At 40.8% G+C, this 144,179-nt stretch overlaps 1 protein-coding gene across 4 annotated transcripts; it reads left to right on the top strand.

Annotated features, from left to right (window-relative positions):
* The first annotated feature begins 42,712 nt into the window (after positions 1–42,712).
* Positions 42,713–130,076, top strand: tspan18b (tetraspanin 18b). 4 transcript variants are annotated; one of them, XM_028449032.1, is made up of 11 exons: positions 42,713–42,914; positions 44,044–44,079; positions 98,769–99,484; positions 99,705–99,788; positions 122,106–122,201; positions 123,105–123,302; positions 123,583–123,657; positions 127,057–127,155; positions 127,834–128,010; positions 129,495–129,578; positions 129,929–130,076. In XM_028449032.1, the coding sequence occupies exons 4-11, from the start codon at positions 99,786–99,788 to the stop codon at positions 129,974–129,976; spliced, it is 780 nt and encodes a 259-aa protein (XP_028304833.1). In that variant the 5' UTR covers positions 42,713–42,914; positions 44,044–44,079; positions 98,769–99,484; positions 99,705–99,785; the 3' UTR covers positions 129,977–130,076. The 4 variants fall into 4 exon arrangements, with proteins under 4 accessions (XP_028304833.1, XP_028304832.1, XP_028304834.1 ...); XM_028449031.1 differs by lacking the exon at positions 44,044–44,079; XM_028449033.1 differs by lacking the exons at positions 44,044–44,079; positions 98,769–99,484 and adding an exon at positions 69,738–69,752.
* Positions 130,077–144,179: the final 14,103 nt, after the last annotated feature.

Raw genomic sequence — 144,179 nt, 5'->3', positions numbered from 1 at the left:
GTGACCTTTTTGCATTTGTGTTCATTTCTTTAAATGTATTCACCTGACACTTCACAGTCACCGGGTTTCCGCAACGGAAGTGTTTCCGATGGACCGGTTTCTGTCGAACCAGAATACAACGGTGTAAAAATCAATAACTGGCCGTTTAGATGCCTGAACAAAACCACCGGAACACAAATAAAATATAAGACATGTATAATAATTCCAGAAAAAATAACACAAATACATTATAGCTGATTAATTAGTTTCTGTCGATAAAGTCCTTGTATTTTTTCAGCGCAACAGGCACATTCAATTGACCAATAGGATTAAATGATATGGCCAGTTTAATATGCTAGTTACAGATAGCATTTTGGGTTCATTATATTTGAATGTTAGACCAAAGCATTTCATGTAATTCAACTAAAGTTTTTTTTGCACATCATTGGGTAGATCTTGTCATCACCACGGTAAAGGTCAGGAATCTTGGGCTTGAAAAGGTTGGAGCCCACTGCTTTAGACTCACTAAAGATAAGGATCCATCACTTCATTGAAACCACCTGCTCATACTATTTGTCCCTCCATATCTCCTAAGACTTTATTTACATTATGAAAGAAGTAAGGATTTTCCTTATTGGGTGCATACATTTTACAGTATTAACTTTACACCCTCTATCATAGCTTAGACACATATTATCCTTCCCTCCTCATCTTTAACTTCTTTTAACAATAAAAAAATATGTTTTTTTAATGAGAAAAAATATGACCTACCCATCCCATTTTAAACCTTAACTCTTCCCCATCATTCAGTCAGACTTATGTTCTCATCACAGCAATGGAAACTGCTCTTATCAAAGTGATCAATGACATAAGGATGAACACTGATTCAGGAAAAGTATCTGTTCTCATTCTATTGGATCTAAGTGCTGCATTTGACACTGTGGACCATACAATTTTGTTGCACAGATTGCAAATGTGGGTTGGACTAAATGGAAAAGTAATGCAAAGTCCTACAGTTATTTTGTAAGCATTGGAAACTTTGAATCTGACAGATTACCAATGACCTGTGGGGTTCCTCAGGGCTCTGTTCTTGGACCCCTTCTGTTTTGCCTTTATGCTTCTTTTAGAACAAATTTTACAGAACTACTTATCAGATCTACACAGATGACCAGTCAGGGTAGGCAGTGAATTGATATTTTGATTATTTGTTTTAATTATAATATAATTATAAATTATTTATTTTTTAATTTCCGAAAGCCTACAGTACCTATAAGTTTGAAAGTGTCAGCATTTTGTGCTTTTCATAACCCAAATCGCTAAACATTGCTATTTCCTAACCTCTGTAAGGCCGGAGGAGGCCACACCCCTTCTCAAAAGCACATTGCTGCTCTGCCTCTGTTCCCATAGCGTGTTTTTATGTGTTTGCGCATGCGCAGTCAGTTCCCCAAGATGACAACCATTAATGTGAAAAGGCAGCTCTCTATGCTGCCTTTGGACATAACCGCACTATGCTAAATGATATCCGTAAGTTCACAGTGCATTAGTGAATTGATATCACGTGACCGCCACTGCTACGTTCTCTAGCTGAAAGCGGGATAACACTACAGTCAGGATGACAGCGCTAGAGACGATAAAGAAACTTTTTTTTATTACTCACCATCGTCCACCATGGAGTCCAACAGCTCCACAGCTGATTCCACGCCACCTTCCCTGCCTTTGTTTGCGGGTCTATGGCCATAATTAGCGTCGCTCCACTCCGACGGTTGTGGTCTTTAATGGAGTGATAGTCGCTCTTGAGTTTTTTTAACTTCTTACGGCACTGCACAGAGGTCCGATCGAAGCCGTGATCACGTAATTGCACAGAAAGTTGCTGGAACACTCGCTCGTTGCAAACACAGCCATCCAGCTCATTCTGAATGCGGTCAACAGCAAGCAACGTGAGGAAGACTTGAACCTCATTCAGACTCCACCGAGTTAACTTTCTTGTAGCCATCCTCAAGTTTTGCAAACAATAATGGCGACCAGTTTCTTCCTCTCTCTGGGTGTTGATGATGCAACTGAGAGGATTTTCTGCACCAACCAGCAACGTGCAGTCAGGGTAGGCAAGGTAGGCAGTGCCTACCCAAGGGTGAATTGATATTTTGATTAATCGTTTTAATTATAATTTCATTATAAATTATTTATTTTTCAATTTCCGATAGCCTACAGTACCTATAAGTTGGAAAGTGTCAGCATTTTGTGCTTTTCATAGCCCAAATGACTAAACATCACTATTTCTGGTACGGCAGAGATGCTGAACAAGTCTCACTCCGCTGTAAGGCAGGAGGAGGCCACACTCCTTCCCGAAAGCACATTGCTTCTCTGCCTCTGTTTCCATAGCGTGTGTTTACGTGTTTGCGCATGCGCAGTCAATTCCACAAGATGAAAACCATTTATGTCCAAAGGCAGCTCTCTATGCTGCCTTTGGACGTAACCGCGCTGTGCTAAATGCTATACCTAAGTTTGCAGTGCATTAGTGAATTGATATCATGTGACCGCTGCTGCTACATTCTCTAGCTAGAAGCTGGATAACACTACAGGAAGGATTACATCGCTAGAGACGATAAAGAAACTTGCTTTTGAGGAAAAACAACAGCTTTTAAAAGATGGGAGACCAACACCTGAGTTACCAGACCTTCAGCAAAGGTAAGGTCAGAAAATTCTTCGTATTTTCTACAGTGAATGGTACAAAAGGTAGGATTGACTTTGTGGATGCTCCTCACTGAGGCTGTTCCGAGTTGTTGTTGTTGTCCTTTTCTCTGTGTTTCCAACACAAACAACGGATGCGCTGCCGTGTCATGAGATATATCTTGTTGGGAGAGTATGGAGGCTATATTAAATAATTGTTTATGTTTCTTTAATGGTGTTTTACGACTTTGATTTTGTTAGATGGCTGAATGCTTGTTCATGTGGATCTTGTTGGTTTTTTTCTTTCTTATTATGAATTTTATATTTTGATAAGCGCATTGAGATGACTTTGTTGTAAATTGTGCTATACAAATAAAGTTGAATTTAATTCAAATGAATTGAATTAACACTTGCCAGCAGAAACATATGAAATTGTCTATGGTGTTGACATTGGTGGTCTTGATTTGGAATGCCCTGCCTACCCAACCCTAGTGCTCACGGCACGTCACTGTAGATGACACACAACTATATTTATCACTGAACCCAGATGACTATGGTCCCATAGAGATGTTGTGTGACTGCTTAGAAAAAGTAAACTGCTGGATGAGTGAACACTTCCTTCAACTAAATCATGTTAAGATGGAGGTGATCGTCTTTGGTAACAAGGAAAAGAGGACTGCTGTCAGCAAGTATCTTGAGTCTCAATCTTTAAAAGCTAAAGATCAGGTCAAAAACCTTGGTGTTCTGATTGACTCAGATCTGACATTCAGCAGTCAGATCAAATCTATCCCAAAAACAGCCTTCTACCACCTAAAGAACATCTCCAGAGTGAAAGGTTTAATGACTCAGAAAGATCAGGAGAAACTGGTCCATGCTTTTATCTCCAGCAGACTGGATTATTGTAATGGTCTTCTATCAGGAATCCCCCAAAAGAGCATCAAACAGCTACAGCTGGTTCAGAATGCTGCAGCTCAGGTCTTAACCAGAACAAAGAGGTCAGAGCACATTACTCAATTTTTAAAGTCTTTACACTGGCTTTCAGTCAGCCTCTGAATACATAGACTTTAATGTTCTGCTGCAGGTGTATAAATCTGTGAATGGGTTTGGTCCAGAATACATCAGTGAGATGTTAGTCATGTATGAACCCAGCAGGTCACTCAAATCTATGGACACAGGTCAGATAGTGGAGCCCAGAGTTCACAGTAAACATGATGATGCTGCGTTTAGTTATGTTGCAAAGAAGTGGAACAAACGGCCAACAGAGCTGAAGTCAGCGTCCAATGTGAACAGGGATGTCCACAAGTGTAGGCGGCGGGCAGAATTGCTCTCTTTCTGGCCGCCTTCTCTTTAACATGTTCATAAATTATTCTGTATCCCTTTCGCACCAAAATAGTCATTAAAATCCATGAAAGATTGAAGTTTACCTCACTTTGAGCAACTTTGGCTGCGCTGTTTCGGTGGCAATTTTCTGAATCTCGCACGAAGCCTTGTGAGAGTTCATCTCATTCTCCACCAAGGAGCTAGCCTGGCGAAGCAACACCCACTATAAAGCCTCTATATATGTCTGTGGCTCTGGTGATGCCGCCGTTTCTCGAGCCAAACAGGAAAAATCGTCATATCCAGTGCGCCAAGCAATATCAAAACAAACATAGCAGCAGACAAGGAGAAGACGTGCGAAACTGCGCTCTAGTCTGTTTTAAAAGACCTGGATATATCAACAGTCACCTAATGAAGTTTATTTTATTATAGCTGTAAAGCAAAGCAAATCAAACAAATAGTTAAAAGAAATTGGGACATATTGAAAAGTGACCCATCTCTTAGAGAAATCATTCCGGGTTGCCCCTACAATTTGCTTCAGATGAGACCCTACCTTAAACGATAAACTGGTGTTAGGCACAGCTCACCTATCCTGCCTATAAATAGGCTGGCTGTCGGCTAACTTTTATTCTTTTTGAACAAGTAGCCGTGTCTCTTAGGTGGCCAAAGGACGCGTGGCCCATGTTGTTGCAGTGCTCAATGGTAGGGAAAGCACAGGAAGCTTATGCATCCTTGTCCGCGGAGGAGTGCCAAGACTTTGATAAAGTTAAAGCAGCTGTTTCACGAGCTTATGAGCTGGTCCCCGAAGCTTTTAGGCAGAGGTTTCACAAACTGAAAAAATCTTTTAACCAATCATGTGGAATATGTAAGGGTGAAAGAAGTTCTTTTTGACAGGTGGTGCTCTTCTCAGAACGTTACGGAGTTTGTTCAACTCAAACAGTTGATAATGATGGAGAACTTTAAGAACAATCTTCCAGAAAAAGTAACCACATATTTAAACGAATCTAAAGTTAATGAGCTGTCTAAGTCAGCGGTGCTTGTTGATGAATATGTATTGACGCACAAAGGTGTATTTGTGGAACGCCCCTTTTCCTTCCCTTGGGCTGAGAGCGCTAGGCTAGAGGTTAAAAGCAAAGATGAAGTGAAGTGCTTCTATTGCAAAATGAAAGGCCATATCATTGCTTCTTGTCCGGTGTTAAAGAATAAGAACACAAAAACCGTAGCTTTGGTGGAAACGGTATCAAAAATAAGTCGTTCATCTCCGGCTCAGAGCCCACAGGATTATGCTGATTTTAAACCGTTTGTTATGGACGGGTTTGTGTCTTTGTCCAGTGCCGGTCAAAGAGTCCCCGTGAAAATTCTACGGGATACTGCAGCCTCTCAGTCTGCATCCGACCCCACTGCTGTGGGGTCGGATGTTCCCATACGCTGTTTTAATATGCAGGATGTTGGAGTCCCCTTACATAACATTTTGATTCAGTCTGATTTGTGGTAAGGATCCACGGATGGTCCTGATTTCCCTATAAGAGGGATTTCTATGATAATGGGGAATGATCTAGCAGGGGGTAAAGTGTTAGTGACGCCGGAGGTGACACCTGTCCCTGTTGTGTGTTCTCATCCTGATAACCTTGCATATATTTACCCAAGGGTTTTTACATTCTGTGCCATTACGCGGGCTGCTGCAAAACGTAAACTCGAGCAGAAAGAACCTGATATAGATTTGAATGAAAGTTTTATGAGCAACCTCGATGCTAAGTCTGATGATGGCTCCGCAAAACCTGTAAAGTCAGAGCGAGCATGCCTGAGGTGAGTGGCATGTCACTGTCTAGACAGCAATTGATCACTGATCAAAAGGCTGATGAGAGTTTGACATATTTGTTTGATGACGCCGTGAATGGGGACAAAGGAAAATCCATGTCTACTGATTACTATATTAGTGGCGGGTTGTTAATGCGTAAGTGGACGCCACCGAATGTTTCTCCGGTGGAGGATTGGAGTGTTGTTACGCAAATTGTTATTCCCACTCGATATCGGAATGAAATACTGAAACTCGCTCATGATAACCTGTTTGCCGGTCATCTTGGAATTAAAAAAATGTATGATTGTTTTTTTGGCCCGGGTTAAAAAGCGATGTGGTGCGTCAATGTAATACGTGTCATTGGTGCCAGATTCCTGGTATACCCAATCAGGCCATCCCACCAGCTCCCCTGCATCTGATACCTGCTGTTGGTGAGCCTTTTGAACGAGTTCTGGTTGACTGCGTGGGCCCACTGCCGCGTACAAAATCGGGAAATAAATTTCTAATAACTGTGATGTGTGCAGCCACCATTTCCTGAATTTTCCCAGTGCGTAAAATCACTATTCCAGTCGTCGTGCGAGCATTGACTAAGTTTTTCTCACTGTTTGGGCTTCCTCGGGTGGTGCAAACTGACCAGGGTTCGAATTTTATGTCGAAAGTGTTTGCCCAGGTTTTGAAACAACTGAAAATTGAGCGTGTTCATTCCAATGCATATCATCCTCAGAGTACGGGAAGTAGTGCAAGAGTCGCTGGGATTCAGTCCTGCTGAGTTGGTTTTTGCACATAATGTGCCAGGCCCGTTGAACCTACTGAAAGATGAGTGGCTGGGTGGGAAGAACAAGCTTAATTTATTGGACTTTGTGTGTTGATTTAGACACAAACTGCGCATGGCGTGTGAGATTGCTAGAGATAATCTTGGTGTAGCTCAAGCCAGAATGAAATCTTGGTTTGATAGAAACGCCAAATCCAGAGAATTTAAACCTGGTGAGAAAGTGTTGGTTTTATTGCCTATTCCTGGCTCTAGTTTACAGGCATAGTTCAGTGGTACGTATGTGGTTAAAAGTAAAAGTCGGGATAGAGATTATTTAATATCCACCCCTGACCGTCGACGTGCAACACGTCTATGTCACGTTAACATGTTAAAGCCGTATCATGTGCGTACCGATCGCATTCCAGTGGAATCAGCCGTCCCTGTTGCACCTGAGGAGCTGTCCTGTGGTCTTAGTGCTGAATGCTCCCTGCCACACATTAGTTTGTTGACGAATGCGCTGGAGCTGTCCAATTCAACATTCACAGAGGAGGACAATGTCTCTGTAGCTCTGACTCAGGGGGGCGTTTGCTAATTCAAGTGCATTGCAGAATTTATCTGTTTTATTGTCACATCTGGCTGATTCAGAGCAGGCTGAACTTGTTAATCTGATCCGTTCTTATGGCTCATTGTTTGGTGATATTCCCTCTCAGACTTGTGTACTTAGCCATGATATTGAAATGGGCAGTGCTGCCCCAATCAAACAACATCCATATCGGGTTAACCCAGATAAACGTGAGCGTCTGAAACGACAAGTAGATTACATGGTCCAAAATGGGATAGCCGAAAGGAGTTGCAGTGCTTGGAGCTCTCCATGCCTTTTAACAATTAAAGCCAATGGCGAAGATAGTTTTTGTCCCTGATGACTTCCTGCAATACAAGGTAATGGCTTTTGGCATGTGTAACGCACCAGCTACCTTTCAACGGCTAATCAATATAGTTCTGTCTGGGTTACCTTTTTGTGAAGCCTACCTTGATGCTTTGGTGATTTGTTCATCATCATGGGTAGAACATGTGAATCATGTAGCCACGATTTTTGCACGTCTGCAGGAAGCCAGTTTGACAGTGAACCTGTCAAAGTGTGAGTTTGGCAAAGCGACTGTGACCTACTTGGGGAAGCAGGTGGGAGGAGGCCAAGTGCGTCCAGTTCAGGCTAAGGTGGAGTCAATCTTAGCTGTTTTTCCACCCACCAACTGTACTGAGCTTCGCCGGGCATTGTCGGCTACTATAGGGGATTCTGTAAGAATTTCTCAGCTGTAGCTGCCCCGCTGACTGGACTGCTGAGTCCAAAAGTGGATTTCTATTGGTCTGACGCGTGCCAATTGGCCTTTGAGAACACAAAGGCGCTTCTTGTTAAAGCTCCCGTGCTTGCAGCCCCATGTTTTGAGCATCCTTTTACAGTGGCCGTGGACGCCTGCAACTATGGGGTGGGTGCCGTCCTCCTGCAGGATGATCCTGAGGGGATTGAACATCCTGTGTCATTTTATTCAAAGAAATTGGACAGGCACCAGCGATGGTATTCTGTCATTGAGAAGGAGGCCCTGACTTTGGTTATGGCCTTGGAGCACTTTGAGGTTTACGTGGGTGGTTCCAGTGTGCCGGTGATTGTTTACACTGATCATAATCCACTGTTTTTTTGGACCACATGTGCAATCGAAATCGGAGGCTTATGAACTGGTCCCTGAGATTACAGCAGTTTAATAGTGTTATTAAACATATCCGGGGAAAGGACAATGTGATTGCTGATGCGCTGTCACGTCTGTGATATGGACCAGGGGACTGAAGAGGAGGGATGTGGCTTTCGGCTTTTTGTGGGTTTTTTTTTGAGCCACTGTTCCCCCATTCAATAACTTTGGGTGGGGGTGTTACGCACAGCCTATAAATAGGCTGGCTGTCGGGTAACTCGCCCCTCCCCATCTTCTGATAGCCACTCAGCTGCACTCCGCTCTGCTGCCAGCGGCGCGCCTCGTCTGTGGGCGTGTGCTCGCCTGTTCAGAGTTTGACAGCTGCAGGCACAGCCGCACCTTGACTGGCTGGACACTGCTGGATCCTTTTGATTCCAAGGTTATGTTTTGGGTTTAGACCTGGCAGGATCGGTAGTACTGTTTTTATGTTTTCTTTGGGTGGGTTTAGACGGGGTTGGTTTTCGTTTCTTAGTTTGGGTGTGGCCTCAGCTCCGCGGACCCTGTACAGGGTTAACCTGGGACTGCACCTTTTTGTTCTGTTTAGCTGACTTGTCAGGTCCAACTTTCAGTTCTTACTTTGTAAATTGTTACCTTGTCTTTCTTTGTTTTTTGTTAGTTTTGGGACATGGGATTTAGGGCTTTGTTGATTGCTCCTTTTTCCTCAGGAAACAGTGGAAACGCAGCAATCCTGGCAATGCATAAATAAAAACGTTAAAATTGTATATCCTGGTTTTCCCGTGTCCTTTATAAATATGTTCATTCCTTTCAGGTCGTAACAACTGGTGAGAAGCTATCTTCCCTCAAAGACAAAAAAGACCAGGTTAAACATAAGAGTAGTTAATCATAAATGTGGAAAGTGCAATCATTGTGACAACATGACAAGGAACAGGTACTTTACAGATGTTACGACAGGTAAAACATTTGACATTAAGTCTTTTATAAACTGCAACACTTGTTATGTACATGCAATCATACACCAAAATACACAGGTTAAGTGCTAGCAACCTCTCCCCAGAGTCACAGATGATAGCTCAATAACTGTGCAAAAAGAGCCACTGCTAAAATTACTGATGACAAGTCCCCTCATACACACTGGTTGTTGTGGAAGACAAAGATGTGGCCTATAAATACTATATATAATATGATACACTCTACCGCTGCTTGCAGCGCTCTACTTACACTCTACCGCTGCTTGCAGCGCTCTACTACTGTGTTCTGCTAACTCTAATCAAACTTGTCATTGATATTTTAGCCTTGAAAACACTTGTTTTAATTTTTTACCGTAGAGTTAAACGTACGAAGGTTAAGTAAAAAGCAATCTCGCCTCTTATAGGCAGTGTAATCTCCTTTAAACTTCCTTTTGTCCTTAGCTTAGCTTAGCTTAAATTTAGCACCTATGGCTTCTCTCTCCTCTCCTCCGCTCTCCTGCCCGGTGTGTCAGATGTTTAGTTACTCCTCGTCCTCCTTTAGGGACAATAGTAGTTGCATAAAGTGTAGCGTACTGTTAGATATGGAGGCGAGGATCAACAATCTGGAGAAGCGGTTCCGCACCCCTGATACCAAAACCGAAGCTTGCAAGCAGGACCTAGCCGGTGCGGACCGTGCTAGCTCTAGCTTAGCCTCCCCCCCGGCCAGCAATGAGTGGGTTACTGTCCGTGGTAAGCATAGTCGAAGGTCAAAAAGCCGCTCGGGACACCACCATGTTCACGTCTCAAACAGGTTCTCCCCCCTCCGTGAGGACAACACACTCACCGGGGAACAAACTCTGATAATTGGCGACTCCATAGTGAGAAACGTGAAGCTAGCGAAGTCAGCGGGCATTGTGAGGTGCATCCCAGGGGCCAGAGCGGGCGACATAGAATCAAATCTAAAGTTGCTGGCAAAGAGTAATCGTAAGTTTGATAGGATAGTCCTCCATGTCCGCACTAATGACTCCCGACGTCGTCAGTCGGAAGCAACCAAAGTGAACATTGAATCAGTTTGTGCTTATGCTAAAACAATGTCGGACTCCGTAATTTTCTCTGGTCCCTTACCAAATCTGACCAGTGATGACATGTATAGCCGCATGTCATCATTTAACCGCTGGCTATCGAGGTGGTGTCCAGAAAACGAGGTGGGCTTCATTGATAATTGGAGATCCTTCTGGGGAAAACCGAACCTGATAGGAAGAGATGGAATCCATCCTACTTTGGAGGGAGCATCTCTCCTATCAGAAAACATGGCACAGTCACTGTTATGACATCTCATGAATGAGACCATGTTACAGAGGGGGAGTCCTCCACGCCCCTCTGCGCTTGCCTTAGGACAGTTTCCCTCCCATTGCTATTATGATAGCTGTGTTCATCGCCATGGCAACTGTTGTGATGGTGGTGAATATTATTTTATGGAGACGGTGTCTGTCCCTCGACCCATATTTCACAATGATTTTAACATAAAATCAAATAAAAGAGCTATCAACTATAAAAATCTGAAAAAAATTAAAATCTCAAATCTAGAAACACCAAAACATAAAACCATTAGATGTGCTCTATTAAATATTAGATCACTGAGATCCAAATCTCTACTAGTAAATGACCTTATCTCAGAAAATAACTTTGATTTATTCTGTTTAACTGAAACATGGCTGTATCAAGATGAATATGTTAGTTTAAATGAAGCCACTCCTCCCAGTCATTTAAATACTCATATGCCACGAGACATAGGCCGTGGAGGTGGTGTAGCAGCTATTTATCATTCCTCTCTCCTAATCTATCCTAAACCAAAGGCCAATTACACTTCCTTTGAAAGCCTGGTTCTAAATTTATCTCATACCAAATCAAAAACCTGCCAGCCAGTCTTATTTGCGATAATTTACCGTCCTCCAGGCCCTTATTCTGAATTTCTATCAGAATTCTCTGAGTTTATATCAAACTTAGTCCTCAGTTCTGATAAAATACTGATAGTAGGAGATTTTAATATCCATGTTGACAAAGATAGTGATAGCCTGAGCTCAGCCTTTATGTCCCTAATAGACTCAGTTGGCTTTTTTCAAACTATTAATGAAGCTACTCATCGTTTAAATCATACTCTTGATCTTGTTCTAACATATGGCCTTGATATTAATGAACTAAAAGTCTACCCTGAAAATCCTCTGCTATCAGATCACTTTTTAATATCTTTTAACATTATATTAGAGGATCTCGCACTGTGCAATAAAATAGTTACGAGTAGAAATCTGTCCAATAGTGCTGTGGCTAAATTTAAAGAGGCCATTCCTGCTGCCTTAAACTCAGTGCACCATCCAATAAATAACTATGATATTAATTATAACCCCTCTCAACTGGATCTGCTTGTCGATAGCTCTGCGAGTCTACTAAAATCCACCTTGGACTCAATTGCCCCATTGAGGGAAAAAACTATTAAACGTCAGAGGAAAGCTCCGTGGTTTAGCTCTGAAACTCACACACTCAAACAGACAACCCGTAAATTAGAGAGAATGTGGCGCTCCAATAAAACAGAGGAGTCACGAATACTCTGGCAAGAAAGCCATAGTAAATACATGACAGCCTTACGACATAGTCGATCTACATACTACTCCTCACTAATTGAAGAAAATAAAAATAATCCGAGGTACCTTTTCAGCACTGTAGCCAGGCTAACACAAAGTCAGAGCTCTATTGAGCCCATGATTCCTCTAGCCCTCAGCTGTGAGGACTTTATGACCTTTTTTAACGATAAAATTCATAAGATTAGAGATAAAATTAGCCACTCCCTGCCTTCACCTGGGCCTGCTGTACCATTAAATGTAAATAGGCCTAACCTAAACTGTTTCACACATATAGGACTTCAGGAACTTAACTCTATTATTTCATCCTCCAAACCATCGACCTGCCTTTCAGATCCGATCCCAACTAAGCTGTTTAAAGAAGTTGTTCCCCTGGTCTGCCCATCTTTGTTGGAGACAATAAATATATCCCTATCAATAGGCTACGTGCCACAGTCCTTTAAAGTAGCTGTAATCAAACCCCTTCTCAAAAAACCTACTCTTGATTCCAGCACTTTAGCAAACTACAGGCCTATATCTAATCTTCCTTTTATTTCAAAGATTCTTGAGAAAGTTGTGGCGGCTCAGCTCTGTGAATTTCTTCAAAACAACAGCCTGTTCGAGGACTTCCAGTCAGGTTTTAGAGCTCAACACAGCACAGAGACTGCTTTAGTTAAAGTAACTAATGATCTACTCTGGGCTTCAGATGAAGGACGACTCTCAGTGCTGGTTTTATTAGATCTTAGTGCAGCTTTTGACACTATAGATCACTATATTCTACTAGAGAGATTAGAGAAAATACTTGGAATCACAGGGACTGCCCTAAACTGGTTTAAGTCCTACCTATCTGATAGGTACCAGTTTGTACACGTGAATAATAGGTCTTCTGTGTACACTAAAGTAAGCTACGGGGTTCCTCAGGGCTCTGTGCTAGGTCCAATCCTCTTCTGTATCTATATGCTCCCCCTTGGTAATGTTATGAGAAAATACTCTGTTAACTTTCACTGCTATGCTGATGATACCCAACTGTATGTATCAATGAAGCCAGGTGAGACAAATCAGCTATCTAAACTTGAGGCCTGTCTAAAGGACATTAGGGCCTGGATGGACCAAAATTTTCTTCTTCTCAACTCAGACAAGACTGAGGTCATTGTACTGGGCCCACGACACCTTAGAGAAACCTATGCTAGCCTAACTGCCCTAGATGGCATTACTCTGGCACGAAACCTTGGGGTTCTATTTGATCAGGATTTATCCTTCAACTCTCACATAAAACAAACTTCAAGAACTGCCTTCTTTCATCTCCGTAACATTGCTAAAATCAGATCTATCCTGTCTCAGGGCGACGCCGAAAAACTAGTCCATGCTTTTGTTACCTCTAGACTGGATTATTGTAATTCTCTTTTAGCAGGCTGCCCGAGCAAGTCGCTTAAGACACTTCAGCTGGTTCAAAATGCTGCAGCACGTGTACTGACTAAAACTAGGAGAAGAGATCACATTACTCCTGTATTAGCCTCTCTGCATTGGCTTCCCATAAAATATAGAATAGAATTCAAGATTCTTCTTCTCACTTATAAAGCCCTAAATGGACAGGCACCAGTCTATCTCAAGGAGCTTGTAGTGCCATACAATCCCCCCAGAACACTACGCTCTCAAAATGCTGGACTACTCGTTGTTCCATTTGTCTCTAAAAGTAGTATAGGAGGAAGAGCTTTCAGTTATCAGGCCCCACTTCTCTGGAACCATCTACCAACCACGGTTCGGGGGGCAGACACCCTCTCTACCTTTAAGGTTAGGCTCAAAACATTCCTCTTTGGTAAAGCTTTTAGTTAGGAACCAGCTCATAGCTCATAATTAAGATGCAATAGGCATAGACTGCGGGGGGGGGGGGTCTGGCATGCTCGGTTGGAGAGAGGTTGGAGAGGGCGTTAAGAGAGAGGTCATTTAGGCTAGAGAGGGACCGGAGAGGGTCCCATTCCTCTCTCAAACACTCCCTCTATGTCTGCTTCTTCCCTTGTGTGTTTGCTCCTGTACTCCTTCTGGCTTTTGTCTTGCAGGTCCGTGGGATCCTTAGTGTGGAGCTACAGAGTCTCAGCAGCTCTGTCTCCACCCTCTCCTCTGCACACACCCAACACAGCATAACGTGGATGGCTGTTCATCATAGGAATGGGATCCACACAAGGTTCCTGCTGCTTAACAGAAGGTTTTCCTTGCCGCCATGATGAATTCATGTTGGGTGTGGGATACATATGTATGTGTATATACGTATATATGCATATGTGTGTATCCATAAAATGAAGAGTCCGTCCTTAAGACTGCTCTACTGTAAAGTGCCTTGAGATACCATTGGTTATGATTTGGCGCTATACAAATAAAGATTGATTGAGATTGATTGGCTATAACCCTAACCTATTCCCTTCTAATGACTGTCTAGCTGACTTCTCTAATGACAGCGACTGTGATCCCAATTGCGCAACTTTCCTGTAAATAGTAAGTGAGCTTATCCCTACACTTATCTTGCCCTATCACCACTAGAAGTGTCTATGCTTTGAAAATAACAGCAGTTTTCCACCTGTGAAACTATATGATGTTGTGTTTTATACTGTTAACCAGAGTCTCACAACTGATGTTTTTTTTTGTTTTTTTCAGTTTTGTATTATAATTTTGCTTCCATGAAGTGGTCATTAAATAACCAAAATTAATGTTACAGATAAATGTATTTTACTTAATTGTATTTTGCTTATAAAAGCCTTGTCCTAGTTTGACTTATACTTTTCACCTTTGTACTTTTCACACTCGCTTTCAGGAACCAACAGTGAGCAGGCTCACTTCCTCCTATCGGCCCCTATCTGCTAACAACACAAAAATCACAATGTCTATTTGTAGCTATGACCCGTCCTTCACCGTCTAGCTGTTGGAAACTTCTTTTCTTAACAAAGGTAGTTAGCTGTTTTCATAAGATAAGAACAAAAACCTTCTAGAATTTTCCACTGTAACTGCCTACCCACCTTTGTGCCTATAAGAACTGTCTCTTCATTCATCCCATCACATTCTCTCTCAGACAGTAGCACTTTCTGTGATGACCTGTGCTTATTGAAACTTCAATAAACACTCGGAACAGTTTATATTTTGAAGGCAATACATTAAATTTCAACAACAGAGCGCTTGGATGTGGTTCCACATAGCATTCATCAACTTAATCCTTTCACTCTCAGCATGTATAGAGCCACTCCGAGGTGTCCTCCAAGCGGGAAATATGTGACCAGCCTCCGTAATCCTCTCCTGCATTGCAACCACTGCCGTATTCAATTCAATCATTGTCTGCTTTATTGTAGAAACATAACGCTTTGAAACATTCCGCTCATTTTGACAACTTGCTGTGTCGTGCTCATCCGCATGTGGAGGCCTGCTGCCAGTGTCCATGCTGCGACCCGAGCCTTTGAAATGCCTCAAGGCGGCAATTACAGGGGGAAATTGCTTATTTTTCAAAAAAAAAAAGAAGTGGTAGAAGTTCTTACACAGCACAATTGGCGGAGAACTGCATCGAATAGTTAGCAAAATTAAATGTTGGAAGGGAGATGTAACAGGGTTAAAAATGTATTTTATTACTATTATGTTCAACTCATGTTTATTGAGGTTAGTTATTTGTTTGTGAATTTTATCTCAATCAGTCATTTTTATTTGTGATTATTTTATTGCTTTGCCTGTGGATTTGCCTTTCTGCACTCTGCCTTGTTTGAACCTCCTGGCCTTCTGTAGCTCTTCCTGGGCTTACGTATCTCCTTCCGCATTCCTCCCACAGTGCTGCTTGCATTGCTGAGGGTAAGTTGTGTTAGAAGATGCTGGGGTGATTTTGTGTTAATATCTACATAAATGTAGCTGTTTATGTCACAGTATCTGGTGTATGTTGTTCACTATTGTACAATAACATGTTATGAAGCTGTTTTGTGTAGTTTTGACCGTTTTTATAAGTTTAATGGACCTTTTTGTACCGCTGTTTTGGCACGATTTTATTTGACTTACATTTTAGAGCACAGCTTGAGTAAACGTTCTCATCTGTATGTTTAGGAGCAGAGTGCACATATAAGAAGGACCAGAAGGAGATTAATGTGTTTATTAATCTCTTCTACAGGTATGTGTTTTTATTTTAAGTTTTAAGCTTTATCTCTGTTTAGTCACTCCATCCCACTGCACCATGTTAATGTGGCCAGCAGATGGCAATGTATTTGGATTGTTTCCATTGTTGTGAGGATAATTGTTGTAAATTGAATTGTTAAAATGTTTTTCACTGTAATGACAGTGCTGCTTGCATTGCTGAGGGAGCAGAGTGCACATATAAGAAGGACCAGAAGGAGATTAATGTGTTTATTAATCTCTTCTACAGGAATAAATGTTGGAGAACAGTGAGCTGTGTTGTCCTCCTTGATGCCCTAACCACACACAAACATATCCATTACACTGGTGCCGTGACGCTTCGGATTTTCAGATCAGCTTGATGCTCATCGCCGTGGATGCTGTGCAGGCACCCTGATCTTCGTTTCAAGATCCTCATGTGGTCAGATTTATTGGAGACTGTGGTTTAGGGCACTCAAATTTGTTTTGGGTTGTTTTTACGATCAGTGGGCTGACTATTTTTGTTGACTGGAATATGTGTTATTTTTGTGCTCCCATTTAACTTGTTTTTATTTTTTTCATTGAAATTGAATTTTTTTTTTTTCTTTTTCTTCACCGTAGACACAACGCAAGTACATTTGAGGATTAAGAGCAGCTGTTAAATTAAAATGGATAGGTTTTCTAGTCCTACTTTGCCTAAAGGTAGGGGTGTTTGGTTTCGTGATATTGATAACAGTGGGGCTGTAGGACATTCAAAGTTCACACCTGATGGTTGTACAGAAATGGGTTTGAGTCTGAGCCCGGGTTTTTCTCCTGTGGGTGGGACAATGAGGGAGGGTCTCCTTACTTCCACACCCCGCAGTGATGTTGATGCCATTCACCACCTTACAGACATGGTAGGGCAGTTAGGTGCACAAATAGGCGAATCCATTGTCTCTAAGCTCATGTCAGCTGGTGTTGTGAACATGACTAGTGACCACCAGACTACCTCAACTGCCCAGGGCTCACAATGTGACATCAGACATGACCTCTCACATTTAACAGTCCATGTTAAGCCAGATAAGGTACTCCAGACATATAGAGGTAACAACACTGACAAATACTCAGTTCAGGACTGGATTGACATGACGAATGCTCACCTCAGGATACAAGACATACCTGTGTGTGAACAAGCTGATGAAATTTTGAGCCACTTAATGGGGAAGGCCAGGGATGTTGTGAAGATTGCCTTACGTAGTGATCATACACTTGATGTCAAACAGAAACCTGAACTGATATATAATGTTCTTCTCCAATACTTCAGTGAAGCTCCCTCATGTCTCCCCCTTGCCGACTTTTACGCTACTCTGCCTAGACAAAGAGAGAACACTGTTGATTACTGGATAAGGCTGAATAAGGCAGCAGACCTAGCTGTTGAGGGCCTGCGCAGATGAGGGAAGCAGGCAGAGAGCATGAATGATGAGGTGGCTCTCATGTTTGTCAAACACTGCCCCGACCCAGAGTTGTCCTGCATCTTAAAGTGTAAGCCAATACATGAGTGGACTTCACGTGATGTTCAGCTGAGGATTGATGATTATCAGAGAGAGTTGAGGGCAGCTGGCAGAACCGCTGGTGCTCCGCAGCTGAAAAGTCCAGTCACCACCCACGCCCCCCTCTTTTCAGGCTGAACAAAAGGTGCGTCACCCTCCATGCTCCTCTCCAGCGTCTGTCTCATTTCAGGGTGGTTTCCAGCATGCTAAAAACCAAGCCTCTGTACCAGCTGTGGCACAACATCTCCAACAGTCGGAGGAGAGACTACTCACTCGTATGGTCGACATTTTCCAAGAGATGATGGAGAAAATGCAGCAGCGTGAAAATTCTCAGCCGACTCGTGGTGGGAGATTCCAGCGTGCCCTTCGTGAGCGGCGTCCCAGAGAGGCAGGTTGTAAAGTCTGTAATGACTCCCGCCACACTACTTCTTCACATTGCATGTTTGAGAGACTGTGTTTTGCCTGCTACGTCCCTGGCCACACCAGACTGAACTGCCCTGCTAATAACTCTCCCCAACCTCAGTCTGGGGGAAACTAGCCGACCTGTATTCGGAGGGAGGCAGTACAGGTCACACCGTAAGCTCCCAAAATGATGACATGTCAGATGCTGTGACTGTTTACACTTCAGTGAGAGACTCATGTAATAACTCTGAAGTTGTTGTTTATCAGAATGTTCACAGGGTTGGCAGCAGTGAAAGTCTCTTCTACACAACTGTGGACATAAGTGGGACAGTGAAAATGGGTGGAATGTTGGACAGTGGTTCAATGGCCTGCAGCATCAGTGAGTCAGCTGAAATGAAGCTGAGAGAAGCCGGAGTGATAACAGACCAGAAATGTATTGATGTGGATGTGGTCCTCGTCGGATGTGGCGGACTTCGTGTTAAACCTAAGTGTGCTTTTGATGTGGAAATGGAGGTGTATGGCTGTAGAATGTTAGTTCCTACCCTTGTTGTTCCAGGACAGCATGATGAGTTGATACTGGGAACCAACGTCATAAAACGCATCCTTCATCAGTCCAAGCTATGTGAGTTGTACTGGAAGACTGTGTCCAGCCCCTGCCCATCTGGAGACCCGGAATCTGAACAATCTTTCTACAGACCCCAGTAAGATTGAGAGCATTGCAAACATGTTGACCTCTGACCTCATGGAGCCTGACGGCATGACCCCATCTCAGAAGCGGATAAGGTCATTTTTGGGGATGGTTAATTATTATCAGCATTTCGTGCCCAGGTATTCTGCCATCGCCAAGCCGCTCTTTGATCTGCTGAAGGGTGAAAGAAGGAAGGGCAAACACCACAAGATTAAGTTGTCAGGCAGAAAGTTGTGTGCCTCTGACTGGACGGTGGAGCAGGAGTAGGCTTTTGAGCATCTGAAGTCCTCACTCATTCACAGCGTCATCCTGGCTCATCCAGATTTCGCCCATCCCTTCATGCTGTCAACGGATGCATCGCTGGATGGCATAGGTGCTGTTCTGTCTCAAGTTCAGGAGGGTGAGAAACGAGCCAGGCCAATCGCTTTCGCCAGCAAGTCGTTGTCTCAGTCCCAGAAGAACTACCCAGCTCACCGGTTGGAGTTTCTGGCCTTAAAATGGTCTGTCTGTGACAAGTTCAGTCACTGGCTGAAAGGCCACAAATTCACAGTCTGGACGGATAACAACCCGCTGACTCACATCCTGACAAAGCCAAGACTAGATTGCTGTGAACAACGCTGGGTGGCCAAGTTGGCGAGTTACGACTTTGACATCAAGTATACCCCTGGTCAGCAGAACGTCGTGGCTGATGCCCTCAGCCGTGTGCCATTTGTCAAGGGGAGTGTTGGCCACAGGCTGCTCGCTGAACCCTATGCGGGTCTTCTCACTGAAGTCAAAGACATGTCACACTCGTCTGTTCAAAATGCATTCCGGTCATCCAGTGGTCGCAAGAGAACATCTTCAGTGAGTGTCGATGCCCAGTCAACCTGCAGCCCACTGCGGATGCACACTCAGTCTGTTGCGAGAGAGGATGTGTCTGCTGTGTTCCAGTCACACCTTGAGTGGGATGTTGGTCCAAGAGCCCGTGCTGTTGAAGTGTTGCAACATCTGCCTCAATTGATTCCACCTGGACAGGACACCATGCCCGCTTACACTGAGAAGGAGCTCCGTGACAAGCAGTTGGAGGACAGCACTCTATCCCGTGTTCTGTATTATGTTGAGAGACGTCGGAGGCCCTCTAGGAGAGAAAAGTTCAAGGAGTCTGTCTTTGTGATAAAATATCTGAAGCATTGGGATAGGCTAACTGTGTGCAATGGTGTGTTGTACAGGACTCTGAGGGACCACAAAACCAAGGCAAAGCGCTTCCAGTATGTTGTCCCTGAATCACTTAAGACAGAGGTTCTGCGTGGTGTGCACGATGGAGCGGGACATCAAGCCCAGTTCAGGAGCCTCAGCTTGACAAGACAGAGATTTTTCTGGCTGAACCTTGACGGGGATGTGAGAGACTACGTCCGGCAATGTCAACGATGCATTGTCAGCAAGACTGTTGAGCCAGAGGGAAGAGCTCCCTTGGAGACCATAATATCGACCAGGCCGCTAGAGCTGGTATGTATTGACTTTTGGTCGACCGAAGACTCCAGGAACAGGTCTGTTGATGTCTTGGTGATAACAGACCATTTCACGAGGATGGCTCAGGCGTTTCCATGTAGGGACAAGACAGCGAAGCAGGTGGCCAGGGTTCTCTGGGACCGGTATTTCTGTGTCTTTGGCTTCCCGGAAAGGATTCATAGCGATCAAGGCGCTAACTTTGAGAGTCAGCTGATTAGTGAGCTCCTCAGGGTGTCTGACGTCAGAAAGTCACACACGACGCCTTATCATTCGATGGGAAATGGGAGTGTGGAGCGGTTTAATCGAACCTTGGGTGGCATGATCCGTGCGTTGTCCCCTGAGGAGAAAGCTGACTGGCCACAACGCTTGCAGACACTGACCTTCATGTATAACTGTGCAGTCCACGAGACAACAGGTTATCCCCCCTTTTACCTCATGTTTGGTCGGGTCCCTCGCCTGCCTATAGACGTCCTCTTTCATGCTGTCCTTCATGATTCCGCTGTAATGAGCTATGACAAGTATGTGGCATGTCTTGCAAATGACCTGAAGGAGGCGATGGTGATCGCTCAGGACCATGCTTCAAAAGAGCAGAAGAGACATGCTCAGTTGTACAACAAGAGAATAAAGGGACCCAGTGTTGACGTCGGTGACAGAGTGCTCCCAGCCAACAGGAGGGACAGGGGCAAGAAGACCGGTGGGAATCAACCATTTACACTGTGATGGATATTAATCCAGAGACGCACACGTACAGGATTCACGACACAGTCACTGGACAGGAGAAGGTGGTCCACAGGAACCTGCCGACGCAGGCAAATTTCCTCCCTGTGGAGGCCACAACTGAAATGTCTGACTGAGCCTCTTCCATGTCAGCGACGGGATCCTCAGCCCTGGAAACTGATGACATCGGAGCGGATGGAAGGGTCTTGTATGAGAGAGAAAATGGGACTCTTAATGGAGCTAGTTGGAACATTGAGGGTGGGTATGTTGGGAACATGCCTGTGACTGCTGTGGAAATGCAGAGCCCTTTGACTAGTCCAGAGTCTGTGGACTCTGAGAGGAGAACCATTGAATGGATCACACAGCTGTCTGCACCAAGTCTGTCAGGAGGAGATGTTACTGACTTTGCAACCATGAACTCTGAACCCCAGACCTACTCAGTTCCGCCTGAGGGCTACACAACAGATAGGTCAGTGACTTGTGACTCTGTCTCTGTAACTTCTGTAGACGTCCTGACAAGTGTGGAGCAGCCAGGCCCTGCTCTCAATACTATGACGCAGACAGACAATGCCTCGGACACTCATCCCATGCACTGTGACCGTTCTGATGCACAAACACAAGTCAGGTCGAGATTTGGTCGATTAGTCAAACCTGTGGACAGGCTCATACAAACCATGTCTAGGCAAGATGTTGTTCAGGACAGGTTCAATGTTAAAGATGTTTGCAAATCTGTGTTCCGGGCATTTACTGACTAATATTTTACTCAGTTAGCCTGTGCCCGTTTGGGTGTGAATGAAAGAAGCACCTGTTTGTAATTTTATTTCCTTTAGGATGACACATAACAACTGTCCAGGGATTACAGATGAAAAATAGCCCTTTGGCTAATTCTCGCATATTTACAGAAAGGTATATTAATATGCACTGTCCCTATAATTAATAAATAATAAAATAAATATTGAGGTTTGATGAAATCATGAACATAATAACAATATCTGTCCTCCTGGTTGGCCGCGCACACGCACGCACGCACGCACACACACACACAGGTCCCTGATGGTTTACTTCAGCCCTGACGAGCCTGACATAGAGCAGACAGTAATGAGAAAAAGGATTCCATCAACAGCTGAGCCCTGCAGCTACAGTCAGTATTAAATGCACTGACCATGCAGTTGCGTTAGAACAGTCCAAAGAGGAGTTGGCTGGAATACATCCCCAAAGTTGATTCAAATAAGTGGATGCCAATGGATTTTATTTCATGCTGCATCCCTATTTACCTTATGTACAGTACACTCTCTCAACGGAAAGAATCCAACCAGAATCAGAAATAGAAAATACTTTATTGAGCCCCAAGGGGTAATTAAAAAGGAAAAGAGAGGCCAGGTAAATGTTATGTCCCCTAAAGACACAGGATTGACAGGTTTCATCATTGAACGTGGACAGGTTAGTGTCCATTGACATAGCCAGTGAAACAGTGACCACAAACACTGCTTTCTTAAGACATACCACACAAAAGCAGGCTTGCTGCAGAGGTTGATTGTTTTCACTGACTCCCTGGCTCAGCAGACTTGATTATGATCATTTCTTCATCATCGAGCTGGAGGGTTACACATAAAATGGTTGGAGCCATTCAGCCATCAGATGATGCTAGTTTTAAGGCTACTTGGAGGCGTAAGCATAATATTGAACCCTTTGCTCTCAGTAAAAGGTCCTTGTCTGTAGGGTTTGAACAGACTAGTCGATTAATCAACTTTAGTGTTGTCTCGCGACTCTGTCTATGTGACGTCGACTAGTTGCAGTACCTGACTTTGGTGGTCACGCAACACAGCAAACGAGGTCCTACTACACCTGCACGGCAAGGCAGCACAACATCAAGGGTTTCTCGCTCCTTCCTGGTTTGTGCTCAAACTGCAGCTGGTAGGCAGATACTACAGCTTATAGACATGCTAACGTTAGCTGTAGTGGTAACATGTCTGTGTATTAAGCAGATCCGGAAAACATCAGCAGCAGGACAGAGGCTCCGTTAGCGGGGGAAGACCGCTGTTGTGCCAAAATCTGTGAACCGAAAAAATCTGTGACCGGAGGTGACAACAATTCCAACCCCTGCGGCTTCTGGGTGGACATTTACTCCCCTTAAACATGTTTGTAATTCTTCTCCAGTTTGCATTTACTTCACCCACCGGAGCATCATGTGTAAGGGGGAGACGACGTCTATACACGAGAATTGGTTTAGTAACGTAGAGTGCTTTTCCCGTCTATAGAAGGTGAATTGTGTTTTTCGGCTGGGGTTGCTTGGAGACAGTGTGACGAAGCTCTGCGGTGAATATCTAACTTGTACAATGATGTAGTGACAAACTGGTGACATGTAGTTGGCAGCAGTGCACCTTTGGATGAGAGATCACCTGTGATGGGCAGAGCTCAGAGGGAGAGGAAAGGAGTTTACGAGACAGAAAATGGCGCTACAAGAGTGAAGTTCCCAGCAGCTCACAGCAGCGCGCACTGAACCAGAGCATGTGTGGAACCTAAGTTGACTATTGAGAGTGTCACGATGGTGAGATAAAACAATAAAAAAAAAAAAAACGGGGACAGCGCTGACACTTTGGCATGTCTGGGAGGAGGAGGAAGTTGCATACTGTATGTGGAGAATGACGGGGAGAGACTTGGAGACGGCCAAAATACAGTAAGAAATCCATACAACTCTGACATAGATAACAAAATAATAATAATGTTGCCATCAAAAGTCTCAGTGTTGTTTTTGTAGTTTTATAGAAGGAAACCAATGTTGAGGTGTCCCTAAAGCAAAAAAAAAATGCTTCAAAGTCACTAATAAGTTTTGTCAGAAAAAGCCATTTTTCTCAGCTTTTTTCACAAACTGGCAATTTGTGTGAAACTTCTCTATTCAACTGCTGATTACAGAAGAACAAAACAAGCTAGAAAAATATTTTTTTCTGATGAAAGTAGAGAGTCTAATCTTTCAGAATCTGGTTTCAGATGTCAGATTGTCATAATACAAAATATTCTGTGGGTCTTTAAATATCGGTGAAGGAAACCGAAGCTATCGTAAAAACAGCCCAAAGAAAGTCTAAACGCCCGGGTCTGAGGAAGCCTCAGGGCTTAACTGTCACTGTAGACTCATAGTAGGCAAAGCAGCAGCGCTGCTGAGTTTACTTGGCTTCTATAGCATGTCCTGTGTCTCAAGGGCTGGCGGTGTTGTGCCAAAGTCTGTGACCTGAAAAAATCTGTGACCGCTGCGGCTTCTCGGCGATAGAGAAAAATAGTGCTAAACCTCTTTGTAGCTACTAAGGAGCTATTTACTCCCCCTTAAACATGATGCTCCGGTGGGTGAAGTAAATGCAAACTGGAGAATAATTACAAACGTGTTTAAGGGGGAGTAAATGTCCGCCAAGAAGCCGCAGGGGTTGGAACTGTTGCCACCTGCGGTCACAGATTTTTTTGGGTCACAGATTTTGGCACAACACCGGCATTCGGCCGCCACTCGGCCCGGTTTTGGCTCTTGGTGACATCATCGACTAGTCGACGTTGACTCGACTAGTATACACATAAAGTTTACCTTTAAAATTATGTAGTCGTTCAACCCCTACTTGTTTGGTTGTTCGTCCTTTGTGTGAGTTTTCCCAAAACTACTCTCACTGTCTAAAGGCATGTCCATCTGAATCAGTAAATTCTCCAAATTAAGACTTTGGGGACAAACATATGGTCCAATATGAAAGTAATGAATAAGTGAGTAAATAAAGGAATCTGACACTATATACAGATATTTCTGATTTATGAAGAGTCTCAATACAAAATAATAGCATGAGAAGTAGGAGAGACGAAATGCTTTGCAATCATTTTAAAGTCTAAATGTTTTACCTGATTAACATCATTCACTGCATTTGAACCCAAAGGGTGTGTGAAGTCAGTCCTAGACCAAGTACCAGTAATATGGGCTACATTACATGTAGGACAACTTTGGACCTCAATAAGTATATCAGCAAATTATGATGGATTATTTCAATTATCTTGATTACATAATTTTCATGGTTTTAAATCAGTAACATTGTGATAATGCAAAGCCATGATGAGCAGGGCTCTTCGATGAAGCTTTCCGAGTTTCATTCACTTTCTTTTGCAACAGTTTCTCTCATATCCTGCCATAAATAATTGTAAAGAGTAACTCAACCCCAAACCCATTTTTTCTGCTGAATACATATGCATTTAGTTAAAATATTTTAGTAAAAAATATTTTGAGTAAAAACATTTTAATTTTGCGTATTTCGTTGTAAAATGTCAGAGTTACTGACCTCTAAGGGTTGAATGCCAGCTATTACAATTACATTTTGCTATTGGCTGAGACAGATTATTTGGATTATTGTCACCAACTTTCACTGTTGACCTCGCCCCTTCTATAACAGCTGGGACGAGAAAGGAGGGTTTCTTCCAATCACAGCTCTCAGTGAGCATTCATTCACACCTCAAATGCGGAACTCCTTTCTTCAGTGGAGTTTTTGACTCTGTGCTTCTATAAAGAGCTGATTCTGGTCTAATCAAAGGGTTCATTAAGCTATGTGTGTATGTACAGACACATCATGTGCGTATTCATGTTTCTGTCGACGTGCATGTACGTTTTATTGCTACGTGCGTGAGGTGGTGGAATGTTAATGGTGGGAGAGCAGGGCTGTGGAGCTGTGTGTGACCTTCATGTGATGATTGTGTGTGCCTGTGATTATATGACACATCTCAGCAGTGAACTGAGATGTGTGTACAGATACATCATGTGTGTATTCCCGTCTCTCTGCGCACAGCGTTGACCGCCTGCCTGACTGGGTGTGTCTTACTGCTGCAGAAGTAATGCCCATAATCAAGGCATTTTTCAAATTTCGCCACTAGTGGCAGGTCAGCAGAAAGCAGGGGTCTAGTTACACTTTAACCAGAAATTTCAACCATCATTCAGCTCTGTGACAAATGGCAAAAATAAAATATTTACCATTTTGTTTGTTGATGTTTAGAGTCTGGAGAAACGTGTCTTTTGCTTGGTATTATGCAAATATTAGGACAGCAGCATGTTGTAGTGGGAGTTGAACAATCAGCCCTGGTACAAGATACTTCCTTCCCATTATTTGCATAAGGCAAAAATACATTCTGGTTTTTGTGGAATGCCCAAAGAATCAAATCATTGAGAAATGATTGTGTGATTATGAATGTCATTCTCTGGCATATTATACATGGTGTGACTTGCCTTCCCCCTGGTGTGAGTAAAAGTAGGCCCCGGCAGACCCCTGTGCAGGATGAGGTGCATCTAAAGGTGAATGAACGAGGTAGTGCATCTATTCTCCCATTCTGAAATAATTGTTCTTCATACAATTCAAAACCAAATTATTTCGGCTGTTGTCATTAGATTGTATCAAATATCAAGTGATACTAAATATTAAATTATTAAATGTCTTTACATTAATTCCTCTTGTGGTTTCAGCCCTTGGTGCATTATTGCCCAGAAACTTTTGTTTTAGACAATATCGGAATTGCACACAAACCATAGGATGTTTTGAATTTTCAAAATCCCCACAGCTACAATCGTACATTCCTCTGTGGTTAAAAAAAAAAAAAAAAAAAAAAAAACAAGTGAAAAAGCAGAGAAAAAATGGACAAATAGATCTTTCCTTCCCAGTAAATCTGGTTTCCTAAAGAGGACGGGGATCTAGCTGGGGCTCGCTTGGCCTAGTTTCCTTCATTTATCATGTGGTTTGTCCTCCTGGGAACACTGGATGTACAATATATGGAGGGAGTTCAGCCACGCTTGGCCTGTCACCTAAAGACAGCAGAGAAATGGCTGCACTCAGGCGGCAAGAGGAGATGGGTGGAAAGTTAAGTCTCTGATGGTAAGAAAAGGAGCGAGTGTAAAAACGGTCAGGTCATTCCCTGCCTCAATCTTTACACTCCATTTTCTCATAGCCCGCATGTTTTTTTTCTGCTTGTTGAAGACCCTGCAGATGTTTCTGCCATATGGTTTCAGAATTCAGAAAGAAATGATCCAGATGGATTGTCATATTTCTGTCTTCCCTCCTCCCCCTCTGCCATGCCTTCGAGCTGCTGTCACTGCCTGAGCTCCAGCAGGTAGATATCTGTAATTACCAAGGAGGAGGAAAGGCATGTGCTGGATTGCCCTGAAGGCGTTTTTTATGTTGAGGAATGCAAACAAACACACAAAGTGAGAGTTAGAACATGAGGCGAAACAACTTTAACAAAAGAACAACAAAATACACATGAAAGATTTACAACTCCAGGTTTAGTTTTTTAAGCACAGATTTTTTTGTTCATACTTTACTCCACATTTCACAAATTTGCCCAATTACTTATTAGCAACTGGAGCTTGTTGCTAACTTACTACTACGTAACTCGGTTGCGACAGTTGTGAAGATGAAGGTGTTTCCAAATAAAGGTTATTCTTCTGCTTTCTCCGCAAAAACCATCAAATTTAATGTGGGCAGGGGCACTGATTGATGTTTTTGCTGGGGAGAGCTCACTAGAGGTGTGTAAATTTATCCAAAAATATTGAATGTATCGATACCAATGTTGCGATCTGTACTGAATAATACTATAATAAAAAGATTAATCCTTTAGTTTGGTTTTTGCTCCTGTGCGCACTGACTGCTGCAGTCCCAGAATATACTGTACTAGAATATAGTATATCCAGGTTGATAAGAGTGGTCAAATTCACCATTAGTTAATATTAACATTAAAAGTTCAACTGTCCAACCTCATTTTTCTCCACTATGATGGTCAAAATCTGTGCTTGTGAGGATGTTGTTCAGTGACAACGTGGACCTGTCTCTTAATTTTATATTTTATTTTCACTCTGCACTTCATAGCAAAATTATTTTCTCATCCACATTCCTTATATTTTTTCCAAAAGGCTGGACATATATTTTTTCTCTTTCATGGGTCTTTCCACAATATCTACAGTCAATCTGCTCATCTTTAGTTATCTTTGAGCTGTACTTTAATGTGTGGACTTCCTCAATCACCTGCCCCTGTAGAGTCCATGCCTGCTAGCATCCTCACATCTGTCACATATTTGTCCACAGATTCATCCCTTCCATGGTTGCGGACAAAAAACCTGTATCTTTCAACAGTCTCATTTATTTTCAGGTTGCAGTGTCTATCAAACAGTGTTATCATATAACTCACAGTATTTCTTGCTGATGAGCTGTCAATCAAGGTCTCCAATAGCTCTCTGCCGCTCTCACCAATGAGGTTGTAAAACAGTTTCACTTTCATACACCGTATGAAACCAAAAGTTCCAATGCCTAAGCTCTCTGTGTGCTACATATAATGTGGTTGAAAATTGGCATAGAGGTACCTGAGGGCCTGTAGAACATGAATGTGTTGGAGTTTGCTGAAAACAGTTAGATTTTCAATGAATTTTTGGTACAATACACCTCTACAGTACTGTTGGTGTGATTTATGCTTGCAACTGAGGTGTACTGGAATGCACCATTATGCATTTTTGGTACAATACGCCTGTACAGTACTGTTGGTGTGATTTGAGGTGTACTTGAACGCACCATGAAGCTCCCGTCGGCTTCTGATGACAATATGCGATGTAAACGGGTATTTTACTTTAAACCGCTGATTATCCCCGACTTATTAACTTGAGCCCCAAGTTAATATCTCATGCCCTCGACTTCAAGAAATGTCGGAGTGCTACTTTCACCATTGACCGCCCCCAGCATTTCAGAGCGTTGTTTTCACATTATTTTGAGACCTAATTTTATATACTTAGCTATTTTTTTCATCTTTCAAATTTGGCTCAGTGGTCAATGACACATGTTTCTGTGGTGTGACAAACTCAAAACATAAATGTATTTCTGCTTTACACGGACTTTAAGCGCTCCACAGTGAGTGATTATCACAACAGCAGCGGAGTTCGTCAGCTGTTTCAAACATTCACCAGAGCTTTCCTCTCCTCCTCACCACTACTGATTACAAGAATAGTCCTTTCAAGATGATAGTCCATTGTTTTGTCCAACTGCTGCGTCGTATTGTGTCACACAAACACTTATATAATGGGTACTAAAACTGGAACTGATTGTAACTGCTTATGGGCACTACTTCGTGGCTGCCCACTGCTTCAGGGCTTAAATGCAGAGAACGCATTCCGTGTATGAAGTTTTACATTAATGACAATAAAGTATAATGTATATTCTATATTAAATCGGAGTGTTTGTTTTACTTGTGAGGTAGTTTGAGAGGGAGAAATTTTCATAATACTGCCCCTTTAACAAAGATAAAAGACCACATTGAGAACTGTTTTCACTTTTATTTTTATTGTAGTTTTGAAGCAGCAGCTGGACAATAACATACTGTTTCCTCTTGGTCTGTGGAGCAGTAGAAGGCGAGAGGAACTAATCACCAGTAAATAAAGCCCAGTAAAACAATAACCAGGAATAAATATTTGCTCCCTGGTAAAAATATTAGCTCCAACAACTGGTACAATTATAAACTTGATATTACAGCCTGAACATGCAGTACGGGCCCACATTTACTCCGTCTCCGGGTTTTAGTGTCACCCGTCCGGTAAAGCCGGTTTTGTTTGACGATGACCGTGTGTGTAACAAGTCTGTGTCCGTGTGAATGTCCGCGTCATAAGGCGTCCGTCGATGAACTCTTTTCATTATGTCTTCTGAGGTTCTTATTAAATAAATAGTCTCGGCTCTAGCCATTTTGGATTATGTCGTCAACGTGCGTCATTGCGACTGGCCGAGCAGGCGAAGAACCACCGGAATTAATTTAAAGCGGATTTAAATGTTTACAAGATAGAGGACTTATTTAATTTTGAATTAAAATTGGAATAAACCGGCCACCTAATTCGAATTTCAGTTTAATTGGGAATTAAATTTGCATTTGGAATTAAGTGTTTAGAAGGTCAGTTTAAAGCGGATTTAAATGTTATTCTGAATAAAAGAGGAATTGAAATTCCAATGTAAACGCAGTCATTGTGTTTCTGTACTAGATCAGTGTAGCTGCCAAATGATAATGATGAATTAGAATACAGAATAACAGCAGGAGTTGGACTTTTTTCATTATGCAGGTTAGTTAGTATTAAACCCATAGCAGCCAGTTAAAGGAGCTGCCAGGGCTTTCAAATTCCCAGATCTTAGTCCAAACCAGCATCTGTGATGTGTTCTGCACAAACAAATCTGATTAATGGTAGCTTCTTCCATCATCAGAACTAAAGTCCAAATTTCAATGTACGCTTTTAGAAGCCGAGTGTCAATGCAGGTAGACAGTGCAGGTATAGCATAATGTTGGCATTAAACAGTAAAATTAAAGTAGTGCTGGTGTTCAAAATAAAATGTCAAATTATTGTAAAAGATTGCATGCAATCAAAAATTGTTTGTTACACATTCTATCTGAGATTCAATTCTATTGAATTCAATTCAACTTTAGTTATATAGCGCAAATTACAACTAAAGTCATCTCAAAGCACTATCAAAATATGAAATTCGTAAGAAAAAAAATCCAACGAATCCACATGAACAAGCATCAGCGACAGTGGGAAGAAACAACTCCCTTTTAACAGGAATAAATCTCCAGCAGAATCAGGCTCAGGGGTGACAGCCATCTGCTTTGACTGGTTGGGGGAAGTGGACAGATCAGGAACTGTCAGCTCCAGCTTCAAGACACCTGAAACAAAAAAGAGAGAGAAGGGCAAGGAGAAGGCACAAACTGCAGAAAAACATGATACAGTATTAGCATGTTGTTGGGCTTTCTTCCTAGTGGTTAGATTAACGCTTATTAGAAAGGCAACAAATCTCCTCCTTTAGATTAGTAAGCTAGCGGCGACTCCATGGTTTGTAAATACAACCGTTACAGACGAGCCCATGTCCACTCTAGTGGTTAGGTTAATGCTATTATACGGCATATGCTTTAGAAAATAAGTAGGTTTTGAGTTTAGCCTTAAAGGTGGAGAGGGTAGCTGCCTCCCGTACTAAGACAAAGAGCTGGTTCCAAAGGCGTCTGATGGCGAATGGATCGCTGATAGCATGACCCTCCGTTGTCAGGGGTGGCTGGCATTGAAACAACCCCGCAGCAGGCAGAGTGGAGCGATGTTTGCCGAAGGCTGTAGAGCTGTCAGTGGAACCAGAGTGCCTCTGTACTGCTGCTCTGAGAAGTTTTTGACGGCCTACAGAGGATTTTGACCGATGGGAATTCAGCTCAAACGGTGGTGAAGGCGTTTTCTTGGTGGTTGTTTCAGTCGGCTGAATTGGATGGAGTTTGTCTCTATTTTTGTATGAGGACTTCAAAACGATTACGGAGAGTGAGCGGAGGAGGGATGCCGTTTTTCATTTTTTTCTCTCGTCCACGCGCAGCAACTTCAGCCCATGAAGGCTGGCGCGGTGTGGAACAGGACAGTCTTGAACTCGGATTCTCCCAGGGAACTGTATCGTTGTCACGTAGAATACTATGAAAGAAAGACGACAGCGCTATTGACTGTTGTACGACCATGTCTGTGTATTTGGTGAGTAACTCATCTTTCTTTTTTTGCTCGTTAGAAAGGCTACAAACCTCTTCCTTGGTAATTTCCTTGTTGGCGTTTAATAATAAAATGTCTATCAATGATGGTGGCTGAGGAGCGGCATCTCCACTGTCTGTAGATGTGGCTATCTTGTTCGCCAATTGTTGATCACACAAAGAAATCAGGCCCCCAGCCTGATGATGATCAAATGACAAATGATAATGGCAGGAAGCAACAGAGACACCAACTTACAATTTATTACATAGACAGCACAAGGTGTGTGTGTGTGTGTGTGTGTGTGTGTGTGTGTGTGTGTGTGTGTGTGTGTGTGTGTGTGTGTAAACAGCCTGCTAAATGAAATTGCATGGGGTTTGCTGCTATATGTGTTAAATTATAGTGTTGGCAGTGTGAATTGAATTAAAGTGTGTTGTGTGTGATAAGCGTGTGCATGTGATGAATGGCCTTTAAGCTAACATTGTCAGCCTCTGAAGGAAAGTCTGTGTGCATAGCTTATATTATTAGGACGGACACAAGAGTAAATCTTGTTGGTGGCAGTTTGGGCTGGGGACAAACATGTTCTCTGTAAACCAAATTGTTGCAGTAAAAATGTGTTTTTAAATGACTTTCTATGTAATTTAATGAACACTGCATGTTTCTCTGTCCCTATAGGAGCTTAACTTACAATAGGTCACCATTTTTTGTGGGTTTTGCAATGACAAAATGTAAACCTTTTCAGAAAATTTACAAAGCTTCTTTTTTTATTTCGGCTGAATGGATTGTCTATCTGCATCTGAGCTAAGGAAATATGGGTACAAACCCAACTTGATCAAGTTCTTTGCAACATAAAAGGCAAAGAATAGCAATTGTGCTTAAATTCTGTCAAGAAAAGTTTTAGCTGGCAAGAAAGGTTTTAGGGGTATAATTGAGATTATTTTGTCTGACTTCACCCTTCATGATGCCACATTCACTATTCACCTGTTCATTTGTCTCTCCTTTAGTGTTTTTTTTCTTGCCTTATTTTGTTATTGCAATTAAATTAAATAATTTATTTTGTTACATAATTGTGACCATCACCAGCCCTACCTAAGGGTAAGAAAAACTTTATTAAAGGGAGAATATAAATGGAGAGGGCAGTGTGAGAGGGAAGGGAACAGGGAAGAGAACGTCAGGGTAGAAAAATCCACTGTTTTAAGGTGAGTGCAATGTGATGTTATAGTTGTTCATATTGTGCTTATTGAGTTGTGTAATCAGTTAAGCCAGTTTGGTGACAAGTGTGGAGAAATTGAAGTGGGTGACACAGCACCCGGCTTAAGTATAATGGTGGTAGCCGTGAACAGAGGGAAGAAGTGAGTGGTTATACGCGAAACTGGTATTTGGGATCAAGGCATCTAAGGATAAGCCCAGTACAAGCTTATCCTACAGCCCAAGGCATCCACAACCAATATTTGTGCAAGGGCCACTTCTGCAAACCCAAGCACCGCCCCAGGATCGAAAGTGCAGCCAGGCCGGCAGCAACAACAGAAGCTAAGGAGGACCCAGCACACCTATCCACACTAAGGGTGAGTATTGGCAAGGATGTTGCAATATGATACGCATCACGATACTTGGGTCACGATGCGATATTCTGTTATTCTACCCAGTTAATATCAAAATTAAACGTAGAGATGAAAAATCAAGTTGTTGTATATGTTCATCGTAAGATATTGATCTTTCAGAGGACAAAAAGTGTCAAAACTATTTGCTTCAAAGCATCCTATTTATTAGTAGTGTCAGGGCAAAAATTGTTAGTTATGTTTATTAACATATTTACTCATAGACCTTATACTTTTTAAGGCTTTAAGTTGAGACTTTTCATTTCTGCTGTCTCATGTTTTCTGCTCTCTTCTCGAGGTCAGCTTCCAAAAACACATCTTATCCCTCAGACACAGAGCCATCACACACTCACATGCCTGCACTCACATAGTCACACATACACACCCAATACACATCCATTCATACACACAAACACCATACACGCACACACCTCCAACACTCACGACAATCAGGAGATACCAGAGAACTGGTTGTTTTGACCTAAAGAAGAAACTGTCTCTTTTCACCCTCTTCTTTCACCTCCTCTCTGTCCTTTTTTTCTCCTGGGGGGAGGAGGGAGGGGGACTGAGGGGGAATATACGTGATGAGTTAGAACTGTGGGCCACTCGATCATCTGACGTCCGCCCGGGCGGTCACTAATTTTTGTCCATCTTTGTGCTCTTTTTTATTTAGTTTTATAATAAACCTTTTTTTATAAAATCATCAATGCCCCGACTGGACTCCATCATTCAACCAGAGCATAAATCATGTCTCCAAATGAGGTCAACCGCAAATTTGCCGTGACAGTAGTTTTTGCACATTTTCACTGAAAAAAAGAAATTGCAGTGTTACACACTGCCATCATAAAATAAAGTGCAACAAGTACATTTTCACTGAAACTACTGTGTAGAAGTCTCAAAGTAACTATGACAACATAATGACGGCATTGTAACAACTGTAAGTGAGAATATTAAGGATAAATCATCCTGAGCTACTGATAATGCACAAAAATAAGAAAAAACAATTTATCCTATTGTGTCTTAAACACTGATCTGAACAAATTATATAAAAATAAAATGACTGTACATGTATAAATATTGCAGGCATTACACACTGCCATCATAAAATCAAGTTCATCAGATAACACATTGAAAGCATTGTAATCACTGAAATATTGATTAAATGTAAAAAATAAAATAAATCTATTTTTTAAATAAAAAAATCGGCACCCAAAAAATCGTGATATATCGTGAAATTGATTTTTTTCACACCCCTAATCCACACACAGTTGTTATTGATTTCAGCCAAAAAAATTGGCACATTACAGTAAAACACTTGGCTATTTAAGTGGCTATTGTGATTGTGAGTCCGTCTTAGCGCTTCAGGCTGTGTGTTTATCACAGCAGCAGCAGTAGCTGCAGAGTAATGCAGCTGCTTCACTTACCGGAGCTGCTAAGTCACTTTCTTCTCCTCCTCAACTCTGTTAACTACAGGAATAGTGCATTTAAGGTGAAAATCATTTGTTTTGTCCAACCGATCTGTCGCATTGTGTCACAAACAAGGCAGATCAAGTCAAAGGTGATACAAGGCGATATAACAGATACTAAAAATGGAACGGCTCAGCGCATTGAAAAATTGCTTGTGTGGGCGTGGTTTGCAGGGGGCGTCGCTTGTACTGTACCCGCGGCTGCAGTTGAATGTACTTGCATTTGGCACTTCCTAGAGGGGGTGGTTCGGACTTCAGTGATGTCAATAAAGTCTGACCGCTCGTTTTTCAGAGGAGGGCAGAGCAGCAGCTAAGATCGCAGGATTAGTGAGGATTTCTCAGAGATGCAAGAAGGAAGCCCAATTATACTTTGGGGGATGTTTTTGATAAGGAATTAACATTGTAAGAAGATTAAAAGCTCAAAAAAGTTAATCTATTACTCTGTGCTATCACACACAAACCCTTTGTCCAGTCATATGCAACATCAACTATAATAGTACATATTTGATTCAGTGTGAGGACAGTTTCAAAACATCGGTATGTATTTTATTAGAACACACACTTAAACCTGTGTTAAAAATGTAGCCAATCAAGAAGCAATTTGATGAAGAAACATATTGTTCTATATTTTCCAACATATAGGCCACTATTTTTTAATTTCATTGTGAAGATACAAGTAAATTTCCATTAACTCGAACTGGAGTATAGCAGTATGCCTAACTGCACATTGTGATTGGCTTAGTTGTTTGAAGGGCACCCTCATCAGCCACTAGACTGTGGCCTATGTGACAGAGCGGTCTTCATTTTTATGAGACAGTTAACGTACATGTTCATTGTTTTATTGCTTCGTCACATCATACAGATTATAGATTTTGTAAAATACATTAACCGCTTGACCACTGCATCAGCTGTCAGCTCTTGATCCTTATCTCCACATAGCATTAACCTAAATATAAAGAAAGAGAAGCACTCTTCATGACTATTTTTGTTCATAAATGATTGTAAGAACCCTTTTCTAACAATCTGTGGAGGTAAATTTCAGCATCCTGCATTTACAGTGAAGAAAAATGACTTTGTGTTGGTCATATCACTGGCTGTTGCACTAAAAAGACACAGCCCACTGTCTCCAAATCCTCGCTTCTGATTGGTCAATCACACACACGGGGGAGCGGGGAGGGGAGGGGCCATTTCTACGAGCATAAATCAGTTTTGCTACAGACGTTTCGCAAAATGTGTTGCAAAACTCAAGCAGCGCTAATTCACACGAGAAAAGTAGTTTGTGCATCTGTTGCGGTAGATTGGAGAAGTTGTAACCGGAGAGTTGTGGTTGTAAATGATCATTTACGCAAGTAATTAAAAACATGTGAATAAATGATGGATTACAAGTTTGCAGCTGTAACTTTATGTCTAAATATCAGTCTCTAAATTGTTTCCATCATTTGTGACATTAAATTTATTTCACGTGTTGGGATTTTTTATACGCAAGCTCAAATCACATTTTACAACTTCACATCACATTCTACAAGCTCTCACATCACATTTTACAAGCTCTCACATTTTGCAACATATCTACCTTCATACTATAGGACAGATTAGGGATGGCTTCCTGCCTATAAAAGCACAGGTGTGCAGAAGTTCAGAGTTGACTGACCTGGCCTTAGCTAAATGAAACACCGTGTTGAGATCCAAAGAAGTGAATAGCTGATGACCTTGGCTGGGCTAAATAAACCTCCATATTGAGATATAGTCTGGGTTGCCAGACCTTGTTTAATGGACATGCAGGAGGACTAGCTGTGGGGAGTGTACAGAGGATCCTCACGATTGCATGCAGTGTCTTACGGGTTGATTCAGGGGTGATTAACGCTTCAGTTTCCAACTGTGTGACCATAGTGGAAATCTGCCTATATGTTATTTTATTCTTTAATATTGTCTATCACTGAACTTTTATTAATCAGTGTTTTAGCTATTTATTACAGAGAAAAATAAATGTAATTGAAAGCTTTACTGTTGGTTCTGTCCCTGCTCTTTTAGGCCACCAGCAGTGAATATTTCTCAATAAACTGTTGTAGTGAATTCAATGCATGTCTCCTGCTATTTGTAAGGCAGTACTGGGGCAGGGCTGATAGCCCGTGGGTTCAATGGTCATGGTTACATTATGTTTTTTAATTTGGAATTAATTATTCAGAATAAATTATTCTGAATTAAAATGTTTTGCTTTGGTGTTTACATGTAAAATGTAATTCCAAATTGAGGTTTACATGGAAAACAGGTTTATTTGGCTTTATTCAATTCCGCTTTCAGTCTGGAGATTGGGAAGGCTTCTGATTGGACAGGGGGAGAACTCACAACAAAACTTTTCTTTTCGGCTACAACATAGAAGACCACACGAGAGCTGTTTTCAGATTTATTTTGATTGTAGTTTTTGAAGCAGCAGCTCAACAATAACACACGCTTTCACTTTGCTCCACGAAACAGAAGAGAGATAGTACAGCGGAGAAGAGAGATAGAAGGTCGTACTTTGGTCAATCAAAGCCAGCGGTTAATACAACGGCTGTTCTGCCTCCACTATACAGGACGAGGAGTAAAAAAGTAAACTTTATAATGATCCGCTGACCGCGCATCATTAGTGAAGCTCTGGTGCTTCATGCTCTGAGGGAGCCGTTTCGTTTGCCAACGTCCATGTGTATAATAAGTCCATGTGTCTGTGTGAATGCCCACATGTATGCTTCCATCCACTCATTTCATTAAATCCATGTCTTTTAAGGCTCTTATTAAAAAACATAGTCTTGGCTGGAGTCCGGGCGGCCATCCTGGCCTATGTCGTCACCAGCGCATCATTGCGGCATGTCGCGCATGCGCAGGACAACTGGAATTAACTTAAAGCGGAATTAGGTGTTTACAAGAAAGAGGAATTATTTAATTTGGAATTAAAACTGGAAAAAATCAATCAGCCACCTAATTCGATTTCAGTTTATTTGGAATTAAATTTGCATTGGGAATTAAGTGTTTCTCCATCAAAGAGAGAGATGTAAATAGACTTTTCAGGAGACAAAACCCCCGTAAGGCTTGTGGACCGGACTCTGTCTCTCCTTCCACCTTAAAGCACTGTGCTGATCAGCTGTCTCCAGTGTTCACAGACATTTTTAACACCTCACTGGAGACATGCACCGTACCAGCCTGTTTTAAGGCTTCCACCATCGTTCCTGTCCCTAAAATGCTGAGGATCACAGGACTTAATGACTACAGACCCATCGCTCTGACATCTGTGGTCATGAAGTCCTTTGAACGCCTCATGCTCTCCCACATCAAGGACATCACCGACCCCCACCTGGACCCCCTGCATTTTGCCTATAGATCCAACAGGTCTGTAGACAATGCTGTAAACCTGGCTCTCCACTTCATCCTCCAGCACCTGGACTCCCCAGGCTCCTACGCCAGGATCCTGTTTGTGGACTTCAGCTCTGCTTTCAACACTATAATCCCAGCTCTCCTTCAGGACAAGCTTTCCCAGCTGAACGTGCCAGACTCCACCTGCAAGTGGATCACAGACTTCCTGTCTGACAGGAAGCAGCACGTGATGCTGGGAAAAACCATCTCTGCTCCCCGGACCATCAGCACTGGATCTCCTCAGGGCTGTGTTCTTTCTCCTCTGCTCTTCTTTCTGTACACCAACAGCTGCACCTCCTCTCACCAGTCGGTCAAACTCCTGAAGTTTGCAGACGACACGACCATCATCGGTCTCATCTCTGATGGAGACGAGTCTGACTACAGGTGGGAGACAGACCGGCTGGTGTCCTGGTGCAGCCAGAACAACCTGGAGCTCAACGCTTTAAAGACAGTGGAGATGATAGCAGACTTCAGGAAGAACCCAGTCCCCCTCACCCCCCTCACCCTGGGAGACTCTACAGTGAGCTCTGTGGAGTACTTCTGCTTCCTGGGGACCATCATCACTCAGGACCTCAAAAAAGCTCAGCAGAGGATGTACTTCCTGCGGCAGCTGAAGAAGTTCAGTCTGCCAACAAAGATGATGGTGAACTTCTACAGCTCCATCATCCAGTCCATCCTCTGCTCCTCCATCACCATCTGGTACGCTGCAGCTAAGGCCAAGGACAAAGCCAGACTGCAGCGTATCATCCACTCTGCAGAGAAGGTCATCGGCTGCAATCTGCCCTCCCTCCAGGACCTGTACGCCTCCAGGATTTTGAGGCGTGCAGGAAAGATTGTGGCCGACCCCTCCCACCCCGGTCATAAACTGTTTCAATCTCTCCCTTCTGGAAGGAGGTTTCGGTCCATCAGGACCAGAACCTCCAGACACAAAAACAGCTTCTTTCCCTCTGCCAACATCCACATGGACACACCCCAAGTCACCCACTGAACCCCCCCTCACCCGATCACCACCTCCATGATGACATTATCTGCTGCACTGTATATATATATATATATATATATATTTATATTTATCCTATTTATCCTTTATTCTCTATCTATCCTTTATTTATCCCTCATCCTTTATATTTATCATTATTATTATTATTATTATTGTTGCTGGGTTGTTCTTTGTTTTTTTATAATTTTTTTTTTGTTGTTGTTTGTTTTGTGCACCAACTACCAAGACAAATTCCTTGTACTGTCCTTAAAACTGTACATGGCCATTAAAAACATTTGTGATTCTGACTCTGATTAAAGAGGAATTAACTTTTATTCTGAATTAAAGCTCCCATGTAAACGTGGCCACTGAGACTGATCATTAGTCTTACGTGCTGTGTACTGTAAGCTACAAATACTGAAATGGTCTGTGTGCTACTGACTGGCACCGCTAAATTTGTTTTTTATTGTGGGTCTGATGAGAGATGTGAGATAGTCTGAGATGTTACTGGAAACAAACTGCTGACATCACACACAGTTTTGGCTCTGCCATGATGAAATAGAAAGGCTACATTTTACTCTGTATATTTTACAAACTTCTTTATCAAAATAATTTTCTTCATTGTATTTTTCTAAATATATTTTAATCAAACTCAGTTTTTAACTGTTACTGTTTCAATATTATTTTTTAAATTTTAATATGAAGAAGTGGAACAAATGCAGAGCTGAAGTGAACATCCAATGTAAACATCAGTCTACTGTGTATGAATGAGAGATTTTTGTGTTTTTACTGTTAATTTAATGATCTTTTTGATTTTTAAACTGTTAAATGGGGTGTCCCGGGGGTGGGTCTTTGGGTTCAGCGTCACGGGGCACACTCCCCCACCATCTGCCCGGGGACTGGCCACAGCTCAGACACTGCGCCGCCATGGGCACTCTGGGCCGGCGGGGGTCGCCCCCTGGACCACTGGGGGATGTGGCTGGTGCCTGGCTGCGCCTGGGGGGTGGGGGGTCCGGCCGTGCTTCATGTGGCTGGCATGGTTCGGGGGGTGCCGCGGGGTGGGTCTCCGGCTCTGCTGCTCGGCGCGTCCCTGGGGCCCGCAGTGCCGCGTGCCCGTCTGCGCATCTACCCTCTCTGGTGGCCCGCCATGTGGACGGGCCGGGCTCATACCAGACAGGCCTCCTACATGGGCACTTTCACTCACTCCGAGCTGATCTGGCTCACCCACTTGGTGCACCACACACATACACCCAACCTTTGGGGGGCTTGATGGTGGAGCTAGGGGTGGGGGGGGCCGCCGCCTGTGCTACTAAGTAGTGGCGCAAGGGCGGCACTCTCACCTCTGGCTGTCCTACTAATCTTTCCAATTTTAATTACACCTCCCCTCCATCCACCTTTTTTTATTAGCACCTCATACATTCACTAAACACACACATTCAGTGTGGCCTGGGGCTTCACACTTTTCACCAGACTGGCTGATACATTGAATTGCCTTGTGTATGAAATGTACTATACAAATAAATTTGCCTTGCTGTCTTAATATTGTACAAATATTGAATAATTATTTAATAATTGTGAAAGTAAAAATAATATAATAATAATTAGTCATGCACAAGCAGTTTGTTCTGAACAGACACACAAGTGGATAAATTATGATGTAAATGACCATAGATATTTAGGGTTTAATCAAAAGAGAGACTTATTATCTACTTCATAACTTCGGAAAATGTTTTGCTTGCATAGACAACAACAAATAACCTCTGTAGTGAACGGAGCTGGAGCCTTTAGAAAGCACTCGTTCCAAAACCCAGGATCCATGTGAGGAGCAGAAGGATGGGTGAGAAGGTTGTTGATTCACCTCAGACTTTCTTTACTCTAGAAGCTCTCTGAAAATACACAAGGAGCCAAAAAGAAAACATCTTACAGCTGTTCCTGGTGCAGCCAAACTATTCCTGTGATAGTGTTCTTTGGTCAGACAGAGAGCCTTCTACTCATGACCGATATGTATTTCACTCAACCTTGCTAAAACTAGGATTAGTTGCTCTAGTCTTAAGCTGAATTTAAGCCTGTCAACCTTTCTGTTTAGAAAAAATGCATCTATAAATGTCCAGGAACTCAGAAAATGAGATGAGATTAGAAGCAAACAAGAAAAGTGGGGGTTGAAAGTATCACATATTGTATGCCAGAGGGAATGTCAGTGTCATGACCTCAGAGAAGAAGGCAAAAATCTGTCTCAGAAAGAACTTATCTTGCTCGCCATCTGTAGTAGATTTTGTGACACGAGGAACACAAGGGGATAGAAAACACTTTGAGCTTCTCCTTCTCTCTCCCACCCCTTCCCAACCCGAAACAAAAGCACTGCTGTTCTTTAGCTGGTGTGAGAGCCACTCAGCACGAATAATTAACAATGGTAACACAATAACTATCAGCTGTCGATCTAAAAGTTGTTGTTCTGTCTGTTGCTGGAATCAATAGAATAAGTTTAGCAATCAAAACTCATTACTCCCCCTAAGACAAGGCTGTCCAACTCATTTTGGTTCAGGAGCCACGTACAGACCAGAATAAGTATATATGACAACAAAATGATACTATACAAATTGCAAACAAAACTTCAAATGTGAAGAAACAGAATGTTAAGTGGCCATGAGAACTGTATAAATACTAAAGATGTAACAGCATTCAATATAGACATTACATAATGACATTTACATGTGCTGACCAAACAAAAACACACAGTTGAAGGAGTCACACGCTGATACGTTTCCACTCTCCTAAATGTGCCAATTTCCACCCCATGTGGATGTGGTCCGTCACAGCTGCATAACGACTCAGTCAGTCCGGAGCCCTCCATAACAGATACACAGACCTTTTCTTTTTGACGGACACCGGAGCAGCATTGCATAAATTCAGCAAAGATAAGCTTGTGTTGGAGAGGAAGTAGTGCACAGACACAGAATAAAGAATCTGTTTTTTTTTTTTCAAAATGAAATACTCTGTGTTCAAGGCGGATTGTAATCACATTCATTTTCTGACCTGCTTGGCAGGGGTCTACTGGTGCCCATCTCCAACTTTCTTCAGGTGCTAGGTGGGGCGACAGTGGATCATATTTCACATATAAATATTCACCTCATCCATGATGGAATCACAATAATTTGCACTAAAACTGAAGATCTACAGGGCAGGACCGAGTCGATTTCCTTTTGTTCCTCTCAAAGTACACAATGAACTGTTTGTATGGTTTTGTGATTATCTTTGTATTGACTATAACTCACTATATTGCATGATTACATGTGAATTAGCAAGATCTCCTGAGTCCTCCACACAATAGTATGCATCAGAGACAGAGGCAGTGGGGATTGACAGACAGCGGAGCACAGAGCAGTTGAGCATCCAGTGAAAATCAGGTGATACCATTGAAACAGCACTGTTTCACTTATCGGCCTGTCCATATTGTGTATTTAAATTTGTAAAATAATAACTTAATAAAAATAATCATGGACCTCGTGAATTTACCTTTTCAAAGTGAGAACTCATACTGTCCTTTTCACACTCAGAAATATCGCTTTACCATCAATAATAACAAAACATTTTATTTATAAGCACTTTTCAAAAACTCAAAAACACTTTAGAGTTTTTTAAACAACAACAAAAGTGGGAAAAAACAATAAAGGTAAATAGAGAAAATACAGAAGTAGGAAGCAGAGGAGGTTGGTTGCTTTGATACTGCTTCTCCCATCAGTTTTACAAAAGTGCTTGAATATGTACATCATTTCCGGGTAGAGTCCAAATTCTGCCCGCTAGAGACCCAGGTAGTGTGTGTTTTAGTCAACCAGGGGTCACCTGTGTGGAAGCAAGGGGACTGCCCTTACTTCCACACTGCTGCTGAGCTGCTACCATCGGTTTTTAAATATGTGTAATATTAATAATATAAACACTATTAAAACACTAACAATCTCTGGAATAAAATTACAAATGCTGTTAGAGTGAAAATATCAACAGAGTGAGGTGGTGGGGGGTGGGGGGGTCACAGAGTCTCCGCCTCCGGAGCGCACAGCCTCCGCTCTCAGACTGAGTTCTCCAGTGTTGGCATACCAGTCCTCTCTCTGCAACACATGCTGGGCTAAATCAGGACTGCTGGGTTGAAGCTGTGGATTTTTAAAAGCCAGACTTTAGCTGAGCTACACGGTCTGTCTGCTTGCGCTGCGGCGTTTGACGAGGTTTTCTCAGCCTGGAGCTTTCGGGTCTGAGCTACGGTGGGAGGTAAGTTTCTTGCATTTGCTGTGGTAAAAAAAAGCCCCCAACTCTGATGTGTTTTAATGGCAGAAACGTTCTTTTAAAGACGTGAGCGTTTGTTTGTTTTTGGACAGGGCGCGTGGGAATCTCAGATTTATTGATGTGTGCTTTATAAACTTGAACGATTCACAGGAATCACAATATGAATCGACTAGATACAAGAACACTATGTTTTTATACGCATTTGTTTCAATAACACGTGGTATCTCCTCCAATAATAAGTTTGGGGCAGTGTTGGAAGAAATCAGGGTTAGTCTACATGGTGATAAATGAGACGTAGCAGGGCCAGACCCAAGCTGGAGTCTTTCCCACGGGGTTGGAGGCTGCTGTCCACGCGATGTGCGGTGATGTGCGGTGTCAGCAGATGGGAGTCCTTGTCTGCAGGGCAGGAGTTGACTGTCACTTTGGATTATTCAGACGGATGCATCATCCAAAACCACCTCAGCCCCAATCCAACCCATGCAGTGACTTAAACACACAATGATTTATTGACTTCATCACAGTCATATTTAATCTCTGTGCAATTGGTTCACTCAGCCTGTCACCATAAGCCTTCAATGCAGAATTATAATAACAATATCCAGGGGCGGATCCATTGAATAAGCCCTTTCACGCTCTGGAACTGCGCATGTGCGACCTGGGGTGGGGTATAAACGTAAACAAGCTCGTTCACCCTGTTGATATTTCCAACTAACAGCATTTGTAATTTTATTCCAGAGATCTTTAGTGTTTATATTATTATTATTACACATATTCGGACTCGAGGACTCTGAGGGAATTGGGTTTTCCGCTGAAGCCACTTTCTGCCGATCTGAACACTTTTAAAAACCGATGGGAGCAGGTTTTTTTTTGACTGGATTTACGCCATTAAAAAAACGCTATAACTCTCATATACAACAGTCATACAGCCTCATATTTGATACACATGACTGTCCAGCCCTAAACAAGAATCAATGTGTATATATATATATGTGTATATATATATAAATACAGGTCTTGCCTAGTGTTTATTTAATTTAGTAATGTTATGAATGTTAAGATGTATTATATTATTGGGGAAATATTTAGAGAGAATGATTGTTTCCTTCATTTGCAGCCTCCAGATATTTGTTTCGACCAGCAAAGGGTGCTGGTAAGTCAGCGTTCGGTTGGGATGCAGCTTTTCTGTGCAGTGAAAAGATGCTATGTGCTAGCAGACGGAACTAATAGAAAAATGTGGCTTTAACAGATATTCACGTAATATTACAGATATTCTTTTGGTGCTAAAGGGGTATGGAATAATTTATGAACATGTTTAAGAGAAGAAGACGGCCAGAAAGACAGTATTAGCAGATTCCGCCCGCCAACTACGCTTCTGGACCTCCCTGAATCATATCTAACCCTACCAGCTTGGACAAACAGACAAATCATTATGTGTCTTGATTAATGGGTTGGACCACTGTCTACCACATCATGCAACAACCTCTTTATTTTTTTTATCTCCTCTTTGTTTCCTCATCTCTATTTTCTCTATCTGTAATACCATTATCTGCCTCAAAATCAAATGAATAGGTGGGGGTCAGTTGGGGGATAAACTGGAAACAGAGCCATGTTCAACTGGGTGAACATTTGACTTGTCGAAGTAAAAAACAGTTGTATTGATGGTTCTGGAGCAGCTACCAATGCAATTAATAAAATCTGCAAAGGTTCTCCCTACCAGCTTAATTCGCATGAAATTGGGGAAACAAGAATATTTTCTCAGGACCAACTAACAGTCTGAAAATCTACAGTATATACTGTATCATCAGAGGAGTAGAGGTTAGCAGCAACAGCATATTTGGTCTCTCGATGGTCTCCGGAAAATAGCAACACAAAGAGTGTTTTTGATAGGATTCAACACTTCACTGAGTCGAGCTGGTTATATTCCAACTACCAACACACAACACCTGGTGAGAGATTGTCACCGGCGATTAGAGCACTTTTTAATAGTGCTGCTGGTAATGTGTTGCTCTTAATCACACGTCTACAATGCCAGCAGTGAAACGAACTGCAAAAAACGTTAATGTTAGAGAAGGCGTGTGATGAGTATGGTGAGTTTGCTGCTCTCTGTGTCATCTTCCCTGCGCTCCAGCAGAGATAAGAAGGTGTGAATCATCGTGTTTGGCTGCTCCTGCTGAGAGAGACAGCGTGACTGACTTGATGCCGCCTGGCCTGACAGTGCATAGCTCATTAAAATCCCAGAAATTAATCCATCTAAAGTCCAGTGCGGTTGGATGCTCACTCCTCCTTTTCCCCCTAGATTCACACTTTCCCTTCTTCTCTCTTTCATTACTATCAGCTGCTGGTCATCAACTAGTCTCATACCCACCTGCTTACACATTGATCTACAATTGGCCACATGGGAGCTTTAATTCCTCTTTAAAGCAGAATAAAAGTTAATTGCTCTTTAACCTGACCTTGTAAACACTTCATTCTTAATGCTAATTTAATTCCGAATTAAACTTAAATTCAAATTAGGTGGGTGGTTTATTCCAATTTTAATTCCAAATTCAATAATTCCTCTTTCTTGTAAACACTTAATTCTGCTTTAAGTTAATTTCGGTCGTTCCGCGGATGCGCGACTTGCGGGGATGACGCGCTGGTGATGACATAATCCAAGTGGGCGGCCCGGACTAGAGCCGACACTATTTAATAAGAGCCTTAAAAGACATGGATATAATGAAAAGAGTGGATGGACAGAGGTGGATGTACCACCGCCGCTCCCGCCCCCAGCCTTCACACCACACACAGACGGGGGTGATCGTCATATGGCTACCTGAAGCTGCCGAGCTGCGTTACATCAGGGACTGCTTTTTAATTAAAACCAGACAACCATCCAACAAAGTGAACCAATCCAAGTTCCTCCATCAGATCCACCCAAAGTTCCACAAACACTGTTACAGAGATGACCCCGCAGCAACGATTATGAACTGGCAACTCAACTAAAACTAACTAAGCTAAGCTAACCCAACGACACACTGACTGGGTTAATAGCTAACTCTAACCACTCCATATAAGGAATAGACCAAGTAAAAAGAACACGTCTTACTGTCATAAGCCACAGAGAGCCATCGATTTGTTTATGGTCAGATTTAACACTTGTATGGAAGGATAAAAGCTAACATGTCACACGTTGGGCGAAATAAATGTTAGCATAAATAATAATGTCACTTTTCACTATTTTTTAATTATATTTCACGTGTTCACAAGACAACGCTGGTACCATTAGACTAATGTAACTATTGATATTATTACACCAAAACATCTTGAATGATTAAATCATCAGGTTGATCTGGTTTAATTATAGGAAATCAGAGACTTATTTATCAATCATAACTTTATGTAACTCATTATCAGATAAATGAAACAAGATTCAGCAGCAGTAACACTAATAGAGTGACCCACATGCACTAATACAGTATATTCCATAAAATATCAGCTCATGAACTCTTTGAGTCAGCAGATATTGTAGCCTTTTTTAATGTGTTTAGTGTTGATGTATTCAAATGTATTTGTGTTTGTAAGGAACCTGTTTACACTTTAAGTTGGGAATTGATTTATTTGTTCAGCACCGCTGATCAATTTACCAGCTATTTACCAACTATTCACAACTCTTCACATGTTTTTGTTATTGGTTTCGGCGAATCAGCTGCACATTAAAGTAATAAAACACATTGCTACTTATGTAGCTGATCACGAGCTGTGGCAAAGCTACTTAAGGAAACTGTGTGTTATCGTTAAAACCAAATTAACTAGGAAGAACGCATTGAACTCAACAGTGTGTGTTACTGTGTGTCGCTACAGCATCTAATAGTAACACACTCATTGTCAGCTCATCCGATAAAGGAAACAATAGCACACTGCAGCTACTGAAAGTGAAACAGTGTTTATGAATGAAAGCTGCAGCTGTGAAATAAAGAGTAAACATAACATCCCCGGTCTGACTGTGGTCATGGAGTGTCTCACAATAACTATTAAGTCCAATGTCCACCATTACTACACAGCGTCCCACTTCATTTCATACAACCATGAAGGATTTAATGCGCTCAGAAATTTACAAACGTCTTCATTAAGATTATTTTGAGAAGGTTCCAACTAATGTATTTATTTGCTATGGAGAAATGTAGTGCATTAGTTCATTCTTTACAGTTTGTCTAATCTGCTTATTGATCAGTGTGTTTACAGTCCTGATGTTGACAACTTGACTGTGTTACTTATTACTTTAATTAGTAACACAGTCACTAATTGTGAACTACTAGTTTTCTGTAGTAGTTTGTCTTCAATCATTTTTTGGATATTATAATATTTTGTGTTCATGTACGGTATATATTCTGTGTATATCAATGTTCTTTCATATATCTGCCAATTTATTTCTTCTCAGCCTTTTGAAGCTCCCCAAAAATTGCCAATTCTTCGTTGCCAATGACACACAGCTTATTCAGCAGTTGACTGTTGTTTGGTGGATTGGATGATTGAAGACTATAGAAACAAGACATATCGCATTTTAACAAATTAGCCTCAGTAGTAGAGCTGGGCGATATATCGAATATACTCGATATATCGCAGCTTGTAGTCTGTGCGGTGTTGAAAATGACCATACCGTTAAACTCGCTGACTTTTTTTATTTATTTTTTTTTTTTTTTTTAAATATCTTAGTGGCATTATGCACAAAAGGTGCACTTAAATTTAGTGTTGTTTTGAAATGTCATCTTAATGACAACATGCACAAGAGGGCACTATTTGTTTTAAAATATTGTAGTGGCATTATGTACAAAAAGTGCACTTTAATTTTGTGTTTTGAAATGCCATGTGAGTTGCATCCTGCACTAATGTCTTGTTTTGAAATGTCTCTGTGACAATTTTGCACAGAACGTGCACTTTCTGTTGACAATTTTATGTTTGAGCCACTCACTGTTTAATAAATACAGTTATGTAAACTTTGACTTAGTTGTGATATCCCCTTTTTTGCATGAAAGTTTAAAATTGGCATATATTAATGCAGTATGATCAAGAATGTTTTAATGTAGACATATAGAATCATCATACTGGTGTGATTTTGTGCATCAAAGTGTTAATTCAAGGGTAATGCAAAATATCGAGATATATATCGTGTATCGTGACATGGCCTAAAAATATCGCGGTATTTATAAAAGGCCATATCGCCCAGCCCTACTCAGTAGCCTCATAAACAGCCTGACACCTCCTCTCATGCTGGTCATACTGCTGTATGATAGCAGCCTCTACTTCAACCAGCATTTATCATGTCAGCCAACATGGTTGTGTTGGTCACTCAAGTGTTCAATGGGAGGGAGTTCAGGACTGTAGCCAGGCTATTCTATCCTATTCACTCCCAAAGTCTGAATAAAGTCTCTGATGAACCCCACTCTGTAGGGTGAGTATTGTCCTCTTGAAGGATAGAGTACAGTTAAGTAAAAATAGTATTTATTTGGTTGTCACAGTTGTGGCATCACTGATAAATAATAAAATAAAAAATTTGCTCATGAGTGCTTCTCATTGAGAATATGAGCTTCTGCATTGAACAGTCTCTCAGTGCTATGCTCTCCTGCTCTGTGTACGTCTTTATTACCAAGCGGGTTCTCCCGAAAAGTGAAGCTATTATTTCCTTGACAGGGTCACGTTTCCCCGTGAGATCATCTTGATTCTCCGCATCCATTGTGGCCTGGATCATTTCTTGTACACACTGCTTTATTGCCACATCCAAGTAATGATCTTTAAAGCGGATCATCTATAGTAGGGCTGCAACTAATGACTATTTTAATAGTCAACTAGTTATTGATTATTGAAACGATTAATCAACTAATCGTATAATAAATCGTACAATTACTTGCTGTATGTTGCTACAGTCTTAAATTTGGCTTGGGGCGAGGGTGAAATGCTCCCAGACTGGGATGGGCATGGGAAATATAGACTAAAAAATGTATCCCAATAATTTCTGGTATTTATCACGGTAACTAGAAAAATTACGATAAATAAAAAAATTATAATAATAAATAATAATGTATCAATTTTATGTAGCGCTTTTTTGGACACTCAAAGTCCAATAGTTTAAAAAAACAATTCCCAACTGAAAGTGTTTCTGACAAACACAAATTAAATTTAATACGTCAACACTAGAATCTACTTCAGTAATAACATTTACACATTGAAAAGGCTACAATAGCTGTTGTTTGTGCATGTGGGTCAATCTATTAGTGTTATTGTATGCAATTCATTTATTTCCTCAATTATAATGAAATTCTTTTCTAAAAAAAAAAAAAAAAGCACATTAAAAACAAAATCAACTCCAATAGTGTTTTTACTGTTTAATATAAACAACTGCTGCTGAATCTTGTTTATTTCATATTTGATAATGATCACAATAGTTACATTACTGTCTAATGGGAGCAGCTTTGTCTGTGAACACGTGAAATATACACATTAGTTTTGTGCAAACATTTCAACATTTATTTCACATGACGTGTGACATGTTAGCTTTTAGCCTTCCATACAAGTTTTAAATATTACCATAAGTAAATCGGTGGCCCTTTTTGGTTTGGTGACAATAAGCCATGTTCTTTTTACTTGGTCTCTTCCTTTTATAAAGTTGTTAGCGTTAGCTTTCAGCCCAGTCTTATGTTTCAGTAGGTTAGCTTAGCATGCTTTAGGCAAGGCAAGGCAAATGTATTTGTACAGCGTATTTCATACACAAGGCAACTCAATGTGGTTTACATGATCAAAAAATGCAACAGAAAACATTCAACAGCTTAAAATCTATACGAACATTAAAGTCGGCAAAAATAAATAAAATAAATCATCAGTATAATAATTTAAAATCATCAACAACATGACCAAAAATCTCTCTCTCAATCATACGCAGTAGAGAAAAAAAGTGCCTTTAACTTTGATTTAAACATTAGATACTGACTTCAGCTCTGCTGGCAGTTTGTTCCACGTCTTTGCAGCATAACAACTAAAAGCAGCATCACCATGTTTACTGTGAGCTCTGGTCACCACTATCTGACCTGTGTCCATAGATGTGAGAGACCTGCTGGGTTCATACCTGACTAACATGTCACTGATGTATTCTGGACCAAACCCATTTACAGATTTATACACCAGCAGCAGAACTTTAAAGTCTATTCTGAGGCTGACTGGGAGCCAGTGTAAATACTTTAAAACTGGAGTAATGTGTTCTGACATCTTTGTTCTGGTTAAGACCTGAGCTGCAGCGTTCTGAACCAGCTGTAGCTGTTTGATGCTCTTTTGGGCGATTCCTGATAGAAGACCATTACAATAGTCCAGTCTGCTGGAGATAAAAGCATGGACCAGTTTCTCCTGATCTTTCTGAGTCATTAAACCTTTCACTCTGGAGATGTTCTTTAGGTGGTAGAAGATGTTTTTGTGATAGATTTGATCTGACTGCTGACTTGCTTTAGTCAAGTTTCCAGTTCCAACGTTGTTGCTGGTTCATCTCTGTCAACGTGTTTGTGGGAATTTTGGGTGGATCTGGTGGAGGAACTTGGACTGGTTCACTTTGTTGGGTGGGTGTCTGGTCTGGTTGCGGTCCGTGAAGGATCGCTGCACTGCAGCTTCAGGCAGGCTATGAGGAGCAGCACCATCAGTATGCAATTTTGGCCCATGGAACAAGGTTTTTAGGGGCGTAGGAATTTATCATTCCTATTGTTTTATTTGCTGTGTTTTGTGTCAACATTCAGTGCAGCCATGATCTATGTGTGAGTTTGCACCTGCCTGTGGGTCGTACTATTTTTGGCGCATAAAACAGTCACCGCAAACAATTCCTGGTTTGATGAATTGCATTGCGCCCACTGCATTCATTTATTTGCATTTCCCCCTCCCATTTTTTTGCTCCCCTTATGAGATCAACCTACTTTGTGGGCGAATTTTGAAGTGCTGAACACACCAATTCCCTGGGGTTTGTACCCCTTATTAGCATATGGAGTGACGTTTGCACACGTTTTAATACCCCTAAACCATATGTATAGTCCCCAGGCTCTGAAAGAAAAAAAAAGGTGAAAAGAGGTTTATATCTAAGCGTTTCCAAAGGTAGAAAAGAAAGCACCTCCTTCAACCATTGAGAAAATGATGGGGCCCTGCTTGATTTCCAATTAAATAATATTAGTCTACGAGCGAGTAAAGTGGAGAATGCTACAGCATTTGCCTGAAAGCAATTCACCTGTGATGTTGTTATTCCAAAAATAGCTGTTCTGAAATCAGGGGTTAGATCTTTACCACAAATACGAGACAATACCTGAAAAATATTTCTCCAGTAATTGTCCAAACAAGGACAGGACCAAAGCATACAGCCTTCAGAGGACGGGCTATGACCACATCTCACGCAGGCTGGATCTACTCCTTGGAAAATTCTTGCCAATCTTTCTTTTGTATAATGAAGGAGATGAAGTACCTTAAACTGAATTACACCATGGCATATGCAGAGAGAGGAGGTATGTATGTGGGTCAAACAGGACTTCCACTCCTCATCTGATAAAACAGCACCCACATCATTTTCCCAAACATTTTTTTTGTTTTTAACCCCAGTATAGGTTTTGTTTGTTACATCGGTTTATACAGTACAGATACACACTTCCTGTCAAAAGGGTCCAACTCTAAAATTCGGCCCAGTTATTTTGATGATAAACATTTTTGGCTCAAAACTGAAAATGCACTTTGGGGAAACCAAATATTTTCAGTTGGCGAAGTTCTGGTGCATCACTACTTTTTAACAGTGATGATTTAGTCCTCCGTGAAAAATAGCTTGCAAACTAATGATGTTGTCTCAAAATGCTTGTTAGGCATTTCCTTGTCATGTTGTGGCCCCGTTTTAAATGAAGAGAGAGAGAAAACAAAGCGCTGATTGCTTTTCCCATATTAAAACATAAATTCAGTTTTTTCCGTCCGTTTTCGGCAATCATGGAAAATCGGTGGCCCAAAGTTTGTAAATAAATATCAACCCATCCAATGTTGAGTAACTTAGTTGTGTTTTTGTGAGTAAAATTTAACACATTCCTCTGTCTGATGCATGCTGTCGTGTGGACCAGGAAGTAGGATATTGACCTAAGCAGAGCACCTGGCAGCACCAAGTCGACTGAGAGCAGGAAGCTGCTCGGCCTCTTCCTTTTTTTATCAGGAGGAAGCAGGATGGCTGTTTCTGCTCAACCCAAGATTTTTTTTTTTCTGCTTTTCTAGCGTTCATACACCTTCATAATGGCTGTGCTGAGGAAGTAATGAGGTAAAAGGTATGTATTTGGCAAGCTGGAATGTCTAGATAGCAAGCTCTCCATTTGGTTAAAGCTTGATACAATCTTAGATGAAGGTCCACTCAACCCCATTTCAGTATCTTTGAATTTTTTTGTATTCCCTCAAGCTATATAGCTCTTTCTCCCACTTTGCATAATGTTGTATAATGTCCCTCTGTGTGAATAAACCACTTTGCTCTGATGTCCATTAAAGACTACTATGATGACCTACTGATCACTCACAGCCAGCACTCATGGTAAATCCCTGTGTTTTTGCCTCCAGGTTTCTTCATCACCTTGGTGTTTTTTTTAATCCTCCAGATGCAGTCAGAGCTCAGATAGGAGTTTATGCTGGCCAGGAATCCCATTGTGTAACATGGGGCTAATGTAGGGAGATTACCTGCCCAGCTTCAGAGAAAGTGGAGCACAACTTGGATGTGCATTTAGACGCTGGAGTTTACGCAGTGTAGAAAAAATAAAGAGTGCATTAGAGATTCCTGGTCAGAGCCTATCTAAAGACAACCATTTGTTTTTTGTTGACTGGAGGAACACTCAGTTCCTTGGTTTAGTTCTCACACCGTGGCACTGTTTTGACTCTCACGACGTTCACTGTGAGGTGCAAGAAGCAGGGTGTTAATCAAGTGTCACTAGGGAGGAAGAGCTTGTTCATGGCCCTGTGATGGTATTTCACTTTCACTGCCTCACATAGCAGCCTTTCAAAGCAGATAATGTGTAGGGGGCTTTGTTCTCTGCATAATTATTTGGTTCCTGTCCATGACTGCGATAAAGCTCCACATGATTCAATTGTAAATACAAATGTGGGATTGTGCACTGTATAAGTGTCAGCTAAACTGCAGGATGTGTGTGTGCACAAAGGAAAACACTAATGTATATGTTAACACATTTTGTTAAAACACAGAAGTTGGCCATTTTCATTCTTGAAGTTATTGCAGCATATCTTACTGACATTTAAAGCAGTTGCTTCCTCAGTATCTCATCCTTTAGGGCTCTTTTCTCCCATGCATGTATGTCAGAAAAGCCGCGCAGTGGCGCTGTTTTTGGCTGCGCTCTATTCTCCCCCTGTACTTCAGTCAGTCACTGCGTGCCTCCATCCCAGTTATGCAGCCCTGAAACGTGGGCGTTCCAATTCAAATCTGGCTTTGCACATATTCTCCAGTCTAAGTTTTTTGTTTATTTATTCAAGGGACAATGCATATTAAAAACAAGAGGATGACAGAAAAACATGTACCTGTAAATATGCAGGATTGTAGCCAAAGCTAATTTCCATCCTCAGTCTCCCTGCTGGACCAAAAGCCAGCCACCTTACCCACACACTACCTTTAATTCAACACACCGCCAACATCCAAGCTCATTCTCAGATACTCTTAAAGGTCCCATGTCATGCTATTTTTCACCCATTTCCATTTGTTCTAAGAACCCCAAAAACAAAGTATTTGAGGTTTATTTTCCCAAACTCGTCTGTTTTCCAGAGTTTTAGCCTCTGAAAAGTCACTTTCTGAGCAACTCTACACAAACAGGCTGATTTGTGGCCTACTTATGCATATTCATGAGTGGGCGTGTCTGTAGACGGGACACTGACTTCCTCCTCCCCACACAGTGATGTAAATGGTAAATGGACTTGATTTATATAGCGCTTTATAACCACTCTGAAGCAGTCTCAAAGCGCTTTACATATCAGCTCATTCACCCAATCACTCTCACATTCACACACCAGTGGGACAGGACTGCCATGCAAGGTGCTAGTCGACCACTGGGAGCAACTTAGGGTTCAGTGTCTTGCCCAAGGACACTTCGACACATAGTCAGGTACTGGGATCGAACCCCCAAGCTCTCGATCAGAAGACGACCCACTACCACCTGAGCCACGGTCGCCCAGTCCAGTCCAGAGGACGGCCCAACCTCCTCCCACCCACTTCGTAGCCGACCTCATGCTGCTTTATAAACACGAGACAGAGCGTTGGGGCGGGGCGTTCACCGTACATACATAGACTGTAGAAAATACATACATAGCACTGAGCGAAGAACATTGAAATGCTCACCTTTGTGGGCGTGTCTGTTTACATGTCAATCATGGCAGAGAGCTTCCTGGAGGTGCGGCTTCTCCAGCTCAGTGTCTCGTCAAATTTGTCATCAAAATGGAAACGCGTCATCAAATTGGAGTGAGGTGTTTGGGCTCACCCTGCAGTAAGAAAGGAGCAAATCACCCTCTAACTAAAGATTGAGGGAATCAATGAAAAAACACTTTAGGCATGTGTATGAAGCCCTAATAGCACTTTGATCATGTTTAAAGCACAGAAAAGTGAATTTAGCATAACATGGGCCCTTTAAGCTTTGGTATCAACTTTAAAATGACAAACATGTATGTTCACTCACACTACACAAACACTGCATACTCACATACAAAACAAAAAAATCATCTATTTAAACATAAAATACCAATATACTGTAATTGAAAGTCCCAGCTCCTTTAAAACACATCTATTTAAACATCTAAAATACTAAACAAAACTGCAGTTCCAGGCACCTATAAAACATCTATTGAAATATCTAAAATACCAAATATAATTGCAGTTCCCGGCTCCTCGGCAAAGTGCAGTCACATGATTGTGCAAAGTTTTGTTCAGTTGTGTGAACAATTTTGATTGTCCAACATCCAAGATTTCAGTTGGTTGTAAAAGGAGTTTAGAGTTGAGAGCTCTCGTATTGTTGTTGGGATGGTGTTCCATGTACGAGAGGCACGGTATGAGAATACAGTCTGTCCAAAGGTGATTTTTCTCTCTGGAGCTTGTAGTGGAGCATGGGCCAGTCCGTGAAGAATTTTGTATATGAGAGTAGAGTCTGCAAATGTAATCATGGATTCCCAACTTAGTATACTGTGTGTCTTTTAAGATTATACAGTGATGATGAGTTTTTGGCTTTTTATCTGGAGTTTTTAGGACGGTTTGTACATGATTTCGATTGGTTTCAGAGTAGTCTTTCCTACCCAACCTTTCCTACCCAACTCATAGCATGTCATATGAGAAACAATCATTGCATTGAAATATAGTTTTGCTGCCTCTGGTGTTAGATTGTCTTTTATGAGCTTAAAGTTAGATAAGTTAAATTTAATTTTATTAGTTACATTTTTATTATATGTTTAAAGGAGACATATCATGCATTTAAGTCCTTCCTTTTTACATATAAATCATTCAGTTGTGGTCTATATAAAGCGGAACTGCAATGCTTGGGTCTGAATTCCTCATTATTATAGCTCTACAGGCCCCTTTTCTACCCCTTTTCTGATGTGCTTCTGAGAGCAACTCGTTTTGGTGCGGTCTCTTTAAATGCAAATGAGACACTTCATACCCCGCCCCTCTCCAGGTTGCAGAGGTGACACTCGGTTCAACTCCACCCTGTTCGGCCATTTTTGTAGTTTGATAGAAGAGATACCGATTGTCTAGCGGCGAAGAAAATGTTTATTCACACGTTATTTACAAAATGTCAACAATGGAAGACTTGTCCATCCAGCCTTAAATGTTCGAGCCCAAGTCTGACCCGGCGGAGCGAGATGAAAATGAAGATGATGAACCTTCAGAACCCTAACAAGTGAGCTAACACAAGCACCGAGTTAACGCTAGCGCCAAGCTAACGTCACAAAATGCATTTTAATACAGTCTTTTCGGAGACAAAAACGGCAAAATGAAATGACTAATGAAAACTTTAGACTTAAATTAAATCACATAGGCCATATCATCAAGGATCTAAAACGAGCACACAGCGCTAACATACAGTATGAAGACGGTGCAACTGCTAATGCTAACAAAACAATGACAGGCACGTCTTATCATCACATTTTATAGCGTCATTTACAGCTTACTGAAGTGCTCTGTTCGTCGTCTCCAAAGATAGAAGGAATTGAACCCTCAATCAGACAAAGTCTTTTGGCAAATCCTTCTTTAGACTGGTGGAGGTTGCTGAAGCAGTCATCCTTGAAGTGCTTCGCGCACACAAAAATGACCTTACCCACAGATGTGGGTACATTTCCGTGAAAAATAAAACTCAACCAGGCACTTTGAAAAGGTTCTGATGCTGGGAGACGGTGTAATGAAGCGTGTGGGTTACTACATCCAACAACCGAACATTTTGACTTATCCTTGAGCTTGGACTACAAAATAAAAGCGAGAAATAAAAATGGCGGATTGCTCAAAGTGTTGGGCCTGGAGTCGATGTCCTAATTTGGCAGTTCCGCTGCAAATACTGTGACGTTATTGTTCAAAAAACGTAATAGAGAATCGAAAAATCGAAACAGATTGAAAAATATGACCAAAACAGAATATAAAGATATCAACGGAGCATCTTAAGAGACTAATTTGAACTTTTCTGTACTTCTAAACACTCTAAATATACAACAAAATGCATTTAAGGGCTAAAAAAGTGGATTTAGCATGATATGTCCCCTTAAAGTTGCGCCTCGAGTCAACAGATATTCCTAGGTATTTCAATTTAGTTACCATTTCAATTGATGTACCGTTTATCAGTACAGGTGGTTGTCTTCTAAAATATTATTTTTGGGAAAGTACATACAGACAGTTTTTGATACATTGAGGATCAGCTGGGACTTCTGCAGCCATTTTGAAACATTTGTCATAGCAGATGTAAGTTGTTGAGCTGCTTGATGTTTGTTTTTAGCATGAACATAAATGACAGCGTCATCTGCGTTTAATTGGCACTGTACATTAGATGGGCAACTACTTGGAAAGTCATTTATATAAAGACAAAATAGTAACGGCGATAGGGCTGAGCCTTGAGGTAGTCCCAGCTGGTTTTCACAGATTGGAGAGGCTTAAGACTGTACTGTGACAAACTGATTTATATATGTTAGGTATGATTCCATCCTGTGCACAGTACGTAGGGAGAGATTGAAGTGAGACATTTTGCTGAATAATATTGTATGATTGATTGTATCAAATAGGAATGTGCTATATTTTATTGTTTATGATTTATCGTCAAAAACAGCCCGGACTCCATCCTAGAATATTTAATATGAGCCTTAAAAGACATGGATATAATGAAAAGTGTGGATGAATGGAGGCATAAACATGCAGACTTTCACACGGACTTATTAAACACACACGGTAAAATGGAACAGGCTTCACCAGACTGCGTGTATTGGCTGTAATATCACCAGTTTATAATTTTACCAGCTGTTAGAGCTACTATTTTTTACCAGGGAGCAAATATTTATTCCTGGTGATTGTTTTCCAGAGGTTTACTGGGCTTTTTTTTTTTACCAGTGATTAGTTCCAAACTGAAATCATGTTACTGTTGAGCTGCTGAATCAAAACTACAATCAAAATAAAGGTGTTCTGAGTTTTAGCCGACAATTAAAGGTTTGTTGTGTGTTTTTCCTGATAGACGTGATACGTCACATTCTCCCCCTGTCCAATCAGAGCCTTCCCAACTCCTAGACCTAAAGCGGAATTATCTAAAGCCAAATAAACCAATTTTTAGGGATGTAACAATTAATCGTAAGGCAGTTAAAAATCGATTCATAGGTATCACTATTCACATCGATACTGTGAAAATTGAATCGCAGTACTTTTTTCAATCCAGAAGTGTTGGCGGCGGGCGGAATCTGCTAATACTTTCTTTCTGGCCGCCTTCTGCTTTTAAACATGTTCATAAGTGATTCCTTACCCCTTTAGCACCGAAAAAATATCTGTAATATTACGTGAATATCTGTAAAAGTCAAGTTTTTCTATTAGCTCTGTCTGTTAGCATAGCATCTATTCTTCACTGCAAGATATCTGCATGCCAACCGACCACTGGGTTACCAGCGCCCTCTGCTGGTCCAAACAAATATCTGACGTAAATACAGTTAAATTACTGGGGGGTTTTTTAAGTCCAATTGTTAAGGCACAAAATACATTTTCAGTTGCACTTTTAAAAATAACTATTATGCAGTTTTGCATTATTTACTATAGAACCATAATTTAAATTAATAGGCTTCTTCTTCATTTGTATTATTCCTTTATTTTTTTCATTCAAGATTTATTTTTAGTTAAATTGCATTGTTTTGAATAGTTTATCAAGGGATTCTTTTGACAATGAAAAATAAAAGGAAAACAGTATAGTTTTTCATAGTTTTTTTCCCCAAAAAAATAAAGGAATATTTTTAAGGCATCATTTTTCTACAGTCCCATTTTGTAAAATAAATCGTGAGAGAATCGTATCGTGAACCCAGTATCGTGAATCGAAGCGTATCGGGAGTTGAGTGAATCGCTCTATATCCCATATCCCAGTTTTCAATGTAAACCTTGTTTGGGAATTACCATTTCTATGTAAACACGTAGCAGAACACTTTAATTCTAAATGATTTCATTCGGAATAAAAAATTCCAAATTAAAAAACATCATGTAACCGTGGCCAGTATGTCAGCCATTTTGTTTTGTTTTTCCCTCCAAAATGTCACTAGCGTTATTCACATAGTACAAAAATAATAGGAATAGATTAAGCTCTACTTGGCTCTGTGCACATGCTCTGTGTAACACCTGTTCTGATGTCATTAAAAATCTGACCCTCTTCCTCCTCTGTCTGCTGCACCTTTCATGGCTTCTGCTTGAGCCCAAAGGTCTGAATGACTAAATCTGAAGTTCTTCCAGACTGTCTCATAGTATGTCTTACATGCCACTGGGAAAAAGAAAGGCAACAGACATAAATATATAAAATAACACCACAAACAACAAAACAGATTTTTTTTCCAGATTAAAGTTACTTACATATAAGAACTCCAGTGTCCACTCCACACGTCTGTACTTGCAATGAGAGTTTCCATCAAATACAAGGTCACAATCGAATTGTGGAGCGAACTCAGTCTGTCACAACAAATAACAAATAGTGTCAGGTCAGATACATTTACATTTACTTATACTTTCTTTTTTCTTAAAATCTTACCCTTGTATGTGATCATAACGCTTTTCGTTTCCGTCTGAGTTGTGTAAAAGCTGCACCGTTACCTATAAAAAAATAAAAACAAATAAAAGTTAACTTTGGTGAAGCAGCAGGAATAGACGTTCACTTTAAATCTATTATTATTTAACAGGGTCACAATTCATCTGTGTATTTGGTTCTGTAGGGTTAGGGTCTCATAAATAATATATATTAAAATTTGATCATCAAATCATGTCAATTTAACACTCTTAAAGGGGACATACGCTAAATCCACTTTTTTAGCCCTTAAATGCATTTTGTTGTATATTTAAAGTGTTTAGAAGTACAGAAAAGTTCAAATTAGTCTCTTCAGGTGCTCCGTTGATATCTTTATATTCTATTTTGGTCATATTTTTCAATCTGTTTTGATTTTTCGATTCTCTAGTACGTTTTTTGAACAATAACATCACAGTATTTGCAGCGGAACTGCCAAATTAGGACATTGACTCCAGGCCCAACACTTCGAGCAATCCGCCATTTTTATTTCTCGCTTTTATTTTGTAGTCCAAGCTCAAGGATGCTGAAGTTACGAGAGGATAAGTCAAAATGTTCAGTTGTTGGATGTAGTAACCCACACGCTTCATTACACCATCTCCCAGCATCAGAACCTTTTCAAAGTGCCTGGTTGAGTTTTATTTTTTATGGAAATGTACCCACATCTGTGGGTAAGGTCATTGTTGTGTGTGCGAAGCACTTCAAGGATGACTGCTTCAGCAACCTCCGCCAGTATAAAGAAGGATTTGCCGAAAGACTTTGTCTGATTGAGGGTTCAATTCCTTCTATCTTTGGAGACGACCAACAGAGCACTTCGGTAAGCTGTAAATAATGCTAAAAAGTGTGATGATAAGACGTCCCTGTCATTGTTTTGTTAGCATTAGCAGTTGCACCGTCTTCATATGTTAGCGCTGTGTGCTCGATCCTTGATGATATGGCCTACGAGTTTTCATTAGTCATTTCATTTTGCCGTTTTTGTCTCAGAAAAGACTGTATTAAAATGTATTTCGTGACATTAGCTTGGCGCTAGTGTTAGCTCGGTGCTTGTGTTAGCTCACTTGTTGGGGTTCTGCAGGTTCATCATCATTTTCATCTCGCTCCGCCGGGTCCGATTCTGGCTCGAACATGTAAAGCTGGATGGACAAGTCTTCTGTTGTTGACATTTTGTAAATAACGTGTGAATAAAAAGTTTCTGCGCCGCTACATAACCGTATCTCTTCTATCAAACTACAAAAATGGCCGAACAGGGTGCAGTTGAACCGAGTGTCACCTCTGCAACCTGGAGAGGGGGCGGGGTATGAAGTGTCTCATTTGCATTTAAAGAGACCGCACCAAAACGAGTTGCTCTCAGAAGCACATCAGAAAAGGGGTAGAAAAGGGGCCTGTAGAGCTATAATAATGAGGAATTCAGACCCAAGCATTGCAGTTCCGCTTTATATAAACCACAACTGTATGATTTATATGTAAAAAGGAAGGATTTAAAAGCATGATATGTCTCCTTTAAAAACTTTTAACTGTCTTTTTACATTTAACTGTTATTTAGGTATTTAAACTCATGAACTCAGTGTTTTAATCTAAACTATGTGTGCATTGCTTTTTAACTTGTCACATAAGTTGTTGGGCAATTTACAATACATTACATCTCCAACAACATACATACACAAATATTACAAAAAACATACAAGAAAAAAAAACAGCAAAAAAAATCACAAATACACATTAACTCCAGAAATCATACATTTTATAGGAAAAATACTGTACACAAAAGGACAACAGAATGCACAAAATGTCTCACAACATAAGACAACAACAAACATACACAGAATGACAAAAAAAACATTTACAATAAAAACTCTTTGTTCTTTCCACATGCAGCCCTTGGTCTAATTTTCCAAAGTAAACGTACAAAATGGCAAAAAAAACACACAAAACAAAAGCAAGAATACAGTAAAAAAATATAAAAAGTTACAACATTGCAGGAAAACACTGTAAAAGACAAGAAAAACACAGAAAATACTCTTTCACTTACACTTTTTGATCATGTAAAGCACATTGAGTTGTCATGTGTATGAAATGTGCTATACAAATAAATTTGCCTTGCCGAACAATAATGAATCAAATGACAACAGTAATTCACAAAATGGCTCACATTAGAAAATGACAACAAAAATAAACAAAAAGACAAGAAAAACACAAAAAATGACTCTGCAAACACACAGTAGTACACAAAATGTACTCCAAAAATGCAAAATTACAACACAATATACACAGAATGACAGAAAAACACACAAAATTATGACAAAAATGAACAAAACAACAACAGTAATGCACAAAATAACACATTGAAAATGACAACAAAAAATACACAAAAAGACAAGAAAAACAAAAAATGATTGCAAACCCATAGTACTAACAGACAAGCAAAATCAGAAAACAGAAATACACAAAAGTGACTTCAAAAAATGCAAAATGACAACACAAGTACATATTATGATTCCAAAAAAACATACATTTTACAGGAAAACCACACAAAAGGACAAAATAAATGCACATAATGAATAAAATGTGCAATAAGAATTAAGTGTTTACAAGGTCAGTTTAAAGAGGAATTAACTTTTATTCTGCTTTAAAGAGGAATTAAAGCTCTCATACAAACATGTTGGCTCCCAGAGACTTGTGTGCCTTTTCAGTGGATACAGTCCTGATTTGCATTTGTATAGATCACAGCATGGTCGGTTACATGTGAAAACCTTGCCCAGTCCTAGAAGCTGGGGGGGTGACTTTCTCACCTTGTGCTGTGAGTTTTACGGCAATTCCTGGCAGTTATCTGGAGCTGACTGGAACTTCCAGTTGACTCAGAGTTAACGGCAATTTACAGTGACGAAAACTGCCGGAAATCCCACTTTTCATGCGGTGTCGATCAATGTTCAGTTTAACTTATTCTAGAAGAAAGCATATGGCTGTTTCTGTGTAGTAGTGTTTCCTAAAGCCAAATTGCATTTGGTGGAGATCAAAAGAAAGTTGTTCGGTTACACACTTTTCAAGTATCTAAGATACTGCGGGTAGGAAGCTGATCAGTCTATATTTACATATTTCTGTTGGGTCTACAGATTTGTGGATTGGTGTAATTGCTGAAATTTTTCATGAATCTGGAAAAGTGCTTGAGTTTATAGATTATTTTATAATATTGGTTACAGGCGATAAGAGTGATAGTTTGTGTTTTGATGAACACTGTGCTCAATCCGAATGCATCGTTGGTTTTTGAATTTTTTAGACCACAAATGATCTTGTCAATTTGCAGATGTGATACAGGGCTCAAATCAAAAAGGGGCTCTTCATAGCGGGGACTGTGTCTGTCAGTGCTAGTATTAATGGCAGTTGCCATTTTTGTTGGATCATCGGTCATTTAATCATTTAGTTTTTTTCCCTGATCTGGATGTTTAAGATAAAGTTTCCTGTCATTTTCCTGATGTGTTTCCAGACCTCTTTAGTATTACTATTAGCATTTTTAATAGCGTTGATAAAGAAATTTGCTTGTCTGATTTCTTTGTTTCTAAGAGAGGAAAAAATGTCTATTCGTGATCATTTTTTATTTCAAAGAAGACTTAAGTGCTTGGTCGCATTGTTTCGTCAATGTGCAAATGTTTTTGTTCAGCCGTGGTAGGTGTTTTTTTCTGAGGCATGGCTTCCGCTTTTTTTTTTTAATTGGCAGTGTTGGGCGGACCGCCCCAACGTTACTGTTGACAGTAACTCGTACTGTAACGCAATATTTTTCTAAAAAAATAACGCCGTTTCCATTACAATATGGTGCGTTTGTCCGTTACTTTGCTAGCTGCAGTGTACTTCCCGTTTACAGTGGCGTTACATATTTTTACGGGATGCCGTGCCAACCACGGTAAAACAGAAGAAGAAGAAGCATTGTCAGCGTGTTTCTGTTTACATCACATGCGCCAATCATGGCGAGTCAATGCGAGAACAGGACGAGCTTCTCAGAGTAGAAATACACGTATTATTTTTGTCCTCAAAAGATGAAGCTAAGCTAACGCTGGGGCCGGACTGTGACTGTTATCCAGGGACAGATCAGCCAAACTATTGCAAGGTATGTTGTTGTAAATAAGCAGCCTGTCACTACTGCTGAGTCACTGCTAACAGCAGCTCATTAGCCTGATATGTTTAGCGTTGTGTCGCTGAGAAAAATGCTGTGAATTAGTTTTTCCACATTTATTTTTATAAGCATTTTCAACAGCAGAATGTGCACCTGGAATTTGCAGAGCTTACTTTACATTACTGTGCTAAGGCTGAAAAATTACTGTTTTAATTTCTTAGTTTTGTGCTTTATATGCACATCATTTATTGCTGTTTTATAGCAGTTGATCAACAGTGGATTATTATATTATTACAGCACTAATATGAAGCTGTATGGACACAAATGACCCAAAATAAATAATGCATTCTTTAATTCTAAGTAACTCAAAAGTTACTTTTTCCAGTAACGCATTACTATTTGATGTAAGTAATCAAAATAGTACCTGAGTTACTTTGTTAATGAAGTAACGAGTAACGGTAACTTCTTACTTTTTTCAGTAACTAGCACAACACTGGGAATTGGCTCATTGTGTCTTGAATATTTTTTGTAAATGCTTTACAGTTTTCATCTAAATGATCATGTAAGAGATAGGTGAACCAGTTTGTTTCATTTAGGGCTTTTTCTAAGTTGTTTATTTCACCTTTTTTATTTTTAGCCATATAAATGATTTGTTTAAAGGGTGGCACTGCAAATTGGCTGGTGGCCAGGTTGACCGAGGATTTAGGAGTGGAGGCTGGCTCAGCCCGCAGTGCTGCGGGTGATGAGACGTTGCACGCTCTCTCAACTGGCCTGCGGGTAATGCAACGGTGATGGCACCTATTATACACCTTTTCGCGTGATGTCAGCACTTGACTTAGCAACGTGCACCGCCATTTTAAGAATGGTAATCATTTGCCTGACAGCCGCTATTTACCGCTGATTTTGCAGTCTGGCTGATTTTTATTGTATAGTGCCCAAATCCTGCGTAGTATTTGGCTGTCATAACCATGCCTGGCTGAAGGAAAAGATAGTCTTTTACAGAATACTGTCAGAAAAAGGCCAGAAATGGAAAATATGGAACCAAGCACTGAGGCGAATAAACGTAGATGGAACTACATGGAGCCCAAAATGAAAGTGGTCGTTTGTTTGCAGTAGACATTTCGTTAATGGTAGGTTGTGTATTTTGAGAATCTAATTTCTTCCTTACTGATTTTATGACATTGATTATGAATTAGCCTACATTTAAATTGTAATTTATTCAGTAATGACTGAAATGTTTATGGCTAGTATGTCTAACTTGAAGACAAGCAACGTGAAATTAACAGTAAATGTGTTGACTTGTTTATGAACTATAAGTATATTAAATAAACAAATGTGCTTCATATACCCATTTATGTTTTAATTTAGGCTGTATTATTATTATATTGTTAGCGGTGCTAGCCTAGCATAGCCACATCGTGTAACAAGCCAAATATCATGATGACACAGGCCTATATAGACACACAAACACATACATAAGCCTACCTTAAAGAAAATATATGCATCCAAGCTTGTGTAAGTCCTCATCTTCTCCATTGTGTAGACGCCAGGGCTGTTAATGAGCTACTCCTAAATAGCAGACCATTGGAGATCTGGCCATTTTGTCGGGTTGTTTTTCCATGAACCTTGAGGTGTTTGGTATGGACATGATTCTAAACCAACCAGATGTAACTTATCTTCATATCGGTGCTAGGCCTTTGGCTCTAATCTGTTGAAATATTGGTACAACATTGAGTAAAACTTTCATGTTGTCCACGGTACATAGTGTAAATAGCGGTTGTCAGGCAAATGTAAACCCCTCTTAAAATGGCAAAGGGCGTTGCTAAGGCAAATGTCCCAGATGATGATGTCACAGCGAAAAGGTCTATAAACACCAATGTGCTCCTTTGGAGTGCGTGTGGTCCGCAAACAGAGCCAGGCATAACGAGCCCTTCAGTGAGTGCGCGCTCACATTGAGAGCAGCGTGTACGCTCTATCGCTGAGCTCAGCGATAGAGCGTACACGCTCATCTGAATCTGCATGGAGGGACCAGAACTGATGGACTATGATACCAGGCCAGATGTACAGCTTTGGTTCTCCCAGGGCAGGGGTCTGCAACCTGAGGCTCTGGGGCCTAATGTGCCACTTTGACTCTTGTGCAATGGCTCCCTAAAGCTTTAAAAAGAACTACTGAAATAAAGTTATTTTTTACAGAGGCTATTAATGATTAATGACAAATAAAATCAAGATGTAACAATTTGTAAACCTAAAATAAATCACGTTGTGCAATGACTGAGTTTTAAATCCCTGGTAAGATAATTAAACCAACACAAACACTATTCTGGAAGAAAATAGAGATTCTAAATGTGTGGGAACAGATTCATTTAACCACCAATGTGATGGTTAAATATGCATGTTTTATGTGTGGCAAGAAATGAGCAATTAGCATGTGTTGATCACATGACCATGTGTTATCAAATTCAAGTTACTTTTTGTAGAATTTCAAATACATTAACTAAAAAAAAAACTTCTTTATATAACATTGTGTTCATGTAAACTGAGATGCATAAGAATTTGAAGATGAAAGACACTGTTTTATTTCTTGATGTCAATTTATTTTATTTTAAACTATTTTTAAGTTTCTATTTACATGATCAACAAAAATCAAATCAAATTAAATGAAACCTTATTCTATATAATTTTAACTGTATATAATTTGCACTGTATTGTCTTCATTGAGAAGGTATTTTTTAGCTCCAGGAAGACTTTAATCCAGGTGAGATGAGGTTAAATGGTTCCTTGTAGAGTAAAGGTTGCAGACCTCTGACCAGGGGAAGAGGGTTAGGAGACCCCACTATAAGAGCTGGACCCTCTGAATTTAATTCCATGGGATGAAGCAATGCAGATGCTAAGTTGATTATGCTACTCTTCAGTTAATTCAAGTACAGCATTTCTGCAAAATTAAAAAACAGAATACATGTAACCTGTTGTTATGCTATGCTGTTGTTTAAAAAAAATTGTTACGTTTTCTTTTAAAAGTATATAAAAGAAATGACCTGCTACTTCAGCCACTGGTTGTTGCAGAAAAACCTAATATTGACACTAAAACATTAAAACATTTAGCAAATACATCTCGAGTCATTGTCAATCTTTACTTCATACAAAACTACGGTACGCCAGTTAAATAAACTATTCATTAGCATGCATGGCTATGCTGTACACTCTCCCCACCCCCGCTCAAAAAAAGGCAAAAAAGGTGTGACCAAATTCTGTGCTGATGCGACCAACTGAGAAAGTTTGTCGCACCAGTGCTACCACTGGAAAAGTTAGTGTAGAGCCCTGATTAATAATTCAAACGTTTTCTATACTATTATTTCTTATATTTATATTTTTTAATGCCTTGAAGGCAACATAATTTGATGTTGATGTCATGTGATGCCTGAATATTAATTTTTCAATTTAAGAAGATGAAATAAAATGACTTGCGTTGAATGTTCAGTTGTGTTTTGTTTTACTTTTGGAGAATTATGAACACGTATGAGTGAGGGGGTACTCGTGGTATGACAAAAAGGCTCAAGGGGTACACAAGACAACAAAGGTTGGGAATCTAGAATACCAGATCAATTCAGGTTTTAGTTGATTTGCTTATTCTGGTTGGGCCTTCTATTATTTGAGATAAATCATGATTATTTGCAACTGATTTAAGCTTTTTACGATTAGATTTGTCAAACCAATTTACATTAAAATCTCCAAGTAATATGATCTCCTTTCCTTCTTGCCTCATGTTTGATCATCTTGTTTGTTGTTCTTTTCCTTTTACGCGCTTCTGAGCCTCACTCGTGAACACGACCCCGAGATACTTGAACTCCTCCACTTGAAGCAAGGACTCTCCACCGACCCGGAAAGGGGAAGCCACCTTTTCCCGGTGGAGAACCATGGCCTCAGATTTGGAGGTGCTGATCCTCATCCTGGCCGCTTCACACTCGGCTGCAAACTGCCCCAGTGCACGCTGAAGGTCCTGATTTAATGAAGCCAACAGAACAACATCATCTGCAAACAGCAGAGATGAGATCCTTAGGTTCCCAAATCGGACACCCTCTGGTCTCTGGCTGTGCCTAGAAATTCTGTCCATAACAGTAATGAACAGAACCGGTGACGAAGGGCAGCCCTGGCGGAGACCAACATGCACTGGAAACAGGTCTGACTTACTGCCGACAATGCGAACCAGGCTCCTGCTGCGGTCATACAGGGAACGGACAGCCTTTAGCTGAGGGCCCCGGACCCCATGCTCCCGGAGCACCCCCCACCAGCTCCCCCCTGCACTGTAAACAGTGTTGGTGAAGCACTGCTTCCCCCTCCTAAGGCGCCGGACAGTTTGCCAGAATCTCTTTGAGGCCAACCAATAGTCCTCCTCCATGGCTTAAAAATAAAAGAAAAATAATACAGTATTTTCTATTCAAAAAAAATAAAGAAATATTTTTCAGTCATCATTTGACTACAGTTACATTTTGTAAAATAAATCGTGAGAGAATCTTATTGTGAACCCAGTATCGTGAATCGAATCGTATCGGGAGTTGAGTGAATCGTTGCATCCCTACTGTCATCTCTTTATTGTTATTTATTTATTTTTATTAATTTATGTTTCCTCTCCTTTCTCTCTCTTTTCTCTCTCTTTTTTTTTTCTAATTATATATGTCATTCAATCTATTTGCCTGGCTCTATTAACCACATAATTGCCCGTCTGTATCTGTACTTGTTTGTGAATATTGCTGCACTTTATTATTGTATATAATAAAGTGCTGTGTCATGCTGTGTTGGGTGTGTTGCACTCACCCAACACAGCATAACGTGGATGGCTGTTCATCATAGGAATGGGATCCACACAAGGTTCCTGCTGCTTAACAGAAGGTTTTCCTTGCCGCCATGATGAATTCATGTTGGGTGTGGGATACATATGTTTGTCCTTAAGACTGCTCTACTGTAAAGTGTCTTGAGATACCATTGGTTATGATTTGGCGCTATACAAATAAAAGATTGAAGATTGATTGATTGTATATGTCATTGTAATTCACAATAAAAAATAAAAAAAAGAAATTCATAACACTTGCTTTAACTGCATTCTCACGCGATTATGTAAATATCATGAGAACTCCTTGGTCTCGTGACGTCAACCAGACTGACCGTAGCGCACTCAAAACGCAACCAGTAGAGAAAACCAGATTGGAGCCGTGGCGCAGCAGAGACGTATCTAGTGGAAACGCCTGGTTAGTCCCCAAGGACTTCTTACAGGAAAAAAAAATGTCTCCTTAAATCATATCATTGTACTATACAAATTGTTTTACTATTTACGATATTTATTCCAATGACTCCATACATAACCTATGGCTTGTGTTGCCAAAATGGTCCCTGGATGCCAATTTCAGAAACACTTCTTTGAATGTTAAATTCACAGTTATAAATGTATGATGACTGAAGCCTCCCTGATTGGAATTCCACACCAGGTTGGTTAATTTACCAATACATATTTCAGCTAAAACATACCCCTTTACAAAACAGTCACCAACCTGGGTATGGCCACTCACTTCTCTTTTGAGATGCAAAGAATCTTGTTTTCTCCAGGCTGGATTACTGCAACGCGCTCCTCCTTGGGATCCCTGGCCAGAGCTTTAATAAGCTTCAATACATCCTGAACAGTGCGGCCAGGATTCTGATGAGGGTGTGAATGTATGAGCACACCACTCCGGATTGATTACAAAGTCACCCTTCTTATTCGCCTGTGCATATTATATTTATATATTTCAATCTATGTGTCAGGAATCATATATTCATTTCACTTGAAATGAGTGACAATTTAAAAAAAAAAATATTTTTAGATGTACCTGAGAGAAATCTGTTTACCCATAAAGATTACCCAGAGCAAGGTATTTTAGGAATAAAACAAACCAAAAAGTTGTGGAGCAAGGTATTTTTTCTGGCCCACTTTTCACATAAAATCTGGCAGACAAGGACCAAACAGCACCGTGGGCTTTGTTCAACATTGTTGAAATGGGCTGTGTTTCTGTTCTGATGTTTGATGGATGATACAGCGCACTGAGCTTTATTCAGATCTGCTTGTACAGCCTCTTTTTTATTACTTTTTTTGGCCTGATGATTCTTTGGTCTCCTAACTCAAGATTTTTTTGATGAAATGGGACTTGCTCCCAGCTTTTAGGATTTCTAATTTTCTGCTGCCTCAGCCACAAGTGGCTCTTTTTCCTCCTCCTTTCATTCCCTTTCCATTCCCAGGGTTATCTCTTTGAGTGCTGCTGCTTTTTATATTGGAAAATATGTAGCAATGTCTCAGTGTGTCCACATTAGTCATCTGTTGATGTTAAGGTGGCCTATTATTTATTTATTTTTCTCATTTTTACATATTCAGCTCTGTGGTTTTGTTTCATTTGCTTACAGGGGAGCGGAGCCTGTGTAAGTATCCTGTTTATTTTTAATTACTAACAATGTGCTACAGGGCATAACATGATAATATGAATGTTGCTCATAAACACACACACACACACACACACAAACTCGCACTGTTGCCTGTGTCATAAATTGTGGTGAGTGCTCACATTAATGGACTTTAGCTTGGTAATGATGACCCAGATAATGGCATTATTATCAATGTCAACAAATTACACCATGTTACAGCTGTTGTTAAGTCATTAAATCCAGAATTTTTATTTCAGTTAAATTCAACTGTAGATATACAGCACCAAATACAACAATTAATCTAAAAGCATTCAACATAAAGAAATAAGAAAGAACCCAGCATGGAGAACTAGCGCCCAAAGCTTTGCTGCATCTTGCTTCCACTGCATCCTGTAATTGCAGTAAAGGCCAAAGGCAACACCTTTAAAGGGGACAATATTTTGCAATTTTTCACCTATCTCCATTTGTTCTAAGAATCCCAAAAACATAGTATTTGAGCTTATTTTCCCAAACTTGCCTTTTATCCAGAGTTTTAGCCCTCTGTGAAAAGTCACTTTCTGAGCAGTTCTGGGGCCTACTTATGAATATTCATGAGTGGGCGTGTTTATAGAGTCGCTCACTCACTTCATGTCTCGCTCTTTTACAGGGTGATCAGTGATCACCAAAGCGATTTTATGTTTTTCTTTCCATACACTGTTATTGTTTTCAGTCATAAAACTGCATATTACAGTAAAACACATGGATATTTAAGTGGCTATTGTTTTTGTGAGTCCATCTCAGCGCTTAGGGTCTTACAGCAGCAGCAGCAGTCATTCAAACTCTCACTGGAGTATTAAGCTGCTAAGTTATTTTCTCCTCCTCTGCTCTTCTAACTACAGGAATAGTGCATTTAAGGTGGTAATCATCTGTTTTCTCCATCTGCTGCGTCGGATTGTGTCACAAACACATCAAATCAGTGATGCGAGGCGATAGAACAGAACCACAAAAGCATAGTACACCTTCGCATGAACAAATAGTGCATACACTACAGTGTACGTTCAGTGTGGAGGCGCGGTACCGGAAAGTTCTGTATTTAGTTTTATCGGTACCCATCACTCCTTTGCTAGGGAGAAAAACGATGGCAGAATTTTGCACTCAAGTTACCTCATATGTGATCACAAAAAACTGCAAAATGGATTTTTCATAATATGTCCCCTTTAATGGGGTCTTTAAATGAATGATGTAGGATAATCTTTTTTGAAGTGAACTTTTTTTTAAGACAAACATACTTTAATTAGCTACTTACTTACTTACTGGTACTTCAAATCTATGTATAATACAGTATGTGTGAAAATATTTTTTGTTGATAATTTAACCATTATTTGGATACCCAGAATTTAATCTGGGATGTTTGCTTTGATTTAACCTAAATTTAACAGTGCTGGTTAAAGATTTTGGATGGATCTTGTGTTATGATGACAAGCAACAGCTTTTACAGTAGTTGTGAAAACTAGGTTTGATGATATTATTTTTCAGGACCTCTGAATTACAGACTAGCAGACTTGTAATTTGGGGTTTGCATCCCAGTTGGCTAATAACACTTTGCCATTCCAGGCAGAGATAACCACACCAACCTCAAACATGCATGCATCTCTCCCACCCACACCCTGTGTGCCGAGAGTAACACTTATATATTTAATATTTAGTGCATATGGATCCCATGTCTGCTTAAATGTAGCTCATAAAAAATATATTACAATTAGCTAAACGTGTATTTCTTTATTTCAACTCAGAGATTAATATTGTAAAATTCAGCAGACATAAGTAAAATAATGTGATTCTATTTTTTTATTAGTGTAGTTCATCTCTTTAAAGAGGCCAACCATTTCTCTCTCTTCTCCAAACTGGCTATGTTCTGCTGCCTTTGTCCTCATCTTGGTTCCCCTGCAGCTCCGCGGGGGTAACGACATGGCCTCGCTCCCTCCAACAGGCTGAGATGCGCCACAGGTTTCTCGTATATATGGACTCCTTTTTAGCGTAAGCAGCATCAGTGAGACGGAGCATTCTTTTGATTAAAAAAATCCACAGCAGGCTACGACTCCTAACTGGGGAAGTTAGGGGGAAGGGCTGGCTAATGATTCCTTCCCCACCATCACACACTCACACAAGGTAGACACTAGTGTTTTCACTTCAGCTTGTTAACAGCATGTTAACTCGAAATCTATGTAAGGACCAATGGTCGTTACTGTCTTCAGTTTACATATAAAACATCTTTTGTGATGTTATCTCATCTGAGGTCTTAAAAAGTGTGTTGCAGGTGTGCTTTTTACTTTTCTTAGGGTGCGTTTACACGGACAAATCCTGGAGCCTTTTAACTGCTCGAGGATTTGTTTGCCCAGAAGGTCCACTTTGTTTGAGCCTGTGCGAACATATAGACCAAGTCTAGAGGGGATGAAGCAAGCGCATTCTAGTGTGTTTCTTTTGGCTGGACGTGGTGCTTTTCTAATTAAATTCACTCTTCTAACAAAGAGCTGACTGCTGCAACACTGCAGGTTTTAGCATGTTTATGGGAGACGATGCAGCTCAGACAATAAAAAACGCTCATATGGATACGTGAAACAGTGAAAAGGGGCAGGAGCGTGGGAGTTATTGAACCTCACCGAACTAACGAGGTTTTAACATGTTTAACGAGATAAAAATGTCTGGCTCTACCAGCTCAGGGAAAACACTCACATGGCTTTGTGACATGCTGAGGAGAAGTGAGTGAGGGAGTCACTGACTACCTGTACTTCTACTTTTCCTCCCTACTGCTTTTTACTGCTGAAAAATCAGACACATTTTGCAGTCTACAACTTGTGTTATTAGGTATTAAAAACTAGAAGCTATTATTGCTGATGGAGTAACTATAGCATTACTAAAGTGCAGTGTGAACGCAAACCAATCAAGGTATCAGCTTTTCTCTGCCCAAATTCAATGTAAAAGCTGCCCTAGTCATTATGGTCAAAGTTCAAACAGTTTGAAATTGAACCTTACAGTCCTGCTGTAAAGACTGCTGAAGTTGGTGATGAGATTTTCCAAAAACTTCTATCCGGTTCAAAAACTTCAGGGATTCATTTTTTTCCCCTGGTAACTGCTTGGATCTTTGCAAATTGTTGGGAAAACATTTCATGCTCTATTAGGCAGAGGTGAAAGTAATAAATTACAAGTACTCACATTACTGTAATTGGGTACTTGTACATTTTTCAGTATATTTCTAAATCAGTAATTTTGCTTTTTAAAGAAGTAAAGTCATTTGTTACATTTCTACACCCAACAGTTACTGAGTAAATTGTTATTTTTGTGATTGTTTTTTTATTTCCGTTTCATGGTCTCTTTATGAATGTTTATAAAGGCACATTGAATATAATCCATATGTTCTTAGTCTTGCCATTTCTGATCAACGTCCAGCCACTTTCTTGGGTTCAGGTTGGGGATTCTATTATGTTGTTACCGACATGGTACATTTGGCATGGCACTGTTTTAGAGTCCATACATTTATTAGAGCCTGAGAATTTTTTTTTATTTTGAATTGAATTCATTGGTGTTATTTTATTAAAAAAAACTAATTGTACCTTTTATTTTATACATATGCCTTCATATAAAATAAATTAAGTTCCAATTGTGCAAGATTTGGTCTCTTCCTTTTTAAGTTTATAGGTGAGATTTTTACTGTATGCAAGGGAACCGTGGCAAGATTTATTACCAAAAATAAACGTGGGGTCTGAAAATAACTATTAACTTTTACTTTGAGTACTATTTAATTGAGATAATGTTTACTTGTACTTGAGTATTTTATGTATGGCGTACTTGCACTTGTACAATTCCAATCAAGTCAATGTACTTCTACTTGAGTGGGTTATATCAGTGCTGTTCAGACCTCTGCTACTAGGCACTAAAACATGGAACAATGTTTACTGTGAATTCAAAACTGAAATTAAATTTTAATTCTTGTCTCCTGTAAAGGTGCCTTAAGCATGCGAGACATTTTGTATTTCTGTTAAAACTTAAATGAAATGTGAACAAGTGTGATTACAAATCAACTTCTGATATACATTTTTGTCATTTTTGGAAGGAAAAAGAATTGGACAGTATAGAAAGAACACCTCACTTTCTCATAATTATTTGATGTAGCTTTATTAAATTTTGATCTACTGCTGCTATAAAAGCATGGTATGCAAGACATAATTTGTGGTTCACTGCACTAAAACACAGACTGTGTCCTTCAGGCAAAGAGTCGACCAATGCCAACCGATGTGTCCCGACCGCAAGCATAGCATACAGATACTGTTTGTGAAGGGCCTAATAAATGGTGACATTCTGAAGGAATTCTATAAAGAATTGAACTTTCCAAGAGGAAAAGATTAAAATAAATATGTTTTCAAGTTCATGAGCAATTTTTTCAAACCCAAAATAGAGTTAAATACAGCAAAATTTATTTTTCCCTAATTTAAATAATACGCTGCATCATATACAGTATTCTTTGAAGTTTAGTGGCAGAAAAGCTAACCACTATTTTACCATTAAAATCTTTAGAATTTTCATTTTAAGAAAATTAAATCCAAGTCCAGGGGCCTCATTTACGCTGCGTATGTACAAAAGAAAGCGTACGTCATATATAAGCATAGTTTGGAATTTATTAAAAAAAAAAACCTGGCAAGATAATGTGCGCACCTCCACGGCAGCTCTGACCCTGCCGTACACACAAAATCATAAGAAACGGGAAACTCTGACGCCAACAAGAGGAGGATGAAATTAATGACAGTTCTGTGAAATTATTAGAAATTGTGTGAAATAATTGAACACATTGAACATTTCACAACATATATTATTTGAAGGATGCATTTGCAAAAACGGAGGAGAAAAAAATTATACTGATGCCCGCAGGGAGTGAGTGTTGTGCGCGTGCCTACAAAGTTTTATATTAATAATAATAATTGTAATCACATGATAATTGCGCAAAACTGCCGATCAATTGGCTGCAACACTGGTAGCTGTTGTAAAAAGGAACACACTCTAATGCGTGAAGACGCACAATGGCTTATTTGGCACTGCTGGAGGACGAGGTGCACATGAGACTCTGGAGGGAGAGGATCTACAGAGACCAGCGAGAGGCAGGAACCCCGCATGAGGACAAGGTGCTGCAGGAGGGAGGAAGATGCAGCAGTGGGAAGAAGACGAGCTGCTGTGGAGTTTAATCCTATGTTTTTGGAGCATATATAGTGCATCTGTGTATGTCCACCACCTCCGTTACACAGAGGGGGTCCCCAATCCCCACTGATCCTCCAGCTTTCTGTCTGTGAGGGTAAGCTCTGCCCCTTCCTTCACCTGTTGAACAGACGTTCTTCCTATGGAGAGTGATCAACATCTTTTCCTCCACTTTTATGTGTGTGTTATGTAAGTAACTTACGAATTGCAACCCGTTAGCTGCTGAAGAACTTTATTGTGCCTCACACAAAACACACTAGCACACCCACACACTGCGTGCCGTAAAAAACCCCGTTGTTTTTTTTCACAACAGCTCTGATGTCATACGGTCGTAAAAAACCCACAGTCACAACGGGTGCTGGGGTGGCACGTACACAACATTTCCCCCCCCCCATAGAGAACAATGGAACATCTCTGTTACAATTGAACACAACACCCTAACTAGGTAAACTGGGTAGACTACCAGTTACCAGCATAGTCATGTGGATTATTCTGCCACAAGACAGACTATGCTCTAGTCCAGCACTTTCAAGTCAGAAGTCTGTAACATAGTCGTTCAAGTAACTCGGTCTGACTCTGGCTCTAGCAGGATTAGCCGCCGGATCAACCGACGGTCCCGTTGGCTCAGGCTGGAGTCCGGCTGGAACCTCCAGCCGCGCAGTAGGACACTCAAAGTCCCCAACAATGGAGTCAAAGTTCGTTGTCCCGTGGTGCGCCTTGGAGGGTTCCGCAACCCGTTTGAGTCGCCTTGCGTGCCACTGGGATCCATCAGACAGGAGGAAAGTGGCTGGCCCCAGCCTGCAAGTGACTTGCATTGGAGCAGACCAGAAGGAGAGAAGCTTATGGTTCCGACTTGGACGATGAACATGGACCCAGTCCAGCACTCCGACATCGGATGGTCTCACCTTCCGTTTCCTGTCACACTGCTGCTTCATACGATGTTGGCATTCCTTAACCCGACTGCTGTGTTGAGGTATTGCAGTTGGTTGCAGAACCGCAGGTTGCCGCAGTCGATCCAGGGGAAGCTGGAGCTCCCGCCCGATCATCAAGAGTCCCGGAGAGCTGCCGGTGGTAGAGTGTGGACTCGCCCTATAGTGCAATAGGGTGCTGAGCAGTGCAGATGAGAAAGTGAGCCAAGTGAGCTCTGATCCCATTTTTCAGAGTCTGGTTGAATCTTTCAACCCCCCATTTGCCTCGGGGTGGTAGAAAGCCGTGCGAATATGTTTTATTCCCTGGCCCTCAAGAAAGGCTGCAAACTCCGCTGATATAAACTGTGGGCCATTATTCGTCGTAATGGTGGTAGGGATACCCCAGCGAGAAAACAGGGAGACGAGGAAGTCAGTGACCACCCGAGTCGTGATGGACCCCGCTGCCAGAACTTCTGGCCACTTTGAGTGGAGGTCGTAGGTGACCAGAAGGAACCGCTGCTGATGTGGGACGCCATGGAGCTCCCCACAAATATCCATATGGATGTGCTCCCAGGGCGCAGTCGGCCACTGTAGGGGCTGCAGTGATGGCAATGGTGGTGGACCAGTCTTCCCGCTGACCAGGCAAGCTGCACAGTCTTTCACCATCACCTCTGTCCCGGTCAATACCTGGCCACCACACCAGGTCCCTGCAGCAACGTTTTACTTTCACGATGCCCAGGTGTCCCTCGTGGGCCATGGACAGGACACGGGGCCTCAGGCTCTTGGGAACAACTGTGCACAGTCCACGGGAGACGCAAACAGTGTTCCAGCAGGACAGATCGTTTCTGACTGTGTGGTAAGGCACCAGCTGCTCTGGGACAGTCGAGGGCCAGCCCCCCCGGATAAAGGTGCAGAGCTGTGAAAGGACAGGATCTTCCTCTGAAGCCTGCTGGAGGTCCAGAAGGGAGACTGTTGCCTGGAGAGGGTCATGGAGCATGTTCACCAGTTCAGGTTCGGTTGTGTCCGGGTCAGGGTTAAGTATGGTGTCAGCAGTAGCCCGTGACAGTAAGTCAGCCACTACATTGTCCCTACCCGGAGTGAATAAAGTGGTGAAGTCATAACGCTGCAGCCTCTCCGACCAACGGTGGATCCTCAGCGGTTTGTGCCCTGACCTAGCCGTGGAAAGTAGGGCTGCGAGGGCTTGGTGATCAGTCCGAAGCGTGAAGTGTCGCCCATAAACATACATGTGCCAGCGCTCGCACGCCCAGACGCAGGCGAGCACCTCACGCCCCCCCACCGAATCTTTCTGTTCTGCCGAGGTGAGTGATCAGGAGGTGAATGCAACAGGCCGCTCCATGCCCAGCTGGATCTGGGACAGCACGGCCCCCACGGCCGCGTTAGAGGCATCGCAGGTGAGGATGGTGGGACTGTTCAGGTCGAAGTGTGCCACCACAGGAGGCGAGGTGAGCTGAGCCTTGAGCCGGCAGACAGCAGCAGAGCATGCCGGCGTCCACACCCAGGGTGCGTCTTTTTTCAGAAGTTCTCTCAGTGGTGCAGTGGTCGAGGAGTAGTGGGGAAGGAATCAATCAATCAATCAATCAATCTTTATTTGTATAGCGCCAAATCATAACCAATGGTATCTCAAGGCACTTTACAGTAGAGCAGTCTTAAGGACGGACTCTTCATTTTATGGATACACACATATGCATATATACGTATATACACATACATATGTATCCCACACCCAACATGAATTCATCATGGCGGCAAGGAAAACCTTCTGTTAAGCAGCAGGAACCTTGTGTGGATCCCATTCCTATGATGAACAGCCATCCACGTTATGCTGTGTTGGGTGTGTGCAGAGAAAAGGGTGGAGACAGAGCCGCTGAGACTCTGTAACTCCACACTGAGGATCCCACGGACCTGCAAGACAAAAGCCAGAAGGAGTACAGGAGCAAACACACAAGGGAGTAAGCAGACATAGAGGGAGTGTTTGAAAGAGGAATGGGACCCTCTCCGGTCCCTCTCTAACCTAAATGACCTCTCTCTTAACGCCCTCTCCAACCTCTCTCCAACCGAGCATGCCAGACCCCCCCCCCCCGGCAGTCTATGCCTATTGCATCTTAATTATGAGCTATGAGCTGGTTCCTAACTAAAAGCTTTATCAAAGAGGAATGTTTTGAGCCTAACCTTAAAGGTAGAGAGGGTGTCTGCCCCCCGAACCGTGGTTGGTAGATGGTTCCAGAGAAGTGGGGCCTGATAACTGAAAGCTCTTCCTCCTATACTACTTTTAGAGATGAATGGAACAACGAGTAGTCCAGCATTTTGAGAGCGTAGTGTTCTGGGGGGATTGTATGGCACTACAAGCTCCTTGAGATAGACTGGTGCCTGTCCATTTAGGGCTTTATAAGTGAGAAGAAGAATCTTGAATTCTATTCTATATTTTATGGGAAGCCAATGCAGAGAGGCTAATACAGGAGTAATGTGATCTCTTCTCCTAGTTTTAGTCAGTACACGTGCTGCAGCATTTTGAACCAGCTGAAGTGTCTTAAGCGACTTGCTCGGGCAGCCTGCTAAAAGAGAATTACAATAATCCAGTCTAGAGGTAACAAAAGCATGGACTAGTTTTTCGGCGTCGCCCTGAGACAGGATAGATCTGATTTTAGCAATGTTACGGAGATGAAAGAAGGCAGTTCTTGAAGTTTGGAGGCGCAGGTAATAGCCTGTCATCCCCAGGAATGAAGCTAGTTGGGCTGGGCAAGAAGGCTCGGCAAACTGCTGCACCGCTGCCACGTTTGGATGAATTGGGCTGATGCCAGTGGCATTGAGGGGAAATCCCACAAACTCGATGGCTGACCTTCAAACATATACTCATCTGGCCATAATTGACAACTCTACTTAAACACCCACTATATGAATGCATACTTCCAACAGGCACTTTACTCGTGTTAATAAATATTTATGACTTTTAAGAGGAAATCAAATTTCAGAGTAAACCTGTACACTACGTAATTGTTTTGTTCCCCATTAAAGCTGCAATACTGTATGTACAGTAACTTTTTTGGCATCATTTGACCATATTGTAATCAAAGTGTTCTTAGTAGACAGTGAATCTCATCTCCTTCTCCTGGCTGTAAAATGACATTTAGAAATCCAGGAGCTAGAATCTGGATGTCAACCAATCAGAGATCTTTCTACAAACACGTGTGCTCCGTGAACTGTTTTTGGCGTTATTATTGGCTGCTCATCTGAAGTCAGACGTGTTGAGGTACCCTCGGTAGTAAAAGTGTAATGACAGACGTTCAAGCAGAACTCTCCATAACAGCGTTGGACACATCAGTTACACAGCAAATCAAGAGGAAAGAGGCAGACTGAGGTGAAGAAGCAACAGTTTAAAGCCACAAACACAGAGGAGGAACAGATAGCTTTCGCTTTGTGTCCTTGCGGACCTCCGTGACTGTGCAGGGTCCACAACACACACACACAGTGGTGTCAGAGACAGAGTGAGAACAGATGGGAATTCATTTTATAGTCTAGATGCGGAGTGATGGTTATCAATCCCTCTGGTGGGGACATTCAAAGGCAGCAACCGCTGCTCAGGACAGTAACTACAGTGATATGTGTATTCATATCAGAGTCTCTAAAACACCACAAATCTCCAATAACACAAGATAAAGTCCATACACTTGTCACTCGTCTATTGAGAAAAAAGTCGCTAAGAGCGTTCACAAAAGACACCGGTAAGGGAGGTTGAGTTTTGGTTTCAAAAAGGAGCAGAAAGAGGATTCTGCAAACTGCAGCTTTAATTGTAATAAAGAGTGAAGTTAACTCTTTTTTGCCATGTTTAAAAACACCTCTCCCAACTGTGCTGTGCAAGTGAGGCATTCCATGGGCAGTACGGTTCCACAGCAATACAGACTTTAAGTGCATGGTGTGATTAGCTAGTGTGAGTAGGTCCTTAAGAACTAATCCACTCTGCTGTTTAATTTAAATAGGTAACAAAGATATTGCTTACTGTGAGAAGATTCAGGCCAATGTTTCTCTTCACTTTTGCAATGAAAAAAACTTGGCAGCTAATTGTATTTACACATCGTGCTTGCACAGTACGTAAGAAACAGCTCCATGTTTAATTGGTTAACCTATTGCGCAACCACAGTGCAACCATCTAAATAAATCAGCTGCTCCATTTTTTCCTAGCTTGCTTTGCTCTGCCTGCTTCAGTCTGATCAGCTGATGGGTGAAATGTTGCAGATCATCCATTTTATCAGCTGAAATGGAGTATCCACTGAAAGAGAAGACAGGCCTGTCGCCTACAGCCATGAGTACAACTGTTGTAGTAAATGAATGCTCTGCTGCACCAACAAATTCACTGAAAGCTGAGTTTTAGGCGTGAATCGCAATAAAACAACACCTTAGAAAGTAGTTTAAGAGTGAAGTTAAAGGTCCAGTATTATGCTATTTTTCATATTATTTTCGCTAATTGTTCCAAAAATCCCAACAACATAGTATTTGAGATTTATTTTCCCAGAGTTTTAGCCCTCTGAAAAGTCACTTTCAGAGTGCTTCTAAAAAGAGGCTGTTTTTTTGTACCTTCAAGCATGAGTAGGTGTAAACACATGCTGAAGCAGCGTGTGTGTTTCTCGCAGCAGCAGCAGCAGCAGTAAATCATTAATGGTCTTCCTTCTCCTCCTCAACTCATATGACCACAGAAATAGTCAATTTAAGACAATATTCATTGTTTTGTCCAACCGCTGCATTGCATTGGGTCACAAACACGTCTGATCATGTCAAAAACGATACATGGTGGAATAACGGCTGCTAAAAGTGGAACTGATCGCTCTTCGGTTTATCTATATACTGAATTATCCATTTACTGAACATAAGAGATATTACCTGTGATATTAACTGTAACTAGAATTTTTGCATTTCCTGAAGAAAATGCAAGTGAGGATGCATGTGCTGGCCCGCGTCGCACTACATTAGCATAGCATTAACCTAGCAATAGCCTTAACGTTGTAATAATAATTAGCAACAATCGCTAAAATCAGTTAGATTGAAAAGGTTGAAAAAGGCTGAAAAAGGTTTAAAAAGGTGAAAAAGGTTAAAAAGGTTGAAAAAGTTGAAAAAGTTTGAAAAAAGTTGAAAAAGTTTGAAAAGGTTGAAAAGTTTGAAAAAGTTAGCATTGCGTTAGCATCAGCGTTAACATTGTGCTAGCATTAACATTGCGCTAGCATTAACATTGCGCTAGCATTGTGCTAGCATTAGCATTGCGCTAACATTAGCATTGCGCTAGCATTAGCATTGTGCTAGCATTAGCATTGCGCTAACATTTACATTGTGCTAGCATTAGCATTGCACTAGCATTACCATTGCACTAGCATTAGCATTGTGCTAGCAATAGCAGTGCGCTAGCATTAATATAGCATTATGCTAACATTAGCATTGTGCTAGTATTAGCATTGCGCTAGCATTAACAGTGCGTTACTATTGCACTAAGATTAGCATTGCGCTAGCATTAGCAATGTGCTAGCATTAGCATTGCGTTGGCATTGCGCTAACATTAGCATTGTGCTAGCATTAGCATTGCGCTACCACTAGCATTGCGTTAGCATTAACATTGCGTTACTATTGCACTAAGATTAGCATTGCGCTAGCATTAGCAATGTGCTAGCATTAGCATTGCGTTGGCATTGCGCTAACAATAGCATTGTGCTAGCATTACCATTGTGTTAGCATTAGCATTGTGCTAGCATTAACATTGTGCTAGCATTTGCATTGCGCTAGCATTAGAATTGCGTTGGCATTGCATTAACATTAGCATTGTGCTAGCATTAGCATTGCGTTAGCATTAGTATTGCGTTAACATTAGCATTGCGCTAGCATTAGCAATGTGCTAGAATTGGCATTGCGCTAACATTAGCATTGTGCTTGCATTAGCATTGTGCTAGCATTAGCATTGCGCTAGCATTAGTATTGCGTTAGCATTGTGCTAACATTAGCATTGTGCTAACATTAGCATTGCGCTAGCATTAGCATTGCGCTAGCATTAGCATTGTGCTAGCATTAACATTGCGTTAGTATTGCACTAACATTAGCATTGTGCTAGCATTAGCATTGTGCTAGCATTAGCATTGTGCTCGCATTAGCATTGCGCTAGTATTAGTATTGCACAAGCATTAGCATTGCGTTAGCATTGGCATAGCGTTGGCATTAGTATAGCGTTAGCAATAGCCTTGTTTTAGCATTCAAAAAGTTTGAAAAGGTTGAAAAGTTTAAGAAGTTTGAAAAGTGTTTAAGAGTTTGAAAAAGTTTGAAATGGTTGAAAAAGGTTCAAAAGTTTGAAAAAGGTTGAAAAGTTTGAAAAAGGTTGAAAAAGGTTGAAAAAGTTGAAAAAAGTTGAAAAAGTTTGAAAATTTTGAAAAAGTTTGAAAAATTTGAGAAAGTTTGAAAAATTTGAAAGAGGTTGAAAAAGATAGAAAAGGTTGAAAAAGGTTGAATGCTTTGGAATAGGGTCAAAGGGCACAAGAGGGTCAAAAAGGTTCGAACTTTCAATGTAAGTGGAAGAGAGCAAAAAGTTCCATGAGAAATAACTCAAAAAATGAAAAGTTTTGAAAAAGCTGGAACATAGCAGAGAAGTGCAGAATTTTCTGAAAAGTTTGATACTTCAATTGTTGAAATTGGTTGAAAACTGTAGGACGAGTTTGAGAGGACGGAAGAATAATAACATATAATACTAAAGGGGAACGAATACAATAGTGAGGATGCCAATGCATCCTCACTAATTAGGGCTGGGCGGTATGACCAAAAATGTATGGTATGGTATTTTTCAAACGGTTTCACGGTATATGACGGTATTTTTTTTTCATGCATTAAGGGTGTTCACAGCATTTTCTGCTGGTTGAGAGAGGAATTACTGCAGTAAATTGACTAAGAATGGTCTATTTTACTGTCATGATGAGGGAATATTGTAGAATATTTCCACACTAGTAGTAATACAAGTTTGCAACATCAGCCCAATGGCTATTTGTCACGCTAGCTTAGCTTTAGATTTAGCTTTAGCATTTGCTTTAGCATTAGCTTTAATATTAGCTTTAGCATTAGCTTAATTTCTAGCTTTAAATGCTGCATACTCAGTAGTGTGGTGGTTTCTTATCGTGAATAAGGTAGTGTTTTGTTTGCAGCTCCACCAGGACTCATTTCCACATTATAGGAATTACAAATTGTGATTATTTGCTCTCTTTTTTGTGTATTACTGCCGAACTGCCGATGCTAAGCCAACCGTGCCTCCGTGTCCGTGACTGTTGTTCTCCTGTAGTACATGCCCACATGCAGCTTCAGAGCTTTTAATTGTGTCCTATGTAGAAGTGCAACGTAGAAAAGGGTCTGGTCTGAAACGCAGCATGGCGTAGCGTTCTGAAAGTTGTGTAATCAAATACACCGGTACGGCAGTATATTAAAAATTCATATCATGACGAAAATATATACCAGTATTCGGTATGAACCGGAATACCGCCCAGCCCTAACTGTAATATCAACCTGCCTTTGCTATGTTTGTCCTACATGTAAGGTAGTTTGAGAGGGAGGACCTCCCATTCTTCTAGGGTAGGAGGAGCCAGGATTGTCAGGAGGAGGAGTTTCCGTGTTGTGACGCCACAACATGAGAAAAATCCAGCTCTCCCATTTGGAGCTGACTTTTTACAAAATGTGCAAAGGAGGGAGGAAACACAACTTTTTCAACTTTGGCCCTTTGAATGAGGCTAAAGGAATGTATATCACTGTAGCAATTATAAAGTAAATTTTTCATAATACTGCCTCTTTAAGGGAGAATAAATCAGACCAGGTGAGTATTTGCTATAAATTAGAAAGGGTTAAAGTCAAGCATTGCTTTGATAAAACATTTAAATGAGCAGTTATTAGAGGAGAAAATGGATGATTACTGACACAACTCAGATAATGATATTATGAAACATGTAAAAAGAATCTGCTTGGGCTTGGCAAAGATATTCGATTGATTAATCGAATTTGTAGATAAAAACGATTTTTATTTTGCAAATTCGAGTTATATATATATATATATAAAAATATATATATATTTTTCCAACCATAGTTTTTCTTTTTACTTTTTTGCATTCCGATGTGAGCCATCCCCCTCTTTGTTTACATTTGTTTACCATTTGAGTAGGCTATATGTGTGCCTCAGGCATCTTTCATTTTTTATTTGCACTATGATATGTCAGTAGTAGTAAAATATGTAGTTATCTGATTTCTTGATCAGTAAATGTAAGCTACTGTGTGCTGGTGCACTTTTGACAATATACTGTATCTGATGTCTGCAGTCATTTTTAAGTGGATTGAAAAAAAAAAAAAATCAAAAAATGTTTTTTTTTAGGCAAAATTGCCCAGCACTACAATCTGCATGTTTCTGTCTCATTTTAATATTATTATTATTATTATTATTATTATTATTATTATTATTATTATTATTATTATTATAATAATAATAATAATAATAATAATAATAATGATACTTTATTGAGCTCTGGGAAGCAACATTATCAACCCATCATGCTTTGTGTGCCATTCAAAATCGCGACCCCCTGCCTTTTTAATTGTAAATAAGCCTTATCTTTAAAAGAATGAAAACGGAGTATGGGTCCATGTCATAATTTTTTCAATACAGTTTTTTAGTACATTTAGAATGTTTTAGGCCAAACTTGTAAAAACTGTGGATGGTTCAGAAAGTTCAGAAATGTAAATTATTATTGCAAATAGCTCAGCTATAATAATTATTTTAGTGCCATAATATCTACCTTTATTCACTGGGCATGCATCCATTGTTATGAGGAATTATGAACAAAACAGTTTTGCTTATCTCTGCTAATGGTTTGAATGTGGGAAAAAAATGGTTTTGTCCAATAAATAGGAACAGATGTCCTAAGCTCCCCTTGTTCCATACATTCACGATCGACAAAGCAATGTGCTTTCTTTACGCCAGGCATTCAAAACACCCCCGCCCAACATTTGGCAAGCTCTTTGTGTCTGTACATTCACTCTGTTGCTTTTGGCTCGATCTAAAGGTCTGTCATGCTTTAAAGGAGCCAGACACTTTTTCAGACAGTTGACAATTTCAAGAAGCATAATAATAATATTTTAATATTTTCTACTGCAACTTAACAGTTCATGACACAATATGTAATCATCTCCCTCAGCTTTTGTTTGTATATCTACTTTACGGCTTGTGCTGAGAAATCTAATGAGCTGCATTATATCTATGTTTTGTGTGTTCTTTATGATTGTGTCTACATGATGCTGCCCCAGATTTCTGAATAATCTGCATTGTTCACTTCAAAATAAAAGGCCAAGAAATTTGCATCCAGTGCATGTAGCACCCCAATGTTTGAGCAGGTGGTTTTGACAAGTAACGCTTCCACTATTGATGCCCAATCTATGGTTCTGGGGCCGTTTATGTTTTCATACCAGGCTGTGAGTGACTAAGGAATAGTTTGAGCCTGGAGGAGGAGCTGCACTTGCTTTTGCCAAATTATTCACAATTTCATCACCTCCAATAAATTAATACTCAAGACGGCATCAGCAGCATCTGCTCAAGCAAGACAAGTGTAATCAGTTCCCCTTTTAACTCAGTTGAGCTGAGCTTCAGGATAGCTATCATAATGTTGTTATCAGTATGCGATTCATGAGCAGGTTCACAACAAGGCCGCTGCATGACAATTAAGGCGCTTTTCTTTACTGTGAATCTGAAACCATTCATTCTAGACAATTTAGACCTCAGTCGCTCCTACCACAATAGTTCCACATCCATCAACATTGACTAATGTTTGTTCAGGGAATTTCTTATCTGGACCAGCTCCAAACAGCTCAGTTTCTATCACTATCTTTCCTCTGCCTACTTTAAAGGGGACATATCATGCTAAATCCACTTTTTAACCCTTAAATGCATTTTGTTGTATATTTAGAGTGCTTAGAAGTACAGAAAAAATCAAATTAGTCTCTTCAGGTGCTCCGTAGATATCTTTATATTCTGTTTTGGTCATATTTTTCAATCTGTTTCGATTTTTCTATTCTCCATTACGTTTTTTTAACTATTACGTCACAGTATTTGCAGCGGAACTGCCAAATTAGGACATCGACTCCAGGCCCAACACTTCAAGCAATCCGCCATCTTTATTTCTCGCTGCGATTTTGTATTTATTTCTTCTATCTTTGGAGACGACGAACAGAGCACTTCGGTAAGCTGTAAATAACGCTAAAAAGTGTGATGATAAGACGTCCCTGTCATTGTTTTGTTAGCATTAGCAGTTGCACCGTCTTCAGACTTCATATGTTAGCGCTGTGTGCTCGTTTTAGATCCTTGATGATATAGCCTACGTGATTTAATTTAAGTCTAAAGTTTTCATTAGTCATTTCACTTTGCCGTTTTTGTCTCAGAAAAGACTGTATTAAAATGCATTTTGTGACGTTAGCTTGGAGCTAGCGTTAGCTCGGTGCTTGTGTTAGCTCACTTGTTAGGGTTCTGCAGGTTCATCATCTTCATTTTCATCTCGCTCCGCTGGGTCAGACTCTGGCTGGAACATGTAAGGCTGGATGGACAAGTCTTCTGTTGTTGACATTTTGTAAATAACCTCTGAATAAAAAGTTTATGCACCGCTACATAACCGTATCTCTTCTATCAAACTACAAAAATGGCCGAGCAGGGTGGAGTTGAACCTCTGCAACCTGGAGAAGGGGCGGGGTCTGAAGTATCTCATTTGCATTTAAAGAGACCGCACCAAAACGAGTTGCTCTCAGAAGCACATCAGAAAAGGGGTAGAAAAGGTGCCTGTGGAGCTATAATAATGAGGAATTCAGACCCAAGCATTGCAGTTCCGCTTTATATAGACCACAACTGTATGATTTATATCTAAAAAGAAAGGATTTAAAACCATGATATGTCCCCTTTCAATCAATGTGTTGTCATTGCATAAAGCTCCTTTCCCGCAGCTCAGGGTAGTAGTAGGAGAGAGAAAGTGTGACCTTTCTTCCCTGATTTGCTTTGAAGCTTTAAACATTTTCTTTTAAATCTCTAGATTTTGTTTGCAGTTTTTTTTTGTGTTTGATGTTTTGTTTAATTGTAGATGCCAACTTTCCCACAACTGTTCACTTTGAGCTAATTTATTTTAGGATCAGTCTATGAAATCTCATTTCTCTGAGTGCTTTTTGTGTTGAGCCAAACAGGATTTCTCCTGACGCTTGTTGATCCTGCAGCCTATTCATGGAATGTCTTTAAAAACAAGCTGCTTTATCACAGAAATCAAGAATGGAAAATGTTCCGTCAAACCCGCTCCTTCCTTATTTCTTTCACGTGTCAGTGCTTGGCCTTCTTCTCCTGGGACTCACATTGAAGTAGGATATCTACTTAAAGGATGTCTTTCAACCCAATGTCCGAGGAGAATAGTTCTCTGAATGAACTGAAATGGAGTTGCTTCTAGGTAGTTGTTTTCTCTTTTTCTGGTTTGATTGTGTTTCTCTGGCTGCTGCTCTCAGTCACAGCCCACTCCCCATGTGCTATTGAAGCCGTAACAGTTCCAGACTAACTGACCATTAGGGGAAGCCTATTTGACAACGTGAGAGACAAAAAGCTTGACGATTTGTTATTTTTCTCTTTTCAGTCTGCCACAGTTTGTTAGCACAGTCCGACATGGATGGCAGATCCTGAAGGATTTGGGCTTTTTCAGCATATCTGGAGTGTTACAAGGAGGTCTCAGCGTGGAGCCTCTGTGCTGAGGAAATGATCCAGATGTAAAGCTTCTGGCTCTCATAACCCAGTGGGACACCTGGCCCATCACTGCCATGCAGCAGGCTTTAAAATCCACAAAGACACAGAAGCCACCATCCCTCTCTGAGCAGGAATATTTGTGCAGCACGCTGTTGCATGTTGATTTCCTTTGTATATATACAGTATATATATGTTTACTGACTCCTATTTTTGTATCAGAGCTTTTGAGTTTCAGTAAAAAAAACTTCTACAACATTGTATTGAAATCCTGCTCAGTTTATTAAACTATTTTACCTAAATGCACAGTATGATCTACTTTGTAAAAATAAATGCCTCCTTTTTTATTAATAACAGTTGTAGAAAACCATGAATGCCTGTTACATTTTAATTCGATTAGTTATTCAAACATGTTAGAATTTAATGTTTTGATGTGAATTTTCCTTCATCAAGTTTTATTTAGTTTATGCACCCATTCATCAACATCCTGAACTCAATAACTACATTATTTCAGACCAGTGGTTTTTGATCAGGAGTACACATACCTGTTACAATAGGTGTATTGTAGCTCACCGGTTCTGAGCAGACAAACGAGAAGTGAGAGAGAGCTGTGTGCCCCAAGGCTGTTAAAGGTCCCATATCATGGTATTATTCACCCATCTCCATTTGTTCTAAGAAGCCCTAACATAGTATTTGGTGTTTGTTTTCCCAAATGTGCCTGTTTTCCAGAGTTTTAGCCTCTGAAAAGTCACTTTCTGAGCAGCTCTACACAAACAGGCTGATTTGTGGCCTACTTATGCATATTCATGAGTGGGCGTGTCTATAGACGGGACAATGACGTAGGGCCAGAGGACGGCCCGCCCTCCTCCCACCTTCTCTGTAGTCGAGCTCATGCTGCTTTATAAACATGAGACAGAGCGTGGGGGCGGGGCATTCACCGTACATACATAGACTGTAGAAAATACATACATAGCACTGTGCAAAGGACGCTGAAATGCTCATTTTCGTGGGCGTGTCTGTTTACCTGTTATTCACGACAGAGAGCTTCCTGGAGGCGCGGCTTCTCCAGCTCAGTGTCTCGTCAGATTTGTCATCAAAGTGGGAACGCATCATCAAATTGGAGTGAGGTGTTTGGGCTCACCCTGCAGTAAGAAAGGAGCAAATCACCCTCTAACTAACCATTTAGGGAATCAATGAAAAAAACACTTTGGGCATGTGTATGAAGCCCTAGCAGCACTTTGATCATGTTTAAAGCACAGAAAAGTTGATTTAGCGTAGCATGAGCCCTTTAATGTTTGACTGAGTTGTGGACTTGGTGATAGCAGGGACTCTCTTATTAGAGACCGTGTAGTGTGTGGCACAAAGAGTAATACAATGAGGGAAAGGTTGCTGAGAGGAAAACCTCACCCTGGAGAAGTGTGTTCATATCTGCAGAGCAGCTGAGTTATTGCAGAAGAATAATAGGACACTACAGGGGCAGGTGATTGAGGAAGTCCACACATTAAAGTACAGCGCAAAGATAACTAAAGATGAGCAGATTGACTGTAGATATTGTGGAAAGACCCATGAAAGAGAAAAAATATATGTCCAGCCTTTGGGAAAAAATGTAAGGAATGTGAATGAGAAAATAATTATGCTGTGAAGTGCAGAGTGAAAACAAAATATAAAATTAAGAGACAGGTCCACGTTGTCACTGAACACAAGCACAGATTTTGACCATCATAGTGGAGAAAAATGAGGTTGTGAACCAAGATGGAGGACATTCCATTCAAAATTAACAACTATTTGCTGCAATGCAAATTGGGAGGAAGTTTGTTAAGTTTCAGATTGACTGTAGGGTAACTTGTAATGTTATATAATGTAATTGCAACCAACAATGAAAGCAAGTGTTTATCTCCTGTCCAAAATGGCGGCTCTCCATAGTTGATGCTCAACTGCATACAATTGTTCTAAAAAGTCCTTTTTAGTCCACATTTTCAACAGAGAGAGACAACACAAATATTAAAACAGGTCTGCAGAAGGCATGAAGACCCTGAGAGAAGGTGACATCGTGAAAGTACAGCCTTTTGAACCAAACGAGGTTTGGAGAGGTACACAACTGATCAGACCACAGATCGTACGAGGTGAAGCTGGAATCAGGTGGAGCGTTAAGAAAGGCAACAGAAGACACCTCAGTCAGGATCACACGGGTTCCAATGAACATACAGAAAACGGGCCTGTAGTACAGGTGCAGACTGATGAACAACAACCAACTCTGACCAGGTCAGGGCGTGAAGTCAGGAGACCCCATTACCTGCAAGACTTTACTCAGTGACAATTGGTTATTTTGTTATGGGAAAAACCAAAAAGATTGTGAAAAAGAGTTCCTGCTTAAGTTCTGTAAATTTCAAGAGAAGCGTGTTTGTGTTAAAAGGTTATGGTAGCTTTAAGTTTATATTTATATAAGAAAGTCAACATAAATAAGTAATAATGTTTTAGTCCTTTTTCAACTCAACTCCAATCTTGCCCTAACTCCAAGAAACAGCTCAAATCAAACCTCTTAAAAGAGCTGGGTTCTTATCCTATATATTCTAAATGCATGATGCTATGTTATGATTATCCGGGTATCATTAAAACCAGTGACGTGCCGTGAGCACTAGGATTGGGTAGAACAATGTGCCAAATTTAAAAACAACTGTTCTGATCATAGTAAAAGTATTTAAATAGGCTCAAAAATGAGTATGCTCAATTATTCGGCTACAGCCCTGTTTATTTTTTGTGCTATGATGTTTTGGCCGCATAGTTTCTTTGCTGGTCAAAAAGAGCTGGTAGGGTAGGCTGAGTCTGACCCGGGGTTTCCACTGGATACGTCTCCGCTGCGCCACGGCACCAATCCGGTATTTCACCGCTGTCCGCCGTCCGGTAATTCACACCGGTTTTGAGTGCGCCACGTTGCGCTCCGGTTGAACAACTGTGAGCAGTTCTCACGATATTTATATAATAGCGTGAGAACGCGGTTAAATGTATGTGTTATAAACGCAACAATGAACAGATAAACAGTGTTCCTAACGAAGGAGAACAAGAAGGTTGGACTCTGGATTTGTCATAGACACATTTTTTAGCAACAGCCAACAGAGAAGAGATAAAACTGCACCATTAAAACATGAACTAAACCAAAGTAGCTGCAGTTTACAGTGTAGTTACAGTATGAGAGGAATCAATATAGTGGATGTGAATTTGTTTTTACACATTATGACGTTTTGGTGATGTAGTTACTTGAAATATAATCTGAAGTGTTTTATTTTGAAAAGTAACAGGATATTTTTTTGTGGAGTGCGTGCTTAATTTCCTGTTTAGCTTCATTTGCTCTGTGCTGATTGATGCGTCGTGCTCCGGTGTCCACCAGAAATAGAAGCCCTGCGTGTATCTGGCGGAGGGCACCGTACTACCGCATCTGGGAAGGAACAGACGCACTACAGCGGTCCCGGTGGAAATTAATACATAGACTAAAGTGGAAACCTATCAGCTCCGGTGACGCGGTGGTGACGTAACGCAGTGGAGCCGCATCCAGTGGAAACTGGCAGTCAGGCTTCCATGGTTTCTGTCTCGTAGCTGCTGGTCGACTTTTCTCAGCTTCATTCTGGGACTTTAAGAGAAACATAGCACTTTCAGACAAAAATAATTGTATTGTCCTTTAATTAAACATTGTTTACGTTACAGACGGGCATGACTGTTAACGTTTGCTGCCTAGCTCCCACATTAACGTTGGTCGTTTCATTGTTAGCCATAACCACTAGCTTAATACGAGATGGCTAACGTGGCTATCAGCTGATTGGTAAACGTCTATTCGTCTAACGTTAATGTGTGCAGCTGGCTGGGTTAACATTCATGATAACTGTATAATACTTCAATGTTGCTGAGACGGGAGCTTTACTGACCTTTTAAAATTCCTCATAGAGACCAGGGTGTTGGTCTTTCAGAGGCTTTATATTGCTTCTGGACTTTGTAGCCACCACTTTGAATCATTGCTTCAATCGGCTTGCATACAGGCCTGTTGAAATCCGTTGTCTCCCCTTTGGCGTTTGCTTGATATTCAAAATACTTCCATACACGACTTTTTCCCCATCTAATTTTTGACTAAAACTGGTTGCGCAGGTCCCCCAGAAACAACACTAGCCATTCTGCAGCCGTGCCGACATCAGCTAACCTTAGTGTTATGATGAGGTAGTATGTTCAGCTGCAGCTAAGGGGAGGGACTGCATGTGTGTCTGTTTGTGTCTGCAGCAGCGAATAAAGTTGTGTCAAAGATGAACCATAGATATTAGGAGATGAACACGACGCTATATCGTATCCGATACTCACTTTTTGGTACCGATACTTTATTCAGTATTGAGTTTTTTGACAACACGAGTCTCCCATGTTTTAAAAGCTGTTTTTCCTCAGAATCAAGTTTCTTTATTGTCTCTAGTGCTGTCATCCTGCTTGTAGTGTTATTCCGCTGCTAGCTTAAGAACGTAACAGCGGTCACGCGATATCAATTCACTAATGCACTGTGAATGTATGTATAGCATTTAGCATAGCACGGTTACGTCCAAAGGCAGCATAGCAATCTTCCTTTTAACGTAAATGGTTTTCATATTGGGGAACTGACTGCGTATGCACAAACATATACACAGGCTATGAGGCCAGAGGCAGAGCAGCAATGTGCCTTCACCTGCCTTACAGCAGAGTGAGACTTGTTCAGCGTTTAGTCATTTGGGCTATGAAAAGCACAAAATAATGACACTTTCAAACTTATAGGTACTATAGGCTATCGGAAATTGAAAATTAAATTCTAATTACATTACTGTACAATAAAAACAAGTAATCAAAATATTAATTCACCCTTAAGTAGGCACTGCCTACCCTGCCACATAGAGCGTCTCCTGTTCATTCTGGAGTATTTTGTAAAGATAAATGCAGCAGTTAAGAAAAGATGCTAAGGCTTGTGAATTTTAGTTGTTTTATTGTTATATATGAAGTATATAAAGTAAATCATTTTTTATTTTATTTTTTAGATTTTTGATCGTGCCACTTACCTAAAGCAATTTTGAGTAATGTCGTGGAAGAATAGTGGCTCTCTTTATGAAGGTAGAAAGAATTAGATTTAAAATCGAAACTCAAATTTTTCTTTAAAAAACCGGAATCGCAAAATCTATAAAGTAGTTCTGTCTTTGTTTGGAGGTCTGCACTGCTCATATGCTTACTGTGTTTCTGTAAACCTGAGAAAATCCACTGTTAATTGTGTCCCATGGGCCGTGAGCATTCAGTATTCACAGCGTTTCCTGTCCCTCTGACTGATGCTCTAACGTTAGCCTCATCATCAAAATTCAACAGGTCTGTTTTTTTAATTGCTTGACGTCAATGTGATAATGTTATCCCAGCCCCTTTAGAGAAAAAGGAATCGGGATGTTGGGAACCTGGGAGTTAGGGTGAAAGTGGGTTTGTATGTGAACGATCAGCTAGTCGATAAATGCAGGTGCTGCTACTCAACTTCTCTCTACAAATAAATTCTGACGTTGTGCTTATTGCACATTTAAAAAAATCTTGATGTCAGACTTTTTCGGGGCAATGTTGTTGAGGCAAGACATAATTGTGTGTAAGTGAAAGGCCTAGATAATATTTGAAACCAGCTAACAAAGTGATATATTCTGTACTCCTCAAATAGTATCCCAGAATGTATCTATGTTTCAGCAGAGTTTCATTCACAGTACATGTAAATAATTACCACTAATCACCAAATCTCTTTTTCTTGTTTTTAAGCTCACAGAGCATTGACATGGCGCTAGAGAACAAAGCAATGGTCAGAGAGGGAGGAGTAAGAGATTAGCTGTGTGACTCCCTCTGATCACAGTGAGGATTGTTTCTCTATAGGGGTATTTTACCTCAGCTGTTCAACTTCTTTTTGTTGGATCGATAAATCCAGATGGAGTAAGGTGATAATTCGGCTCCAGTAATACCCTCAATAAAGCAGACACTCATCTGCTGAGAAATGCCTTCTTCCCTCTCATTTTTACATTATTTAAAGGAGACATATCATGCATTTAAATCCTTCCTTTTTACATATAAATCATACAGTTGTGGTCTATATAAAGCGGAACTGCAATGCTTGGGTCTGAATTCCTCATTATTATAGCTCCACAGGCCCCTTTTCTACCCCTTTTCTGATGTGCTTCTGAGAGCAACTCGTTTTGGTGCTGTCTCTTTAAATGCAAATGAGACACTTCATACCCCGCCCCCTCTCCAGGTTGCAGAGGTGACACTCGGTTCAACTCCACCCTGTTCGGCCATTTTTGTAGTTTGATAGAAGAGATACGGTTTTGTAGCGGTGCAGAAACGTTTTATTCACACGTTATTTACAAAATGTCAACAACAGAAGACTTGTCCATCCAGCCTTACATGTTTGAGCCAGAGTCTGACCCGGCGGAGCGAGATGAAAATGAAGATGATGAACCTGCAGAACCCTAACAAGTGAGCTAACACAAGCACCGAGCTAATGCTAGTGCCAAGCTAACGTCACGAAATGCATGTTAATACAGTCTTTTCAAAGACAAAAACAGCAAAATGAAATGACTAATGAAAACTTTAGACTTAAATTAAATCACGTAGGCTATATCATCAAGGATCTAAAACGAGCACACAGCGCTAACATATGAAGACTTTGCAACTGCTAATGCTAACAAAACAATGACAGAGACGTCTTATCATCACACTTTTTAGCGTTATTTACAGCTTACCGAAGTGCTCTGTTCGTCGTCTCTAAAGATAGAAGGAATTGAACCCTCAATCAGACAAAGTCTTTCTGCAAATCCTTCTTTATACTGGTGGAGGTTGCTGAAGCAGTCATCCTTGAAGTGCTTCACGCACACCAAAATGACCTTACCCACAGATGTGGGTACATTTCCGTAAAAAATAAAACTCAACCAGGCACTTAGAAAAGGTTCTGATGCTGGGAGACGGTGTAATGAAGCGTGTGGGTTACTACATCCAACAACCGAACATTTTGACTTATCCTCTCGTAACTTCAGCATCCTTGAGCTGGACTACAAAATAAAAGCAAGAAATAAAAATGGCTGATTGCTCGAAGTGTTGGGCCTGGAGTTGATGTACTAATTTGGCAGTTCCGCTGCAAATACTGTGACGTTATTGTTCAAAAAAAGTAATAGAGAATAGAAAAATCTAAAAAGATTGAAAAATATGACCAAAACAGAATAGAAAGATATCAACGGAGCACCTGAAGAGACTAATTTGAACTTTTTTGTACTTCTAAACACTCAGCATGATATGTCCCCTTTAAAGATGATGTCAAGCTGGCTGGCTTGGACAGAGGGGGCACGGTGGGTGCCGTGTTTCTGGACTTGCGAAACGCCTTTGACATGGTAGACCATTGTGTTCTCCTGTCTAATCTTTCTCAGTATAATCTGTCAAATCGGATGCGATGTGTGAGGGTACATAATAGGGCTGAAACGATTCCTTGAGTTATTTGAGTAATTCGATTACTAAAATGCTTTGAGGCAAAATTCTCTGACTCGATGCTTCGTTTAAGCCACTTCCGCTTTTGATGACGTCACGTTCACGCATAGCACGGAATAAAAGATTGTTTCCATTTGTATAAGGGTCTATAGGATGAAGGAGGGACTTATATACATTAATGTATATGAATGACCACCGGCAGGAGACCATGGTAACACTAGTTAGGTATTTTTTCGTATTTCAAAAGAATCATAAATAAACACAGATTTCTCAGAAACTCAGGATATCAGCTTTATGGAACACTTTAATGTACCTTGACACTGTTCTCTAACCCTACCTGTCAAGTTTTGTATTTATTTTTGAAAATAAGGGAAATTTTCTGGTGCCCACTACGAGCCAACCCGCCCAACCAAGCTCTAGAATCCCTAATAATTTAAGATAGATGTACAAGACATCTAAAATAGCCACTTGTTAACCACTTACTAAATACAATAATGTGATTAGAATCTGGTAGGTTGACCTTTATTACCAGTGGAATGCTGTGAACATTCCTACTAGGGCTGGGCGATATGGACCAAAACTCATCTCAATATATTTTCTCAAAATGGTGATATATGATATAAATCTTGATCATTTTATCAAATAACGTCTGACCAGAAAAACAATTCTGGGTTAAATTTGCTGATGCAAAATACCACACAGGGACATTTATTAACAAACAGCTGATCAATATGTGCACTCAGAAATCCATCTCACTGAGCTTTACATGTTGTTCTGAGAGGTAAAAGCAGCAACTCCTAAAACTAGTTTTTTGTTTCATATGATATATGAAATATTATAGTTTTCTATATCGCTAGAATAGAAAACTCGATACATCTTGAATCTCGATATATCGCCCAGCCCTAATTCCTAAATTATAAAACAGCCTAAATAAAAACATAAATGTGTATATGAAGCACATGTGTTTATTTAATATACTTACAGTTTATATACAAATTAACACATTGCATATTTACTGTTAATTTCACGTTGCTTGTTTTTAAGTTAGGCATTTACATTTTATTTTTATTACATATTTTCATATAATTTCTCATGCTCAGTCATGTGGTTCTTTGGTATTCACTAATGACTTATTAGACATATTTTTTGCAGACTTTACATTCTTTAACACTTTTTTAAAGCAGTGTATATTTGTGGCGCTTGTGATTTGCTGATTTTTCAGGCTGATTTACATGTTCCTTCCCCCGTGGTAGACGCTAAAATCTCAGTTATTAATCTAACAGAACGTGTAACTGTGTCCCATCCTGCTGCTCTTTAGGAAGATAAACTCTGTCACATTTCATTATTTACATGAGTTCTTTGTTTTTTTCGCTGGAACATCTTCGTTCATCTCTTTTCTGAGTTGTTTCCGGGTTTGTTGCCGCTGTTGGCACTAATCTCGCGAGAACTGCCACCCAGGCCATTTCAGGAGGAAGTTTTTCTGTACGAGCCACAGTTAAAATCGTTCTCTTTTTCTGATCCAATCTTCACAGTATGATCACTGTATGATCACACTGTGGTTTTATGTTGGACATAGTATGAAAACAGTTATACTGTACATCAGTTTGACCAATGTGGACAGATGTCTGAGGTCTCTCAGAGTTTCATTTACCGAGCTGCAGCCGAGGCGCAACTCTGTTGCACACAGTCAGCTGGTCACCTCCACGATGCAGCACCCACCGTCTCTGCAGGAAAAGGACTGGATGGCACAGGTTTTTGACACCTGACTTTTAGTCAAGGTTTTCCATCTGCTTAGTGTGATGCCAGGAAATATGTAGAAAAACAGAAAGGAATCATATTAATGTTTTGTCAATCTGCTGGGAATCATTGTGTATAATGCAAGGTTGAACGTCTGTTTGTTATATATGAGACGTATCAAATATAAAGTTATTTTTATTTTTCTCACCAACTGCTCACAGGCATGCACAGATGAAATATCATCCTTATTTTTTCTTTTTTACACATTCTTGCTTTCAAGGTTGTCAGAGCCTTTTCTGAGCGCCAGCTGGTTTCTGTCCCAGTTGTGTATTGGAGGGTCTCCATCATCTGATGACATATTTAGCAGAAAAGAGTAGTCACAAGTACTGTATATATTCTTTTTACCTTTTCAATAAGAAAAGCTGGAAATGAGAAAAACTACTTTTCAACTATAATGTGGATTTGCACTGTGAAGATTTATTTAAATATATTTTGATGTTACATTTCACTATTTACTGTTAAAAGAGCTTTGCACATGTATTTAGTTGTAGCATTATTCCAAACATAGTCCTAATATGTCAGTATCTAAGTGTTAAAGATGTCGGTCAATTCTCATACTGTTACCAGCAGGTCATCTCTATGTTCATATATACAGTATATATATATATATATATATATATATATATATATAACATTTTAGTCATCTGCATTCATTCTGTATCTTTTTTTTCATTCAAGTGAAAATATTGTACTCAACACCCATCCAAGCTACATCCAATGCAACATTAAATGATATAAAATTATGCACCTGTCTTTCTTATTTTGTCATTTTGACAATAATCAATAAATAATTTGACTTATAAGCACACAGTGTATAATAACTACGGCACAAATACAACCTAATTGATTCCTATCCCGACAACCGTCAGCATTGATTGTTGCTGTGTGAAGTGACTGTAGACAGGAGGGTTACTGAAATCTATACTTTTGAATGGTTAGGTTAGATTAGAACAGGCACTTATGTTGAAGTGTGCTCTCCTGCTCCTGTCATGATTAAATTATGGGGAATATTTTTGGCAGATAGTATCTGTAGAAGCATATAATGTTTGATGTGCTGCTGTCTTGCTTGCAAGATAGATGTTGATGATGCAATAACAATGTCACTGCCTGAAATTTTAGTGAACAAATCAATTAATGCCTTGATGTTTAAATTGCCCAATGAACTGGGGAGCTGAAATGTCAAAGACAAATGGGAAAGAGTATTTAAAGCAGAGCCTCTCAGCAGATGTAGATGAAACCTTTTCTGTGGTGTTGAAACGTCTCCCCTCTTTGTCCGCCCCTCTGTGGCCTGGCCTTTTACGCCCCCCTTGAGGGCTCATCCTATTGTTGTGCTTTCTTCGGCGTCTGTGCTGATCTTTCTCTGCACCCCCATAACCGATTCAATGAAGCTCTTACATCCCTGTTGGTGCTCCAGTATTCTATGAAAAGGTTTCCATGGAAACCAAAAAATAATGCAGACCCTCAACACTGTTGCTTTTCACCAGCTATTAGCTCTCCAAACAGCGGTTCAAAAGAGAATACCTCTCCAACAGGCCTCTTTGCTGTTGCGTAAGACAGTTACTCACCTACTGTATATACTGCTGTGTTACACTCAAAATGGATTACAGTGGGGTGTGTTAGCTGACCCATACCTGAAAAGATGTATAAAGGAATATTTCAGTAAACTGTGCATCTTGAAGTTACTGTTAAACTGTTTCTTTCCAAAGTATTGTATGTGGTTAATACAATCAGAGTTCATGAGTCTTTTGACACGTAATGCATTATTATTGTGCATTGCACAGGACTGTCCATTTTTCTTACTCTGGCTTTGTTTGCCTTTTCCAGATGGAATCAGCGCTCTGTGGTTTGTATGGGGGAGGGCTCACCACTGTCAGATGGGTTTTGTGTCTTGGTGAATCTGATGGTGTGTCAGCAGGCTGATGTGGCTGGCTCTGTCAGACAATTTGCTCTTTGGATATTTCATTGCACTTCTTGCTTTCAGAAGGAGAATCTGCCCCCTGTATTTCACCATGTAACATCTTGCCTGTTCAGGCAGCTCTTGCCATATTCAATAGCATGGTTGTCAGCGGCATTGCATTGCACAAGCTCCAAAGTATTATTATTCAAAGCTTTGCTGCTGACTTTAGCCATTGTGGCTGCAGTTTAATTGGATCGCATAACTGTTTCTGCATTTTCAGAAAAAGATGGTTGTGGCAAAGCAGTTTAAATACAGAAAAAGTTGAAAGCTTTTATGCTAATTAGACACCGTTGGCTGGAGACGTTTCCCTCATTTGACAGTTAAAGCCAACAGTGTGGCTAAGTAAGCGAGGTATTCAATGAATAATGTATGATCCTCATCAAGGTTGAGTCTGATGCTCTGTGAGGAAACTGTGCTGGTGTATGGCTTTTCTAATAAATGATAATTAGCCAACTAGGAAGGTTCACAGACTCCAGTACCACAAGACAGGCATTAAGATTTTACCTGTTCACATCCCTGCTGTGGACTGCTGCACTGAGCACCATCCCTTGTGTCCCGGTTCATTTGGCCCCACTGCTGAGAGGTGAAGTTTTCACTCTGATAAATCTGTTGCAGTTTGAGATTATCTCACTGCCCTTAATAATGAATGCAAACCCTGTCATTTATCCTCAGTGTTTAAAGGTAAATTTATACTCAAATAATTGTATCACTTCTTTCACTCTGAGCTGCAGATTGGCTGTTTATTCATCTTGTGAGCTCTGTCTTTACCTGTGCTTTTCTTCTGCTCTGCTTCTGTCCAACAGCCTATAAAAACAGGAGAGGAGGGAGAAGCAAGAAAAAGAATTAACTTCACCTGAACAGCGGAAAGAAGACAGTGGACACACATGGTACTGTACTTCCTAAATCCTAACAAATGTGCCACAATTTTTACATCTGTACTGTTTGCCTTTTGTCATGTATGTTCTCCAGCATATGCACTAGTTAAAAACCTTAGCACTATGTTAGATTACTGTAGGAAGTAGCTTATTGACAAAAGCTTTTCAGTAAGATGCTGACAGCACAAGCACAAAGCTATTGTCACTGTCCACAGAAGGCAGGACTATTATAAAACAGAGAGCTGGTGCTTAGAGCTGCTCCTGCAAACAGCCACACAAGTGCTTTTGTCCCTTTGGCACCTCAGCAGGTGAGCACTGGTCTTTGTTAGCCTCTAATTTGCATTAGTGTTGGTTGCATTAGTATTCAAGGCAGGGTTGAGCTGCAGACGTGTATAGATTAAAAGGTTAAAGTGGTGTTTAGACCCAGACACATAAGCTGCTGTTGGCCTTAACTCATAAGTGTTAAGTTTGGTAGAGTTTTGCTGCCTGTGTTCTGCCTGGGATGTAAACAGATTGAACAAACAAAGTATTAGAGAACCAATGATCAAATATTTAATGAACAATCTGGCAAACAGAAAAACATAATACTTATCAATAGACATAGCTGCAGCTCTATGGTGGCTGTGTTAGGGTGCTTTCACACATATAGTCCGGTGGAGTCGGTGCTGTTCAGGCGGTGAATCTGCAACATTGTTGCATTTTAATTAGGTGTGTGCTTGTTGCCATGATGACAGTTTGTGATGGCTGTGTGTCGCTGCCCAGTCTATGACATGACTATTACACCGTCACGTCCTATACTTATTCCCTCTTCCTATGTTTTCCAAAGGAAATCCGAGAACAATCCCCGCAGAAACGTCATTAATAATTATTCAAAATAACTTATAATCACATTATCCCACAACCTGCGCTAATGCGCTACATAAACACAGCTGATGCTACTCCGTCTCACCTCTTAGCGCTCAGAGGCGTCATGTATGCACAGGTAAAACATAAAGCAGTCAGGTATGCAGCCATTGCTGACCATGTGAACAGTATGAGGAAGAGAGAGATGTTAAATGAATGAATAATGTGGGAGTAATATGGTAAAGAGTGAGGTAATGTTTGTGACATGTTTGTTTGTGTGCTGACAAAGCGGGTCTGAAAATGGATGGATGGATGGATGAATGGATGAATGGATGGATGGATGGATAATTGTGTGTGCTGCCTGCTTGAGTTTTGGGTGGGTTTTGGGTTTGTGCATGCCTGTTGCCGCGGCGACAGTGTGTGTGTCTGGCCTCCGCTGCTGCCCTGTCACTGATAGAGTTGCTCCATCACAATTGTTCTTCAATGTAAGGTCCTATATTTGGTCTGTTAGCTTTCTCACATGATTAAAGACCGCACCATGCTTCGCTTGAGCCGAACCGAGTCTAGGGATCGACTGATATGGATTTTTTAGGGCCAATCCCAAAACCAATTTTTTTCCTCCATCAGCCTTAGCCGATGACCGCCAATTTTCTTGCGGCAATATTTGGAGCCCATACTACTTTTGTTCTGTCAATTTACATTGTAAAAATTTCTCGATGATAACAAATAGTATGAGTCTAAATTTTTTTAAAAAGCAACATTTATTGAAATTAACAAAGGTGCAATAAGTAAAAAATATTTAACAAATATTAATGGTAAATGGTAAATGGACTTGATTTTATATAGCGCTTTATCACCACACTGAAGCAGTCTCTAAGCGCTTTACATATCAGCTCATTCACCCAATCACTCTCACATTCACACACCAGTGGGACAGGACTGCCATGCAAGGTGCTAGTCGACCACTGGGAGCAACTTAGGGTTCAGTGTCTTGCCCAAGGACACTTCGACACATAGTCAGGTACTGGGATCGAATCCCCAACCTCTCGATCAGAAGACGACCCTCTACCACCTGAGCCATGGTCGCCCTTAATAACAATTGATGTAGAACTAGAACAAGTAAAACATATTTCTAATGCGGATCGGCGAACACAACAGCCCGCATCGGCCGATGCTGATAAAAAAACGCAAAAATCGGCTGATAATATTGGCTGGCCGATGTATTGGTCTATCACTAACCGAAACCCACATATGTTGCAGTTATGAGTGGGAAGATCTAAAGTTCATGGGATGGGACGATATATACAATACTGGGCTCATAATAATTATACGGGACAATATATATGGAATGGGAGAAAAATAATCATGCTTTTATTTGACTAACTCTGGGCATATTTGTGATTTCACATTAGAAGCAAGATGAGTTCTGGATTTACAGTTTTTCGTGAGTTTCAGTACTCACTTATGGTTTTGAGCTCAGGGAACTAACAAATGCTGCGTTTAAAGAAAGACTATCTCTTGGCTTACCTGTGAATGCATTGGGACTTTCAAGAGAAGTTTATGAAGCAAAGTGTTGCCTCCACGAGGCTGATATTAGATGATTTATCAGTACTTAAGAAACAGTATATGACAAGTAATTTGTTTTTAAGTTTCTCGCTGTGTCTTTTGGTTTTCCTAGTCATCAGACTACACAAGACTCTTAATAAGAGGGATTTTTTTTGCCTTTATTTGAAGGGATAATGCATAAACTCATTCACTGCCAGCCATTTTCAGAGCAGCCAACCCCATATTGCCAGGCGTTTTAGATGATTTTCACAGGTTTTTCAAGACCTACAGAATATTTTGTACTATGACAATCTGAAATCTGAAACCAGATTCTGAAAAATTACTCTCTACTTTTATCAGAAAGCTTGTTTATTCATTCTTCCATAATCAGCAGTTGAATAGAGGCAAGTTACACACAAATTGCCAGTTTGTGAGCAAAAAGCTGCTTGTTGGTTTCCATCTATAAAACTACAAAAACAACACTGAGACCAGGTTTTTCATGGCAAATTTGTTATTTTTCTGCTATCTAGGTCAGAGTTGAATGGTTTGCTTACTGTATTTTGGCCTACATGCAGTGGAGCTGAACAATTTTGGAAAATAATTTAATTGCAATTTTTTTTCCTCAATATTGCAATTGCAATTTAATATGCAATTATTATTTCAAGGGCCTCTTGTCACGTATTTAAATCAATCTGTTTCATAATATTTAAACTTTAAATAAATCTAAGAGATACATTTTACAAGAATAAAGCAAACAAATCCGCGGCTTTACCTCTTCAACATATCTATCTTCACGTTTCATTAAAAGAAAAGAAGAAAAATTGCAGCCTTTGTGTTTACAAAATTGTGTTTTATGATATTGCAAACGCAATTAATCTTTCAGCCCTCTCTCATCCAAAGATGCGCTGCTGCCACCAACATGTCACCAGTTGGTCACTACATCATAGTACAAGCTCGATATTCACGGTAGCGCCTCGTCACACCGTCTCCTAGCAACCCCAGCCGAAAAACACAATTGATGTCTTTAGTTGTCATTGGCAGTGAACGTTACTAAACCAAATTACATCTGTAGACGTCATTGACAGTTAATGAGTTAAGCTCATAAAAGACAGACATTCTACACCAGATTATAGCTAAACAGCTAGTTTCCATCTGTAGTCCCTGGTTACATGTATAAAACATACAATAACATGCAATCAATTACAATAGTAAAATGTTCAAGAATAATCAATAAAGAACACTCAGAATATGCACTCTCACTGACACTGACCCACGCACACACATGTACAGCATCACACCTGTACATTACATCCACACCTCTCATTTACAGCAACACATCTGGACAAATACAACCTCTCAGTCAACATCTGTCATTATTTGTGAACACTAACAATAAGTTCAATACAGAAAGTACATTTCATAAAATACATATTAATCTGTTCTTGTTCATGAATATATACACATTACCGGTAAGTTGTAATGTGGTTCAAACATAGTGTCCACCTCAATGTCCATGTGAGCAGCTTTGATTTTTCCACAGACACTATTAATGCATTCATCCATTGAGCTGGTAGACAAATGATTGGTCAATGACACAACTGTACCCATTCATGTCAAAATATGTCAAAAGATCCTTGTGTGATAAATGAGAGGTTATCACACCCGCCTGCAAAAGACCAAATACAATATATATTGATATGTTTGCTCATCATCGTCTCATCTGAAAGCCAGGTTTCAGGTTTCCACAGCAATACTACATAGCAAATGACATGGCCCGATGAAAGTACAGTAATACAGATTTCCCTTCTGCTCTTCACACAAAGGTAGTTGCACAATTCTGGTGTACTTCAGTGAATTTTTTACATGGGATTATCATCTGAAGCTCCAACTATAACACAAACATTCACGCGTAATATCCTTAAGGTCTTGTTTTGACCTGCGCGTGATACCCCAGCCTGTACCGCAAGTATAGCTTATACTTATATGGTAAATGGACTTGATTTATATGGCGCTTTATTCCCACACTGAAGTAGTCTCAAAGCGCTTTACAATATCGGCTCATTCACACATTCACACACCAATGGGACTGAGCTGCCATGCAAAGCGCTGGTCAACCACTGGGAGCAATTTAGGGTTCAGTGTCTTGCCCGAGGACACTTCGACACATAGACCGGTATAGACTGTTGAATTCTAAAGATCATTTGAGAACCCCTGCTTTAGACCATTTCTTATCCACTTCGTTCTGCCTTTTTTGCTTGCTTTGCCGTGAAGCCATTGTGCCTAACACTGCAATGCGGACTGCTCCTGCAACAACACCTGCCATTGCACTTTCGCTACAGGACGTGGAAGGTCATTGGCTTTTGTCCAGCAGCTAATAGTAACATCTAAAACAGCTCATGGAACACTTGGTTTATAAAAAGAGCTCTGATTGACTGAAAAACAGCATCCCACTCCTTAATATCTAAAGCTTGGATACAGGTCCAAGAAAAGGAGAAGAGGTCCAGCATCCTCAGTGAACACTTGTGCTGAATGTGCTGAAAGGTTATTAAGGATTTTTATGCCAAAGTGTGACGCCAAAAAAAAGTGTAGATCATAAGTGTCCCGCAACTTACAGGGTTTTTTTTTTTTACATATAATACAATGTTTACCTAATGCCCACAAATCATCCATAGTCTCCCAAAAAGTGAGAGAGAGGCTTTATTTAGTGACCCCTTATTACACAAAGCGACCACTGACAGATGTATTGACTTTTTCAGTTATTATTGGAGACGAAAACATGGATTGTTTCTCATTTCAATAAGCAGCGGGCGCCGCCGTGATCCCTGTGTGTGTGTGTGTGTGTGTGTGTGTGTGTGTGTGTGTGTGCGTGTGCGTGTGCGTGTGCGTGTGCGCGTGCGCGTGCGCGTGCGCGTGCGCGTGCGCGTGCGCGTGTGCGTGTGTGTGTGTGTGTGCGTGTGTGTGCGTGTGCGTGTGTGCGTGTGTGCCAAGATGACCGATCTCGAGTACTCACTACAACAGTAGTTGGTAGCCTTTAAAATGCCTGAAAGATATGTGAATTCTTTTTTTTTAAACCTTTCAACAGAGGAAGCAATGGGCACATGAGAATTGTAACCAGTCGCAGCAATGAAAAGGATGGTATCTTGGACTCATAAAACAACTTGTGGCAAAACTGTTTCACAGTTTGCAACAAGGTTTAACATGTACACAACTTTAGGTGTAAGTAAATTGTCTTATAAGTAGCTTTCATTTAAAATATTTAAAACAAGTGCCAATGTATCCAACGTTTCCTGTGAATCCAAAGTCGGACTCAAGTAATAACAGATCCCTAATGTTATGGCTCACAGTGATAGGACTATTGTGTTAGTGAACTAAGGCTGTGGTGGTAACACATTTCACTGGACAATATATTGTCCAGTGAAATTATTGCCGATAAATGATTTTATTGTAAGAAAAAATGTTAATTAACTAATGTTATGATAATACTGTATAAAATAATGGAAGTACCATCTTTCAAATGCAATACATTTTATTCCTCGTGAGTATTTTTTACAATTTTAATTGGAATGTCAAGCATGTTTTTTCTATTTTTCATGCTCAATTTTCCCACCCCCGTCATGACGCCACACCCCCCAATTTGGAAACCTGAGGTATTCAGAGATATTAACATCACATCTTAGTAAATAGATACCGATAAATAAGCCTAGATGTTTAAGGGTGTTCTCACACTGGCAACCAGGGCCGTTCCTAACCAGCTCTGTGCATGTGTGAAACCATGGGGGGCCATTGTCTGGCCTGTGTAGGTGTGAACTGCACCGCGGGTGGGGGTTAAGGGCCTGATGGTCCTGCTGGAAGAGGTGGGCCAAACAGCGTGCCAGATTAGCACGGTGGGCCGCGCATACGCACACACAACTCGACGCTACCCGCATGCGAAACATGATGACGTTGGTACAGCGCAACGCTTTACGGCACATAAACATCTGCATTCCACAATGATATCGGTGTCAGAAGTGCTCGTAAGCCGATTAAAAGGTCAGAGATGGCGTTACCTGAGGATATATGAACGACACCACAGAGAACTCAGGGAGGCAGAGGACAACGTGACCGTCAGGACTTCACTTTGCTCAGCCTACAGCGGGACAGTAACGGAGTGTAGCAGCTCATCATCAGGTCTGGGTATTTCCGAGGGTATAAATACATATCACTGGTATATTTACCCATATAAACCAAAAAATATGGAAATGGTACATTTTACTGCTGCAAATGTATAACATATTACTGGTATTTTGTGGACAGGACACATGTGGTTGTAGTAGTTACACTACGCAACAGAAGATATGAAATTAACAGCATGTACTGTCAACAGCAAACCCAGAGTCGCTGAATGGTGACGTAACGCCATACGTGTGTCATAAATTAACGTGATGACGTGTTTGTCTGTGGGAACCAAGTTGAGCTGGTGATCACGTCCGCTCTACCGTGCTAGAAAAGAGACAGGGAGGGGGGATTCCTGCTGTGAGCTTGGAACAACCCGAGCTAGCAGTATGAGCACACCCTAAGCTGTTAAAGATATAAACAAGGCTGTTGGAGAAAGTTATAAAAGTCATCCAATTGGAAAACCCCTAAAGGCACAGCGTCATCCTTTGCTAGGTCCAAACAAGTAGCAATGTCAGAGTGTTTACTGTATGTATTCATTGTCTGCAGCAACCACATATGTCACTGCCAAACACTGAGCTGCTACAGGATCTCAACTGGATCAATGCATGTCTTTCTGGGTCTGGCATTGATCCAAACTCACCAAGCTGGATTTTATCTTAACTAGGCTGATAGAAGTGCTGCTGAAAGAACTGAGTGAGAGTCTCTGCTGGATCACAGTACTCAGGTTCACTGAAAGCCTAAATCAGCTCATCTTAATCACATGGCCTCCTCACAAGATAATGTATAAAAAGTTATCAGTGACCGACCTTCTCCAATTCAAAGAATGGGAACAAATTGTATCGTGGGAGTGTGAGCAACTAGTGTTGAGCTAAAACCTGGCTATGTGCCGAGTTGGGATGTCAGGAATGTGGCCTGCAGTAATGTTGACAACACATGGTGAGTCTGTTTGTGACTGTGCATTTGTTCACTGTAGAAGTCCTCTCCATTTAAGCAGCCTTTTGCTCAGGCGTGTGTCAGCTGCCGGTTAAGAGGAAATCAGCCTTCTGTGGTTTGCACAACATTTTCTGCACCTACATGGGTCAGAATAGTGTCACCAGGATTTACAGCTACACACAGCCATCTGTGCCCACCCCCTCAAGGGTATTGGCATTTGGGTATACTCCTGTTTTCTTCTATAGACATGGGAAATGTTAGTAGTTATGTTGATTTGTGTGCACTTTTGTGCTGTATTACTTTTTGCATATATTCAAATTATCAAACTAAAGTTTAAAAAAAAACATTTTAATTAAAGATGATCTTTTTTTAATGAGCGCTGCCATACTTTATATTTTTTTTATTGAACAGAAATGTAACTTCATGTGGGAAGCTGCATAAACAAGCCACAGGATGTAACTAGTTAACTACAGTATTCATAGGACTAGTTGACAATTTAGATAGTATTTAGTTGCACCCCTACTATCAATTATTTAGCCTCATGAATCCTTCTTCTTTAGGTATCTTATCTGACTTTTCAAAACAAAAGCTTTGGTTGAACTCATTAGTTTTACTTTTTAATGCTGCTGAGTTTCTTTGCTTCCTGTGTGAGTGACACCCACACACTGCACTATGCTGCTATTGAGCTGCCTTTTTACTCTCTGTAAGTTGCCTACAAGCTGTTCTGTAGCATAACGTTGCTGTTGCTGCTTAGCATCCAGCATTCTACAAAGCTCCTTTCTGTGACAGTCATTGAAAATACTTTTTTTCCTTTTCTTTTTTGTTGCAAGACAAACAGTACAAGTAGATACAAAACCTGGTTATTTTAGTCATTTTGGATATTTGTGTTGGTAATCATTATTAGGGGGCCAAGCCCGCGGGGCCAGGGAACATACGCGGTTCCTAGGACCAGCGGTGCTAGGAACCCTATTGTAATCGTAAGGATTTTTATTATATTTATTTTTATTATGTTTCCTTGGGTAAAAGTGGTGCTGCAGGCTAAACCGTGCAAGATAGGGCAGTGCCCTTTGGTGGTTGGGTCCAAAACCCCCAGGGGACCTTGGACACAAAAATTCACATATGTCCGCCAGCAGGTGGCGCTATAACACAGGTCAACGTGTTTTGGTCAATAACTCCCACACCGTTTGTTGCAAATTTAAAACCTTCATATCCACTGATTTCTTGAATAGCACCGAATCACCTGGGCTAGGCCACGCCCATTTCCGCCCAAACTTTTCTCAGAGCAAAATCGCAAAAACTGAAAAACCTACTTTTTCGAACTCCTCCTTGGGGTTTTGTCCAATCAGCGTGAAACTTGGCACGTAGAGTCTTCAGTTGGACGTAATCTCCAGTTAACGCTATGAGTTTGTTCGGGTAAATTATGCGTAAATTCTTAACGAGTACAGTTTTCTAGCAAGCTATAAAAATGCAAACTGGCACATATCTCGGTCAAAATAAATGCTAACAACACCAAAGCTGAGATCCATAGTTGGCATGTCACTGTGAGGGTATGCGCCAAATTTGAATGATATAGACCACTAGGGGGCGCTACAAATAATGAATATTTATATATCTTATTTGGCACGACCAATTTTTACCAAATTTGGAGGGTATGATCTTGGGTCCCTCCTGAGGCGATATCTCAAAGTTATTCACGATTGGTCAAAGTGGGCGTGGCTAATGACATAAAAACACATAAATAAACAAACATTTATTTCTGCTGAATTATTATGTTGAGGGCAGTGAAATTTACAGGGTAGATATAGAAGACCACACAGATCACCCATACCAAAAATTGCGCCACTAGGTGGCGCTATAATTGCAAAAACATTTTGGCCTTTAACGTTCACAATTTAATTCACATTATTAAAAACTTCATATCCACATGTTCCCTACATAGAGTTGCATCTTCTGACATAGGCCACGCCCACTCCCACAGCACATTGCTCTTTGTAAGTCACTACATATCAAAAACCTACTTTTTCAAATTACTCCTTGGGGTTTTGTTTAATCGGCATGAAACTTGGCACGTAGAGTCTTCAGTTGGATCTGATCTAAAGCTGATAAAATAATTTTGTTGGCTCAAAATGTGCGCGAATAATTACTGAGTACATTTTTCTAGCTAGCTATAAAAATGCATAACTGTTGCATATCTCGGTCAAAATAAATGCTAACAACACCAAATCTGAGATCCTTGGTTGACATGTGACTGTAAGGGTATAAGCAAAATTTTACTAATTTACGCCACTAGGGGGCGCTGCAAATATGGAAAATGTATATCTCATAAATGGCAAGACCGATTTTTACCAAATTTAAGTATTATGTTGAGGGATGTGAAATTTACAGGGTAACCATAGAAGAGCACACAGATCACCCATACCAAAAAGTGCACCACTAGGTGGCGCAAAAATGGGTGCAAACACATTTTGGCCTGAAATTTTCACACTGTAAGTCACATCTTCCAAAACTTCATAGCCACCTGTTCACAGCAAATGGCACGTTGGCCTGTGTCCTGACGCTCGCCACGAGCCCGTCTTCCGTCGTGACGTACTTTCAGGGGCTCCGCAAAGCCTGGGGTCCGAGTTGCGCGAGAAGGCTTGGCCCCCTTTCATAACTGCTTGCAGTTCTAGTTATTATTGTTAGCGTAGTTACCTGTTTTCTGCTCACTGTCAAACAGCATATTTACTATATATATTTACTGTATTATATATATAGTAAATATGCTGTGTATATATATATTAGTTATTGTTGCTGCTGCCCTACTGGCGGTGTCTGCCCGTGGGTGTCGTGTCCCCCATTCCCTGGTCCTGGGGTTCTCCCCTGGGCAGCGTTGTTTTGAATGGGCCTTTTGTGGAGGATCTTTTCCCGCCAATGGTGGGTGGTCTCCCATCTCTTGTTCTGGGTGCGCTTTGCTGGGGGGTGTTGGCTCTGTCCAAACCTTCAAAACCGATCAAAATAGAATTCCAAACACAATTCAAATAGTAAATTAAACCAACTTAGATTTATAAATTAATTCAGCTATTGAAAATGGACCACACTGGTTGAGGACAGACTGGCTTCCTCCCCAGGGTTAGGGGGTGGTCTGTTAAAAAAAATACCTCTGTACACAAGAACCAAATCAGAAAATAAATAAATAAACTTTTTCCATTGGAGATTTGGGTGGGGTCAGTGTCCCTCGGTGGGTCGCACTCGGATCCCGGGGCGGGGGACTGTTGGCTCGTGGAGGGGGTGCCTACCAGGTTTGTTTTTGGTGTTCGGTCACTGGGGGTTTGTTTGGAGCAACGGTACTGGGGGGTGGGCCCTTGGGGACCGGGGTGTGATCCTTCCGGATTGGCGCTTTTATTGGTCTGGTGGGGTGGTAGTGGCAACGGCAATGATGGTGATATACTAATAGCAATAATGATTAATTAGTAATTTTCTATTTTTCATTTATTACTCCATCTCATGCACCTGGCTATTAATAACCACACACGTGCTCACACACACACATGCCATCCTCCTTTTGTTTTATATGTATACATGTATATCAATCAATCAATCAATCAATCTTTATTTGTATAGCGCCAAATCATAACCAATGGTATCTCAAGGCACTTTACAGTAGAGCAGTCTTAAGGACGGACTCTTCATTTTATGGATACACACATATGCATATATACGTATATACACATACATATGTATCCCACACCCAACATGAATTCATCATGGCGGCAAGGAAAACCTTCTGTTAAGCAGCAGGAACCTTGTGTGGATCCCATTCCTATGATGAACAGCCATCCACGTTATGCTGTGTTGGGTGTGTGCAGAGGAAAGGGTGGAGACAGAGCCGCTGAGTCTCTGTAACTCCACACTGAGGATCCCACGGACCTGCAAGACAAAAGCCAGAAGGAGTACAGGAGCAAACACACAAGGGAGTAAGAAGACATAGAGGGAGTGTTTGAAAGAGGAATGGGACCCTCTCCGGTCCCTCTCTAACCTAAATGACCTCTCTCTTAACGCCCTCTCCAACCTCTCTCCAACCGAGCATGCCAGACCCCCCCCCCCGGCAGTCTATGCCTATTGCATCTTAATTATGAGCTATGAGCTGGTTCCTAACTAAAAGCTTTATCAAAGAGGAATGTTTTGAGCCTAACCTTAAAGGTAGAGAGGGTGTCTGCCCCCCGAACCGTGGTTGGTAGATGGTTCCAGAGAAGTGGGGCCTGATAACTGAAAGCTCTTCCTCCTATACTACTTTTAGAGATGAATGGAACAACGAGTAGTCCAGCATTTTGAGAGCGTAGTGTTCTGGGGGGATTGTATGGCACTACAAGCTCCTTGAGATAGACCGGTGCCTGTCCATTTAGGGCTTTATAAGTGAGAAGAAGAATCTTGAATTCTATTCTATATTTTATGGGAAGCCAATGCAGAGAGGCTAATACAGGAGTAATGTGATCTCTTCTCCTAGTTTTAGTCAGTACACGTGCTGCAGCATTTTGAACCAGCTGAAGTGTCTTAAGCGACTTGCTCGGGCAGCCTGCTAAAAGAGAATTACAATAATCCAGTCTAGAGGTAACAAAAGCATGGACTAGTTTTTCGGCGTCGCCCTGAGACAGGATAGATCTGATTTTAGCAATGTTACGGAGATGAAAGAAGGCAGTTCTTGAAGTTTGTTTTATGTGAGAGTTGAAGGATAAGTCCTGATCAAATAGAACCCCAAGGTTTCTAACAGTTGTGCTTTGTGCCAGAGTAATGCCATCTAGGGCAGTTAGGCTAGCATAGGTTTCTCTAAGGTGTCGCGGGCCCAGTACAATGACCTCAGTCTTGTCTGAGTTGAGAAGAAGAAAATTTTGGTCCATCCAGGCCCTAATGTCCTTTAGACAGGCCTCAAGTTTAGATAGCTGATTTGTCTCACCTGACTTCATTGATACATACAGTTGGGTATCATCAGCATAGCAGTGGAAGTTAACAGAGTATTTTCTCATAACATTACCAAGGGGGATCATATAGATACAGAAGAGGATTGGACCTAGCACAGAGCCCTGAGGAACCCCGTAGCTTACTTTAGTGTACACAGAAGACTTATTATTCACGTGTACAAACTGGTACCTATCAGATAGGTAGGACTTAAACCAGTTTAGGGCAGTCCCTGTGATTCCAAGTAATTTCTCTAATCTCTCTAGTAGAATATAGTGATCTATAGTGTCAAAAGCTGCACTAAGATCTAATAAAACCAGCACTGAGAGTCGTCCTTCATCTGAAGCCCAGAGTAGATCATTAGTTACTTTAACTAAAGCAGTCTCTGTGCTGTGTTGAGCTCTAAAGCCTGACTGGAAGTCCTCGAACAGGCTGTTGTTTTGAAGAAATTCACAGAGCTGAGCTGCCACAACTTTCTCAAGAATCTTTGAAATAAAAGGAAGATTAGATATAGGCCTGTAGTTTGCTAAAGTGCTGGAATCAAGAGTAGGTTTTTTGAGAAGGGGTTTGATTACAGCTACTTTAAAGGACTGTGGCACGTAGCCTATTGATAGGGATATATTTATTGTCTCCAACAAAGATGGGCAGACTAGGGGAACAACTTCTTTAAACAGCTTAGTTGGGATCGGATCTGAAAGGCAGGTCGATGGTTTGGAGGATGAAATAATAGAGTTAAGTTCCTGAAGTCCTATATGTGTGAAACAGTTTAGGTTAGGCCTATTTACATTTAATGGTACAGCAGGCCCAGGTGAAGGCAGGGAGTGGCTAATTTTATCTCTAATCTTGTGAATTTTATCGTTAAAAAATGTCATAAAGTCCTCACAGCTGAGGGCTAGAGGAATCATGGGCTCAATAGAGCTCTGACTTTGTGTTAGCCTGGCTACAGTGCTGAAAAGGTACCTCGGATTATTTTTATTTTCTTCAATTAGTGAGGAATAGTATGTAGATCGACTATGTCGTAAGGCTGTCATGTATTTACTATGGCTTTCTTGCCAAAGTATTCGTGACTCCTCTGTTTTATTGGAGCGCCACATTCTCTCTAATTTACGGGTTGTTTGTTTGAGTGTGTGAGTTTCAGAGCTAAACCACGGAGCTTTCCTCTGACGTTTAATAGTTTTTTCCCTCAATGGGGCAATTGAGTCCAAGGTGGATTTTAGTAGACTAGCAGAGCTATCGACAAGCAGATCCAGTTGAGAGGGGTTATAATTAATATCATAGTTATTTATTGGATGGTGCACTGAGTTTAAGGCAGCAGGAATGGCCTCTTTAAATTTAGCCACAGCACTGTTGGATAGATTTCTACTTGTAACTATTTTATTGCACAGTGCGAGATCCTCTAGGATAATGTTAAAAGATATTAAAAAGTGATCTGATAGCAGAGGATTTTCAGGGTAGACTTTTAGTTCATTAATATCAAGGCCATATGTTAGAACAAGATCAAGAGTATGATTTAAACGATGAGTAGCTTCATTAATAGTTTGAAAAAAGCCAACTGAGTCTATTAGGGACATAAAGGCTGAGCTCAGGCTATCACTATCTTTGTCCACATGGATATTAAAATCTCCTACTATCAGTATTTTATCAGAACTGAGGACTAAGTTTGATATAAACTCAGAGAATTCTGATAGAAATTCAGAATAAGGGCCTGGAGGACGGTAAATTATCGCAAATAAGACTGGCTGGCAGGTTTTTGATTCGATATGAGATAAATTTAGAACCAGGCTTTCAAAGGAAGTGTAACTGGCCTTTGGTTTAGGATAGATTAGGAGAGAGGAATGATAAATAGCTGCTACACCACCTCCACGGCCTATGTCTCGTGGCATATGAGTATTTAAATGACTGGGAGGAGTGGCTTCATTTAAACTAACATATTCATCTTGATACAGCCATGTTTCAGTTAAACAGAATAAATCAAGGTTATTTTCTGAGATAAGGTCATTTACTAGTAGAGATTTGGATCTCAGTGATCTAATATTTAATAGAGCACATCTAATGGTTTTATGTTTTGGTGTTTCTAGATTTGAGATTTTAATTTTTTTCAGATTTTTATAATTGATAGCTCTTTTATTTGATTTTATGTTAAAATCATTGTGAAATATGGGTCGGGGGACTGACACCGTCTCCATAAAATAATATTCATCACCATCACAACAGTTGTCATGGCGATGAACACAGCTATCCTGATAGCAATGGGAGGGAAACTGTCCTAAGGCAAGCGCAGAGGGGCGTGGAGGACTCCCCCTCTGTAACATGGTCTCATTCATGAGATGTCATAAATGTGCCATGTTTTCTGATAGTAGAGATGCTCCCTCCAAAGTAGGATGGATTCCATCTCTTCCTATCAGGTTCGGTTTTCCCCAGAAGGATCTCCAATTATCAATGAAGCCCACCTCGTTTTCTGGACACCACCTCGATAGCCAGCGGTTAAATGATGACATGCGGCTATACATGTCATCACTGGTCAGATTTGGTAAGGGACCAGAGAAAATTACGGAGTCCGACATTGTTTTAGCATAAGCACAAACTGATTCAATGTTCACTTTGGTTGCTTCCGACTGACGACGTCGGGAGTCATTAGTGCCGACATGGAGGACTATCCTATCAAACTTACGATTACTCTTTGCCAGCAACTTTAGATTTGATTCTATGTCGCCCGCTCTGGCCCCTGGGATGCACCTCACGATGCCCGCTGACTTCGCTAGCTTCACGTTTCTCACTATGGAGTCGCCAATTATCAGAGTTTGTTCCCCGGTGAGTGTGTTGTCCTCACAGAGGGGGGAGAACCTGTTTGAGACGTGAACATGGTGGTGTCCCGAGCGGCTTTTTGACCTTCGACTATGCTTACCACGGACAGTAACCCACTCATTGCTGGCCGGGGGGGAGGCTAAGCTAGAGCTAGCACGGTCCGCACCGGCTAGGTCCTGCTTGCTAGCTTCGGTTTTGGTATCAGGGGTGCGGAACCGCTTCTCCAGATTGTTGATCCTCGCCTCCATATCTAACAGTACGCTACACTTTATGCAACTACCATTGTCCCTAAAGGAGGACGAGGAGTAACTAAACATCTGACACACCGGGCAGGAGAGCGGAGGGGAGGAGAGAGAAGCCATAGGTGCTAAATTTAAGCTAAGCTAAGCTAAGCTAAGGACAAAAGGAAGTTTAAAGGAGATTGTACTGCCTATAAGAGGCGAGATTGCTTTTTACTTAACCTTCGTACGTTTAACTGTACGGTAAAAAATTAAAACAAGTGTTTTCAAGGCTAAAATATCAATGACAACAAGTTTGATTAGAGTTAGCAGAACACAGTAGTAGAGCGCTGCAAACAGCGGTAGAGTGTAAACAGGAAATGATCGATACGTCACCACGTCAGCACGTCACCAGCACAGTCAGTATATATTAACTGTAACTAATCTAGTTCCCTTCTGTCCTTTTTTTGTTGAAAATACTTTTTTAATTAAGATGAAGAATGATGTGGCCTCTGTGTGGTTCCACAGTTTATTTTACCAGTGAGTCTAATAAACTGGTAAAACACATCTGCAGCTGCATCATAGAGTTAAATGTGTCGCCCAAGGGCTCAATTACAGGTGATCGATTTGAGTGTCCTGGACATTCAAGTGGCTCATGATCTAACCTTTTCAATTTCAAGATCGAGGATCACTGTTATTAATGGTGCTTTTTTATGCAGGCTGTGTGTTGTGACAAACTAAGTTTGCTGTTTTTGTGAGACGTGACCATTGAGTATAAAGCAGGCTGACAGCATCTGTCCTTTGATCCATTTATTTGGCAAAAAGAGACAAAAAATGGACTTGCTTCATCATTTTTACTGAAAAGTGACCACCTGAATTTGCTTGTTCTATCTTTGAATCATATTGAGTTGACACACTCATTTTTAAGGTGGCGATACAAACACTACTTTAAATTGTGGTCAAAGGTAAGAACGTGCTTGTGAAGTGTTCATTATATCCAGGAGTGAAGACTTTGTCCACATCTGTTGTAAGCAACTCAAAATTAATGAAGCACCTCACAACGACACACGCATCTAAAAAATCTGAATTATTTGACATATAGCAACTTTTTTTTTTTTTTTAAACAGTAACACAAAAAGTTACTTTCCTTGCTAATGACTTACTTTTATTATAGAGTAATTCAGTTACTAACTCAGTTACTTTTTGGAACAAGTAGTGAGTAACTATAACTAATTACTTTTTTAAAGTAATGTTCCCAACACTGTTAGTTATACATTCCATATAGTTCAGGGTTTTCATCAGTGCTGTTGAGTGTAGGGGCTCCCCAACGGAGAAATTACGCTCCCTACGTTCAGTTTTCAGCAACAGAGGGGATTTTCTGTTGTTTTTTTCCTTTTTTAATCGGCACCGTTGTAATAATTTTTGCACACTTCGACATTAAAGGTACTCCGAGGTGTGCATGGGTTTTTTTTACCTCTGTTTTTAATCTGCATAACCCAGAAACACATACATCAGCCGCACCATCTATTTTATGCAGGCGATTGGCTTGGACGCTCCTGTCTTTACCTGAGGATCCCTGCAGCCCTTTCGCTGCCCCTGATGCTGCCTGTGTGCATCCTCTGCTCATGTAACCATACTTACCGTCCACGTATGTAAGCTCGGGAGTGCAGACATTCCGGACTCCGCTATGCACGGAGGCTCAAACATGCCTTGGCCTGGAAGGGCCCGGCAGTGAATGCACCACCCTGCACCCAAATCGCCGCCGTGGACATGTTTACCTCGCTGACTTAAGGCTGAGATACACTGTGCGATTTTTTTCAATCGTTGTTCTCAGCTCCAGCTCAAACTGTGCGACTAAGACACAGAGCCCGAATGTCGCAGCTCACGATGCATGTTCTCACACTGTACGGACCGACACTGACACGATCTGACTGCTGACACTGTACGTTCATACACGACACGTCAGGGTCTTGTTTCCGGAAATGCAATGTACAAATTAGAAGAAAAAGAAGAACACTGAAGCGTCGCCATTAAAATAGACTAAGAAAAAAAACACAGAAGTGGAGAGACACTTGCAAATCTCAGCAAAAAGAGCTTTAAAAAAGAAAAGACGGCGATGTGATGGACCAGGAGCTGGTTGGACAGACGTGGGCAGTACAGTTAGTCAATTTTACAGCGGTCCTACGGTGTTCGCGCATGCGCAGTGTGAGCGTTTACGGTAAGCCGGTCTGTGGCACTGCTTCAACTGTGAGATACCCTCACGAGGAACGTCTGGATTTCAAACATGTTTGAAATCCTTACGACCTACGATTGCTGATCGGGAGCTGGGCGTGAGGTATTAATCGCTTCTCGTGACCCCATGTACACTACACGATGCACGACACACGATCTAGCAGAGACTCACACGATCCCACAAAATAGTCGCACGAGTTGATAATCGGCTCAAAATGGGCCAAAAATGGCACAGTGTATGCCTGCGTTAACTGTCCTCAGTGAGCCCCGACATGAGGAACGGGCCATGACAGTTGCCGCTGCGGGGATGTCGGCCACCCACCCAACCTGTCTAGAAACACGGACCACTGTGTAACTGCACAGTCGAGCACAGTGAATGGAAGCATGTTGACCACCAGCTCCTTTTCTTACACAATATTTTGAAAGTGAAGACAACAACGATGATGAGTAGCTGCACATTTTTCTCAAAACTTAAAATAATTCATTGTGCTCTTTTATCCATCCACTTTTTATTTAAAAACCCAAATTCCACAAGTGTTATGAGAGCTGATAATGTAGGTTTTATTAAATCTGCTTTGATTGTGCTCAGCAAAATGTGTCTTGTGGGATTCATGCTGCTCATTTAAGTTTTATTTGGAAGTATTTTTTACTGGATATACATTTGTGTTAGATCAGATTGAATTAGCTGAATGAGCTAATATTTTTGTTATTTTTATATATATTTGTTTCTTTTGTAGTATGATACTGTTGGATTTGGTGATTTGATATAAAGATAATAAAAATTGAAAATTAAAATGATAAAAATTGTGATAATTGTCAATATCGTAATAATCGTTAGTTAATCAAATCGTAGCACCCTGAATTGAAATTGAATGAAATTGTGAGGTCCCTTAGATGGCACACGCCTAAAAGTTAGGCAGTAACAAAGATTAAAAAAAACAACTTTATATTTACTTCACTAATTTTGGCCCTCAAAAAGTTATACATTTCAAAATTTTCCACGCTCGCTCGTGCACCACGTACTCTATGCAGTGGAAAATTCCTGGTGAGAACCCTGTAGGTACATTCTCATTTGCAAGTTTCAGTAGGCCTTATCAGCAGTTTTAATTAAAGACCATCTTTACCTTGGAGCTGTTGGCTGCTCTGAGTGCCAGAAGGAGGCCAATCAATACCAACATACCACAACGATTTACAGAGGCACTGAACAAGAGCTGGTTATCAACTTCTAGGTGAGGAATAAAGCAAGAGAAAAAAATGTATATGTCAACATCACCTTCACATTGATGGAACAAACAAATGGTACTTTGTAGCATATTTCCCAAAACTTCTCCATAGGCCTGGTTGTTCCACAGTACCTACTGGTCACATGTGTTGCCCAGATAAGTAGGGCCCAATCATTCAACCATTCTTGGAAAAAAATATTAAAAAAGGTACTGGGAGCTTCCATTTATAACTTTATTTATCTTGGTAATAATTGGGGTGATTTACAGATAAATTGATGATAGTGCTAATACTGTTGATGAACCAGTCATTATAGTTACTGCTACCTTTCAAACCACATTGCCCTGGAGTAATCTGAAATAAATTTGGCTGTCATTTTGCACCAATTGCATTTCTGACTGCCTCACATTCTCATTTACCAAAGGCAACGCAGGTGGCATCTAACCCAATGACAGAATGACAACATTTAGAATGGAGTGGGATTTGAACTGCAGACCCTCCTCTTAATTAGGAAGGCATACATTGAGATTTTTGGCCCATTTTGAGCCGATTTTTCACCTGTGTGACTATTTTTGGGATCAAGCTAAGTCTCAGCTAAATCGTGCATCGTGTAGTACACACAGGGTCACGTGAAGCGATTAACACCTCCGGATCAGTATTCATATGGTTGCAAGAAAATCAAACAAGTTTGAAGTCCTGGTTGCTCCTCGTGAGGGTATCACGCTGTTGAAGCAGTGCCATGGACCAGCTTACCTCAAACTCTTACAATGCACATGCACGAACACCTTTAGGACAAAAGGTGTACAACGATTAAAAAAAAAAGCTACTTTCCTTCACAAGCTACATGTGATCTGTATATATACCATCTAAAAAGAAGTAGTCATGATATTAGATATTACGTGCATAGCTAGATATCATAAAGATGAAAGGGAGCAGGGATGAAAAATGCTTTAAAATGAAAACCCTGGATCAAATAAATGAATCCAATGAAAACTGGTAAGCAACTGCTTTTTGGATTATTTTACCCAGAGTCAATCCAGTAGTCGATGAAGGTTCATTAGTTGACTAAACCTGAGGAGCAGCAGAGCTCCTACACTGACCTAGGGCTGAACCTGCTTCTTGTCACGTATTTTTCAATGAACACAAGCAATAAATCAATCTGTTTCATATTAAACAATTTCAGATTTGTTTAACTTTAAATAAATATAAAATGTCAATTATAAAGCACAGATTTCAACAATAAAGCAAACAAATCTGTCGCTTTACCTCTTCAACATATCTATCTAACTTCACATTTAATGAAACATGTAAGCATGTGTCAACTGCACTCCTTAAACACTCTGAACTTAACAGGAAAATCACGTTTTATGATATTACGATAATATCGCAAATGCAATTAATCGTTCAGCCCTACACTGACCTGAAGCAAACCTGGCATTGATTACAACTCTATATTGCGTCTCTTTGGCTCAGCACCATTCAAAATGTCCTGTCTTTTTTCCTTAATAATACCTCCACGTTTCCATTGAATAAAAGTCATCCCAATGCATCCAGCCACTGAAGATGGTTGGTTGTTTATTTACAATTTGTCTTTTGCAGCAAGAGACACACATTTCTAGGAATCTAATATTTTATATGGCACAATTTTCATGAAGAAAATATCTTGTTTTCACAAGGAATACTCAATCATTTAAAATTCTGAAGTTGATTGCCCTACTATGCCCACTGACTTATCATAGGGGCAAACTCACACAGTTTTGCCATTACTCGCCAAAACTTTAACATAAAAGGGCAACAGGTAAGCTTTTCTGTTTTGGAGCAATGGATGCCAACATTGAAAACAGAGGTAGAGCCAGAGGAGTCATGGGAGACGAATGTGGAGATATAGCAGTTGATGCTATTCATTGCTGATTGGCCATGCTAGGTGATATTTTCCCCGCTGCTTGGCCAGGGAAAATATTGCTTGTGATGTGGATGAGGTGCTGTGGCCAGACCGAAACAGAAGAGAGGATGCAGCATTGTTGTTGTTTTTTCACTGTAACTGTATACAGTATTTTTTTCCGTTTGTTATGTAGAATACTGTAACTTTGTATTGGATGGGATGTACACTGTGTACATAAATTACAGTTGGTTTAGTTAAAATTGGTTGGTATTTTAGTCAACTAAAATAAGACTAAAATTAAAACAAATTAGATGACTAAATCTTGATTACAAATAAATTAAAATTTCTTGTAAAAATTAACACTGGCGTACACAAAGTTGCACCAGACATGAAATCTGATCGTAGCGTACGATCACGTCAGAATTGATAAATACCGACGCTTGCGTGAATTTGGCCATTATTGTAACAACATTATTGTGTGTGCGTAATCCAATCTGTGTCTGTCCCTTGATCTGTGGGTGCGTGTTTCAATTCGTGTGTGTATAATTAGGATTTGTAAATTAAGTTGACTGTGTGTAATCCAATCTGTGTTTGTATTAACATCCCTATGCATGAGTCATCAAACGGAACATTCTTTTGACTGTTTCTGTGTGTGGGACTTTTGGAACACATTTTACGAATACGATCTGCAACTTTTTAATACTTGTATCTTGTGCAATACCACTTTAAAACAGTGGTTGTCTCTGGTAATAAGTGACAGACTCTCCAGACGGAGGCAAATTTCACAATACACTTTATTTCTTCTTTTTTTTTTAAATAAATATTATTTGTTTTCATTCAGTCTGTGAATGTTTTTGTAACAAGATGCTTACGTTCAGCCGTCAACACACACGGAAGTCGATCACAATAAAAGAGGAGCGCCAGTAGATTCATTACACCACAGAAAACCACTGCTTGTCTAGTTTTAGATTTTTCTGTATTTCCGTTTTGGTTTTAAATTAGGAAAAGAAAATAACCACACTGTTTATTTGTTATTTTAATTTTGCTTTGAGACGCAATAACCAAAAAACAAACAGTATATGAAATGTGTACTGTTGTGTACAAGGATAGTGTTCGTTTGTTTCGTCTTTGATGGCATCTGCCTCTCTGTCACAAGGAGCAGAGGCAACGAATTATCAAGTCATCATCCAGTATCCATAAAGACGCCTCGTAACTGATCAGATGTAATAATCTTTTTCTTAAGACAAAGAAAGCAGTATTGGTGCATGCAGCGAGTGTCCATTTCTTCTGATTTTTTAGCAGTAGTTTTCTCTTCCTCTTCTTCTGCGTTGTTGGAGGTGGTTTGGTGGGCATAAACACGTTTTCTTTATAAGTTATATGACATAGTTATATAACATATACGTTATAGTTAAAAAAAAAAATATGTATATATATATATATATATATATCAAAAAGGGACAGGGATTGTATTACGCACATACAAATAGTTTTGTTACAATAATGGCCCCATACAATGGGAGCACTTTGTGGATTGATCAAGTGTTTCCTGTTGCTTTCCTTCAGGGTCAGGGAGAAGCTTCAGCTCAAGGGACAACCATGGATGGGGATTGTCTCAGCTGCATCAAGTACCTCATGTTTGTCTTCAATTTCCTCATCTTTGTAAGTATTTCCATTTATTTGTGAAAGCTACTTAATCTGGCCCTCCTATAAATTAGTGTCAATGTGCTGATTTAAGATGGGGATCCTCAAGGTCTCTGTGCGAGTGACTAATGGAACCACATTTGCATTTCATTAGACGAGGCAATCTTGATTCTATTAAACTCCCTTTTGATTGAATTTTAGTGTGCTGACACACATCTGAGCCTCGGTTTGCTGTGCGAAGCCTGTGACTGACACCTGAGTTTATCAGTCTTGATCAGACAATCTGGGGTAATCTTGTTGGTTTGAAAGTTTCGGGGGTGGGGGTGGTCAGTGTGAGAAGTGCAATCTCTTATCCTGCTTTATTGAGCGCAGCCAAAGCATTTAGAGACTCCACTCAGATGAGCTCGTCCAGGGTTGTGATAATAATGCAACCAGCAGAGCAAAGAATGAACTTGCTGGATCGTCAGCTGATATGTATCTATTGATGGACTCCACTGCTTCCTGTCCTCGCATTCTGAACTGACCTTAAGTGGTGAGGGGAAGAAAGGGATTGTAAGAGAAATATCGGAGGCTCAAATACCTGTCCTCCTTTTCTTAATCTCATGATTCCCTCGTGGTGGCTCCAGAAAAGGGTTTAGTGGAAGGGAGGATGGCAGTGGAAGGGAGTCACAGCTCTCTGCTTTCTTTTCCAGTATGTGGTGGGGCTCAGGAAAAAACAATCCTCCTCTATTGAACTGTGGTTCCTATGTGATTTTTTGATATATAAAGTATAAATGAATGTCTTTTAAAGAAATTGTATTTTTTATTGACAACGTACCTAACGTGTGTGTGTGTGTGTGTGTGTGTGCGTGCGTGTCCTCTGAGGTTCCATTGTACTGGTTTTGTTTTACTCTTTTGTCTCTTCCCTCCTCTCTCTACAAGCTGGGTGGCTCATTCCTCCTGGGAGTTGGGGTCTGGGTGCTAGTAGACCCCACATCAGCGTTCAGGGAAATCGTGCTGGCCAACCCGCTATTATTCACAGGCGTCTATATACTTCTGGGAATGGGGGGCATGCTCTTCCTCCTGGGCTTCCTTGGCTGCTGTGGAGCCATCCGGGAAAACAAGTGTCTGCTTCTTTTTGTGAGTCTGCAGACAAATGTGAAATGTTGTTTTGTATCTGATTTTGCTTGTAGGGAATGTGTGTCGATTGGGAAATGTGCCATTTACGAAAGCATAATCCAAAAGAGCAAAACATCCTTCCCTTTTCCTCAGTGCCACAAGTTTCATGCATTTTTAATGCTGAGTGAAACAAACCCCAGAATGTTATTTCTAAACACTGACTAACTTTTTTATGACACTTGTCAAACTTGGCACACTCTTTTCACTGTCAATATTTTGTTTTTGCTCTGTTTCTCTGTAGTTTTTTATGCTCATCCTCCTCATCTTCTTAGCAGAGCTGGCTGCTGCCATCCTGGCCTTCATTTTCCGAGAACATGTAAGTTACTTCACTATTGGATCCATACAAATTATTCAGAATGGTACACCTTCTTATGTTCCTTTTAAAGGATTTTATTCAGACCTTTTTACTTTTTTAAGGTAAAACTTAAAGCATGAATCAATATAGTTAGGAACAAGAACAAATTATTTAGTAATTAATTAATAACAGAGCCAATAAATTAGAAATGCAGGGGAAAAAAGAGACAAATTAACCCCTAAAGGACACACTGACAAAATGTTTGACATTAAATATATATAGTCACACTTTGCTTTCTTGTCAAATAAATGAGCGATCATACCTGCTACCTTTCATTTTCTACACTCAGAATCATTCGATCCGAAATGATTCAGTGACTTAAAATTGATTCAGGAACTTTTAAGCCAAAATTATAATGTAACCAGTGTGATACTGGACAGTGCAGTTGATTCTTTTACAAGAAACAACTGGATTATAGAAAAGCTCATCTATATATTATTATGGACACAAACAAACAATAAAACATTTCATGGCAAAAGTCCAACAAACACACACAATTTAAATTAACCGGAAGTTAACTTTTCTGCTCTCATTTTCAATATTCAATACATTTTCAAAAAAAAATACTTATTAGGTTTACCTGACTCTTCTGCTGGCTTTTCTACATAAAATAATACAATATCAACGCAAAAAATAAGTGAAAACAAGATCTGTTCAGGTTAAATGAGCAGTGGTTAAACCTGCTACTTTTCTTTTTAATATAATGGTTATCATGAGGCTTCTGCATGGCTAACGCTGTTATGCGCTGCTGCTGCTGCAGTGAACGCTGTCAGAGGGGCCTGGTGGTCGAGGGTCAACACAGCGAGCGACTCCTTTAGAATATATTCGTCTGTGCTAGAGCCAAAGTATTTCCACGCACTGGATCCCAAAGGTGGATTGATCGTCCAAAAGGCCAAGTGAATACCCCTCAGGTTGACAGACGTGAACCAATACCTATGACGCACCAGGCGCAGAAGGGAGGCATGTGTAAGCATCCTGAACTTGTATCTCCTGAGAAACCTGTTCAGAGCCCGTAAATCCTGGCCCCCCTCGTTTGGGGATCAGAAAGTACCTGGAGTAGAACCCACTCTGGGACAGTGTGGACGGAACGATCAAGACTGCTCCTCTGCTCAACAGAGAGCTGATCTCCTCCTGTAATACACTCCTGTAATACAGTGGAGACAGCAGGCACTGTCACCACGCTGCTTATAGTGGAAGATTTTGCTTTCACGTGTTATTTATTTATTTATTTATTTATTCAGTACATAAATGCCCCTGGCCTTTGGCCGGGGTGCTTGGGCGATGTACACATCACTTTTATTTGAACATGTTTGTGGGTGGATGCTTGTGGACATGAATGGGGGGCAACAGCCAAGCTTCTTGGGAAACATGTCCTTCTCTCCCAACCGTTCGAGGACCGTGCCTCGATGGTGGGGAGGATGGGGAGTGAGGAGCCCATGGGTGCAAGTGTGAGAACGTATCAGACGGAGCTGGTGAACAAGGAACTTCCAGCAGTCTCACTGAAGGGGAGAAAGCGAACAGACCGCCTTTTCTTTTCTCCTCCTGCTGTGCAGGCTGTGCCAGCGCAGCAGCGGCCAAGGCTGGGGGCTTTCCGGGCCAGCCTCGCTGAGGCTGCGGCGGGGCGGATCGCAGACTGCGGACCCTGAGGGGCAGTTTGAGACGGTCTCTTTCCTTGCAGATGGAGACGGGGCCGGAGAGGCGGAGAGCTTCATCATCCCTCTGCAACGCCGTTGCATAGAAGCCAGCGCCGGGCCAAGTATCCCGTCAGGGACTACTGGTGCATCAAGGATGTGGGTCTTTTCTGTGTCAGAAAGGCTAGCGAGGTTGAGCCAACACGCTAGTTCCTGAAGCACCATGTTGCCAATTACGGAGCAGTGCTGGGTGCGGAGACATACACACCTGCTTCAGCTGAAATTTCCTCCATTGTCCTGAGACTGAGCGAAATCCTCACACAATTCCGCTTGGTAAGCTGTGAGGAGGGAGAGGACATTCAGAGCTCTCCATCCAACTGGAGACAGTCCGCCCTGGCTGGTAGCATGGGTCTCCGGGGAGACAAAGCAGGCTGGCGTGGCAACAGATGAGCCGCAACCACTGGCTCCACCGGAGCCACCTGCCACATGAGACTTTCCACACAAAGGGCGGTCCTTCCGTGGATGAGCTACTTCCATCACCAGCTCCGGGAAAAATGAGGAGAACCTGTCTCAGCGTGCCCAGAGGTGGGAAGCTTCTTAATCTTATAGCGAGACCTGGTGGCCTCCGTCACGACGGATGGGGAGGCGTGCCACAGCCATCCCATGGGCAGCAGCATAGTCCATAAGGGATGTGTCTTCTTCGCTCACTGCGACAGGAGCGGCGTGTTCCAGACTGAGACAGTTGGAGCAGTGTGTTTGTCTTTGGCTGAGATTTTCTTCCTGCACTGGCAAAGGCGAGCCTGAGAGCATCCCGTTTCCTCCTTAGGAGGAGCCTTGGTCTCCATGGCCGTGCTTGACGCAGGCAGGAGAGCAGGTGGAATTAGCCTAGGCTACCACGTGGCGGCTAGCAGGTGCTAGCATGGATGGAGGTCTACGCGTGCTGGAGCGTCAGAGACGACGAGGACAGCGTATTGATCTGAGACAGCAGCTGGCTCACCGGTGTCTGGAAGCTTAGATACCGATGGTATGGAGCTTTTGGCCGAGCCATTCACTGTCGTGAGCGCTCGGGAGGATAGCCGACGTGCCGAGGAGCCAGGGCAGCCTGGGGCGATAGCTAGTGTGCTGAGGCCGTGGAGCTCTGGACCTGTGTAGAAGCGACAGCGTTGGAAGAGAGCTGACTGCCAGAGCTGGGGCTCTGAGGTTCACTTACCTGTGAACGGAGCAGCACTTAATTAAACAGAGCAAGGTAAGTGCTAGCTGCTTCTCGACCTGTTGTGGTCCACGCAATGTGTCTATACTTACCAGCGTCTATCAACTGGAAATCGAAGATCCGCCTGTAGACAGTTAAGCTGGTAAAAAAACATGAGATGAGCATGAGAGAGAGAAGAGGTGTTTGAATGAGGAACTGTACATCCGTCCTCCCTCTTATAGAGGGTGAGAGTCTTTCCAGCCAATCGGCTTGGTGGATTGAGAAGTGCTTCTGAGGCTGCTGGGAGTGTGTATCCCATAGTGAGACATCTCACAAATTATTATGAAATAGAGCATTGTTATTTTCCTGCCCCTGCATTGTTGTTTTAGACAGGACTTCCTGCCTTTGGCTGCAGTCGTATGAGCTCACATGTGTTGTCTCTAATTCCAGCAAGTTCATTTTGTCTTGAAATAATATGTTAAGGTTTAATTTATTCTGAATCCATCTCCTGAAAAAAGTTCTCTCACTGTCTTTGTTTAGCTGACTAGAGAGTACTTCACTAAAGAGCTGAAGAGAAACTATCAGAGCTACAACAACAGTGATGTTTTCTCCTCCACATGGAATGCCATCATGACTACAGTAAGGCCTCAGCATATGCACACTGTAAATTACTATCCATAAAATATACTATTGTAAGTGAAGGTAACACTTTTCACTAAATTTAACCCCTATTTACACAAATCTCAAGTTCATAAATTAATTTTGTCTGACACAGCAAACTAAATCCTTCCTAGAATTGTGAAAATGCTTTTTAGTTACTTTTGATATTTTACTGCCATAAGTTATAATAATTCATAATGTAAATGCTAATTTGTTTCAGTAGTGTTAATCAGTTGTTTGAGGCTACATGAGAGTAAACCTGCACTTTGGATATTGCAACACATTGGTTAACTTTACTCAATAATATCATATTTATATGCTTTGGGCATATATTACCTATTGGTTTAGTATTTTTGTTGTGTAGGTAGAATTGATCCAATTTGATTAAATGTATTTGATAACTATCAAGATGTTTAAGTACAACTGAATCTAAAGACAAATGCAATAATTCTCACACATCTAAATAATCTTTTACTGCGTAGCCAGAGCTTTTACTACCTCATGTGAATCCCTTGAGTTGTATTCTGTTGTAGGGGAGCATATTCTACTTCTCATTCCAAGGCATTTATTTAGGTCAATATTCATGCTGGATTGGTGCACGAAAAATGCACAAATTGGCAATGTAATGGCCTCCTCTCCTCTCCTCTCGTCCTCCAGTTTGATTGCTGCGGGGTGAACAGCCCGGAGGACTTCAAGGACAGCCTCTTCAGGCTGATCAACCAGAATCATGTGGTGCCTGAAGCCTGCTGCCAACACGCCAGTCACACTGAGGAACTGGCACACATCAGCCTGGAGCAGTGTTTATCAGGCAATATGATGTTCCGCCATAATAAGGTAATGCCTGTCACACCCATCATGTCAACTTTCCCCCCACATTTCATACCACCTGCAGGCCTAATTAGAGCAGAAGCTGGTTAAAGTCTGAGAGCTAGAGTAGACAGCATTTTTAATTTGAATTTTCATGTTCTAAATTTAATAAGTTTTAAGGAAAAGCAACTATAGTGTCATATTTACAGTTCACAACATAAGTTCATAGACCTTCTCCACTCCAGTCTTAAAAGTGACAAAGATAATTCCTTGTAGAGCCGAATCAACACACCAGAATAATTTATGTATTGTTTTTAAAGGTGGGAATCAATGAACATGAAAGTTAACTAATTTATTGCAAATCTGACCATGATCAATAACATGTATGAAAGCACTGAAACATCAAGTTATTGCACAGAAAATGTGTTTATCCTGAAATAAATTAATTCAGGTGAAATGTGCAAGTGCATTTGTTTTCACAGTGAAAAACACTGAAAAATGTTGAATGCAAATCATGCACACGTCAAAGATTGTGACTTTGTTAAAGACCAGTCTAGGATTACCAAAAATAAAAAAAAAGATAATCCAATAAAACAAGGATTCGGTGTTATTATTACAGTATATATCATTACTATATCATATAACAACGACAATAATAAAAAGAACAATCATAATAAAGATAATGATAATTAATTATACATCATTGTATATCATGATAGATAGATAGATAGATAGATAGATAGATAGATAGATAGATAGATAGAGATTCTTTATTCATCCCGCAATCTTGAAATTTACTGACATGTCAGCTCAATAAAAAGACAAGGCAACACACAGAAATACCTGAAAGACACCTGAAAAATAGTGCATTGAAGATCAATGAAATAAGCAATACAATAATAGAAGCTATACATAAATAGAAATAGAAAATGTTATCTAAACAGAATAAGGGATACAGATGTAACATATTAACAGGCGAGAATAAAGGATACAGATATATACATATTAACAACATCATAGAATATATATTTTACTATATAGGTAAACGTCACTGCTGTTAATGGTCTTTTTCACAATATATAATATTGTGTCCTCTACATGTCTTTACTAAAGCACTGCAAGTCTTGCATATTCTTACAAAATGGTTCTTTAATGTGATGGATTTGTTAGTCATGCTGATTATCTACATGGGCAAATGTATTTGCTATTCATAGTTAGTACTGAGTGAAATAGTGGCATTTCCAGGCATGCAGGCAACAAATCAGACCTTTAGTGTAGTTAGAGTTTTTCCAACACACACAGCAGGTTTTTCCTTTTGTTCTTTCTTAAACACATCCACAGTGTCCGTACACTGTGCAGGCTCTGCTTCCCACTCATACAGCCGGCCCTTTGTTGACAGCCTCAGCCCATTGCAGCTGGTCTTACTTTAATTGTCTGTGTAGTTCTGCGTGTTTGCGTTTCCAGCTAATGGATTCTCTGTTGAGTAGTGTTATGTGTCTGTGTGTGGACAGGGCTGTTACTCTGCAGTGGTGGATTACTTTGAGCTGTACATTTATGTGGCTGGAGCTCTGGCCATTGTGGTGCTGACCATTGAGGTAAGTGAATGTTTCAAAAATGCTTCTTAAACCTAATCTGATTGTATCAGAAGTGTGTCTGCACACTTTTTAGTCCTAATATTTCCTATGGCAGGCTGCCCCCTAGCGGTTAGATTTAGTTTCACAGGGACACAAGGTTGATTGCCTTTATTTAGAAGGTTTTACATTCAAAAGGTTTTAAACATTTACTTTCAATGTTTTACTTTTAATGTTTTTTTTGTTTTTATTGAAACCATATGTAGTCTATTTTAACTGACGCAGCATAATAAGAACAACAGGAAAAAAGTAATATATATTTTTGGGGAATTTGTGTTACTTTGTTTACTGATCATTTTTCTTCCATTTTCCAGCTTTTTGCCATGGTCTTTGCCATGTGTCTCTTCAGGGGAATCCAGTAACGCTGTTTCATCTGTGATAAGGGAATCCAGAAGAAATAAACAAAATGGACGTGGTTTTTTAAAATAGCTAATCTCTTTTCTATTGGCTTGCTAAATGGTAGAAAAAAAGAAACTCTTTACTTCATAGCTGGACCTTTGAGGTATTGGGTGGCAACGATAGACATTGTCACACACAAATCATTAAGAAAGCAGGCCAGAGGCAAACTGAGAAACAATGTGTGCTACATGGAGAGTGATTTGTGGACCAGGCTAGCACAGACTGGCTGTAATGTGGACCAAGAGGGCAGGCCAGGTGAAGCCTGAGCACAATACACTGCACTGATTTTGGATGAAGAATATTTATAAGTAAAAGTTTGCATAACTGTAAAAACCATGTTTCATGTACACTCTTGGTGTGACCATTGCCTCAGTCTTAAAAGGCATACTGTAACTTTTTAATTGCAGCCACACTTCATAAATGCTGTATAGATAGGTTTCCAATGACGTAGTCTGCCATCTCGTGTGTCACCTTTTCATTGTTTACATCCTGGCACATTTTTGTCCCCTGCAGCTTTCAAAATGACGACAAAACCGGATAAAAATAGCCAAAAGGTATAAACAATCTACTGAGATAGTTTGAATGCAACTTCAAAGCGAGGTCTCCGACGGAGATACGTTCCCGGCTGTTTTGTATCCACACATTGTAAACTATCTGGTGAACAGTGTAAGTGCCTACATATTGGATGAAACGAAAGCATACAAGATCTTTGACAAGCTAACAGGATCGTTTTTGCTGGAATATTGTTTTTTACCTGGTCAATATGAGGCTTCAAAATGACTTATGACTAATGACATATGACTGTACTTTTCCATTGATCTGACAGCATTGATAACTTTGGTTGTAGGGTTGTTAAATGGTTTATATGGCTTCAATCGCAGGAATCGTAGCTTTACAATGACGTGCAGCCTGAATGATATCATAAACATACGAGTTGTGTATTCATATGAAGACATCATAACATTTTGGCGGGCCTACAAGAGATGCATGTATAATATATACACTTACCTGTGATGAAATGATTGCTACAGACTTTATAGTGTCGCTTCTCTGGGTCAGGTGTCCTGTTGATGATGGCTAGCCTTTTGTTTCTCCGTTCCGTGGTCAGATGTTCTGTTTGTTCTCCTTGACTAGTTATTATCTTAGGAATGGAACAAAACTGTCTTTTATTTTCCCCTGGAGTCGATCTGTTTGAGCATCCCCACACAACGCATGTATGCGACATGACACACAGCTAAAATCGGTGACTTGGGTTACCAGTAAAGGTTACAGTGACACACAAGATGGCGACGTGCGCAGGGGATCATGGGTAATTCGAGAAGCAGAAACCCATCTATTGTATAATAAGGTGTGTATGCATGTGTGTGTGTGTAATAACTAGTGTGAAAGCAAATGAGCTTTCCACTCTTCCTCTGAGCTTGACAGCCAACCACTTCTGTTTTTTTGTATGTCTGGTGATGTTTATTGCATTAGTGGTTCATGGTGGTTTTATCAGGCGGTGAAATGTATTTGTATTAGATTCTTTAGAAGTCAGTGACATAAATGGGATTTTAAACAACACTCTTCTTTTGTTGTTTTCATTTGTCCAAACAAAGCAAAACCCACAGTATAACAACCACTGTATTGAACAATGCAGACACTCCTACAATTTAGTGTCCCTTAAGCTTTGGAAACTAAAAATAAATCACATTTTAAATGCTTTGTTCAATTTTATTTAATATTTACACACAGTTTTAAAAGTAGAATTGTGGTCAGACTTTACCTTTACACCAATCAAAAACACAGGTTTATATAAAATGTATAAAATACACATAAAGCAAAAGGTGGCTTGACCTATTTTTGATTTTAAAAGGTTTGAATAGTTATGAACATTTTGATTTCCTGAATGGTCACCTATTTTACATGTTTCAAACTTTAATAAGGATTTAAAAAAAAAAAAGAAATATATACTGTATATATACAAGTTGTGGGGCAAATAAACACATTCATGTGAGGTGATGTTAGTACTCTTGCACTGAATGTGCTGTGCTGCAGTGTATTTACCGCAATGTGAAAGCCAGATCACAAAAATATGCTCAGACTCAATTCTACACTTAAGCCTACTCACTAGTAGATAGTTTGAATTAGAAAAAACAACGTCAAAGACTAAAGGGTTGTATTCTCAGCACTACATAGTTTTTAAAAACAACTGCCCCCCCCCCGATTAAAAACGGCACCATTCTGAAACAAATGGTGATGAGTCTGCAATGGAAAATGAAAGAAAAGTCTCACCCTAAACACTGACAAGACCACAGAGATCATCAAGAACACGAGGATGAAGAACAAAGTTTCACTTTGTCTCTGGGCATCTCAGTGCTTAAAGTGGAGATAGTGAGAAACTTCTTTGTTGTCCTTATCAACAGCTTTATCCTCCCCTTCATGGACACTCATCACTGGCCAGATTGTCAAGACGGCCCAACAGCGACTGTGCTTCTGACCAGAAAATTGCAAAAATCAAGAACTTCTGCAGCCGCTTTGTAGAGAGTACCTTAACCAGCTGCATCACTATGTGAACTCCAGCACCTTCAGATGGATGTGAAGATTGCACAGAAGGTCATGAAAAATTCCCTGTTGGACATCTGCAACATCACAGTACTTATGAGAGCTGAATATCAGGAGAGTAACACACCCACAATCTAAACTATCCTTATTTTTCTCTCTGACAAAGGTGAAAAGCAGGACAACTACAGTAGGTTATTAATAATGATGCATTATTATCATTATTGCTGTTGTGCGAAGCATTTAAGTTCAACATTTAGATTTAGATTTAACATTTAGATTTAAGACTTAACATTTAGATATAAGATTAAGCATTTAGATATGATATATAACATTTAGATTTAAACATTTAGATATAAGATTAAGCATTTAGATATGATATATAACATTTAGATATAAGATTAAGCATTTAGATATGATATATAACATTTAGATTTAAACATTTAGATATAAGATTAAGCATTTAGATATGATATATTGTTAAGGATTCAAGTTGGACCCCAAAGCAGAGACAGAGACAGGAAAGCTTTAAGAATTTATTTTACAAAAAAAACGAAGTGGCTGAGGTGACGGAGACTGGCTGGGAGCGGACGGACCCAGGAACGCAGTGAGGCACAGAAGATATCCTGAGCACAGGAGGAAACAGGTAAGTATCAAAAATCCTTAGTGTTCAAACAAAACAGCTCTAACAGTACCGAGCGTGATGGAATTTTCTGGCAGCATGGAGAGGACTGAACAGAGCTTTTGTATCAGGCTCATCAACAAGGATCAGGTGTGCCTCGTTGCTGCAGGTCTCAGCCACGCCCCCGTCACCCAACAGCCCTGCAGAGAAACAAAAAACAAGGGGGAGGAGAAACAGAACAAACCCTAACAGTACCCCCCCCCCCTCAAGGGACGCCTCCTGGCGGCCGATCCGGCTTCGTGGGATGCCCAGCATAGAAGTCCCGGAGGAGAGCAGGGTCCAAGATGAGGGACCGGGAAATCCAGGAGCGGTCCTTCGGACCGTAACCCTCCCAGTCCACCAAGTACTGGAAGCCACGACCCCGCCTCGGAACATCCAGCAGCCGCCGAACCGTAAAGGCAGGATAATCGTCCACCACCCGGGGGGGTGGCGGGGGCTCGGCCGGAGGGCTGAGAGGACTCGTGGCAACTGGCTTCAGCAGAGATACATGGAATGCAGGATGAACTCTCAACGAAGGAGGCAACTTGAGCTTTACAACCATAGGAATAATGACTCTCAATCTTGTACGGACCAATATACCGGGGAGACAGTTTCTTCGACTCCGTCTGCAGGGGAAGATCACGAGATGATCGCCAAACCCTTTGGCCAGGCTTGTAGTCCGGAGCCGGAGTGCGGTGGCGGTCAGCAAGCCTCTGATTCCTTGCAGCGGTTCGAGACAGAGCTGCTCGAACTTCATGCCAAATCCGCCGAGCTCGCTGTAGATGCCTTTGGATGGATGGAACTGCAACATGTCTCTCCTGGCTTGGGAAAAGAGGAGGTTGGAAGCCATTAGCAGCCATAAACGGGGACATACCGGTTGCGGAGGAAACCATGGAGTTGTGGGAATATTCAATCCAAGGGAGGTGGATAGACCAGGAAGTCGGATTGTGAGCGGTGACACATCGAAGGGCTGCCTCCAGGTCCTGATTTGCTCGCTCTGTTTGGCCGTTCGTCTGTGGATGATATCCTGAAGACAAGCTGGCTGTAGCCCCCACAGCACGACAAAAAACTCTCCACACCTGGGAGGAGAACTGTGGGCCTCTGTCCGACACAATATCCTGAGGAATGCCATGCAGTTTGAAGACATGCTGAACGAGCAAGTTTGCAGTCTCATAGGCAGAGGGTAACTTGGGTATAGGGACAAAATGTACCGATTTCGAAAAGCGGTCCACAATGGACAGAATGACCGCATTACCGTCAGAAGGAGGCAGACCGGTAACGAAATCCACCGCGATGTGAGACCAGGGACGGTGTGGAATAGGCAGTGGGCGGAGTAAGCCAGCTGGAGCGCGATGGGACGATTTACTGCGGGCACAGACAGATCAAGCAGCAATATATTGTTTAGTGTCGGCGGATATAGTGGGCCACCAGAAACGCTCCCGAACAAAGGCGAGGGTGCGATGAAATCCAGGATGACATGAGAGCTTGGACGAATGGCCCCACTGAAGCACCACGGATCTGGCTGAAGGAGGCACAAACAGGCGACCTGGAGGACACCCATCAGGTGAGGGATGGTTAACCAGGGCCTCCTGGACGGTCTTCTCGACCTCCCAGTGGGCTGCCCCAACCACACAAGAAGAAGGCAGGATTGTTTCCACTGGAGGCTCGTCCACAGGAGGTGCAAACTGGCGAGACAAGGCATCTGGCTTGACATTTCTGGAACCTGGACGGTAAGTCAAAGTAAAGTTGAAACGACCCAAGAAAAGCACCCATCGAGCCTGGCGAGAGTTTAGCCTGCGTGCAGAGCGGAGATAAGATAAGTTTTTATGATCTGTCCATACCATAAACGGTTGCACTGAGCCCTCGAGCCAGTGCCTCCACTCCTTAAGTGCCACAACGAGTGCCAGCAGCTCTCTGTTGCTAACATAATTTTTCTCCGCAGGGGTCAGTCGTCGGGAGTAGAAAGCACATGGATGTAGCTTCTGGTCTGAAACAGAGCATTGAGAAAGCACAGCTCCAATGCCAGGGTCGGAAGCGTCCACTTCAATGACGAATTGTGATGAAGGATCTGGGTATTTAACTTGACAAAAGCTCCCCCTGCTTCAGCAGACCAGTTGAAAGGCACCTTTATAGACGTAAGTTTGTTGAGAGGTGCAGCCACTTTACTATAGTCTCTAATAAAGTGCCTATAGAAGTTGGCAAATCCCAAAAAACTCTGGAATTGCTTTCTGTTGGTGGGAGTTGGCCAATCAGCCACGGCCTTTACTTTTGCTGGATCTGCTTTAATCTTCCCCTCTTCGACAACAAAACCAACAGAATGTACATGAAACTCACATTTTTCAGCCTTAACATAAAGTCTGTTCTCCAGAAGACGTTGAAGTACCAGTCGTACATGCTGGACATGTTCCTCTAACGAGCGAGAAAAAAAATCAAAATGTCATCTATGTATACAAAAACAAAGCGATTCAACATGTCACGTAAAACATCATTAATGAGCGCCTGGAAAACAGCTGGGGCATTAGTTAAACCAAATGGCATAACTAGGTACTCAAAATGTCCAAGAGGAGTGTTGAATGCTGTCTACCACTCATCACCTTCCTTAATGCGGACCAGGTGATAAGCATTCCGGAGATCAAGTTCAGTAAAAATGGTGGCTTCTTGGAGAGAGCTAAAAGCGGAATCAATTAGGGGAAGAGGATACTTGTTCTTGACAGTTATGTCATTTAGCCCCCTGTAGTCAATGCACGGGCGTAGAGTCCGGTCCCTCTTGTTAACAAAAAAGAAACCAGCTCCAACAGGGGAAGAGGAAGGGCGAATGAGGCCAGAAGCTAGGGAATCAGAAATGTACGTCTCCATGGCCTCCCTCTCAGGCTTGGACAAATTATAGAGTTTACTGGTAGGCAACGGTGCACCTGAGATCAAGTCAATGCTGCAGTCATATGGTCTGTGAGGAGGTAGTGATAAGGCCTGATCCTTAGAGAAAACCTCCTGGAGGTCATGATATTCAACTGGTACCAAGGTCAGATCTATGGGCTTGAGGCTTGCAGGTGTGCTTGCGCTAGGAGGAATGGCTGAATGGACACAATGATTGTGACAAAATAAACTCCAATTTACTATGGACAGCTTTAACCAGTCTATATGTGGGTTGTGACGTTTAGGCCAGGGAAGGCCTAAAACTAATGGAGAGGAAGGCGAACTCACGATGTACAAGGATATGGTCTCATGATGATTGCCAGAAAGTCGCAAAGAAATGGGAATGGTGCAGTGAGTTACAGTTGCCAGCAGTTTCCCATCTAGGGCATAGACATTCTTAGGCTCGGGGAGAGGCTCGAAGGGAATGTTACACTGGGAAACAAACAAATTGTCAATAAAATTATCATCGGCTCCGGAATCCACTAGGGCTAGCAGGGAAAAAGAGTCTTTAGAGTTGGACACAGTACCTTCTAGCTGGATTCGCCTGGAGGGGGGATCCGTGGGAGTGTGGCTCACCAGCGCCCCTCCGCTGGCCGATGAGCCTGGTCTTTTTGGCCGAGCTGAACAGTAAGCAACAATGTGTCCAGCTTGTCCACAATACATGCATAGTCCAAGGCTTAGACGGCGCTGACGCTCTTGAGAACTGAGTGTCATCCTGCCCAGCTGCATGGGTTCTTCAGTACTCTGGGTTGAAGTAGCAGGAACAGAAGTGGAGTATGATTGTGGGGGTGGATGAGCTGCAGGTCTTGGCTGACGAGGCTGATTGGTGTAGAGAAGTGGAGGGGGTTGGCTTCTCCTAGCTGCTCTCTCCTTACGCCTCTCTGCTAAACGGTTGTCTAAACGTATGGCTAGTGAAATGAGTTCCTCAAGAGTGGTGGTCTCATCATGGGCAGCTAGCTGGTCCTTAATCTCTTCACTCAAACCCCGGAAGAATACTCCCTGCAAGGCCCTTTCATCCCACCCAGTCTCGGCTGCTAGGATACGGAAATCTATGGAGTAGGTGGTAACTGAACCTGCACCTTGACGTAATGAAAGTAGCCGGCTACTGGCTTCCTTTCCTTGAAGTGGGTGGTCAAACACTCTACGCATCTCATTAGTGAATGAACCCAGAGTATCACATACTGGAGAATTGCTATTAACTAGAGCTACAGCCCATGCTGAAGCTTTACCCGCGAGCAAACTCAATAAAAGCAACCCTAGCTTTATCAGTGGAATAGGTTAATGGCTGTTGGTTAAAAACAAGCATACACTGGTGTATAAACTGACCACATGACCCTATTTCACCTGAATATCTGGCAGGAGTGGGGATGAAAGGTTCACGAGGTAGGGAATGGTGACTGGAGGCGCAGGAGCAGATGGAGCTTCAACTTGAGCTGGTGGAGGGTTGGCTGCGGCAATGTGAGTTGTAATTGTGTTAAGACGGCTACTCAACACAGGAAAATTGGTATTGAGTTGAAGGAGTGAATCCCCGATCTCATTAAGAGTCTTTTCATGTTGACCAACACGAGTCCCTTGCAAAGCCAAAGCTTGCCTGAATCTTTCCATCTCTGCGGGGTCCATAGTGGCCAAATTCTGTTAAGGATTCAAGTTGGACCCCAAAGCGGAGACAGAGACAGGAAAGCTTTAAGAATTTATTTTACAAAAAAAACGAAGTGGCTGAGGTGACGGAGGCTGGCTGGGAGCGGACGGACCCAGGAACGCAGTGAGGCACAGAAGATATCCTGAGCACAGGAGGAAACAGGTAAGTATCAAAAATCCTTAGTGTTCAAACAAAACAGCTCTAACAGTACCGAGCGTGATGGAATTTTCTGGCAGCATGGAGAGGACTGAACAGAGCTTTTGTATCAGGCTCATCAACAAGGATCAGGTGTGCCTCGTTGCTGCAGGTCTCAGCCACGCCCCGTCAAACAACAGCCCTGCAGAGAAACAAAAAAACAAGGGGGAGGGGAAACGGAACAAACCCTAACAATATATAACATTTAGATTTAAACATTTAGATTTAACATTTATATATAAGATTAAGCATTTAGATATGATATATAACATTTAGATTTAGATTTAACATTTATATATAAGATTTAACATTTAGACTTAGATTTAACATATAGATATAACATGATAATGAAAATTTGTTAGCTGAAACTTTTATACTAAATTTTTACACTTGGCACCCCATACTTTCTAGATACATTTAAAGGAAATACATGATTCTGTTTGAAACTTCTTTTTAAAATGAATATACAGTCTTTTGTTTTGTGTACTGTATATGCCATATTTCCATTGTTTATGGAAATCTAGAATCATCTTCTGTTTCAACAAATTTAAATTATACTGTTAATCTATCTATAAAAGCAAAAAAGGTCTGTGTGTGTGTGTGTGTGTGGAGCGAATTTCTCCCCGACGCAGTATGAGTTCGACCTGAAACTTAGTCAACGGGTGTGTGCATCCGTTATTTTGGAGTAATTTGGTGTCGCAAAATGTTAAAAAATGTTAAATTTAAGATTGCGGCCCTTTCTGTAATGAGCGCAGTATTGAGAGCGCTACTTCCGGTTCCGGGTTCATGACGTCACTGTGTTTGTTTGGGTTCAAAAAAAAAGTCAATATTAAAAACGCTTTTGTACTGCTAAAAGTTCATATTTCATGATTATTTAAAATTATCCCCGTGATAAAGTTGCGGGTCACGGACTCCATTTCCTCTTCCCTCTCCAGCTCTGTACTAGACTTCACTTCCTCCTGAACGATACTATCGTTAGCTTCTCAAACATGGGGCTCTAGATCATTTGAAACCGTCAACCACTGCTAAGTCTTTTACCGACAAGTTTTCCATTGTTTAAACCATATACCTGTCCGTGTAATTGCTCAATAACGTACTGTTTCACTATAGTTGGTACTGAACTCAACCTGTTCATTACTCCATCTGGAAAACTGCAGATTCTCTGTGGTGTCATGCATGGCAGTTAAGCTCTGACCACTCGGTTCGAATGTAAACAATGATTTTTGTTTTTAAAAAAAGACAGCCGAATTGTAGATAATACTTTAATTTACTTACTCACTCATGTAGTTTGGAGCTTTACATTTTGTTTTGTGCAGTTTTGTTGTTTTTCTGATTGGCGCTACAATGCCTATGAAGTTTGGTATTAAATGTCTCAACATTTCACGGGAACACACACACACACACATAATAAAAATATACTAAATGAGTAAAATAAAACAAATAAGCTAAACAATATTTTTACAAAAGCACACTAAACAAAAACAGAAATGATTCCAAAAAAACATACATTACAGAAAAATACACCAAACAAAAAAATTATAAAAATGAGTAAAAAAACAAAAACAAAACACATTTGTCATGTGCATGTCCCACAACATTAATCCAGGGAAATCGCACACGCTATATTACTTTGCACCCGCATATAAACCCCTTTATAACACTACAGAGTACAGAGCATGTACACCTCTTTGTACATCCAACCTTCAAACATATTCTCATTTGGCCATAATTGACAACTCTACTTAAGCTCCCACTATATGAATACATACTTCTGACGGCACTGGACTAGAGGTATTTATAATAAAAATATACTAATTGAGTAAAATAAAACAACAAACTAAACAATATTTATACAAAAAGTACACAAAATGACAGAAATGCACAAAAATATCCAAAAAGGCTCCAAAAACACAAAATGACTCTAAAAAACCTACATTACAGAAAATAAAACCAAACAACAAAAATATGAAAATGACTCAAAACCAAACAACAAAAATATGAAAATGACTCAAAATACACAAACCTAAATATTTATACACAAAATGACAACATAAATGCACAAAACTACACCATAAAACACATAATGACTTCAAAAAACATACATTACAGAAAAATACACCAAACGAAAAAACTATAAAAATGACTAAAAATCAAAAACATATTTATAATATGGACTATGACTCTGAAATAAAGCCTATCTACCTATTTACTAATGGTAAATGATAACAATAATGATAATTCATTTAATTATAACACAACCTGTTTCTATCTTTCAGCATCCCTCTACTAAACAAACTTCACCCTCTGTTGTTATCAATACATTTTTTGCACAACTGTCATGGTCTTGTCATCTATACTTGCTTTTTTCCTGTACAGGGTCACAGGGGATGCTGGAGCCTATCAATGTAAACCCTTTTGGATGCCAGTCTATCTCATCTGGACAAGTTGGGGCCCACCAGTGGGCCTTGAACCCACAATCCCTGCACTCAGAGGCAGCAATGCTCACCTGTGCGCCACTGAATGGCCCATGGCTATTGTGTTCATATGTATATTTGCTTCCATAATTTTATAATAACTTTTAAATCTATGCGTTTTTATACCCGCATCTTCCTGCACTCAGGATAACGGTGTCTATCTCCATCTCACGCTGGATGTAAAACAGGTATACCCTGTTGCAGGACACATACAACAAAACATTCTTTCATAAGGGCAATTTAGAGACTCAACATACATGTTTTTTGGATTTTGGCAGAATCCACACAAGCAGTGGCGTGCACAGACATTTTGGGCAGCAGGTGCTCAGTGAAAAAAAAGGGCACTTTATGCAGCATGTAGAACTGATGGCTGCCTTATTGTAGCAGTGTGAGATTTAAAAACTAAATAAACATTACAGGCACATGTTGAATGTAATTGCATAATTATGTCAATATCTTAATAAAATTACTTGACCTTTGAACTGGTACAGTTTCACACTATAGCACTGATCAGTCAATCACTATTGTTTTATTTCTTTGTAATGAACGCACATGGAGAGGTTTTAAGCAAGTTACAAGCTACAATGATACATTAGTGTACTCATTTTCTACTGTCAGAACAAAAGAAGTGTACACAGTGTTATTTTCAACTTCTTTGCTGGTAGATGGCCTACTGCTTTCCTGCTGTAGCTGTCTAGAATAGAATAATAGTTTTAGTAATAGCCTATTTTTATGGTTGAATATAGCCTATTAAGGTAAATACAAGATTACTGCAAGTCTTGTAACATAGAAATAACTTGTTGGTACAAAATAAAATAATTTACTAAAATAGCTTAATGCTTAATTTAGTACTTTGTGTAGTTAAAATAAAATGTGGACAACTTTTAAGATATTTCAGTAAAATTAGAGGAACAGTTCAACTTTAAAATCTGAGCTTTAAACAGTGAACATGACTCTTGATTTTGACATTTCATCTTCATCTTCCTCTTCCTCCTTGCTGCTGCTGGATGCTTTTATCTAGGAGAGCAGAGAACTGCTCACCTGGGCTGCCTGCTGTAGCTCCCTTTGTTTTTTCTTTCTTATCCTCTCCTTTCTAGGCATTATACTGCAATTGGTAAATAAAAAGAGACCAACAATATGAATAAGACTGTTTGGTTATATTTCAACAAGGCACGGGGCTACTTTTTCAACAACACACTAGACTCGATTCATTTATGTGTTACCTGGCCAGTGTCCTAGGCGAGATTTTCTTTTGCGGCCCCCTTATATGCCGTTTTTTATACCAAGTATTTGATATTTACATTATTATTATCAGAATAATTTCTAACACTTACATAGTGGTCTTCACCATATCCACAATGATGCTTTACATAAGGAGAAAACATGAGCAAAATGACTTTTTGGACATTTTATTGAATTTTGATAAAAGGGTTTCACATACACATCTATAAGAACACAAACAAGTAAATAAAAGGTGTGTTTTGGGCAGCAACTGTGTACTGTGCTGCTACAATGCACCTCCGTTTGTGTCCGTTCTGCGCGTTCACGTTGACAGAGGTGTGTGAGGGTTGGGCGGGGGTGGAGGGAATATTAATTGGGGCATTATTATCACATGCTTTTAATCGATGAGCACTTACAGATGATCATGTCAGCATGGGCACATCACTGAACCTAAGCCTTCTTGCTCTCATACGTCCTTCGACAGCACAACCTTGATTGTCAGTGAGTGTGCAACCAAAGCCTCTTGCTGCCTTCCAGCTCACTGTATCCTCTGCTCCCATTAGCTACTCATCTACTCTCTCTAACCATCATTACTAATCAAAACACTAAATAAACCAGGCCACACCTTGCCAGGATGCATTTGCAGCTTGTCTCACTCTCCAGCACTTTGTCTGCTTTGGTTCCCTGGTTACGACTTCCTGCCTGCCCTGACCTCGTCTCGTCGTCTCTGCCCTGGTAACTGAACTGTCTTTCGCCTCAAGCCAATTTTTCTTCATCCTGGCACTGGTAAACTGGATTGTTTACTGCCTTCGGCCTCAGCTCCTTGTCTCTGCCCGGGTATTTCTTACTAGCTCTGAACACAAGCATTGCCAAGTTTTGAACCACATTTCTTCACTCCCGCTAAGGCCTTCAGAAAAGTAATCTTTCAACTGGTTTTGAGTGACTGTGTTGTATTTTAGTCCTGCTACCCCCAGTGACATTGGTTGCCTGAGCAACCTTTTTGCTACCATGTTTTGATTAGCCCTTATTATCAAAGTTTGACAAAATATCAACCCAACAGAAGCAATGAATACATCAAATACTGATTTCATTTTATGGAAGACTCTCAGAAAAGAAAGGATGCACTGCTCTTCATGTTGCCAGCTTCTGGTAAAAGTCCTTTCAGCACTAATATTTTTCATCTAACTTGCAGCTGCCTCTAAAGGCTGACAGATGAATTTAAATCATCTTGGTCGTTACAAATTCTAACAGAACAAACAAGAAGTAGTGCATGTCTCTTTGTTCTCATCATGTGCCAACATGAGTTACTAGGGTTAGATCTGTAGTCTGCCGATGCTATTAGTGGAGCTAGTGTAAAAGCTTTTTCAGATAATGTTCATGTTGTTCTTTTTTTGTGACTTTGGTATTTGCTAAAGATTTATGCAGCCACTTTGTTCTGGTGCAATCTCGCACTGCCACATCTCTCCTTTTCACATAAATATTTTCCTAGGAGAGAAGAGTGAGGGATGATAGGAAGGAGGTAGAGCTCAAAAATCCATGAAAGAACACCTTCATTGCCAGATTTATGGGTTGTTGGCTTCCTCTGGAAGTCAATTTCCTCTCCAAATTTAAGCTCTCATATAAACTCAGGCTTCTTTTGAGTGCATGTTTGTTTAGTTTAAAAGGCATGAGGTCAGCTTGAAGCGGTACAAGGTTCCACAGATCTGGGTGACTAAAAATAGTAATAATCAAAGGATCTACAAACGAGCATGATTAAATTACTATTACTTACTTTCTGTTTGTGAAACATCAGGTCCTTTAAAAACCAATGGCTACAAATGTGGAGGATATTCACATAATCAAGTTAATTGCTGTCATAAAGTTTTAACTCAACTCAACTTTATTAATATAGCGCAAATTACAACAGTCATCTCAGAGCGCTTAACAAAATAAAAAGTTCATAGTAAGAAAGAAAGAAATTTTCTGGCGCCCACTACGAGTCGTCCCACCCGCCCAACAAATCTCCAGTATCCCTTATATTTTAAGATCGTGTACAAGAAATCTAAAATAGCCACTTGTCAACCACTTACTAAATACAATTATGTGATTAGAATCTGGTAGACCGACCTTTATTAACACTGAAGAGCTGAACAATATGGACCAAAACTCATATCTCAATATTTTTTCTCAAAATGGTGATATACGATATAAATCTAGATAATGTTATTTCAAATAATGTCTGACCAGAAAGACAATTCTGGGTTAAATTTGCTGATGCAAAATGCCATACAGTTACATTTATTAACAAACAGCTGATACAAAATAAGCTATTATATATATATATATATATATATATATATATATATACACAGTATATCAACAAGACTGGGTATAGATACTGAGTCAGGAACGGGGCCACCATCAGTCACCTCCTCTACATGGATGACATCAAGCTGTACGCTAAGAATGAGCGAGACATCGACTCACTGATCCATACCACCCGGATCTACAGCATAGACATTGGGATGTCATTCGGACTAGAGAAG

Source organism: Gouania willdenowi, chromosome 6 (assembly GCF_900634775.1).
Source record: "Gouania willdenowi chromosome 6, fGouWil2.1, whole genome shotgun sequence".
Lineage (NCBI taxonomy): Eukaryota > Metazoa > Chordata > Actinopteri > Blenniiformes > Gobiesocidae > Gouania > Gouania willdenowi.
This window is presented reverse-complemented; position numbering and strand designations above follow the sequence as displayed.

Bases quoted from the DNA above. Each gene is read 5' to 3' on its own strand.
- tspan18b (XM_028449030.1), top strand. The intron at 123,303-123,582 runs GTGAGTCTGCAG...GTTTCTCTGTAG, and splicing joins ACAAGTGTCTGCTTCTTTTT to TTTTTTATGCTCATCCTCCT. The intron at 128,011-129,494 runs GTAATGCCTGTC...GTGTGTGGACAG, and splicing joins TGATGTTCCGCCATAATAAG to GGCTGTTACTCTGCAGTGGT.